Below are 144,179 nucleotides of genomic sequence, written 5' to 3' on the forward strand. Positions count from 1 at the left end.
CTGATCAACAGAAGAAAAGACAAAGTTCAGCAAATAAATTATTGACTACTAGTGAATTGCTCGTAACAAGTACATATTCTACATTGTCTTCTTTTTCAGCATTCTAATAAAAAATGAGCATAAAGTACATTTTATGTGAGGCAGCTGTCTGTGCTTCTACCACCTGTGCATACACTAATGCTGAAAGAGGACAACCTGCAAGGAAGGGGGTGGTTAACAGGAGTTTTATGTGACTAGAAGGTATTACCTGGCTCTCTTTCAGCCTCTTTTTCTCTCTGCTACTGGTCTCCAGCAGAATTGTATGCTTCAACTCAAAAGCATTACATGATTACTGTTTAATTTTCCATTAATCTTGAAGTGATATAGGTGCTTTGGCTTATACGTATAAGTAATCCTTGTACTTTTTGCAGGTTTAAACTGATGGAAAATGTTTGCCGGACAAGGGTCTTAAATCTTTTAAACAATGTTGTGATGAACGATGAACACCGTTAGCATAAGTGTGCAGAAACTCCTTTAGCAGCATTTAATGCTGCGGTCTTACTTTCTCACGCATAAGTAAGGGAAATGTCACTGTAATTTAGTGAAAGGCTGCTGTGTTTTCACTTGGATCTGAAGCTGAGATTGCAGCCTGTGTGGAAGCCAGCTCTCTTAGACAGTCGCCACAAGTCAGCAGCAGCAGATGTGGCTTTAGCTGCTGGGTGCTGAACCATCCCTGTGCCACAGCTCACGCTGCCACATCCATACCTGTACTGCTGTTGGGGCTGAAGCCTGCTTGGTTGCATCCATTTCCATGTCCATGATCTGGGCTGCACAGGAAATAAACTCACTGTCCAGAACCCTTGAAGTTTCCTATAAATATCTGAGCAATGTGGATTACTTATATTCTTCTTTTACACGCCTTTGTCTGTCTTTCTCTTCTATTTATAAACTGGTGGGATTACCATTCATATCCCAGAGACTGTAGCTATTTTTCTTTTGCATTGATGACAAATATTCTGGAAGTCAAGAGTGAAGAGTTTTGATTGCCAAAAGCTGTTTCATTAGCTGGTATAATTAGCAGAGTACAAAAGAGGATCAAATGAGATGAGGCAAGAAGCTCTGCGAGACTCTGCCAGCTAAGGATCTGCTCCAGTGAGTTTTTTAGAAAGCCAGAAAGCAAGCTGCTAATGTGCTGTGACTTATCTGCTCTGGGGTTTTCAGCACACAGTGATTATTTACCTGGCCACATATGGCTTGAAAGACAAGCGTTTGCATAAGCAAAAGAGTAAGAATCAGCAATCACAAATATCCCCTGTCTTGGTTTGGGCTGCAAGTTAATCCGAGTTGTTAAGCTAATGTCAGTTCAGCTAATGGATAATTACAGAAAACACCTTTACAGAAAAAAAATAATAAAAATAAATAAATGAATAAACTTCACATTACCATAAAAACAAGTCCATACTCATCGAAACTTGGTGTCCTTCTTGATTCATGAGTTATTCACATTCTTGATGGAATTCTGCCTTTCATGTGAAAAATCTCTCAGGTGCACAGCACATACAGGTGAGCAGGCTGGGCAGTTTCACCCAGGTGGATGGCTGCTCTCCTGCATATCTCAATCCTCTGTCTCTGCTGGATGCACTTGCATCAGGTGGGCAGTGTGGAAACACTGAAGGGAAATACAAAGATTTTCAGTGGGTGGGTGCTTGAGGGGGTTTCTGAGGCTGTGCCTCCTGCCTTGCCAGGCACTGAGCATCACATTTGTTCTTAAGGGCAAGGACAGATGTTCCTTTCAGAGTACTGGCTCAGCCTTCTTGTCCAATATCTGCATCCTCTGCAATTCCCAAATGATCATCCTGTCCAACAACAACTTCTTCACCAATAAAAGCTCTTGCTGCAGATTTTAGGCAGGATTTGGTCTTCTGTGGTGCTGATGATCCCAAACTCTAATAGACCTTTTACTCAGTTATATTTGCTAAAAATTTGGACCCAAACATTCAGATCCCTCTCTTGTTTTTTTGTTTCCCTAGTTTCCATGTCTTGCTAGAGGAGTTTACCTTCTCCCAGGAACAGCTGGTGCCCCTGTGAGAACTGTGTATGTAGTCAGTGTCCAAGTCAGTCCCTGATTCATAACCCAGAAAAGGCCTTTAAACTTAGCAGTCTGGGTGCAGGTGGCATTTAACACACGAGGTTGGCTGAATTCAGGTACCCCTCTGCCTCTCAGGAAGGGGATAATTGAAGCCAAGGGAACTGGGGACTAACGGAGCAGTGATGCTCAGGCACCAGGGGCATCATTCAGAGCAATGAGTTGAGCACTGGAAAGCAAGAAGAGGAGAAAGCGACCAGAGTTGCTCCGTCTGATGCTGAGCCAAGCGGCTGCACCAGCCAGCAACATATCGAATGGGTGGTATTACACGTGTCTTACCTCTAGCAGTCTGAAACCCTGTCATTTAGAGGCTCCCTCTTTTGGTACCCTGCTTGGTTTTTAAAAGCCTCTCATGGGCCATAGTGGTCAGGTTCTGGAGGAAATATTCCAGGACTGGTGTAAGAGGGCTTTCTGGAGGCTCCCACAGCTAAGGGATGGGACCAGACGGGGACTGGACTGGTGCCCTTTGCTTGTCAGCACTGGTGTACCTATGCTGCCACACAGTTTGGGTCCTGAGTTCAGTTTTGGGCTGCAGCACCCACCTTGTGCACGGCCTTTCTGGAGCGCAGCGGCTGCCTTGCGCTGAAGCAGGACCCAGGTGCCCCCACAGCCCACACGGATGCGCGGGCACCAGGTTTGTCTCCCGGTGCCCCGCAGAGCCCTCCAACACCACCCCACTGTAGCACCACCAGGGTAGGCAGCCCGCAGCGTTTTGCTGTTAAAACGCCATTCGGCCAGCCAGCGAGCGCTGCCTTCGCCTCAGGCAGCAGGGCAGGAGCCCCGGAGCAGGTGCGCCGGGCAGCAGAGGTGCAGGCTGAGCACAAACGCGAGCCCGATCCCCAGCACCTGCCGCGGGCAGCGCTGCCCGCAGGGACGCGGCGGGTCCGGGCAGGTGCTCGGGGACCGGCACCGGGGCTGCGACCGGGGGCGGGCCGGGGCCGGGGCCGTCGGGGGGCGGAGGGCAGGCGGCCGCCTCCGCGGGGCCGCCCCGCTGCAGTGTCCCGGCAGCCCGGGAGGAGGAGACGGCGGGGCGCGCAGCGAGCAGCGGGGCAGCCCCGCGGAGACGAACGGCGGGCGGGCGGCAGCTCCGCGCCCCGCCGCTCCCCGGCCCCATGGCGGCGCCCCCCGCCGCCCCGCCGCCGCTCCCGCTGCTGCTGCTGCTGCTGCTGCTCGCCGCCCTGCCGCCCGCCGCCCCAGGTAGGCTGCAGCCCCCCGGGGATGGGGGAGCGGGGATGGGGACCCGCCGCCGCTCGGAGGTGCGCTGGGGGCGGCGGAGGGGGGGTCTCCCCTCGTGCTTGCAGCCCCGGCGGTGCCCGCTGTTGTGGGGCCGGGTGAGGAGCCCCGCTGACCGGGCCGAGCCCGCTGACAGGCGGTGGGAGCGCAGCGGGGTCCCCCCGCTCCCCGGCCCCGCAGTCCGAGCCCCGCGGATCGCTCGCTCCAGGAGCCTGAGCGAGGCTGGGGCTGCTGTCAGGATTCCCCCGGCTCTCCGAGTCCGATTTAAGCCGCTCTCGAGGTGGGGTCCGGGCGTGCGACGGCAGGTCTTCCCCGTCCCTTCCAGGGGCGAAGCGAGCAGCCGGGTCGCCGAAGCCCCTGGGGCACTGCTTGCACCGCAGGCGATGCCGAGCCCCGGAGCTGCCTCAGCCTGTGCCCACGGGGCACGGCTGGCGGCAGGGTGCGGGGGGACACAGCGCGGGTGTTCCAGCACCAGACTTTCACCGCAGGGTCACGGTGACCGGGGCGGTATGGGGACACCCGCTCCCAGCTCCAGATGTGGTGTCCGCAGAGGAGCCGGTGAAGGCTGGCAGCATCTCGCCCCCGGCAGCTCTGGGCCAGGTGGCAGAGCCCGGGACGTGATATCACCCACATCAGCTGAACGAACTGGGAGCGTCTGTTTGACCCGCACCAAGGGAAGGAAGGGTCCTTGCAGCAGGTTTGCAGACCCTGCGCAGCCTCTCTGTGGGGCACCTGGCTCGCGGGGCGCACGGCTGCAGTTTGCAGGACGCTGAGCACAGAGGGGCTTTGCCGGCGGGTGCCCCTATATCCAGGGTTGTCTACTTCCTTTGTGATGTGCTGTGCCCGTCCAAGATAAGCCTGGGATTGCTTCCCTGGGAGCGGGTTTGTAGTAGCACTGCTTCGTGATGTTGGGAGATGGATGGGGAATGGGATCGGCTGTCCCTGGGGCTGCCTTCTGGGGAGCCAGAGAAGGAGGGAAGGGAGCAGGGGAGGTGGTGTGCTGATGGCATGGGCAGCGTCTGCGAGAAATATCATAGCCTGTGAGGGAAAGGGGTTAGCTGTTGAACACGGGCAGGCTTTTGCTTGTCTGACTGTAATGCCTAAAGTCATTCTAGGGGAGGCTGAATCTTTGCTGAAACTTTTGGATGGAACATCCACGCAGTCTGTCTTCGTTTGCAGTCACACACCAGTGTGCTGTAACGCCAAGCCAATTCCTGAGCAAACACAAATGTCTTGGCATGGTGCTGCGTAAAGTGCTGCGTGCTTCCCACTGCAGACCTCCAGAGCACACCAAAACCTGCGGGAGGGGATTGCTGGGCTGCTGACCCCAGGGCAGCTATGTAGGACATGGGTGCAGGCTGCATGGCTGCTCCTTGTCCCTGGTGGTGTGCAGGCTATGCAGAGCATGCACCACTTTCCTCCTGTCTGGAGAGCAAACTGTGCCCCGAGCAAGTGCAGCCTTAGATAGGAGAGCTGGTGGGTCCTTTCCCGCAGGGTAAAATCCACTGCTGGGTGCCTTTGCTTCCCTTGGCCCTGCTCTCACATCTTTTAGCTGCATTCTCAATGATCCCTTCCTGTTCTCCTTTCCTCGCCTTGCTAGCCTCCAGGCTGTTGAGGTGACCTGTCCCAAATTCACTCGGCAATTTGGAGCCTTTGCCAGGGCTCCCTGTCCCTCCCTGGGGGACAGGGACTGCCTTGGCTCAGCAGAGGGGACTGCGACAAAGGAAGGGGAAGAACCCTGCATTTTTTGTCTGTGGAAAGAAAGAAAAAAGATTTTCCCCTGCGAGGTCTGGCCTTGGACTGGTGCTATAATTGACTGTGCTTCTGTTCATCAAAATAGAAAGTCGGTGTGGAGCCTAAGCCCAGGCTTGCTGTGGGCAGGCTCTCGGGCCAAGGAAGTGACAGAAAAGGGTGTTGTGCTGGAGCCAGGTTAGGGGGAGATCCTGTCTGTGCACTGCCAAGAGAGATTTTTTGTTGCCTGCTGCCAGATCCTGCATGTGGAAGGACGTCGAGCACATACTGATAGGCAGCTGATGGAAAGCTGTCCTCCTGTAGAAGCTCTCCTTGGTTGCCTTTGTACACAGAGTATTTGAGCACCATCAGCGGGGAAATCTGGGAGGGAATCAAGTAGAGGCTGGGCTCAGACTGAAAGCCTTGCTGACAGGAGATCCAACTCTCATTATCCCTCCTTGTCCAGACTGCGTGACATAAACAGAGAAAGCCGTGGGGTCTCCAAGGGAACTTTCCACTTTATTTAGCTCTAAGGAATGTATCTTCTCAGTTATTTAGGACAATGTTGTAATGCTCTTAACTGTATAGCTCAGTACCAGTCTCTGGGTGTGTCAGAGGTATGAAAGCCCTTGTGCTGTCCAAGTCTGTAATTCCAGCTCTTCAGACAGCACGTGGACCAAGGTTGGCTTGGACATGTGGTTAAGAAGATGCTTTCAGAGACTAGAGAAGGAAAATACAGGCGGGAGTGGATAGATCATGGAGCAGAAAAAGAAAATGAAAATGAAAAGGAAAAAGGAAAAGGAAAAAGGAAAAGAAAAAGAAAAGGAAAAAGACATGGCATGCATTTTCTGTGCCTGCAGAGGGAATGGGATCTTGTCTGTATGACCCAGTGCATTGAGTGAGCATTCATGTGCCCCAAAACTAGAGCTCCCCCCTTGGACATATGCAGTGCCTAAGTGACGTTGACGTTTCTCATGCAGGACACTGAACGGTAGATGTGGCTTCTCAGTCTCCAGATACCTGGAGCTGGACTTCATGTCCGCTCCAAGCGTTGTGTAGCTGTCTGCAGGTGCTCTGTTGTCTTGAGACCGATGAAGCGAAGCAGCGTTTTCACCAGGCTCGATTTCTGGTGCTCTTCTAGGGCTTGTGTGTTCTGCAGCTGGCAGCTGGGTCCCTGTGTCACCCAGCTCTCCCCATCGCAGGGGGAGCGCTCAGGAGTGTGACTCAGGTGGCACCGGGATGGGCTGCCATCAGGCATCATGTCTCTTAAGCTTATGCTGGTGTGGGTCAGGTGTAGCTAGGAGTCCCGCTGTCCTCCCTGACAGGACCCTTTTCCTCACCAAGCCATGCTTGGAAGCCAGCGTGTGATGCCAAATACCCACAAACCTACAGCCAAACCAGCGCCTTCTTTTTCCTGGCTTTGAAATCTCGAGATCCACTTACCCTGCTTGAGCCACCTGCCTCTGTAAGTCACTCTTCCTGGCTCCCCCTCGCCTGCCCAAGCAAACCATCCATACCAGGATGACGATGACCTCCCACTTTAGTGCCCGACCCCTGCCGGGTGTGTGGAGGGTGAGCCGATGGTCGCTGCAGCTCCCGCAGACCACTGAGGCATGGAGCAGGTGAAGCGGCCACTTCTTCAGCAGGAAGGGTGCAGGCGTTTGGTTTCCCTCCCACTCGTGCAGCTCGGCGCTGCTTTCTCCCAGCGCTGCATGCAAACCGTGCTCCAGTGCAGCCTTGAGAGGGCACTCGCAGCACTGCGGACACAGCACGGGGCCGGCTCCCTTCGGCAGGTACCAGCCCAGATCCCTCCCGGCACATCCCCGCTTGTCCTCTCCATTGTGCAGCGCTGGGAGGCAGCGGCTGTTTCGCTGCCGTGTCAGGCTACCAAAGTGCCTTTCTTCCTTCGAGCGCAGTTGAAGCTCGGTCTGCTCGGAGCGGGGAGGGCTTTGGGGCCAACCGTCTGCATTTTGGCTATGTCTGCGCTGTAGCTTCTGAGGAGAAGCGTGGTTCAAGTGTTCAGGGCAGTAAGGGAGTGACTGAAGAAACAGGAGGTGGCCTGGATGGTTCTCTGCTGTGCATGAGCAATACGAAGCCTTTGAACTCAGGTTTACGCTTTCATATATATTTGCTATATTTTGCTTGTTCTGATGCACGGTTGGCTCCAAAAGCCTACAGTCTGTGTTGAATGTTCACAGCCTGCGGTGCCAAAATAAGCACTGCCAGGATCAAGACAGTGGCTTAAAAAGCCCAAGATTTAAAAAAATGAGAAAGGCTGAGATGTTTTGCTGTGCTGCCTGTTCTCTGGGACATTCATTCCTAAGCTTTCCTCCGCACCCCGGACATCTAGGGATCCATAGGGCCGGGATGGTTTGGCATGCATCCCCACTGCCCACCCCTTCTCCAAAGGGGCATTTACACCAGCGAGGGGTTTTGGGGGCAGACTGCGTGTCTGTCTGGCTGGGCTCCTGAAGCTCTGATCCCAGCTCCCAGATTTATTCCTAGCTGCTGGCACTGGCAGCGCCTGTCGGCAGCACCTCCTTAGTAGGATTCATTTCCTCTGGGGACGCACAGGCACCTGGAAAGTGTCAGGTTTCCCTGGTAAACTTGAGAGAAGCCTGTAATGAAAAGGCGCCACGGACCACACGCTTGAGCGCTTAACTGCTATGCTGGTAGCAGAGTTAACAAGGGCAACATCAAAGGGGGTTTTCACGGTGCCTCCTCCTTGCGTGGTCGTGGCCAGCGTGGCGATAGGAGAGGTTGTGCTGACAGCTGCCACATCTCCTGTCACCAGCAGGACCTGTGTGGGCATCTCCCTGCCCTCCACCTCCTCTGTGCCCTCCACCTCCTCCATGCTGGGGGGTCCTTTTCTCTGGTATGCCCCTCTCTTTGGACCTCCCCGCCCATGCCCTTCTCTCCCAAGGCAGGCAGCTGCTGGCTTTCTGACATACACAGCTCGACCGACTCTGATTCCTCTTCCCTGACTTCTTAGGTCTGCTCTCTGGGATATAACACGGGGCCTTCTCTCCTCTACCCCTCAGAGGTTCTGCAAGTGTGTGCTCAGGCTTGAGCGCGTTTCATAGTGTTCACAACAATGTGTGGGGCAGTGCCGTGGCTTGCTTTGGGGATAATAACCGTGTCAGTGGCTAGGGTTCTCCAGTGTTTATGTAGCAGCAGCAGGACATAAACAGCTACCACAAATGAAGTGAAATGGTCCGTAAAATCCAGAGCCTGTGGGATGCCTGTTGGCCCTCTTTTTTTCCTGGATTTCCTGGTTCTCCAAGTCTTTGTGCCTGTCCTGGTTTCAGGTAGGACAGAGTTAATTTTACTCCTAGTAGCTGGCAGGGTGTTATGTTTTGGATTAGGATGAGAAGAGCGCTGATAACATGCTGATGTTTTAATTGTTGTAGAGCAATGCTTACACCAAGCCAAGGACTTTTCAGCTTCTCGCTCTGTCCTGCTAGCGAGCAGGCTGGGGGTGCAGCAGGAGCTGGGAGGGGACAGACCCAGGACAGCTGACCCAAACTGGCCAAAGGGGTATTCCATACCATCTGGCGTCATGCTGAACAATATATAGGGGTGGCTAGCCGGGGTGGGGGGCCGGCTGCTCGGGGATAGGCTGGGCATCGGTCAGCGGGTGGTGAGCAATTGCATTGTGCATCACTTATTTCGTACACATTATTACTATTATTATTATTATTATTATTATTGTTATTATTTTTCCTGTCTTAATAAACTGTCGTTATCTCAACTCACAGGCTTCACTTTCCCGTTTCTCTCCCCCATCCCAGAGAGGGAGGGGGGAGGGTGAGCGAACGGCTGTGTGGTGTTTGGCTGCCAGCCGGGCTAAACCACAACAGTGCCAAAGGAACCTAAGCAACCTTCAGTGTCTCTGAAATCAGTCTGTATGTGTGGCTCCATTTCGCTGCAGGGCTTACGTTTGGCAGAGTTGGTCTGCATTTGGAGCACATAGCCCTAAGTAGTGGAGAAATGAAGGGAGGTGAAAGAATGACATCAGTCATGTATAAATTATATCCTAAACAGAGAACTTTTCCTAAACGAAAGAAATATTATTAGTTACATCAGAAGAAATACCAAAATTGTGTTATAAGGAAGTCACTCCAAGCTTCTCCTTGCTCTGGAAGAAAGCCTAAAATGTGCATCCAAACCAAACTACATACCTGTAAGAATGTGGTTGGGAGAAGTGCACATTTTACATCACTACTCTTTGAGGAGTAACTTGATCATCAAATCTACTCTTCATTAAACAGAGAAAATTGCGCTTTGAGGACCGTGGAGTGTGTTCCTCTCTCCTTGTTCCAGCACAGCTATTTCACTCTTACTCAGTCGTCAAGTCCTTCTGGGCATCTCACGTCAGTCCTTGTTCCAGCAAATCTTTCCGACTGTTGTATTCTTTTGGCGTTAAACTGATTATTTTTCCACTGGAGGAGTCAGTCCTTCTTAATATATATGTCTTCTGTAAAGTAAGAGGCAACTCTTCAAATGGTTATTTGTCGTCATGTTTACTACATACTTGGCTGCAGTGTTTTTGGCTGAAGTTCTTTTTCAGAAGAAAGGGCAGAATTCCTGGAGCTGGAATGTTGGTTTTCCCATTCGTTTGTCTCAAAAGGGGAGGGGAAAAAAAAAAAAAGACAAACATAAGAGAAAGTGAATTGGCCACATAATTTCTCCGGGTATTCTGTAACGAAGTGCTTCATCACTTTGGACAGACAGATGGAGGGCCAGTTTTAGATGTTGCTGTTCCTGCTGGATAGTGTCTTGCTTCACGTGGCAGCCCCACTGAAATACAACACAGTGCCAGAATCAGGCCCTGCGCGAACAACCAAGCTGAGCTTTCATATAGTCTAAATGTCTTTCCCTTTTGTCACCTTTTGAAGCTGTGCCGAGTTTGGTGACATAATTGTGTGGCTTTTAGCGCTGGATCCTTTGCAGATGGCCCCTCGGCTCATGCACAGAGGGGCTGTAGCAGCTTGAAGCCGGCTTGGCAGAGGCCTTGCAGCACTTTGCAGGAGTAGGTACTCTGGGTTTTGTGTTCGCAGTGCTGTGATCTGTGTCAGCCAAGCTTTGCATCAGCTTCTCTCAGAGCTGTGTCCTCAGCTTGATGTTTCTGGTCTCCCAAAGTAAATGTATTATAAACAATTTAAGAGCGAATGGCAGTGGTAGAAAGACTCCATCTGGCTCGGCTGGACTGGGACTTTAATGTGATTTTGAGTTGCATGTGTTTTTAATACACATATTTGGTACGTGTCTGAGGTCTTATTACTGGGGAGGTGGGCTGGGGATCAGAAGACCTGGTTCCATTTGTAGTCAGAGGCAAACGTCCAGTGACATCTCACCTTTCCTCAGCTCCATTTCCCGTGTTGTAAAGGCATTCTGAATGCTTTTTCCACACTGGTGCCTGAGTACTGCCCAGCCTAAGCCACTGGTCTCTTCCACTTGAGGCTCTCCCTGTCCTCTGTACTGTACAGAGGTATGTTGCAGGAGGATAAATTCACCTCAGTGGTCAGGTCGTGTTTCTCTGGTCAAAGACGGAGCACAGATTTGGGGAGCCTGAAAATGCAAAGAGTAGCCCAGCCCTCCTGCTTTCTAGTCCTCCTAGTCAGTAAACTTCAGGGTCAGCTTGGGGCTGTTTAGAAAGTGATTCTTAGTTCCTGCTTTTTGTTGACTTAATTTGTTTAATTTGTGAGTGAAATGATTTACAGTTGATCTAGATACTTTCTGTGCTGTAGGATCTAGGATTCTAGGGGCATCTGCCCCTGGAAGTGTCTAGTGCACACAGGCACAGGAGAAATAGGTCAGTTCCCGCAGGAAAGAACAGAAAATGAAACGCAACAGAAAAATAAGCTCTTCACAGCTACAGCAATGAAAACCTAGAAAGTGTGAACTCGAACCAGTGGTGTTAGCAAGCCAAATATTCTTGTGAGACGTGTGAGACGATGTAGCGTTTTGCTTGCAATGTGGTGACCGCCACAGCAGGCTCTGGGCTCCTGCTGTTCACTCCTCTTGGCTGCCACCGCTCCAGGCAGTGCTGCCAGAGCCCAGGCGCCTACTCCAGGCCGCTGCCAGGCCCACCACTCAGTGGGCATGGCCAGCGTCCTGGTGACAGCCCTTCTGGAGTAGCATGACAGCCATTTACTGCCACCGGATGCCCAAGAACACGCGATGGCCTGAGCCGCCCTATAGGAGCTCAGGCCCAGCCCGAGAAGTGCCGTGCCCTTAGTTGTGCTGGCTGCTGAGTGCCAGACAGCTCTGTAAATGTGCTCGTTTTCCTCTGTAAAACCAGCTGTTTAGATCCCTCTCAGGGAGGGAAGCTGAGTGGTATGGGACACTGCAGGGTCCTCCTCACATTTGGGACCACACCGTGCAGACTGGGCTAGAAACCTGCAGCTGATGTTGCGAGGTCTAAAGGGGAATGAGAGAGAAATCTTGGAGGGGTGGAAATGGACTTCAGACCGCCTCTTTAGCAAAGTTAAAAGAGAAATGGCTTTGTATTTGTTTATGTCTTTCCTTGGGGTGGTAACAAGGATTTTGGGGTGGTTGTGTTAAAGGGAGTCTCGCTGGCCTGTGGTCAGAGAATGTAGTGGGGAAGCAGGAAGACAGTTGCTAACTTAGGGTGTATGATGGATATGGGTGGCCTGGGCAAGACCATGTGGTAGTCTGAGCATGTTAAGGTCTCAGGATAGTGGGAGATCTGTGTGATTTTAAGAATATACATACTTTGAGAGCTGGCACCATGGAGAAACAGCCTTAGTGGGAGCACTGCAGGGCACTTGTCATGTTCAGGTGTAAGACTTTTTTTTTTCCCACAAAAAAATGTTTGGCATTGGCACTAACATTTGCATTCTGATAGCTTTTGTAATGCTGTCTCTCTTTTTATTTAGTAATTTTCTCCTTCAGGACTCCTGGTTGTCATTTCCTGGAGTTGCTTATGATTAGATGGATTTAGATTAGTTTGGGATTACTTGTCTGCCAGAGCAGAGAATATCCTGGCTGCGAGGATGGCTCTGGGCTGGGCTTCCAACAGGGCTTTGTGTTAAAAAGGCTGGCAATATCTTCGGCTGCCGGCAGACAACACTTTCCATTGTGCACACACACATCTCCTTGATACGCAGTCATATACAACTCGCGGGCTTGCTTCTGGGCGTCCAAAAGTAAGGATGTCAGGGCAATGGAGAGAGCTGAAGTGAGAGCTCAGATGATTGAAGGACCCCAGGTTCTGATGGGGGCAAGCATCCAAGTAGCTGCTGAGTTAGTATGGTCCTTCTGAAAGAAGGGTTGCTTTAGGAGAAGGGTAATTCATTTTAGCATGTTGCTACCACTCAACCTGCTGCTTTCCTTGGAGAGAAGGAATATTTTTCCTAAGACTGGAGGCTGCGGAACAAGCTGCTTATAATTGCAATAAGGATGGCAGCAACAAACCCCAATCAAAACGTAAGAGCCTCCATGAAAGCAGCAATAGGGTTTGCAAGATTTTTGGCAATGACAAAGGACCTATTTGGTTCTTACAGCAAGAGAGGCCTCCTGAAAATATGTAACTTGAGATGCTTGTGCTGTATAAATATTTTTGGGCTTTATGTATTTATTTTAACTTCTATTTCTACAAGCATTCCCTGTAAAAATGGAGAGAGCAAATATTAGAACTTGGAAATGTCTGCAGGAGCTTTTGAGTATTTGGGGGTATCTTTGTATGGAAGGAAATCACTGTTTCAGGAAGCTTTGCTACTTTAATGGAATGTTTTTGCTTCTGAACGGTAGCAGATGGCCAACCCAGAATACGGTAGCAAATTGCTTAAGCTACTTGTAGAGCAGCACAAACTTCTTTGCCTTGGCAGTAGTGACCAGCCTTGGTTAGAGGGACCAAAGCTAGGGCTTTGTCTTTGCTGTCACTGCAGGGCTGCTGCCCCAGCGTTGGCCATACAGAACATCTAGATCCCGGCTGCCTGTAACAAAGCTGAAAACATCTACTTGCATGATGTGCCGGTCTAGTCGAAGCCCTGTGATGGCAGAAGATGTTCCTGTCATGGAAATAAGGGCTGATTTTCAGCAGGAGCTCATTATAGGAACCGGCCAGTGCTGGTGAAGGGATGTTCAGAGCTCACAAGCAGCAGGCAATGCCAGGTGGGTGCTTTGGTATTTGAACACATCACTGCCTCTGAACTGCACTGGTGCCAGCCTGGTGTCAGAGGTCACCTAGCAGCACCTGGGGAGCAATCTCAGGCTGTGCTCTTCTGAGCTGGGTTTCAAGAGCTGCTTTTCAAGGTTAAATCTCTGTGCCTCATATTTTCCCTTATGACATGCAGTTGGTACCTAGCACAAGGACGGTCCCACTCCTGTGGGCTCTATTTTGCGCTGGCACAGGTAGCAAATGCAAGAGAAAGCTTTTTGGACTCTCAGGCTGAGAATTGGATTTAAAGCTCTATGCCATTGATCGTCTCTCTCTCTCTCTTTTTTTTTTAAATAAAAAAAAAATCCAACTCTCAAAACCAAATGGATTGACTTGGATTTACATTCCACTGATACCAAATTTGTTGGTACAAATAACAATGATAATAAAAGCTCTGGTAATAGTAAAACCGCGTTTCCTGTTGCTGGTCCCTATCCCTTGGAAGAAAAAGGCAGGGTTGTTGAGTTTGTTGTTATTGAATTGGCTTTTTTTTTTTTCTTCAATTCTGCCCACCAGAGTTGTGTTCTCACTGTGCCTGTGCCAGACCCAAGCCTGGTGACAATGCTAAATCAGCAATTGTGTTGCTCCTTTACATAGCAGAGCACAACAAAATGCTTTTGCCTTTCTGCAGAAGACAATTGTGTGTCCTCAGCTGTGGACTGAGCAGGACTTTATTTTTCTAATTCGATGCTAGGGTAAGGTATTAAGTAAGGGTAGGTATTAATTGCCACTTTTTCTGAAATTTTTCTTCCCAGTTGTTCTTTTTCCTTTTCCCCCACTCCTTTTGTTCTGTTTTTCTCTCCTAGTGTCATGGGTTAGGTTGTCCTGCCTCCAGGTGATTTTATTTTACCAGCAATGACCGTGGTACTCCTGGAAGACCACAGTCAACATTCACAAACTAAAACCGAGATCAAAGAGCAGGTTCTGCCGCTGTCGCTCATGCATATCGATACGTACTCAGTTAGTAGATCCCCTGAAGTTAATGCTGGTACATGCAACTGGAAACATAGTAAGACTGGGGAGAGATAATAATATCTGACTCCAAATATATGCTTTAAAAAAAAAAAGTTAATAATGCAGAGCTCTGTGGTTAATTCTCTACTGAAATATTTAAAACTCTATGTACCTTTGGGAAGTCTCTAACCTCACTGGGAAGGCTGATTAGTATGCTAAAAGCCAACATCTGCCCTACTTCCCTTCCAATCAGTGTGGCCAGTGGCTGTTATTCTGAGGACAATGGTAGGAAATCGTGCTGTAGGCAAGATCTTGCTGGATGTGGGGACATTATTAGAGCCACCACACTGCTGTGCTTGGGATACAGTGATGCTGTCACAGCTCCGTGTCCTGGAAATAGAAAACAGCTGATGCTGGTTGGCACACCTGCTGGTGGTGATTACTGCAATGAATGGAGAGGACTTACTTCATTATAAAAGCAAATACAATAAAAGATTTTATAAAGGGCATTAATGGCAGGAAAAATACATCTTCTATCCTGTCTCCCTGATTTTTTTTTTTCTTTGCAGTATCAGGACTGTCTTTCCCTTCACTCCTCCGTCCAAATCTCCCACTTTGTGTTCAAACATGGATGCATTAGTAATGGCAGGCAGCTGTCCGTGCACGTTGGTAATGAACCGGTCTGCAAAAATGGCCTTGATAATTATTTGTGTATTCAGTAGTAGATATCCCCGGGCTAAACCGAGGGAGTTGGCAATGGATTCTCTTTTACAAACCTGGAGAGATGTAAGTGCATCTTTTCAATACATTCAGCTACTTTTCAAGGTTATTAATTGGGTAAAATCTTTGCTGACCATCCCAGCTAATAGCTGTCAGACCACAATGTGTACACTGACGTGTGATTTGCTGTGGGTGTGTGTGCTCAGGTATGATAGCACCTAGCATCTGCTACCTATAATAGTACCTATAGGACTAGGGATGGGTAAGTGTGGAATACAGCCCTGGGATTTGCATGAAGACATTGCTTTGGATCTGACTGAAGAGGTTTTCTTTCTGAAAACGGAATAAGAAGGTTGTTTATAGAGAAGGAAAAGCTGTGCCTATCCATTTCTTTTGAGTCCAACCTTGTGGAAAACTCCTAAAAACAGTGATAACATTATTCTGCGTTTTGTCTGGGTTTTGAACTTTGGGAGGCTTGGACTGTGTGCAGCCAGCTGCCCTTTCCAGGGTACAAGGCTATGTATGTATTTTTTGAAAGACCTTTTAAAATAAATAATGTGGAATAAAGTTATTTAGAACAGTCAGGGCTGGTGTTATTTCAAGACATAAAGTATAAGCAGTAATATATTACAGGTAAGTAAGTAAATAATATTTTAGTGCTTTTTTTTTTTTTTTTTTTTTTAGTGAGGAGGAAGAAGCAGATTTGACTGTGTTATTTTAGCATGTACTTTTTCAAATCCCTCTGAAGACACTTAATCTCTGAGGGCTGCTAATGAAAGAACAGAGACTAATGCTGAGCCAGTGCTTTGTTCTTAGCAAACCCGTGCTTTGGGAAACCCAAACCTTTTCTGATTTATGGAAGGTTTTCAATGTGAAATATAAATGGAGAGATTTAACTTATTTTCCTTCAGTGCATGATGAAGCCTGAATTCCTACTTTCTGACTTTGTGAGTCTGAGGAATTTTTGGCAGTTTCTAGTGGAAAGTTAAAAGTGCTCTTCAACTAGAGATGGAATGGAAAAAACTTTACATAAACATGTGAATCTCTGGTAGATTATAAAATCTGTGCTACTTTACAGGGTAAAGGAGCAGGTTTACGATACATTGAGGTGGTTTTAGAGAAAGGAGTAAACCAACCTCCATCCCTCCCCACCACCACCAAAATGTAACTACTCCAGAGCTCTTAGGGAGGACGATTTGGTGAAGTCTGTGATACACATAAAGGAATGAAACAAAACCAGAGCCATACCACCCAAATTGCCAAGACTTTGGATCCAAAGCTAATCTTTGCTTCTGAAGTATGTCACTGATGTGTTTTTTTTTTTGTGAAAATACCTGATAGATAGATACCTAAAGAACAGTAGAAGCCCTGAGTTTTTGGCTAGTTATGGCTTGGTTAATACTTCGTACTTCTTCCACAATTGATGAAGGTAATCCATTTAGTGGTGTTAAAATGTCAAAGATGAATTGTAGTATTTTTTTTTCAGCGACTTTAGAGAATGGTGTATGAAGGTGGCTGAGAGATGTAAGTTGCGGCCCTCCCACACCCCCACCCCAAACCCTGCACTCCCAAACCTGTACCAAGAAGGGCAGCATTTGACTTCTGCTTTGGGGATCTGCCATAAAACATCCCAGCATCCAAGAGCTGGGGAAGGTTTGGAAGGAAATTAGGTGTTTGAATAAGAGTACTTCATTGAATGAAACTAGGCATAGAAAGTGTGTAATATGAACTACGCATATAAAGCTTTGTGCTTTATGGCTGTGGGTAACCACTGCTTGGTGGGGTTGAAGTGAAAGCTGGTGCAGATACCAAACTGTGTTGCCTGCTGTGAATTTCCATGAGCCATATCCATATCTCCCATCAGAATTATGCATAATGTTTTCTTCAGACTTTGAATCCACATGTCTGCATGGCCACATTTTTTACTCAATTGCCCCTGTAACGTGCCACTGATTTTAACGAGATTGCGCTGATGTGACAGCAGAGCAATGGAGTGGAGATTTGGGTTCATAAGAAGTGGTCCAGGTGCACAGCATAACAATGCTGCTACGGTTTAGTTGGCCTCCTAATGGGCAGTGCAGTTTTAGTAGGTGCGTTTTCCTCCCTGGAGATCAATGGCCATGCCTGCAGGCAGCAGGACACAGGTTTGGCTCGCAAGAGCATATGCTCTAGCTCTGACATGTTCCCTGCCAACCCACTTCAAAGCTAGCTCAGGCTGCTGGGATGCAGGGAGGGGAAGTGGTGGTGAAGTGTATGCATGACAGCCTGAAAACAATACTCTCTCTTTCTTGCTACCTGGCATCCTTGTAGGCCCACCTAGGGGGGTAGAGGCTCACCTACAAGCTGTCTGGATAGGGGTGAGGACAAATGTGGGCATCACATCACTGCACTGCAACCTGCCCAGGTCCCACGTCCAGGCTGGGCAGAACAGCATCGTGCAGGCATCGGTGCTGGAGAGAGGCATCTGAGAGTTTCTGACCCTGCACGGGCCCAGGTGGACCTGTGTGGGCATCAGCCGGGGGTGGAGAAGTGCCAGTTTCATAGAAGTGAAATTATGTCACAGGAGTTTCAGCTGTTAGCACAGGAGTCAGTATATTTTAGAAGAGAGATAAAAATCCATCGTGGTGCAAGTTTTGTGTTATCTTCGTGGTTTCTTTTCCCGTTGTTGCGGATGAAATTGCCAGGCCGTTAGAGCAGGAGGAGGGTATTGCTGGTCATCACTGTTTGTGCAGCCAAAATCCTGCCTGGGATCCCAGGGGCACAGCCAGCAGCCCCACAACTGCAGGGAGCCTTTTCTTCCTCTGCCCCTGCTGACATGAGCCACTGACTTCTTACTGGATGAACTGGCCAATGCACTCAGAGAGAAATGCAAAGTGGGCTTAAAGCCACTTTCTCTCCACTCAGGAAAGTGTTACCTCTTGTGATACTCTTGGACTTCTTTAGCATCAAGTAAACTGTTTATCCAGGGCCAATGCAGTTATGGACCCCAGGATTTTTAGAGATGGCTGTGAGAAGGGTGCAAGGATTGTGCATGCATACAGACAAAACAGGGATGTCCCAGGAGACACGTGGCTTGCACATATTTAGCACTGCTTGGAAGATTTCTATTCCATGGTGTCCATCTCTTCTCTTCAATGGATAGCGTGTTTTCAACACTTTATTTGATATCGGAACATGCATAAAGAAGCAGTAAAAATGGGTAGCCATGATTTGAAAGAGGAGACTAACCAAGCAGTATGCCTGTTGGCTTTGAGTCAGTTATGCATGCTCTTTACTTTCCTGACAGAGCTTTGAGGTTCTTCCTTTTAGACTGTCAGAAACACAGAAGTTAACTCACTCTCACTTCTGAGTAAATGAGGAATATGAGTATGAAAGCCATGATAAATCAGAGGTGTAAATAATGTGGAGACTAGAGCCATGTACATAGTGTAGAATGACACAGTCTTTGAAGGAGCTGATTTTGTTGCGGACAATGTCTTGCTGTGGCATGAGGAGCTTGGGGTGGATTCATGTTCTGTTTTTTTTTTTTTTTTTTTTTTTTTTTTTTTTTTTTTTCAGGCAGGTCTCCTGGTTGTCACTGAATTTCTGACTTGGGCTAGGGAACAGCCTGTAAAAGGATTATCTAGAGGAAAACAAACTCTATTATCTTTATCCTGTGCATCTGTCATGCTTGTGTTTGCAGTCACAGACCTCACCACTTAGAGCGCCCTTATGCTCTGATTTATCTTAGAAACATGGCTTAAGATGTTGTAAGTTGATATTTGTGCTCGTTCTGCAGTTGGATGTCCATTGAGGCCTAGGAGTGTGAATTTCTTGCCCACTAGGTCTGAGAGTCATGGGAGTCCCCAGTTGAAACTCTGCAGGAGTCCTGCAGAGCAATGCAGGGTCAGCACCAGGAGACCAGGAGGTGCATGGCAGGGGAGAAGAACAAAATTCCCTCCTTCTGGAAGATGGGCGACTGAAATGATGTGCATGGGGGAATCAGTTGGGATTGATGGCTTTATCAGGCCCATTTACAGCTCATGCTATTACTGTTTATCATTTTAATGGTGTACAATAAATAGGTTGTTTTTTGCTTTTAAAATAGTTTTTCTTTTAATCCGTGAGTTCCCCTTTTTGTGAAACTAATTTCCTGTGACTGGCATGATAAAGGAGAGGTCCCCACTGGAGTACCACAGAGGCCAGAACCTCCTTCTGTTTTAAACCCTGGAAAAGGTTAGACAAAGTCTAACATGAAGAACACAGAATAACACCAATGTGAGTGAGGCAGCAGGTGGCGGAGATGTATCCAGACAAAGGGATGGCTCGAGTGGCAGATTTAAAAGCCACTTTCCAATGCTGCTTTTGAAGTAGCTGGTTTTAAAAACACTTCTGAAGTGGGTCTGCCAAATGTTCAGCTTTTTCCATTTTTTGTTTATAAGTGAATTGAGAATAATTAAAGTTTTTGACGTACATTCGTCTGTAAACGTCGCTCCATTTTCTCTTAGCAGTTGAAGCTTTTATTGTAGATGGGGTGCAGTTCTACATACCGTACCTGATTTTACAGTCTATGCTATATCTATCTCCATCGTACTCAGCATCTTATGCCTGGAAATTTTCAGTAGGCCTGCTGCTGGAATGGGTTTCATGTTTCATGCTCCCAGAAATGGCTGCTGAGTTGAGCAGTCGGCTGCAGTTCTCCAGGAGCTGAAGCAGTGGCCTGATGTGAACCACATGCTCCGGAGCCCAGGCAGCGCGCTTTGTGTGGGTAGCAGCAGGGAGCCCCGGGGCCTGAGCTGTGCGGCCAACAGAGCTCAGGACCCTCCTGCTCAGCTTTACTGGGCTGTCAGGGTGGGGGTTTGTGTCTTCTCAATGGACAGGCCTCCTCCCCTCCCTCCAGAGTGGGAGCAGATTTCAAAATGATCTGGGGATGGTGTGCTACCAAGGTCTCAGCTCGGAGAGCACCAAAGAGATTTGGATGAAGTCTTGAGCCAAAGAATTCAAGTGTGTGCCATGAGGAGAATTTTAAAGTGTTCTTCAGTCAAATTTCAGTCCCCAGGTGTTCTCACCTGCTGACTGTCATGTTTTTAACCCATTGTCACGCTGGATGTTTGTGGGACATTATCAATTCCTTTTGTAGCTGTCATTCTGCACGTAATGTGGGCTTTAATCCATCCCTGTGTTTCTGTGCTTGGTACACCATTGGTTTTGTCTTGGGGGTCTTGGTGGGCAAACAAACCCTTCGCAAAGGGCACGCTCTAGATGGCCACACTGATGCAAATGAAGCTTTCCCATCTTCTGTGATGACAGTTCAAACCAACTGGTCAAGCAGTTGTAAAAGTAAGGTATTTTTGCATCAGTTAAAAAAATAATAATAACAGTAAAAAAAATCTAAGGAATGGAGTGTGCTGTATGGAGTAGAGGACTGCTGATAACTCCTCAGAAAATACCTGGGCTCAATAGGAAGTGACTTTTGCAGAAGTTTTGCAAGTGCTCCTCATGGGAATCCCAGCAGCAATTTGGCACTTCATTTTTGGAGACAGCACTTAATGTCTCAGTCCCTAGGTGCTGTGATGTTTTTCCTTTTTTTCTGGCTCTAAGGTCATTTATTTTCGATCTCTTATCATCTTTGTAACTGTCCTCTTGAGTTTCTTTGGTGGGCCTGTATCTTTCTTACAATGTAGTCACTGGCTATGGAGCACAGTTCTTATAGCAGCAAGGTTTCATTGCACTGTAGAGTAGAATAATCTCCAGCTAATATAGCCAGAATTATATTGATTTATTTGGATGATATGGTGTTTCTATTTTGGTTAATCTGTGAGAAGTTCTCAAATGCTGGTGCTGCTGATCTGCATGGTATTCGCCATTTCGTGTTTACTTCTTTGTGGTGTATTTTTTTAATCTTCCAAAGTGTTTGTTCTAAATTTTGTCTGTGGGTCATAGATATATCTGCAATTTATATTCATGTATATATAACCATAGGGAAATGTTAAACTCGCAAGCACATAAGTACTGCTAGATCGTCCTTATTATTGTATTGTATATTTCATTCTTCATGAATGTTAGCGTTAAAAGCCTTAAATTCAGGAAACTCCAAGTTAAAGTTGCAGTCTTGTCAGCATGACAGTGCTGAAGTGTGTCCCAGAGGAGCTGGGAGTGTCAAGTCCTCAGCCTGCATTAGAGACCAGCCTAGCACCGTTCCTACAGCAGCGCTGGAGGAGGTCTGCTCGCGTGGTCAGTTAGTTCAGTAAAAAGTCAGCCGAGAGTAAATGTTAAATTGTTGATATGACTTATGGACCTGGCTCTTTTTCGTAGTCTGGAATAGTATTTGGGATCATTTTTGCTGGTAGATATTATCATAGTAAAAGTATGTACATTTGTATTTGTCGTTTTGGATTCCTTGGGAAAGTCAGGAATGAAGCTGTCATCTGTACGGATGTCATGGTGTCCCGTGGAGCTGTAGTGCTCACAGATCTCCTGCCTTGTCCTCCAAACTTACTGATGGAGAGCCAAGAAGAGAATGTCTCTTTTTAGTGCATATATTTGATAAAGGAGATGCGAAGCTTGCAGAGCAGGACGCAGACTAGTAGTGAGTTTGAACATGATTGCTGTGCCGTGCGTGGGATAAATGGAGGAAATGACCTCGGTCAGGGTGTGGGAAGGGAATCCAAGATGGAAAGCATTTTGAAATAAACTTGTTGTGGCCCTTCACTCTTTGCGCTGGTGAGGGGTGGTCCTGCTGCCTACCACCCTGGTCTGTGCAGGGTGGCTCAGCCTGGCAAGGGGTGGACAACACCCCGTGTAGATGCCTGCAGACCGGGGCAGGGCTGCGGTGCGCTCTTACAGCCCCTGCGGGTTGCTGGGGGTTTTGCTGGAGGGAGCTGGCCTTGGTGATTTGGTCACTGGAGACACCTCAATGGGAGGTGTCCGGCAGGTGTGAAGGAGGAGGGTGACCCAGGTTTGGAGGGCTCCCTTCAAAGGGCACGGACGCAGAAGAAAAGCTGTGTCAGCTTCAGTGGGAGCATGTGAAGCCTTCAGTAACTCATCACTGGTTGTTCTTAAGTCATAATGTATGGGTTAAACACACAGAGAAGTATGTTGTTGAGTCTGCAAAGTGCCCTAGTCCTGCTGTACATAGCATTCAGAGAGCTCTTCAAAGGGAGCACTGGAAACTTCTGTTAGCACTATCAATTGAAAGAATGTCCCCCGGATGCCAGGTAACTCCTCTACAGAGGTATAATGAGTAGCTTTGCATAAATCAGACATTACCATTGGATACTGGTCCTCTGCCCCAAAATCCTTGGTGGAGCCCAATGAATTATGGCACACTTTCCTTTGTGCAGGAACTCGAGCGTTCCAGTCCCTGCTTTCTGTGGCCAAGCAGAAGTGTGTGGGAATGTGTTGAATGATTTTTCTGCGGGAAACAAAGGATTTACGTGTCACTTGCCTCCACTGCTTTAACTGATCGGCTTACTTCCAGGAGGAGATCTGAGCTGAGCGTGTGAATTAGTGGCACTGAAAAGCTGACCAGTCTACACAGGAACAAGGTCGACAGTGCCTCTTAAAATGTTAGGGAACCTACCTTCTCGGTAAACCTGGGGCTGGATTTAGTCTCCCCATTTCAATCCTACCTTCTCTTGCATTTTTACATGTGTTAACACATCAATGCTACAAAGAGCCCTGATAGAGTTAGTGCCGTGCCCAGTGCTGTGGCTGATCTGAACTAAGTCAAGCCCAGGGTCTTTGCAGTTGGAGCGGGCAGCACATCGAGGTTCAGAGGGCCACATCAGCACTGCCTGAGCTGGCTCGCCAGCTGCAGGAAATATCTTTGCAGAGTGAACTCTTCTTAGGATGGACCTGATCCAGAACCTCGTTGAAGCCGGTGGAATTGCTCCCATTTTCTCAAAGGAACTTGGATCAAGCCATCAGCTAAAAAAAAAAAAAAAATCAAGTAAAAATCCATTAACATTTTGCCAAAGTGACACGGTGCATTAATTTTTGGGTGGAAAACAAATATCTTCTTGTGGTATTTTGTCTGTCCTCTTTCTTCTTTGCTTTTCTGCTGATGTGGCTTTGGGATAGCTGTGTGAAGATGGGTAACAGTGAGTATGTGAAAGCGGGGAACAAAGCAGCCGCCCCTGCATGAATTGCTGGATGAGGAAGGTGGGCTGTGCTTTCCAATGTGCCTCTCATTGATGGTAAAATGCCATTTTTCTTTTGCTGCTCATGAATAACAACTGGATGGAAAGCCTTGAGCTGTGCAAAGGATTGCAGCGCTCTTTAGAGGCCTGGCTCTGGTAGTAAAGCTCTGCTTTCTCCCTTTGCAGTTGCACTTTTTCATAATCTATTTCAAATTGGGTGAAAAAATAAAATGGTGTATCCAAATTGTCCCAACCCTTAAAACCAACATACTAAGTGGTTTACCTGCTAGAAAACTACAGAGAGCCACATGGAAAATGATGCCCATTGTGGGCATGAAGAAACGATGGGTGATCATTTTCGCAAGCAATAAACTCTTTTCCTAGCAAAGATCTGGCTGTGATAGAGGCCTTGGTGCATGAACCTGGTTTCCCCAGTGCCTTCTGTGGGGTCACCATCCCTGAGACTGTCTGCACCCATCAAAAGTTGCCAAATGGGGGCAACTGTAGTGGCATCCTCAGCTGCATTTGCCACGTGCTACAAACTTAAGCATCAGCAAACATACATTTTTCAGCAGCTGTATTTAGGGGAGGCTGATGCAATAAGTTATAGCAGTGTGGATGTCTTACAAAGGGTCTTACCTCACAAATGGAATTCATTTTAGAGTTGCCAGTTGGGGAATCAAAATATAGTGCCTCTTTTTTCTGTTCACAGTCTATCATTTTTGGTACAAGTACAGCTGATACCTTTATGTCTATTCCTCCGTGATGGTAGGGCTTGGGTACTTAGGAGTATGCATGGCACACAATATCATTATATCCTGAAGAAATAGCTCAGAGATCTAGGAGCAACAGCTAGCTGAGGTACTGTACATTTCTAGCCTTGGTGGTTGGTCTTGGGAGGGAAGCTGCAGGGTGTTTGTAAACTGAATTGCTCAGCTCTGAAGCTGGATGGCTCTCACAGCTTGGCAGTGATGCAAGGTAATTATCTTGGAGGACTACTGATTGTGCTCAGAGGGCAGGTAAGGACTTCTGAAGACAAGGATCTACTCATTGAGGAGGGTGAATGAACTGAGCAGTTTGGTACATTTTATTTTAGTCTTCCTTTTTCTTTTTCCGTTTTTTTTTTTTTTTTTTATGTCCACACAAGGATTTTCTTCCCAGTTGGCATTCTTGGTCTTTTTCTAATGTGGGCATTTGATCACTTTCTGACAAAACCAGCTTTCTCTTCAAGCTGTTAGTTTGCCAATGGTGGGTCACTGTGCTTAGCCTCTCAGACTTCTGCCTGAAATTAAAAGAGAGGTTGGTAGATGTTTATCTCTCCAGCAGAACACTTTTTATAGGTCCAGTTTTCCAGTCCTGAAATAATGGCACATGGAAGCAAAATGCAGAAAAGTTGTTGCTGACTTGGGAAGGCAAGAGCAAACATTCAATACCTAGATTTGTGGTGGCAAATTGACAGTGCCTTATTTTTTGTGTGTGTGTGGCCTCAGATTTCAACTACTTTTTACATTCATATCCTAATAGGTTTGAATCGCTTGGGATATTTTCCCCCACAATTACAGATTGATTACTGGGGTCAGTACTTTCCTTTTCTTCTGGAGCTGATCTGTTTTTTCCGTTGCTGGATAATTGATGGGGGCCTCTGAAGAATCTGTGATTTGGCAAGTGCAAGCTGCCTCCTTGTGTGGTTGTTTAGAGGATGTTTTATCCTCAGCTTAGAACTCATACTATGGGCTTACATCATTTATAAAATGTTCTCCCACAGCCCTGACACACACAGAAACTTTGGCAATACTAGTGGACATTTCAACTATGGAAAGTCAGTACCAGGGCTTTGATCAGCCTTGCATTTTTGGGGCTAAGATGCTATATACAAATTCCTGCAGCTGTAGCTAATGTTGGATTTACACAATGAAGAGATCACAAGGGAGTTGCTCATTCTCATGTTCTGGAATGTAGAAAAGGGCTTGATTTTATTTTAATTGCAGGTAGCTCTTCAGATGAGATCTGAAGCTGGTTAGTAGTTGATCTGGTTTGGCCAGAATGGAGGTTCACAAAACAGTTAAATCATATTTGGAACCCAAAGTGAAAAGTCTAGCAGTATTTACAGGGAGAAAGTGTAGAGACGGAGAACAATCAGCCCTTAGTTCTGTCAAGCACTTGGTAGCTAATCCGGAAACTTGTTAGAAAAGAGGGGTTGGAGGTGAATGCGTTTGAAGAGTTAGCATTTTCATTGCTGTTGTTCTGGGATGTCATCGAGTGTTTGTTGAAATCAGGTTGAGATCCTGGTGTGCCAGAGTAGGTGTTACATGGGGAACAGACAGCTGCAGTCCTGTGGGCTTTTATCAAGGTCAGAGCTACTGTGTCTGACAGGAAAAGCCACGGGCACTGTTATAGCTGTCAGCTGTCCAGCTTTCATGCTGATCTGAAATCTTGTCTTGGGATCTCTTAGGATCATCTTCCGCTGAGGATTCAAGTGACTTGCCCAGGTTTAGACCATTGCAAAAGGCAGGGAGAGATGCCTGGCAGGATCAGGCTGCAGGGCAGTCCAGGGAAATGGTGGGAATGTTCCCTGCTGCTCAACGGCCCTAAAACTCCTTGCTGTCCTGGTCCCTTTCTGGAAGCCCATTTATCTGGGCTGGACTATCTGGCCTGGATGGACCTACAGTCTTGATGTTGGGAGTGAGAAGTAGTGCAACATGTCCATACTGTGACGTGGAGATACTTTATGCCAGTAGCTAGTAAGATATTGGGATTTCTTTATTTTTGGACCTCCTGTTGGTAAATCTACCACTTCCTGCATCCTGGGAGTGAGCAAACTCCTAGATACAGTCCAGTGTGTTTTTTCTCCCCCTGAGGCAGATGAAGTTTTATTTAGAGATCTTTGCGCCACTTGTGGCTGAGACCGGTGCACATGCATGCTTGGTAGATTTTTATGTTTGAGGGAGGCAATTTTTATCATCAGATTAATCTGTTTGGAGGAGACTGGAGGATCTGTGCAAAGTTGTGTTGAAGGTAGATGAAGCCCAGAATCCCCCCAGTGGCTCCAGCTCCGTGTCACCCTTACCTCATTTCCATCCATGCTACTTCCCTCTTGCACACTTCTCAATTTCATCACTTTTTCTTCCTAGTCTGCATCAGATTTCCATTCGTGTTCCTATTTTCATGTCACCTTCAGAAGTATTATAGTAGTTCTTTCTCTGACTTTTATCTCCCCTGTTTCAGCCCCTTCTCCCTGTCTCTTTTCTTTGACCTGTTCTTGCCTCCCTCAGTCTAGGACTGCAACAATGCCTTGATTTTTTCAAGAGGTTTTGCTTTCTTTAGCCCAGCAGAAAAGAAAAGAAAGGAAAAAAAAAAAAACCTATTGCATATTCTCACAGATCTTGTTTCCAAGGTCCACATCTAGCACCTAGATGTGCAATGGAAGGGATCCTAGTGACAGAGGAAGGTCATGGGATGTGTCCTCATAGCACTTGACCTGTAGTGAGAGCATCATCAAATTATTTTTTCATGAGCTGTGAACTGTGTAAGTCCATTGTTCCTGGGGAGTTCAGGGTCCCCACAGGAAGGGCTACTTTGGGAAATGAATGACTTAAAATGATGCACCAGATTTATTTCTTCCTTTTTGTCCTTCTCCCTGCCTGCCCCAATGAATATTGCTTGTTTAGGACAGTGTTTTGTTTTGTTTTCTTTTGTTTTCCAGTGTTGTAAGGTTTTTGTTTGTTTGTGTAAAGACAAATGATCTTGGCCAGCAGGACCAAACTATGGCACTTAGGGCTCAGTGAGCTCAGCCTCCACAGTCCACATTGAAACTTGTGCTACTCGATGGAGTCACGATGAGAGGAGCTGGAGAGTGCTTGGATGTGGGGGCTGCAGCAGCAGGAAGCAGTGACTTGCTGTCCCATGGGGACTTAATGAGTGGGAAACGTCCTCGCTGGTGGAGAGTGCTGGCTCTGTGGTGTGCAGCTGAGCCCTTTGGGACAACAGCCCTGCAGGTGCTTGTATGGGACAGAGAAAGCCCAGCTTCACCTTCCTCTGTGACTGAGGTCAAGGCCTTCAGCCACATCTGGAATTAGGCTGTTGGCTCCCAGGCTATGGGCTACAGCAAGGTGGGCAAGTTTCATTCTGTGTCTCTCTGCTTTTAATGACAAATCACTTTCATGTCAAGCCTGGCACACAGTTCACACAAAAAGCCTGGGTTTGATGGGTCAGTATTTAGCATCAAAGTTGTCTAAACTGCTCTCTCATAGCTCTGTCTGGATGCTTTCGTGTCAGTCAAACTGTAACAAGAAAAGATAAGTAAAAAATGGAGCTAATTAGTGAAGTAGGAACTACAGGCAGTAAAGTGTGGTGCTACTGTGAGGAAAGTAATCTAATCCTTAGGAAGCACTGATCCCCTTCATTCAGCATTAGCGCCGATAAACTTCTCTGCCTAAAGCCACATTTGTTTTAAATTGAATGCTTGCCATATGGCTTTCTGGCTGCGCTAGCTCCTTTTGTATCCTTTGTCCGTTAAAATTCTCTTTTAATTCCAGCCGGAAGCTGTGACTGACTGGCAAAGCAGAGTTGATGGGCTGCAGCATCCCTCCCTCCAATCCCAGGTCCATGGGCTCTTGGCACTCAGTGGGACCCTGGTTCGGTGTGGATGTTGAGATGTGGGGAGGTGGTGGCTGCTGACAGTACGTGAGAGAGCCAGGAGAGGCTCTGGGGACAGGGCTGGTTCAGCCTGGCCAAGAGGAGGGTGAGGGGACATCCCATCGCAGCCAGCTGCTGCTTGAATGAGGGCTACAAGAAAGCAATTTCTTGGTGGTGTCAGGCCACAAGTGCACTGGGCGGCAGCCACAAGTTGCAGTTTGGGAGGTTGGGTTGTATGTTTGGGAGAACTTCTACTCTAGGCAGCTGGTGCAATGCTGGAGCAGGTCTGCAGGGAGGCTGTGCAGTCTCCATCCATGGAGGTTGTGAAGACTGAGCTAGGGAGAACCAGGGCTGGTCTTGCACAGTGTTGGAGATGGTCTATCTTTGAGAGAAAGGTCAGACAGAAGACATCCAAGGATCCCTTCCACCTTGAATTTTTCCATCGTTTAGTTCTCTATGGTGGTGCTGTGAATGAAAGCTCCTGCCTGCATGGTCAGTGACTATCAGGCTTCTGAAATCTGTGCTAAGCAGTTGCTCAGGAGAGCAAGAAATAGAAACTGTGTGGAGCAGGTGTTTCATAGCGTGTGACTGAATGTTCCTTGAAAAGTGGGCAGGGAACCTCAGGAAAGCAACCGTGTTTATTGTATAGAGAAAAACATTTTATTAAGCACTTAGGGCCAGATCCACTGCTGCGATACAAGTAATATACATTGCTCCGGCAACACAAAGTGTCTGTAAAACTGGTTTAACTGGCTGATTGATCTGGGTTTATAATGGCCTCGTTCTGTTGGTCTGGTGAGGAGCAGCCAGCGGAGAGGAGCTGCTGCAGTCTGTGTGTTTAAAATGATGATCTGCCTCTCTGCAGGCAAAATAAAATGACGAGGTTTACCATGCTGAGCTGCTTTCAGTAGAAAAGCAGAGTTACCTGGGAGTGTGCTGTTCTCTGCTTGTGTTATATACCTGTTTAGCACTGAAACCTTGCATTTCCTACAGAGATTTCAAAGGGAGCTCTGCAAACAGCTTTGAGAGTCACTGTGGTCCTTTCCAAAGGATAAATTAATAGAAGAACATTTATTGGTAGGGTGTAAGAGGATGCAACTTTGTCAACAGATCAAGACCCAGTGAACAGGTTGATTATAGAAGCTGTCACTGAGCAGAAGCATTAGAAAAGGATCTGCTTTGGTGTATGTGGGGACATGCAGGCATTGGTGCATAGTTAAAGTAACATAACTTAAGTGCTGTCATAAGTACGAGCTCCCAAACTGGTGCTGGAAAGACAATTTCACTCCTCCTCTGGCTGGGGGTACTTTGGTGTGTTGTTGTCTGTCTAGGTGCTGTCCCAGGCTCTTGTTCTGACATTGCTGTGGTTGCAGTCACTGGCTTAGCCAGCAAGCAAGAGGGTTTGAGTACAAGCAGCCTAGTTGCTTGAGTAATCCTTGCTTTATTTTCACCTCCTAAAAGAGCACTGCTAACAGGTAACTCATGCAAGCCATTTGGCAAGTTATAGTGTGGGATGTTCGAAGGTTCATACAATGGGAGTTTGTGAAGTCAAGAGGAGAGGCATGTGCAGGACAGACCTGATGAATATGAACCGTTAGCAATGGGTTTAGGAGAAGAGAACGTGCTTTTTAATGTAGATTGCTTTCTGAAGTCAAGTTTAAAAATAGCGAAATGGTTTTGTGCTTCATTTTTCACTGACCTTTAGCACTTGCCAGAAAAAAAAAATGTACTTGTGTGCCTGAACTATGGAAAGGGGAATTATAAAAAACGGGGAAAGATTAAAACAGGAAAGCTGCAAGACAACCCCAGTTTCTGGCAGGAGTTCTTGTATTACAGTATGTGTTCACTCTGTGAGTCTTGCGCCAGTCTGTCTGAAATGCCTGGGAAAAGTCCCTGTTGAATATTGTGCATCCCACTTGGAAAACTTGTTACTGCATTGGGTTTTATAGCAAAATTAGGACACTATAAAATTATACCCTTTGTTCTGATGGTATTTCGTAGATCTGTTTGCAACAGAAATAAGTGGGCTGCTGTACATGTCATGTGCTTCATAATAACTGCGGTGGGTTTTGTGTGTGTTTGCTTGTTTTTTTGAAGAGAAGGACATGCCAAACAGACCTCTGAGAGTGCGTGCGCAGTCTCCAGATGGCAGGTTTTCCTTTCGGTGGAAGCCACCTTACGGAGTGGGCTTCAGGGGTCCACGCAGCAGATCCCAAGGTTACCTCCGGGGGTATGGAGAGAGCGGCCGAAGGACGAGTTACGCTCCGCTGCTGCAAGAGCGACAAAACCAGGAAGCAAGGAAACTAGGTGAGCCAGATTGCTCTGATATCATCTACGTGAGTTGATGCCAGACTGCCCTTGGTCATCACCCCATCAATTCGTTCTTTGGTTTCACTTGCCCTATCTGACCAGGCTGCTCTCCAGGCAAAAAGCAATCAGTCTTCTGTAATTGCCTGTTGCTGCTAGGTGGTCATAGATCACGTTATTGCAGTCATCAGAATGATTTCTTCTTGCAAATGGAAGTGTTTGCTATAACTGTGCTCATTGGAAGGGCATTAATAGCAGGGGAAGGGCAGAGAAGAAGAGGCATAGCTCATAGTTCCTTGCATGCGGTGGGACACCTCTCAAATTGTTTCTTGTCATTGTTTCTTGTCCTCTTCTTAAAAATTGTGCTTCTGCGTTATTTCTGACTGGTGGAGGAAAACTTAATGCTTTAATTTAATGTATCCACGTTTACCATCAAAACAATTTCATGGACTCCATACTGGAGTGTTATGCTTGTGTGTCCATCTTTTCTCCTGTTCCTTCCGGAGGTCCTGGTCACTGCAGTCTCCTGAGAGTCAGGTTGGCCTCTTCTGTGCTTCCTGTCCTGTCCTGTTCTGCTGTGCTGTGATGGTTTGCACTCCTTCACTAGATAACGTGCCCTCGACCTAAAGGATTTCCAGCTAACTGTAGCAATGGGGTTTGTAACAGCTTTGTTTCTCCAGAGGCTGTGTATTTCTTTTTGTGCTGTTTGTGTCGTTCCCCTCTTACCTCTCTCTGTCCTGTGGACACCTCTACACTGAGTGGGCTCTAGGTCTGCACTCATGACTCTTACTTTGATCCTCTTTCTGGAAGTTTCATCTGCTTTTTGCTGCTTGGATGCGTTTGCTCAAGGTTAAAGTTCTTTCTCTGAAAATCTCTGCTGCATGCTGGAAGCCCATCCCGCAGACAGTCTGGTCTTGGATTACAAAATTGGTGATGGTTCCAAAATCACACGTGGCTGCCACAATTCCTGGCTTTGTAATATAAATATCTATTTCCTCTTCTGCTTTGTTGGTTATGTGTAAAAAGAACATCTTTATCCTGGTTTGTCCAAAGAGAGAGAACTCCTCGGTCACCTATCAGTTATTCACACCCTTTCTGAACAGGGATCTCTTAATTATCTCTCATCCCTTCTCTAGTATTAACTTTTTCATCTTTCTCTGCCAAGACCAGCTCTGGAAAGAGACTCACTGTAGATACTAGCGCTTCCATGTCTGTGCAAATGTTGTGTTGGCTATCCAGTACTCCCATGGTCAGAGCCCCTCCATGGTGCCTGGTTGCTGTGTTTTCTGTAACTGCTTCTGTTGCTAGCACTTTCATCCTGCTCTGACTTGCTTCAGGCTGTGGATGTCCCTAGGTGTTATGTACTGTTATTCTTTTTTTGTTGTTGTTTGTTTGTTTTGTTTTGTTTGTTTGTTTATTCTGTTATGGGTTTAGTGGAAATTCAGTAATGTGCTTAATCTTTATGAGAAATAATATGTAACCTGTTTTTAAGCATATACTTCTGATTTTCATTGCTTTTATACTATTCTTTCATCAAGAGGGAGAACAAGTGTTTTTAAATAATCAAATTATCAGGAGAACTCAAACCTATAATACAGGACCATTGTGATGTTTTTTTCATGTTAATAATTTGCTTTCCTGCTTCTAAAATACCAACTTTATTGTTCTTACTGTATGCAAGTTGAAATCTCTGAGATATATGATATGAACCTAAATAAACTACTTCTCTTCTTGTATCTAAGACAAGAATAAAATAGATTTCTACCTGAAAAGACTGATTTTTATTTACAATGATAAAGGCTGAGGAAAGCCTCTCTTTTTTTTTCCTCACACGTACAGCCTCTGAATCAGTTCATGTGGTTTCGCTGCCGTCACGGAATACCCAAGGACGAAGTCAACCTGTCTATAGGTCATCTTTAACTAAAAGGAAAGTCACAGGTATGCTTCTTTCACATCAGCTGTCAATTCTTGGAGACATTTGAATGAAATGAGATAGCTTTGATTTTTAATTGCAAGTGCTAGAGCTAGGTTTTTCCTCTGTGGGCTAAAGAGCCTGATGGATGTCTCTGCTTCTCTAATTCAAGCAGTATTAATAAAAGGATAGAATTCTGCAACATGGTTGGGGTTTTGCTGCTTTTCTCTCTCTCTTTTTTTTTTTTTTTTTTTTTTTTCCTTAACCCCCTCTGCTGTAGCTATTGGCAAACATTATGCACTGCAATAACTCTATGAGAAGGCTTGACTAAATCAAAGCCAGGATCTCCAAATCTGGAAGTCTTCTTGTCACATCTCTGCACCATTATCTCCAGGGTTGATTTCCAGTCAACCTTGCCAGCTAAAGTGTTCACTTCCTTTTGGAAGGAAAGTGTTACATACTGTAGCTGAGGTCAAAGAGGAACTGTATGTAACAGTTTGGGAATTGGTAAAATATTTAAGGACTGTAGAATAATTAGTAATCTGGTCCTGTAAACAGACAGCTAACAGAAGAAATTACATTGTCAGGAGGTACCATCAGTAATGAAAGTACTTGCTTTTCACTGCTGTTGTCTTTGCTATACATCTGTGGTGTCTGCTTGTTATAAGGTGTATTACTGGTGTATTTTATTTATTTATTTATTTATTTATTGTGATCTCCAACATTCTTGTTATTGATGTGCTGTTTTATTTTCCCATTTCAGAGGAGGAAGAGGTGGAGGTGGTGCAGGACATAACTGTTCGGGTTATGTCCTCTCAGTCTGTGCTCGTTGCTTGGACAGACCCACTGTATGAAAAGCAGAAGGTTGCAGCAAATAGGTAGTTAGCACCATGTTTCTTTTTCTGAACAGATACCGGAGGTGAACTGCTGTCAGTGCACTGCTGATCAGTTTCACATTTATTTAACGATGGTTGGTTATGGGAACAATTTAACTTAGGGCACAGAAATTTGCACGTCTTTGTGATGGTGGCTGGTAGGGGATGCTTCAGAGAAGCTGTTAGAAACCTGGCATGGGTAGGTGCAGGGTGATGTACACCTCCAGTGCCCCCTGCATCCTCAGACCCTGCACAAACTCCATGCAGCCGTGGCTGAGCAGGTCATGGTCTCCCATGAGCAGGGGAACGTGGCTTACAGTCTCGCACCACACTGGCTGGAGACCAAAACAAACAGAGGTGGGCCAGAAACTGCCAAAGGCCTAAAAGTGCTGGGCTGTGCTGCTTAGCCTGGGAACAGCGAAGGCCTGCACAACCTGAGGCTGAACCGCACAGCAGGAGAGGTGGTCACGTTAGATGCTCTCAGTTTCATTGTGGAGGTGATTATCTGGGCTGGCACGTGGGAACTGAGCCGCCAGTGCTGCTCTAGGAGTGAAGGGCTTCCAACAACCTGGCCACATCTGTGGGATGGAGGCGTGGAGCCCCCCAGGATGCCCAGCTTGGTTTGGAAAGCTCTGCGGCTTCCCCTGTGGGAAGGGATGTTTTCAGCAGGAGGCTGGGAGGAGCAGTCAGTCCTGTGGGGTGAAGGCAGTCGGACTCGGTGAGCCTGCACAGGCGAGGCTGGCGCTGGAGGTGCTCACCTTGGGATGGGGACTGGGCAGCAATGTGTGGCTGGGTCCCCGGGGGCTGTCTGCTCTCCTTCTGGTCCTGCTAAAGTTTTTGATGAGTGAATTTCTGTGCTTGTGTATTTCTAACGCCAGGCAGTACAGCGTTCGTTATCGGGAAAAGGGGGAATCGGCGAGGTGGGATTACAAGCAGGTGTCCAACCGGCGGGCGCTGGTGGAGAACCTGGCACCAGACACCATGTACGAGTTTGCCGTTCAAATCTTGGATGGAGAAAAGGAAGGCAAATGGAGTGTGTCTGTTTACCAGCGAACCCCTGAGGCGGGTATGTATTAAAAAAAAAAAAAAAAAAAAAGTCTGCTGCTCCTGTGGAGGGGTGAGAGCAGGGGAGATTGATTGCTATGTTCAGCGGCTTGGCCCCCTGCAGTTATGTTTGCTCCTTCCTTTGGGAGCAGCAGCACGGCTGCTGTCCCTCTGCGTGGGCAGCAAAATTTGGTTCTGCCTCCACAGAAGCAGCCTTGGGGCGCCTTTGACATAGGGAAGTAGTCCATGATGACTGAATCGTGTATTTCCTCCTGAACCATGGTAGCAGTCTCATACAGACAGCCTGTCCCTGAAAGTGTGGGCCAAAACTTCACAACCGAAGTCTGATGTAGAAATGTAATACGGGCATGCATGGACCTGAGCCGTGTGTGTACTTCACATTTGTCTTTCAAATGACCATAGAGGCAGTTCTGCTGTGAAAAGAAGGCGCAGAAAGCACGTGCTGTACGAGTCAGTCTTTCTTACTTGCCTTTTCTGGGTATGGCTGTTTCACAGCTCCTGCCAGTGCACCTGAAAATCTGGATGTTTGGCCATTAAAGGGCAAACCAACCTCTGTAGCAGCATCCTGGGATGCTCTCCCAGAGAGTGAAGGAAAAGTCAAAGGTAAGTAATCACTCTTGTTTTTTAACCCCCACAAGGAGCTGGTCTTCTCGAAACCTGATTGCTGCTCTGCCACAAGCTGGAAACGCTGACTGTGCCGGAACTTTTTTGGTTGTTAGTGCCTTACACCCAAGTAGGATCTCCTTGTTTCCAGCCCAGCCTCAGCTTCTCCACTGTGCTGCTGGGAAGCTGTCACCTTGTGCCTGGGATGTCACAGAGCTTCCTGGGACATCATACATGCAGGCTTACCTCTTCTTCGTTAATAAACAGGTTGAAATGGAGCTCAAGAAGGATGTTTACCAAACGTTTTTTAAGTTAGGCAGAGAAGTAAGCTAGGAAGAGTTGGGTAGCTGCCAAGAAAGTGAGTGGGTTTATATTGTGTTTTATTTCTAGTTTATCGTGGAAGGAAAGCTTCTGCTTATAAAGCAAGCAGAAATAGTGATTTCAGCAGATTTCACACATAAGGTTTGTGCAGTGTAGCATTATCATATGTGGATGTAAAGCTGATTTGTCAGTGGCTATACACTTGCATAGATTTATTAAAAAAAAAAAAAAAAACTTTCTGAGATTTTTTTCCCCTTTTTTCCCTCCACAAATGAATAGTCAGGATTTTTGACTGCTCCCATTCTCCATTGATTGATGGGGCTGTGTTCTCCAATTACACAGGTTTTTGGAGGTGCCTTATCAGCACTGTCGCATCTCAGGCTTTACAAAAACCATGGGCTTGGAGGGGAATATACCGTGTCCACATAAAAGGCCTACTGTATGCATTCTTCAGGGCAGTGGTGGAATTCCTTCCTCTTTGAAGTCCATAGGAATCTTGTCAATCACTTTAATGGAGCTGCAATTCTGTCCAAGAACCATTAATTCTTAAAGTTGGGTTATGCAGGGACATTATCTGAAATTTAAAATCTGCTCCTAATTTTAAGCAGTCTGTGACCCTTTGTCCATATTTATCCATATGTTAGATGATTCACACAGGGCAATTACTTTAAAGATACCTGATATTAAAGGGCTGAACACTTTTATGCACCTAATATATGTTTTCCTTGGGTATGAAGTATTACAGGAGAAGCCTTATTTTTAAACTAAATAAACGGCATAAATAATATTTATACTGGCTAAGTTAAACTGCCATTAGCACTTCATAGTCATTTTGATAGCACATGATAATCTTTTTGTCTTGGAATTTTTGTCTTTTTGTTCTTTTGTTTTTTCAACCCTGTCCTTTTACATGTTTATACCACGTATTAAAGTGGTGGAGAAATCGCACTCCAGTAACCATTTGAAAGCTACCAGCAGTAACACCAGTGTCTGTGTAATTAAAACATCTCCTCTGCATCCTAAAACAAGAAAATAAAAAAATCAAAGCCAAAGTTCATGATACCTTCTAAAACAACTTTTTGATTTGTTTTGTTTTTGTTTTTTGACTGAGCACTAAATACATTTGTATATTGATGTGTTTTTTTCTTGATTTTGATGACGTTATTTTTAATGAAATGAATATAGTCCCATTTTCTGGAAAAAAAAAAAAGTTCCCTGTTCATAATGGTGTTGTTATTTTAAAGAGATCTCTGATCATTCACTTGGAATTTATTTTCAAAATCCTGTTTTGGTCTGATATCACTGGTCTGATACCAGTGCCTCTTACAGAGGCTTCAAAAGACAAGGAGGCCCGCATGTGGCTAAGGTCTTACCTGCACTCTGAGATATGTCTCTTTGAGGGTGTAAGGAGAAAACTCCTCTCCGTGCCCACAGTTATCCCTTACCCCTAGGGAGGGCTGAGATATCCCTCCCTACAGAAAATGAACAAGGTGCACAGGTATCACGGTAACCCTGAACTGAAAGGTGAGAGCAGGGCAAGTTTAAGTGGCGATGAGGCTGTGTTTTGCTGCCTGTGCAGGGGTGCTTGTCACCTGCACAGTGTTGTCTGACAGCAAAGACTATAATATTGTTGGACAGAGGTTATATTGCTACCATTTGGTAATATCCAGTGCTGTTATTTCCTGATGGAAGTCCTTTCTGAAAAAAAGCCTCAATCATCACGGCATGGACTTTACCTGTTGTAGATTACAGCTAAAACCCCAGTGCAGAAACCCCTCAAAGTAAAGGCTCGGCTGGAAACACTCTTATATATCTGCAGTAATATTGCTCACATGATTAAAGTGCTTTGGTGCTTTCATGGGGGCACCCCTCAGGCTCCAGCACTGTATATGATACGGCCTTTAGAGCTGGTAGAGTTTCACCCTAGTGGACTGGCAGAGCTGCTTTTGCACAGCTAGGGTTTTAAAGTGCAGTGCAATTAGAGCTGTGTCAAGGCTGTGTTGGAAATGTAGGATAAGAAAGTAATTAATGGTCGTTAGTAATGTCACCTGATTTTAATACTGATGTTTTGAAAGATAATTATGTGAATACGTCATTTTGATCTTCATCCAAATAGTTGCCATGGGAAAGAAAAATTTAAAACTTTATTATTTGCTGTTGACATTGCTACAGTCAGCAACATGATTGTGGGTTATCCACCATTATGAACAACTTATGTTTTGCAAGAATGTTCTCCGGATGGTGTGTTGCTGATTGCAGATGTCACAGTAACTAATCAGTAGATATACAATTTCTCTTTCCCCTGGGAATCCTAACATCTGCTCAGGCTCTGTTGGTTGTAACAGCACAGGTACTCCGACTGTAGTGAGCTGCAATCTACCTAACATTTGCACCGTCTTCCAGACTGGATTTCCACAGGCAGTAGGGCAGTTCATATTTTCCTAGCAGTGTTCATATATGTTTTCTACCTCCAGAACATTTTCTCTTTTTAGCTTTCTTCTGTTTTTGATTTGGGGCAGTTAATTTTTTCGGAGAATTTTTTTTTCCTTTTTTTTTCCTTCATTGGTCAGTGTACAGAAACAATAAATAGCCTCCTGGTGCAGCACACCAAACCACGCAGTAGTTGGTGCTGTAACTTTCTCATGTTCCCCACCGCTTCCCTGGAACACACGGCTGTCGTCCTGCTCTTATTGGTGACTCTTCACACTGATGGGGATTGTTGTCTATGTATTTTACAGAGGTATAGCCAACATATTCTATCTCAGTCATTAGCACATTGACATGATTTGTTTTTTTTTCTTCCTATTAAGATGAACAAATATTCAACTTACCAATATATATATAATCATGTCTTTATACTCCAGCTGTTGACTCAGCGTGCATTGCTAGTGTATTAATTTTAGTAATGCACGTTCTAATTCATCCTACCCATACAGTCTGTCCGCTGGAAACAGGACTGTTTTCAGTTTCCTCCTTCCAACCGTCTGCCAAATCATTTCAGAATACATTCTTTCATACGCCCCCGCTCTCAAGCCTTTTGGAGCAAAGTCCATCACCTACTCTGGAGCTACAACATCAGCCATAATAGATGGTCTGCAGGCCGGGGAGCGCTATATTTTCAAAATTCGTGCTGCAAACAGGAGGGGACCAGGTCCTCAGTCTAAAGCCTTCAGTGTCGCCATCCCAGCAGGTAAGAACCAGCCACTCACCAATTGCTTAGTCTGCCAATTCTTTCTTGAGCCCAGTTATGTTCATTCTCATTGACTTCTTAGCTTCCTCTGCACTCCACCTAACCCATTGGATTTCACTTCTTTACCACTGTTTCTGCTAGCTTTTTTTTCTCATTATGTTGTCCAAAGTGATACTTGTAGATAAGTGTTCGTCACTCTGCATCATGTAATATTATGGACATTGTAATATTTTAAATAGCGTATGGTATGTATTTATTTCCTGGTATGCCACCTGAATACAGTATGTGCTCTTATTATCCAAAGGCCAAAGAAAAACACACTTGGTTCTTTGGTTGCGCTATTCCTGAAAAGTCTCGCTCTTTAAAGTCAGCTACATCAGCCTACTCAGATACAACTCTGTGTTTGCTTCCTTGCTAAAGGGATGCTGTTGTGAGGATTTGCTGAATGAACTAAAAATGTGAGCCACGGCCTCAGATGGGACAGTGCAAAACCATGTCATCGATGTGGCTAAGTTCTGCTAAAGATTTGATTACACCGATAGGATGTTGCAGTCCCTGTTTTTAGATATTTGATTTTAATTGCTTTAAGGTTTACCCAAGTTATGATAATTCCATATAAATAGGTTAGTACAAAAGTAAATACTGTCTCATATTCTCCTGTGTTGTCTTGTTCTTGCTACCTGGCTGATTTATTTTCTTGTTCTGTTTTTGTGTTTCTTGTATTGTTATGAATAAACACTTTTTTTTTTTCAGCTCCCACTGAAGATTCAGTTGCTCACCAACAAAAAAATATTCAAGACAATTCAGAGGCTAAAAAACCTGTGAATACTGGTTCATCTCCTTCTCAGACTTCCTCTGTTTCTTCGAAAGTCCAAACGTCACTTTCCTCTAAGCAGTCATCTGTTCGTCCACCTGGTGTTAGTGATAAAAAGAGTCTTCTTTCTGAATACAAGAATAAAATCTTGTCTCGAGGAGGGGTCCTAAGTAAATCTCAGTTACCTTCCAGAAAGACAGAAGAGCTGGAATCTGATCTCCAGTCCACCGAAGTGACAGATGATCACAATTCATCCGAAGAAGCTGCAACGATGCCACCAAAAGCTGAGGATCAGAGGAGGGTTGTTAGACCAATGTCCCCCAGTCGGACGGTGCACCCTGTCCTTACCGCAGGGAGGACCCCTGTTCGATCCCACACATCAGACGTGTCACGGCAGGCAAACACAGAGAAACGCGAGCCATCAGCACTGTTACCGTCCTCAGCACAGCGCTCTTTTGCCTCGTCTGTTCCTAAATACACAGACAATGAAACAAAGCAACTGCGGCAAAGCAATGCTAATGTGCCTTCTCCTAAAGCTTCTTCCCTTTCTCTGCCTACTAAGAATAATGATCTTGCTGGTAATGTGGAAGAAAAGCCAGATCCCGTGCTGGTGAAAGTGCCTTCTAAAACTTCAGAGCCCAGTCGCCTGGCTTTGCCATCAAACCGTCAGTCTGCTGTGTCTCATGAGGTGGTCCCAAGCCATCCAAGTAGGTCTGGGTCTGTAGGTCATTCACACCAACCCTCTTCCAAATCAACAGACTCCCATGCTCGTGACAGTCAAAATGAATTTGACAGTGAGGAAGCGGAGGGTAGAGCAGGACAGCCCAGTTCTAGGTCACAGCAAACAAGGCTTCCCTCAGGCTCCAGTTCTCGGACATGGAAGGATTCAAAATTAGCAGCTGTGGCGGTTTCATTGAGGTCTGCTGTTTCTAGTCACTCTTCATCTCACTCTCACTCCTCCACCAGTGCCAAGTCTAATGGAAAGGATGTTGATAAGAGTTACAGGGAGGACTCACAAGATGAAAACCCCTTACTTCCAGATGTTGCACACAATCCCTCTCTACCCTCTTCCAGGCAGTCTTCTTCAGCCATCTATTCGAAGAGAAGAAATCCTCATGTTGATCCTGATTCTCACCTCAGAGAGACACACAGTGAAAAGTCACCCCACTCTGACCCAGGAGAAGAACAACAAAGTCGAGTAGCAGCTCCAGAAAAGCATTCTTTGCAGTCTCCTCTTTCTAAACACAAGCTTGAAGAGCAGGACAGTCAAGAAGTAAAAGAAACCCTTGCTCAATCCAAACCAAGTGTGTCTTTGCCTAAAAAGACATTCCCCTCTCATCTTCCATCCCAGAAGACTTCCCGCTCAGAGCGTCTGCAGAAGGCACAAACCAGTCCTTCCTTACTGCATTCCAGGGGCCGGCGCCTCCCATCCCCTGTCTTATCCAAGAGCAATGAAGAATTGCAGGAAGATGATGATGAGGATGTAACAGAAGGCAGTGACAGAGCCAGCAGCCACTCTGTGTTTCCTAAAGAGGTGTCCTCTTCTAGGGGATTACCTGCATCTTTCTCTCAGGGAAGCTCAAGTTCGTCTCTCTCAAAGCAACAGCAGCCACGTTCTCAGGTACCTTCCTACAATTCAAAACTTACTCAGCCAGACTCCAGTTCTGCCAGTGACACAGCAAAAGAAAATCAGTATAATTTAAAGCTGTCATCCACTTCTTCAAGGCAAACTCGTCCTTCATTACCTACTCGATCTAGGGCTGATACAAGAACAGTGTCCCAAACAGAGAAAAAATACGGCCTGTTGCCATCTAAAATGTCCAAAACTGAACTTCCTCAAAAAGTTCCTTCCTCCTCTTCTAAATCTCGTCAGTCAATTTCTAATGAAGAGGATGATTATTACAGTGAATATGATGAGAAAGAAGGGGAAGAGAAACCCACATCTTTGGCAGCAAACTGGTCCCCTTCTGTTTCTACAGGTAACAAAAACACATATGATGACACCACTAGCAATACAAGGAAATCTATGGACACTCTTCTACCTCACAAACTAAGATCTGAAGAGGAAGAGAAGGAAGAAACTCCAACATTAAAAATGTCTTCTGAATCACCAGGCAGCTCTGCTATAGCGTCACGAATTACTCATTCCCCGAACAAACATACCCCATCTAAACCAAGCTTTGTCTGGCCACATCCTTCTGCATCTACAACAGCGCATACTGTTCCTCCAACAATTTCTTCTTCCACTCTGTCCCCTCGACAGCGACTGCTGAACTCCAGGCTACGGAGCCCTTCACAGCGACAATTTGTTAGACCTCCTTATAGGCAAGGTATCTATCTTATCTTTGTTCTAGTAACCTTACTGAACTGAGTTTTTCGTAAGATCAGCAATAAGATGAAAATTCCTCTATCAGAATGCAGGCTCAGTTATTTAGTATAGCGTATTACTTTTTATTTTGGTGGTTCTCTGGGAGAACCCAGTTCTTAAGGACATTGTCTAATCAGTGTGATGTAGTGCCCATGTGAACCATGTGGCTGTGCTTTTTTGTTTTCTATGCTTTAGTCAGATTCGATGTTGTGTGGAAGTCCACCAGCTTGCAGAGCTTTCAGATGGGAGTCAACCTTAAATAATAACATGGAGGATGAGATTTGTGACAAGAAAGCTTAAAAGCTTTCTGTATGGAGGTAGGACACCAGCTTACTGCTAGCCATGGAGTCGGGAGGTCGATGGCTGTGGAGAGTTCATTTATCTATAATCCTTTTATGTATATTTTCTGGAGGCAAGCCTCTGAGATAGGATGGGAAAATTGCTGCCCTTTCTGAGCTGGAGGGGCTGCAGTACCACAGCTTCTCCAGTTCTGAGCTGTGTGCTTCTGTGTAGCTAGAGAAGGAGAGTAATTGCTTTTAGAGGTAAAAAACAGGGAGGTAATTCACATCTCTCATTGCAGTTCATCACTGCAGCTTTGTGTAAGGATAGGTTAAGAAAGTTGTTCCGTTTAGTAACTGTTTCTTCCCTCAACATGTTCCCCAGATGTTTACAGAGTCCCAAAACATTTTATTGGCAGTGTTTCTACCTCCTCTGCAGTGCGTGGCAACCCAAGGGGGCTGCTGGACTGGGCTTTGTATGGCTACTCAGATCCAGCAGTGATGTTACAGCTTGGGTTGGTTGCTTAATGTTTGAATATTGAACACAGATTCCAAGGCACGTTATAATGACAAAGTCCTGAATATCTGCAACTGTAACACAAAGTTAGGGGTGGCTAGTGGGAGTCGTTTTATAACCTGCACCAGTAAAATACCTCCACAGGATTTGCACTTAACGGTACGTTCATAATAGGTTTTGAATTCCTTTGCATTTAGGTTGTGCTATGTAGTATGCACAGCTTTCTTCAGAATAGTGTATTTTTTCTGTTTCAGGTTACAATGGCAGGCCTAATCTTACAACAAAAAATGGAAATGGAAAAATACTACCTGGTAATAATGGAAAACCAAGTGGACAGAGAGTGATCAATGGCCCTCAAGGAACAAAGTGGGTAGGGTGACCTTCTCTGCAAATTCAAGATGCTTTGGCCTTTTATTTTACATACTTTTTCGTTGAGAAAAGAGAGCACAGTGTCGCCAGTCAAAGAAGCTGTAAAATGAGGTTGTGTTTAGTGATGTAATTCCACTTTTCTGCTTCAGTCTAAAGACAAATACTGCATTTCATTATTTGAACATTTCAAATGTCTGATTTAAAGTCTAATGGCTTGAATTTTCAACTATGGCATTACTCCTATAGATTTAGCGAAACATTTTTCCTCACAGTCAGGGAGACTTGTACTACGCAGGGGGGCTTGCCCGGTGTGCTGTGTGCATGGAAACTGCCTGGCACAGTTCCTGTGAAGGATGGGCTCAGCGATACTTCTTCCAGATGCATGCTCCGGGGAGAAGCTTGTGAACAAGTGTGGACACACCAAACCACTCTACAAGTGGCACGGTGCTATGAACGCACGTGTCACAGTAACTTCCCTGGAGTGACAGGCCTGGAGGTGACACCTTCAAGGGTTTTGTGGTTCATGCACAAAGTTCCTAGTGGTATTTACAGAAGAGCTCGGGCACCATTAATGGGAAGTCCAGATGGGTGCCTAAATGCCCAGACTTTGTCTGATCTCATGATTTTCTGTCCCTCCTGCTACAGCCTTTTCCCCAGCACCAAAGTCAAGTCTTCCTTGCCAACTTGAAAGTGCTGCTCATGTCCTCTTCCCAGTTTCTTCTCGGCACTTAGCTGCTTTTTGTATTTTTGTGTTCTGTGCTACATTATTTTGTGTTCTGTGCCTGTGTATATTAACTCAGGTTAAAACAGCATACAATTCAGCTATTTTGGGTTGAAATAACAATAAGGATTGGATGTGAACTGAAGTCACCTCTTGAATTCAATTAAATTCTCCTGGACAGATTTGTTTTATGAGACAGAGGCTTTTCTTCAGTCTCTTACCCGAACTAAAATCTTAGCTATTTGGTTTTCACTGACATTTCAATCTAAACTAACTAGTCTAATTTTATTTCTATTTATTATTATTAGTATTATATATATATTTTGATTAGTAGACATACTTTTAAATCCCATTTTCAAAAGGACTCAGGGTCATACCCAAATCAATGTTACAGTAATCCACCTTAGGAGTTGTGCAGCCCAAGACAGTCAAAAGCGTTGCTCTTGTGTGTGTGAGCATGCCATAGAAGGCGATGTAAATATAGTTCTTGTGCAACTCTGGAGCCCAGCTCCTAGGGATTTGCCTTCTTCAGTGGTAATTTTTCGGTGACTCCTATACAATTAGTGACTCCCTTTTAAAAGTCTGTCTGTAGTGATTTTTTTTCTATTCTCTATCTATTCCTGAATATTACGCTTAACATGTGAGATTTCAGCAGGATTTCTGCTGCTTTGAGACTTCATTTCACATTCTCTTGTATTAGCTAAATTTGAGTCCATCTATTGCTTTTAGATTGTAGATCTTGACCGAGGACTAGTGTTAAACGTTGAAGGAAAATACCTCCAAGATTCCCAAGGCAAACCTCTCCGAGTGAAATTAGGAGGGGATGGACGTACAATTGTTGGTAAGTGATAACTTCCTTCTTACAGAAAAAAATGTACTTTTTTTTTTTTTTTCCTTGTGCCCACTGTACAAATCTTTGAGCTGTTGTGTGCTCTAATCATCCCCAGGTCCCATGCTAGCCACTTGGGGTTTCTGTGCTCTAGGTCACCATGAGGCAGTCAGTACATATTAGGACCTAGGGATGCTTGGAGGCATCCTGCAAGTCTCCTGAGCACGTGGCAGCAAGAATCAAATCTGTCTCCCTTGTATCAGCATTAGAAAGGACTGCAGAACTGAGCCAGAATAGAGATTTATGCTTGTTTATTTCTTTCTATACATAAAAAATAATTATTCCCCACCACTAGACTGTACCACTCATATGTGTGTGATTTTATTTCTTTTCTGAAACTGAACACAACTAGTAAAGAGCCCAGTATGTGATCTGTGAAAACAGTGCTGGTTGCATATTAATTAATCTGAAAAGATATCAAATGCAGATTCACTGCCTGCTGTTAAACTGCTGAGCATGAATACTTGCAGTATCCAGAACTTGGCACAAATGTTTATCTGCAGTGACAGCATCTCACCATCTTATCCCAGTTCTTCCTTGTACATGTTTGACAGGGAACAGTATATTGTTTCATCGTACTTTTCATCAACAGTTAAGAGATTGACTGAGATTAAATGCAGGCACTGTCTGCACATTGTGATTCTGAAGTAAAATCTCCCTGCAGTCTTCCCAAGAAATGTTATCAAACAGCTGATAAAGTGAACAGCACTGCATTTATCTGAGGTTTCTTGGAAGCTTTTTCTAATTTCCTTAGCCAGGGGTCTTTCCTAGATAACAACATTCTTCTCTGTCAGCTTAATTACAGGAGGCTCTAATCGCAGTCTGTGTTCTTGTGGTATCTACTATTGTTAAATACCATACTATAAACCTTCAATGGATTAATAAATGAGATTTTTTGGTTTTGTTCTTTCTCCTAGATGAAAAGGGTGCCCCAATGGTGAGTCCTGATGGACTACCTTTATTTGGACACGGCAGATTTAGTAAGCCAGTAGCAAGTGCACAAGATAAACCAATAATAAGCCTTGGAGGGAAACCTCTGATTGGTCTTGAAATGATTAAGAAAACAACCACTCCCTCAACTACTACTACAACGATTCCCACAACAACTACCACAACGACTACCACAACCACTACAACTACTATTGCTACAACTACCACCACCACTCCTGAACCAACCACAACTCAACCACCCACTGAGAAACCACCCCCAACCTGTCCTCCAGGCACCTATGGGCAGTATGATGATGAGGGCAACTTGCTTATAGGGTTCGATGGCCTGCCAGAGTGCAATGCAGAAGGTAACTTCCTTTTGGGCTGTTTGAAATTCTTTGGTTGTGCTGTTTATACAGCTCATTTGCACAATTGTAAAGCAGGAGAGAATTTGCCTCTGAAGATTTTGGTCCACATGATGAGGTAGGAGCCAAGATTAGAGCAGATGGAGAAGAGTTTGTGTGTAAAAATGCATTTCCACTAAAAATGTCAAATTGCCCCGAAGCTGAAGTTTTTTCATGTAAATACGTTTATTTCAGCAAAATCCTTGCCTTTTGCTGGATTCAGTCTTTTCACATATGTTCATGCACACACGCACAAACACAGGCAGTAGTTTTTGTGGTCAAAGCACCCACCTAGAACCAAATCCTCACTCCAGTTCAGACCAGGGAAGGACCTGAAAGACACTATACATTTTGTCTGTTTTGCGTTTATTTCTCACCAAAAGTTCTGAAAAATCTCTCTTTTTCAGCTATAGTAGGACAAACAAAATGAAATTCTTGTTATGTTGCCAGCTCTCAAGAGATAGAGCTTTTCAAGCAGGAATATAGCCAGCATTGATGAATCTGCGGAAAGACAACCCTGGCTTTGCACAGATAAGGCTGAGATTTGTACAATAATTTCTCATCTGAAAGTTGAAAACTGTGTTGGTTCATGTCATTATTTCTCTGTTGCAGTTATACAAGTTTAGGATGTGTTGCCATACTGAAATCCAAAGTAAACAAATATAAATCCACTGGAGTCATGGGGTCTTGAGCCTGTTCCTACCAGGTTTTATCCTTTCATCACCTGAATGTTGGATTGCAAATCAGTTTATTTTACAATGCAAATCTGCTTATTTTATAAAACTGGATCAGGGAGCACCATGGCAGTCCTTATCCTTTCCACTTATAGGTAGTCCCCTGCATAATCTACACCCAGGCAGTAGAAGCATGCCCATAACCTAAACAAGGGGTTGGCAGTCACACATTTGCCAATTGCTGTAGCCAGTTTCAATAGGTAATTAAGTGCATTTAGCTTTCCCTTGTACAGCTGTGTTTCTGAAGCCAAAGAAGATTTACAAATAGATCATGTAACTGTGGCCTGAAAACCTGAGCTGTCATGTTGAAGAGTGCAGAAGATACAGAAAGATGTGGCTTCAGCAACTAAGAATGAGTGTAAGGATAGCATCTTTGGAAAAGATTTCAGAAGACTGAAAATTCACTTGCCAAGTACACTCGATAAGTAATGAGTCATAGATAATATTGCCATGCACAGATGGAATGACAATGATTTACAGTATTAATATTTATGCAACAATTAGCCCCATGTTGGACTGTACTTACAGGAGAGCGTATGCATATATATATATATATATGCATAGATAGGTATGTGTACATATACACAAAAACATATATATATATATGTGACATCTTCATTAAATATTTATTTGAAGATTTTTTGGTTTTCTCTTTGGTGCCTTCAATGTTCTTAACTGTGTTTACAAATACGTTACAAATATTGCTCTATGTGGTCAAACTGGTATTTTCAAAGTTGCCTGGAGGGGACCATAATTTTCAGTAGTGTTGGTGTCCCTCCCACTCCCAACAGCTTATTTTGCTTGCCTTAAATGTTGCTTATGACCTGTAGTGCCTTGTCTCTTTGGCCTGTGCTATTTATTACCTGAAGGACATCTTCTGAGAATATATATTATAAGAACAATAACAGTTCATGAAATATGGCTGGCCGGAGTCTGAGCATAGGCTCCGGGAGCTGAACAATAGAAAACTTTGCAGTGTTATTTTTAGGAGAGTTGTGGGTTAGGCAATTCTTGTGATTTTATGAGTATTTATAAACATTCTGCTTGGGTGTTTGTGGTTTTTATTTTGTTTGTTTGTGGGTTTTTTTTTGCCTTCTACCAGATATGCCTGAGGAACCTTTGAACTTCGTTAGAGGCATGAATGAAGAACAGTGGTTTTTTTGTTTTTGTTTTTTTTTTTTATACGGATTGTGAGTTCTGTGAGAATGTCTCCTAAAGTCACTCCTAAACTGCCTGACATTTCAACAGTAAGTCTGTAAATGCTTTGAAGTGGAAGACTGAAAGTATAAGATGATGCTGGATTTCCACTTCTTACTCATGTTATAACATGAGAAATATTAAACCCTACCTTGCAAGTACGAAAGTTTCTCTGAAGAGTAATTAATGGGGTTTTCTTGCATTTTTCCTTTTTTTTTTTTTTCTTCATCCTGGTGACCTGCCTCAACAGTTGATCAATGCAGCAAAACAACCTGCCTGTTCCATAGAGGAACTTGCTTGAAGAGAAAGCATCACTGTAGTATTTATTTAATGGTTGCTGTTTGTTTAGCAAGTGCTGCATCTATTTCAAGAGGGATAAACAACTACTACTTGAGCTATCAAAACATTTCATGCAGTTCTCCCTTGATTGTTTCCAAATCATATTTTTATATTGTCTTTCCCTTTAAACTTCATCTAGAAAATACTCCAGTTCCTTTAATGAAATACTTATTCTGCCAAAGCTTGATATTTTGTTGCTAAGAGCTTTACTCCCAAACAGTCAGAGCCTACAAGCGCTAAAAAACATCACCACATGTTCGACTCACGCTTTGGCAAATTTGCTTACTCTCTGGCAGAATTTTTGCTTGACCCAGCAGAATTTATTATCAACATTTCACTAGATTCAGCAGTCTTGAACTTTCAAGAAGGAGTTTGACCGCACAGGCATGATTTGCCAGTGAAACCAGCTGAACATTTTTCTTGATCTCACAAAGATTAGACGTTGATTCTTAACCACTTGCTTTGTGTGAGAACAGAGTGCTTGTTGGGTGGTCTTCCGTCCTTGCAGATGGCAAACAAAACTTAGCTTCACTTGGTACGGGCAGGGTTAATTGAAAAGCTGCAGCGAGGGTGCTTGGAGCTAGCTGGAGGACTGCAGCTGGTTTATGTGGAGAAAATTAAAATGACAGGTACCATGGGGAGTATCCCTGTTGCCTTTGTGCCACAGCTAATGCTAAAGAAACACAGTGAAATAGAAGATGCTGCACTAGCACAGAAATAGAAAGTAAGATTTATTTACACTGGATTTTATGTGGACGAGGGCTGATTAGCTAATAGGTGTGAATGAGTTGAAATCTGCCCCTGAAGTACTTCAACTTTGCAAACCCAAGCCTCCTGGTTACTTGGATATAATCAAAGAGAAGTGCATACATTGCAGACAGTGATAGATACCAGCTAACTGGGGTGAGAAGCTCTGCAGAATTCCACAGAGGATCTATCTAGCCTTGGAGAAGTGAAGAGGCTTTAAAGTAAGTGGCTGATCTCCTGAAGAGAGGCTGCAGAAGTCTGCCATGAGAAAATGTCAGCTTTTGCTATATGAAAGTCTGGCAAGAATTAACCAATTTCCTGTGTTTTCATAGCTTATTTTGGAATTAAAATCACTGCTGTGTGATTCGAGCTGTTTTTAAAGAAACTGATTGCAGTAGAAAAATACCAGTTTTTGTGCAATACTTGTTGGTTCTAAATTAAAAAAAAAAAAAGGCAAAATGAAAATGTATCATTCAGATTATATTTGTAAGTTATTTGAGGTTGGCTGTTGAAATTTTGTAATGCTCATAGTACCGGTATAGTAAAAATATCATTTTTTTTTTTCCTTTCATATCATTTTTTTTTAAAGAAACATTACCAAATTTTGGATAGTCAGTGCTGCCTTTCTCTTGCTTGTATTTGTATACTACCCTTTCCTCAACCCCAGCATTTCATTGGAGACCTCTGATTTTACCTGCCGTGGATTCCAGTGCAACACTTCTGCTTTCTTTGCATTGCTTTTCATGGCTAACATGAACTTTGTGTACTCTTTGGCTTCCCATAATAACATGTGGAGAAATGTATTTCTCGGAGCATGGTAGGAAGCCTCCAGAATTCACAAGATGAGGTAGCTGACAGTTGGTGTGTCAGGTACTGGACACGTGACCTGCAGAGAGATTGAGATGATATACAGGAACAGGCATTTAAGACAATGGGTGCATTTGCATTAGTTTTTGGGCTAAACTGGGAGCTCTTGATGTGCACCTCATAATCGTCTCTACTTGGCATGCTTTCGTCTGCACTGTGGAGCAATCGAAGTGTGAACAATCTGAATTCCTTTTGAATGAAACTAAAGCAGAAATGGTGTTTCAGTATGTCTGTGTCCTGACCTGTCATGGCCATTCAGTCCACTGGATCATACTAGAGCTAGTGCAAAGTAAAACCCTGAGAGATCCAGCACCAATTGCCTCCTTGTACAAATCCATTCCTTTGGGACTGCATTGACATAGTCTATAAATGGCATGGCTCTGTGGATTGCTTGATTTTTATTGTCCTGCAAAAGATATTTGAATAGAAGTTTTATGTTTATTTGATTTTCTTGGACGTATATATTTATATAGTATATAAATTTCTTATTTGCTGCTCCTGAGACAATAAAATATTGTCAAATCCTGACTTGATCATTATGTAGGTGCAGGCAGTCTGTCTTTGCTCCAAAACCCCCAGGGTGCAGGTCAGAGCTCCTGGAAGGTGCATTACACTCTATTTTTAAGTAGTAGCTCTTGACCAATTTTCTCCCAGCAAAATTCCTGGCTGTTGTGACTAGTTATTGATTTGTTATTCTAAATGAGCAGAGGGGACTGTCACTGTGTTATCCAGAAACTTGGCATTTGTTTTATTTCTTTACAAATCAACTGAATAAAAATTTTTATTTTAAACTTTATTCCAGAAGTATCTTACTAGGGAGGCTATTGAATTCTTACATGATTTTTTTTCTTTCTCCTTCAGTAGACACATTCTCAGGACTGGATTCAGATGTGACAGCAACTCCAGAGGCATATGTGATATATGACGATGGTACTGTTTAATTCTAAATATGTTGCAAGTAGGGACTTTTACTGTTTTGTTTTCCCCTTTTCTTTCTTTGGAGTTGGGTTTGGGGTGACAGGTTGATGCGCAGGAGCTTAAGCAAGCAGTGGTGATATGGAAAAGCTTTCCAGAGCCCTGTGACATATGTGAAGAGCCATGGTGCAAATGCTACTGTTTCTGGGCCTGAGGGTCCCTTTCTGTCAGTCCTGCAATCTAACAGGAACCTATTCTGGAAATAAATCGCATTCAGAGCTGGTTCATACACTCACCTCTTCAATGCTAGACTTTCTCTGGTACAACTTCTAACCCAGCCCAAAGCCACTGGATTCTTTTAAAGTAGAAAATCAAAGTATTATATGATTCCTGGAAACTTGAGTTTTTATCACTAGAGTGCTAATGAATTATTAATTCATCATTATGAATATTTTTGTCTTTTTTTGATCTATAGTCTTCATTTAGACTATAAAACATTCTCATACTGAATGAGATCACCTACATATAAAATAATTAGTCTGCTGAATCCACGTGGAACCTAAATTAAAGAGATTTCAAAACAGAGAAGTAGAAGAGGGAAACATTTTTGGGGGTTATAATTAATGCCTTCTTGTTATTATAAGTCAGGACACACAAAACTTAGCTTAAGAAGAAGCTTCAAATCCTAGCGTTTAATTATAAGTTTGCACAGGGAATGCAAATAATAAATTACTGGAACTAGTATTCATTTTATGTCACCGCTAACTTCTGATGTTCTGCTTCTTGTATTCCTCAGATTCATCTGCTACTCCTACATATTAAAGCAGATAAATACAGACCTCTGCTAAACTCAAAGCTTTTTAGTATCAGCTTTGTAGTAGAATTTATGGCTCCAGAATAATAAAGTTTATTCTTTGTGGATACAGTGCTGGGAATTTAAGTCAAACCAATCCAAAGGAAAAAAAAAAAAAAGAGAGAGAGAGAGAGAGAACTTTGTAAAAGAGAGTGCAGCAGCTGTAAGGAAAACATCCTAGACTTTTGTGCTTTTTATTCTGATAGCTTCATACTGAGGCTAACGTTTAGAATGTGGGAAGGAGAAGATGAACTTAGAACTGCACAAGTCTTACAAAGCACGTTCCTTATATCCTTGTGTAAGTGGAATATACTCAGTGTGCAGTTCTTTTGCTGGGGCTCCCTTCAGGGGCAGGTCACCTACAGAAAACAGATTTCAGCAGTGTTAGGAGAAAACAGTCAAAGCAGACAGCTGAGTTTCCATAGCCTGTACAATAGGACAAATGTTTCTTTTCCTTTATTTTGTGTGTCAGTATTGTAGCACGGCGGCTTTGCAAAGAGCACTGGATTCAACTGGACTGAATACCAAAGAGGACCAAATATCAGGAGATTCACGTTTGCCAAATTACTTTCCCTAATGAGACCATGGATGGCAAGTATTCATGCCTCCATGCCTCTAAGTTGTGGGAAAATTTAAGGTGAACCAGCTCTAAGATTTTAGAAGAACAATGCACAGGTGGCTTAAAAAGCCATATTTTTTACTCCCTCATCTCCCTTCTTTGGCATCTGAGGGCTGTGACCAGGGATTCAGTTACTGTACTGTCTTCTTTTGGGGGGTTGTAAGGGGAGGTGGCAGATGAAGTGCATTCAGAGTATGGCTATATGAATACATTTGTTTATTGTCACCCTTTTTACCCGTGTGAGTGAGGTCCCAGCCACCGTTGGCATTAGTATTTATGTTTGCTGTCCATCAGTTTGGTAGAAGCCCTTGCAAGACTGAGGTGTGATTGACCATGAGTCCGTAAGGACTGTGCAGCAGCTGTGGGAGGATGCGTAGCACTCCTTTGGGGTTGTGTCTGGTAACAGAAATATTTCCCTTCTCATAGTTGAGCCAAAAGTTGAGCTTCATGTTGAAGCAGGTAACGTTTTTATTTTATGTTTCCTTTTAAGATTACGAGTTCTTTGAGAGCACTTTGCCACCAACCACCACCACTGTCACTACCACCACCACTTCTACAACAACTGAATCAGAAATAGACTATCCAGAGACTAGTGTTGTTGGCTCTGGCCCTGTGTCAGAATATGATATTGCTGGGAAGAAACGGTTCACTGGTAAGGATATCCTTTATTTTATGTAGCTTGCTACTTGTGCTGCAAGTAATTCTTGTTTTGGGGGGGGGGGGGGGGGGGGTCAGCCCTTATGCTGAGGCCATTGCACAGACATATCCAACAGACTAACGCGTGGTCCTTGTAAGGCCTGCCACCTGGGAAACCCAAACAGCTGTACTTGTTCATAGCTTTGACACTTGCATGTCTGCATGTGGGCTCACTGATGTTGCTGAAGTACTGCAAACCTCTTTCTACTCTTCCAGTGTAAATGCTCTGCTTTATATTCTGCCTCTTGTTCAGTTTACTTGAAGTCAGTAAGAAAGCAAGAGTGTCTACTTTGGTGCTCAGTTCATCTCAGCTGCATCACTTTTAATTCACACTGGTAGTTCAGTCAATGCAAGTCTCCACACAGGTGTGAGCTGTCCTCTGGAGGACCTAAATAACATTTTGGATATGAGCTTTCCAAAAGGTAAAACTAATAGAGATAAATTTGGCTTTGCTATTTATATCTCTTCTCTGTAAAAGAATCATAGGGAAGGAACCCACGGTATATTGGCATGAGCAATGAGTGACGCTCCTGCATATTTGAGCCATTCATGTGTGTAGGTAGGCATTGCTGCTGTCACCTCAGAGCTGCTCTGCTTCTGTGTCAGAGAAGCAGCTTGAGGTCAGACTGGAGGGATTCTGAAGCGCTAGAACACTGTATGCCAGCCTCCATCCCACACTGGTAGGCCCACAGCAGCCTCTGGCATTTGAACTGAGGTCAACCTGGCTCACCTGGCATTTCAGATGTGAGTTCAGGGGATGGAGAGTCAGCTTTGATTCACGTCTTGCCTTACATTCCCAGACCTACAAGCTTCACATGGCTTAGAGTGGAGCTCTGCTGCTGGAGTAAAATATTTGTTTTTATATTTGCCAAGACTTTTTCCAGTGCATCCTCAGTTTCCCTGTCCAAATAGTTTAACAATGTTTCTGTTCAGTGCTCTCGCTGACAGTGCTTCTTGATTAATTTAACTAAAGAGGCTAAAATTAACTTCATTGCAAGATTTGGAAAAAATCCCTAAGGGCATGAAATCCAATAAGATAAACCAAGAAACATTGGTTTATGAACATTTAAAGGCACTAGGGAAAAAAATATTATCATTTCAATGGTTTGTATTATTGCAACTGAATAAACATTTCCAAAGGCAAGCATTACAGTCCTTACTTTGGATGTTACTGTGACATTTAAGTCAATAACAAGATAGTTTAATCTTTTCCTGAGCCAAAGTGCAATTCTGGTCATTATAAATGTTCTAAAAGCAGAAGTTACAGGTTGGGTGCCTGGAAGGTGGGGACTCATGACTACCAGCCCCTTAACACACAGCCCCTTAATATCACATTAACACTGTGATAATTGCTTTCTGTAAGCAGTCAGACTTCACCTTGGAATTACTCTTCTTGCTCACCCCATTGTTTCAGCCCAGCTTCAGGATGTTTGTGTAAGAACCAACCACTAGGACCTGTTAAAGTCGTAGATGTTGATCAAAGGCCAGGGCAGTGATCTGTTCCCTGCTAGGTGACGTTTCCACCCAGCCTCCCAGAGCAGCTGGAGGTAATGTGGGGAGGTGGTCCTGCAATCACTCCACTCCCTTCTGCCTATTGTAGCAAAATTGGACCTCCTCTCTTTGAGTAACTGGGTACAGTTGTGAGTGTGGGGCAGACCTGAATATTGGTATCCCACTTTCCCTTGCTTATCAGTCAAATTGAATGTGAGCCTTTGCAGACCACCAAAATCTTAGCTTTCCTTTCTAAATTTCTTTGATAAAGTGCAAGAGTCTCGTTTGAGGGGCATAAGCTAAGGAAAGGGTGAAGAAGGCAAATAGAGCACCAGCCATTTCTCTACAGCTATTTTTACTTTAATGTTGTTCCTTTAGGTCATGTATACTGCCATGGTGCAAGGAAGCCTTTGGGACTTGCCTGAGACCAATCCAGGACATGTCACGTTAAAATACAAAGAACTATGTGCAAGTCAGAGTGGCTGGGCTAGGCAGGGATGCAGGAATTCACTGGGGCCAGGAAGGTGATGAAGGGTTTGGAGCATCTCATGTACAAGGAGAGGCTGAGATGGCTGGGACTGTTCAACATGCGGAAGAGAAAGCTGAGGAGGACCTTACCAATGTGCCTAAATACATGATGGGGGCATGAAAGAAGAGGGAGCCATGCTCTTCTCAGTGGTACGCACTGAAAGGACAGAATGCCATGGGTACAAATGGAAACACAGGAAATCCTGTTTAAACATAAGGAAAAGCCTAGTCATGTGGGCTATTTGTTATTTTATGTTTTCCCTGGTGCTAAAATTTATGTCAATTGTGGAAATGCTCTAGAAAGTTTCTGGACAGCACCAGAAAATTAAAACAAACAAACAGACAAAACCCACTGATATTGCAGATGTATGCTTTGGAGATACAGGAAACTACTGTCTAATTTTTACAGTTAAGAATAAAAGGATTAATTTCTATTGATGTAGGACTTTCAACAGGCTGGAAGGGGAGGAATTTTACAGTGCTTCACAAAACTTCATTCTCTTCTTTTCAGGAAATTGTCAGACTGTGTGCTGCTCTGTGGAGTCTACAAACTGCTAACTAAATGCCACCCTTCCTTGTCTCCTCTAGCTCCTTATGTGACCTACCTAAACAAAGATCCAGCAGCGCCCTGCTCCTTGACAGAGGCCCTGGAGCACTTCCAGGTGGAAAGCCTTGACGAGATCATCCCTAATGACCTTAAAGAGAGAGAGCCGCGTCCCCTCAAAGCCCCTCACAACATCACCGTTGTGGCAGTAGAAGGCTGTCACTCCTTTGTCATCGTGGACTGGGCCAAACCTGCTCAAGGAGACATGGTGACAGGTACCGCAGAGCTGGCGGCCCCAGCGTCTGGGGGTGCGGGGCTGTTCTCCTGAGGGCGAGGTGGGGAAGGTGAGGATGTCAAGTGGTGGAGAGCGAGGGATGTCAAGCATCTGTATTAATTTACATAAACTTTAATGTCTTTTGACCTTTAGAGAGCCACAAACTGACTTCAGAAATGAATCGCAAAACTTGCTAAAAACACTAGAGTAAATAAAAAAAGAAAATGTTTTATAAAAGAGTCAACCCCAATTTGTCAGTGGACCCAAAAGATCTGAAATAAGCAACGGAAAAGGCCACTGCCTTGGTGCTAACATTCAGTTTTTGAGGATTCTCACCCACCTCTGTGGATGACAATGATGGCAGAGGGACAGGAACTGGCAGAGCCGAAGCAGTGATAAGGGTTGGGCAGGGAAAAGGCTGCACCTGAACAGGCCATGTGGTGTCTATCCAAAAGCGTTTCATTCTTCAAGGCTGTTGATCCAGTACCTCAGTACCTTACTGAGCATAATTTGCCTAAAAATGAAAAAATCAAACATCACAGGATCTCTAACTACATTAGTTTCTGCACAGTGTGTCACTTAAAGCAGTGAATGGGTTGACATCTTTTTGCCTTCGCTGTGTTTTAAATCAGTACTTGCATCTTGGCACCATCCTCTGATGTAAAGCACCATCATCATTGGCTAATGACAGGAAATTCTAGTAGCCTGGTATTTCCAGGACAGTTAGGCTGTCAACTCACTTTCAAAGATGTTTCACTCCTTTTAACCCATGAAATCTACCATGGCACATAAGGATTGGGATATCACTTATGTTTAGAACCCTCCGAACTCTTTGTCTTTCCCATTTACAGGCTATCTGGTTTACAGTGCATCCTATGATGACTTTTTGAAGAATAAATGGTCAACCAGGACTGCAGGCACTACCCATTTACCAATTGAGAACCTGAAGCCAAACACGCGGTAAGGATTTGATCCATTCTTTTTCAGTTCTCTTAGGGAAGTAAAATAGATCTGAAAATTGGTAACCCTTTTTCTTGGCCTTAGTATAAATATCTGTCTGATCTAGATTTTACTCATTCTGTTTCACAGCAAATTATTTTATAAATTGCACATCTAGTTATATTACCATGTTAGTCCTGGAGTAGATGACTGTGTGTACATGTGTTTGTGTATATAAAAGCACATATCGATAACAGAAAAAAATCTCATTTTAAAAATGCATTTTCTAGTCTTATGCATAACTGAATGAAATTCTAGGGGAAGAGCATGCAAAGTATACCCCTGGTGTGATGTCATGAGGCCATTTCCGGCAAGGTTATAGGTTCATGCATATCCATGAACCTTGTGACTCCCCAGTTGAATTTTAAGGCTGTTCCAAAGCAGGGAGATTCAAACAAAATCTATTTTCCTAGCCTCTTTCTGAAGAACAGTGTAATCCATTGGCTCCTGTTGTACACTCTGTGGAAAAGAAAAAAGGCTTCATGTGGGATCTGTGGTGGAGAAGGAGGGTTCTTTTCAACAGCAAAATTGTGTGTATCAGCCAATCTCACTTACATTCTCCAAATCCACAGACCGAGTTCACTGCATATTTTTTGTCTTAAAAATAACTCCCTAACCACTGGGAAAGGACCCCATCCTAATTAAGAAAATGTGGCATATCAGAAGTTAGTCTAAAAATTTGATGTTTGCCTTAGGAATGCATTTTGTGAGAAATCTGTGATTAAGTCAGATTTACTGTATTCAGATGCAATTGAGTGCTGGGCGCCCCATGAGGGGTTATCAGTGGTGCTATCCATGGTGCACGCTGTGTATCAGAAAGAGACTGGCGTTGTGGCAGAAGTCAGCTCCAGAGAAGACTTGGAGCTGTCAACATGTCCTGGAAAACGTCTGCCTGGTGTTTAGGTTTCACAAACAGAATGGATGTCTAAATTTAACCCATGTGATAAGTTTTATTCTGAGACCCAGTCTAGCCTCCAGTTGAGAAGTAGTTTTTCCATTAGCAAAACTCTGGTCAGCTTCACGGAGTACAGAAGCCGTTTCCTTGTGCCATGTGAATGTAAACGCTAAAATTACTTTAACTCTTATTAAATCTTAAAAACAGCAGTCTTGACAATGTCCCTTCCCTAGGCTTAACTCTCAGCCATCACAGGAGAGTGATGCAAAGGGCTGGAAAGCATCCACTCACCCACTAAATCCAATCTCCTGCAACACAGACATTATAATCCTCTTCACAAACATTTCAAACTCCTTCTTGAACATGGTTAGGCTTTTTCCTGCCTTTGTGTGGGAAAGCTGTGGCAGAGCCTTATGGTAGGTAGTGGTTAGACAGCCTCCTGATTCAAAACACCCTCCTTTGCCACTGTATCTCCATGTCTCTTCAAATCTTCTTCCCTGTCTGCTCAGTTTCTGTTCCCTTCAGGGCTATTTTCACCCCAGAGTGCTGCTACCAATTCCAGTGTTGTGCAGAGCATTTCTCAGGAGGCTCTCAGAGGTTTACTCAGGTCTAACTTCAAACAGATCAATTGTAGGAACTTCTGGCTGTGGGGGCTTCTGTATCTCCACTAAAACAAAGCTGCGGGATGTCCGACAAGTATCACCAGCCACAAACACCTGCTTTGTGTCACCAGAGCAGCACAGACAAGGTGAGATGTGGATGAACCCCTTAACTCATGCAAGCAGTGGACCTAGTGGCACATACCTGTCAACACCTGTACAGGAAACTCCTCTACCAGCACTGCTCTAGTGTCTTATTATTATATTTAGTATAAATATTCACGATATATGTGGTGCTAGTCCATTTTTTGATGGAGGCAGCAACCCCTGTGAGTGTCCACCCAGCAGCCAGGTCAGGCATGCATGCTGGTTCCTCTCCTGCAAGGAGCAGTCAGCTGCTGCATGTGTACCCTCTGCAGAGCCACCGTGGCCCTTGTCCAGCACCGAGGGAGGTCTGCACAGCAGCTGTCCCACCTTCCCCTTGGCCAGCGTGTGGCTGTGGTGCTGGGGTGGTCCCCGTCAGGGCAGGCGGGGATGCTGCCTGCATGTCCTACCATCTCAGCCAGCTGCTGATGGGGACTGCAGGGCCAGGGGGTGATTCATGCCTCCTGAGAGGCTGGGGAAATGATTTGTGGATAATGAATCTTTTTAAAAACTGCTGCTTCCCTAACCTGTCTGCTGAGTGATGATCTCCCTTTGTAGCTGCGAGTGCCAGCTAGTAATTTCCAGCAGGGGGGAGACACTTTGAATTAAGTCATAAAATCATTTTGCTCAAAGTGACAGGTATGGTGATATGATTAGTCATATAGCCTAAATGAATAAAAATATCCCATATTCACTGCTCCATTACAGTTTATGTCCCTTCTTTACGTGTCAGTAGAAGTGGTATACAAAATCTCAAAGGAGGCTTATTTTCAGGAAGAAAAGCTTTTTTGTTGTCTGCATTATAAACAAACGGGTGGCCTTGCATCTGATGTAGTTGTGATTCTTATATGCCTGTTGTTAACAATTTATTATAAGTTTGGCTAAGCAAAGTGTAATCAAAGCACAATCAACTTACACATTGCAAATTTTCTTCATGTATTTATGTGATGGAGAACAGTTGCGTTATACTGATTTGAGATTTCTTGGCAAATTCATCAGCTGTAAGGCAAATAAAGATTCTGACTAATGAAAATGTCAGACTCCTGGATCTTGAAAGGCTTTGGCAATTTCTTATTTGTCATGTCTGAGAAAGAAATATATTCTGACTGCGTTAGTTTATTGATTCACTTAATACAGCAATCGTAGCACGGTCTGCAGTTAAATCACAGGTCAGCAAGTCATGAGTCCTGGCTCTCTTGCTGGCACTACTAAAGGCTTCTTGTATATATAAAGGCTTAGGAACTAATTTTCCAATTTAGTGAAGAGAAATATGCTCATAACTTCATCGCTGTTTTTTCCAGACAGTCAGGCAGGCAATTTGAACAATCATGTGTCCCAGATGGGCTTTTAAGTACGCAATAGGACACATGAAAGTACAGTTGCCCTGATTACATAGGTAATCAGTTACTGCAGTGAGCATTAAATACAAAACTGCTTGCTTTTCCCTACTGAAGTAGATGCGTTCTGAGTAGCAGATTTTTGGGCTGCTTTCTCTTGTTTTAATTCTCCTGTTTTAAATGTGGAGTGTGGTGTCTGTGTAGCTCATGGGAATGTTTTGATCCTAGCATTAATACACGTGTACTGAAAGGCTTGCATTTTCTCGCTGGCCGTGCCCCTGGTGCAGGTGTCCCGTGGGAGCATTGGCAACGCATGGGGTTTAAAGCAATTCTCGAGCTGTGTGCTCTGCTCGGGTGGCCAGAAGTACAGGAGTACACAGGAGGCTTTTTGCTGCCCCTCTGCTCTTTCTCCAGCCACCCTGAGTGCTTGTGAGCTGCTGTCAGGAAATCAAGGCCAATAGTTAAAACTATGGGCCAACATTTCTGCCAGTGAAAGGTTTGTGCGAGAAATGAGCAAAAACCATAGCCTTGCTAAATGTCACTGTTCTGTGCAGTTTCTTTTTGCCGTGATGTTTTTCTTTTTACAAGAAAGCTGTGACTCCTTTGTGAGCATCATGTAGTGGTTAATGAAAGGCAGATCTGTCTGCAGAAAGGAGTGGAGTCGGTTTGTGACCTCAGCTGAGGGATGCAGCAGGGACAGGGGACACATCTCTCGTGCAGGGGTGGGAGCACGTCCCACAGAGGATCTGATCATGTGTGTGCTCCAGATCTGGCACAGGTACAAGGCAAAGCTCCTGCCACAGATGAAACCCAGAATATTTCAATTCTTCTAGCTTCTACGTTGACCTTGCTGGAGGACCTGCCTGTGATTTTTAGGGAGTGGAGCCTTGGCATGTACCCTGTAGATAACCTGCTTGCTCCACAGAAAAGCTGTGCTCACATGACTGCCATCCTTCTGCTGAAGAACTGGATGTTATTTGCACATCTTTCCAGCCTTTTCATAGGGATCAGTTCAATTTTGAGATGAAGCAGTTCACTGGGCACAACAAAAAAACACATTCTTTTTAATGAAAAGAGAGATTCATCTTTGCCACAGGGCTGGTTCAACTGTTTTGTCAGTGTGATTAGCCTTGTATGTGCTTAGCTGGTGCTTTGGCTGGAGAGGTTCATCTCGGGAACCAGCCTTGAGGTCCTGGTCTGTGGTAAAGTCCTCTAGGAGCAGACACATCTTATGGTACAGGAAAGTGCAAAGAAACAGCAAAGTTCCTTCAGCTGGATCCTGTTAAATTTGCCTGCTGTCTGGTAGGCTGCAAAGCAGGAGTGTCTTATGTGACATTAAGCTACACGTTACACTGTTATGTCAGAAGGGCTATTACCATTTCTTGTGGACAGAAGCGAAGAAAAGGGCAGTAAAGCTTTTGATGTGGATTGTGTCCACACTTTGTACGTAAACTGTGCCAGGTGGCAATAGCTTCCAGGGGACAGCAGCCCACGTTTGCTCTGAACCTCTCTGTCTCAGCCCAGCATGAGCCATTGCTGGGCTGTGCAAGCAGAGCCACGCTGGCGGCTTTCTGTGCAGGATGGGGATGATGTTTGTAACAGGGCTCCCCTTCACCAGCTGAGGAGCGTCCGAGCTGCCACTCAGATGGACGTTGCCACAGGAGGTAATCAATGCTTGGTGGCACCTGTCCCCATGAGTAAGCTCTTGCCCAGTTCTGTGGTTCACAGAGGATGCTCTTGGAGATGTTTGTTTTTGGATGGGAGGCTAAATCTAGGTCCAGATTCCATGCGGATGTTACAGAGGCGTAGTCTTTTTTATTATTATTATTTTTAATTTCTTTACAAGACTGAAATTGAGCAAGTGTGCCAGAAAGGAAAACCTAAACACAGGCACTTAAAAAATGCTGTGCTGGAACTTTTTACAGTAATCTTCCATTCTAGTTGGTTTCTGCTGTACTGGGTAAGAAGATAAAAGGGAAAGAAGAAAACATTAATCTGAGAAATAAATGTCAGGGTAGGCATCAACTAAAAATCATCATATTTCAAAGTGAAATAAAAATGTGCTTACACATTTTCTTCTCCCCAAGTAAGAACAATTATGCTTCTGTCAAGCAAAGAGTTGAGTTCTGGTGGCTAGTCATGTGCTTCAAGTTAAGCATGTTATTTAAATACTTTGGGAAAACACTGAGTCAACATGTGAAAATTTATCATATTATTCAAGAACTGTAATCTCAATATTGCTAGAGTTTTTAAAGAAAAGTCAAAAGCTTAGTGTCTGATCTCATACCAATCTGACGGTTTTAGTTTGCAGTTCACACCACTGCTTTCCTAGGAGATAATCCAGTTTAAAACTTCTTGAGATCAAAATTTATTTCCTAGCAGCTTTTTCTTGTAGTCTATTGCTATTTTTTTTCATATAAAATGGATGTAATTGTGTGTTCTCTTGGAAGAAGAATGATAAAAAGAAATAATCCAAAAATACATGTTAGCAATTGCAAAAAGGTGAAATTTGTGTGTAACAGCCAGCTTATAGCCTGGCTGAGTATCCAAGTCGATTTAATGCAAAGAACACCTGAACTCACTGGAATTGACTGGAATCGAACTAACACGTTTGATTCTCATCCTATTTCAGTGTTATTTATAATTTAGCCATTGCAGTGGAATCGGTGTTTTATTTTCTCTCATTGTGTTGCAGGTATTATTTTAAAGTCCAGGCAAAGAATCCCTTTGGTTATGGACCTGTTAGCTCTTCAGTCTCATTTATCACAGAATCTGGTATGCTCTGCTTTTTATTTTCAACTCAGAACTTTTTCCTGCTAAAAGATGTGGGAGGGCAATGAAACCAGCATGATTATTGTGGTTATTATCCTGAACCTGCTACTTTGAGATTTTTTTTTTTAATTATTTATTTGTTTTCAGTAAAGCTAGGAGAATAGTATGTGCACCTAATACCACCATGAAAATATAAGTGACATCAAAGTGAGCTTCAGGGGAACAGGAAGTTAAATTTAAAATACAAAAACTTACTAATGTTCCACAACAGAGAAGCAATGGGAAGTTTAATGTCTTTGATTGACCAAATGTTTAGTAAATTGGTTTTCGTAATTGTGAACAGCTGAACAGTTGGAAGCGGTTGTCTCTCAAAGAAATATAGGAAACAATGGTTCCATCAGATGGGCAAATTCTCTGTTCTTTTTTTGACAAAGCCTGCTGCTCTTTCACAGGGCTAACAGTGTGCTCAAGAGCAACACCCCCTTCTAAAAATAGCGTGTTAAATGAGCTATTTTTACCCATTGCTTCTTCCATTGAGCCAAAGGCAAATGGCTCTGCTGAATAATAGAGGGCAAATTCTTCAATCTTTACTTGAGCAAAAGGTCAATTGTCTCTTGCAAATTTTGCCCTTTTGACTACGGGGTGGGGGGGGGGCAGGGGGGGTTGTGGTCTCTGTCTTCGCTTATTCAATATCAACCTGTAGTGCTGGCTTCAGAAGATCCATTAAGAACCAGGGAAGTAGGTCCTCACAGAAGGGAGACAAAGATGCAAGATAAGTAAATGGTCCTGCATAACATATTCAGACTTTTTTTTTTTAAATGAGTAAATCAATCTGAAGTATAAATCCAAGCAGAAAGTTTAACATAAGGCAAATACAGCATGCTGTATCATGCAGGGAGTTTTGCTGATTGGCTAACTGCCAGTACGCAGCCCTGAATGTCTAGTTTTTCAATCCAAAATCAGCCACCTTGTGAGCTTTATTTACAGGTTAAATCCATCAAAATTAAAACTTTATTTGTACTGATTCTTCACTTGTCATGTGGCCAAAGATGGCTTTCCAGCTGGCAGAAGTACAGAAGCAGTTGCTAAAACTAAAGCCAAATGGTATAGTTACAGTGATGGAACAGGTCAGAAGAGAGAGGAGTGCTCTTTGCACAATAGAGATGTTTGAGCTGATGAGAATACTCCATAAAGAGTGTCATCATGGGATCAAGTAGCTTACTGAAAATACTACTTAGCCTACATAATGTACTGAAGAGAAAAGAAAGCCACTGTTCTTTCATTAAACTCTAAAAACTCCCTGGAGTTTATCTTCCCGCATCAGTACATAAGTACTATGCCTTTTCTTCAGGTACTTTGTGTACAATAAAGGCCAGTTGAGAGATGACAGAAATGGAAATGTAATGAATATGGAGACTGTTCATGCGTTATCGTTATTCCACATCTATTCCATCCTCCCTTATTTTTTTAAAAAAGAGAGTATTTCAAACACGAAGAAGCTCCTGAAGTATTGGACAGTGCTCCCTTCACAGTCCAGGTGGCTCCTACAAAACTTCTATCACTGTGACAACAGGAGTTAAATGATAAATTTCACGTATTTTTGATACCATACCATTAAACAGCTGTGCTAAACATGATGAATGCCTGAGCCCAAGGTTTGCATGTGTAAGGTATGTTACATTTCCGTTTGGAAGTTAGGCCTGCAGGTGTAGGTTATGCTTAGCTCTGCAAATCAAGGAGACATAAATCCTACATTCACAGCGTTGCTAAAGGCAGTTCCTCTGCAACTGACATTTTCTTGAGTGACACTATATATTTCATATATAACAAGGTTTGGAATAAAATACTAAGATTCCTTTTTTATTTATGTCATTCTTCCAGATAATCCTCTCCTCATTGTCAGACCACCTGGTAAGTTTTCTGGTATATTTTTTGTGAGGTGCATAAAAGTTGTGCAAAACAGTTACACATAAGTGTTAGAAGCATACTAACAGGCAGTTGGAATTGCAGTTTTAAGCAGAACAGGAAACTTGTTCACTGTGCCAATTCACAAGACATTTTAGGACCCCTTATTCTGGTCTTGAAAAGAAACCTTGCAAAGTTATGGTAGATTGTGTAATTGATTTGGGTCCATCTTCTGCCTGGTACAACAGCTTTCGTTGCTTAGTAATAAGCACCAAACTGTATTGCTTCTCTGTGTCCTTAGTTGCCTGAATATAGCTTGAACAGTGTGACCAGTTTTTCCTGTCTCTAGCTGTCGCACTCATCCATGCTGTTCGTCATAAATAAGAAAAAGAATCAAGAATTTGTAACTGAACTGAACGACAGGGACATGTCATGAAGTTGCTGAGCTTGCTTTCTATTTTCAAGCCCATTGACTTTGCATCCTTCTTGGCCTTTTGCACGTTCAGAGCGTAATCAGAAGAGCTCATGTCCTGGCGCTAGGAACAAGCTTGCTTACGTGTACAGTGGTAGAGTAACCCCAGGCAGTGTGCGCTCTCAGAAGAGAAGCAGGAAAAAAGACTTCATGGTTATTGCACTCTGTCAGCTTTCCTAAGCAGTTAAAGTGGTTAGTTCTGGAGGTCTTTGACTACATTGTTCATGAAAACAATGTCCAGTGTCTGCCTCCCTTCCATTTTCTGTTATGCCTGTTAGCCTGTTTTTTCCACGTCTTCCCAGCTGTCTCTGATAATGTACAGATATTGGAGAGCATGCTATGCTTCTGGCAGTCAGTATGGGAGGCCTCTGAGAGCAGTGGGCTTCCCATGCCCCTGTTCACCTTCGGGATTTTTGCTGTCAGTTATTTTCGGGGTCTGTTCATGGAAAGGAGGTTTTGGAAGGTGATGGCCTTTTGTACTTTATGCTTAGACTGGACAAAGAGAAAATATTTTCATGTTGTTGCAATGGTAGAGATAAGATAGACAAAGAGGTCTATCAGAGCAGAACTTTGGGAACTGTGGACATGAAGAGCTGAAAAATCAGCTCTTGCAGGACAATGCAAAGCGTATCCTTCAAGATTTTTGGGGGTGGGCAAAAGTGATGGATGAAAGCAGACTATTCACAGCAATAATACTGCATGCAAGAAGGAGATGGTTCATTACTCTGTTCTGAAGGACAAGCTATGGCCAAGAATCTGCAATCCTTTCACCATGTGACTAATTGCATAAAGTCAGTCCAGTTACATATGTCTCTGCTGGTATGCATATACCAGCAGAGTTCTGAGGATCACTGATCAGTGATTGCTTCTCACCTGCAAGTGTTTACAGGATTCAATCTGTGTGCACAGAGAGAGGGAGGAAAAATAACAGAAAAGCCTTCCATTCTCATTTATAAACCACCTCAAAACAGCACAGTAAAAGCAGGGCTAGAGACAAAAATACCAATTATCGCTTTGAAGTCTTTTTGTCTCTTTCTGTATCCATTAGTGCAAGAGCCTTTTCAAAAGAAGTTATGATCTCATGGTTAGTGTAAAGCAAATATCTAAGCAAACCAGTAGAGTATTTAATCTGTTGTGATACAGCTAAACAGTTGTCTCTGCAGCAGTGCTGTGGGCAGAGTTCCCCAGGAAAGGACTTGCTTGTCTTTTATTGGAACCTCATCTGTTTTGAAGTAACGTGAGAAAACAAAACAGAAAAGTAGGTTTCTGATTTCATCTTTTTAACAAAATAGCAAGAATAAACTTCACTTTACACCACAGGCTGTTACTGACTGCAGAATTTTTAACATCAGTTCTTTAGCAAAAGGATTACATTTTATAGTTGGTGCTAAAATGCAAATGACTGTATTCAGCCAGTGTTGCTGTCAGACTTGCCATTGGGCTCTGTTTAGAAAACAGAGTACCACTAGGTAGAGAACTGTCTTAATAAAAACAGCGAGACTATTTGTTTATTTAAAACTGAGTTCTGTACGTGAAGTCATTTTTTACCATTTTAACAGTTATAATTGTCTACTGCCTAGAAGGGATTTAATCAAGTTCCTAGCTTTACTTTTTTAATATTTGTTCTTCAACATGTATTTCTGAATATAGAAGTCATTCATTAACCCACTGCATCATCTCTTGTAAAACGTATTATCAGATATTAGCCTCAGCTAAATGCAGACTAAAATGCTGAAGTCTGTCCTTAATGTTGATTTATTTATTTTTTTCTCCAAGGTGGTGAGCCTATCTGGATCCCATTCACTTTCAAATATGACCCCACCTATTCAGACTGCAGTGGCAAGCAGTATGTGAAGCGAACTTGGTACCGCAAGTTTGTAGGAGTGGTTCTTTGCAACTCCTTAAGGTACAAGATTTACCTCAGTGATGACCTGAAAGGTAGGTGCCAAGATTATCTTCCTAATGTATGATTACTTGATGTCAACTTCACCTTCTCACTTCATTCACATTTTACTGAGTCTTGTGTGGTGTTGTTGATCTGGAGTTACTAGTATAATCTCAAGGGCTTTTCAGATTATGCTACTGTGCTATATGTATTGCAGTGCATTTGTGTAGTTTAAAGACATAGTTTCAATATGCAGCAGGGCCCACCTCATGTGTTAGAGAGAGTGTTCCCTGGGTTTTAGCTTTTGAGACTACAGTCAAACTGATGGTATTGGCTTTTTTTTTTTTTTTTTACTGTCACATGACATTGAAATTACTGATTTGATTGAAATTCTCTGTACTTGTAGCCTGTTGTGCAATGCCCATGAACTTGTAAAATGGCGAACGTTCCTTACTGAATTATAAAAGCGTTTCTCTTTTCTATAATTTATCTTTCTGTAATGTGAAGGTAGCATTCTCCCCCTTTTCAGCCACTGCTTGTTCATTGATAATATTGTGTGAGTCACCATAATACTTCTGCTTTCTTCCACATCTATATACATCTAACTGGTGGTAGAAGAACATCCCAAACAAAAATAATGCCCAATCAAATAATCTGTCTCTATCACCGTTCAGACACCTTCTATAGCATTGGGGATAGCTGGGGACGGGGTGAGGACCACTGCCAGTTTGTGGATTCGCACCTGGATGGAAGAACAGGACCTCAGTCGTACGTTGAAGCCCTGCCCACCATCCGAGGTATGGCGATGTGGGAGTGGGATGCTGGCAAGGTGTCTGTCACCTCATCCATAGAACTAAGGGGTGAGGAGCAGGGCACAGGAAGAAAGAGAAAGAAGGGCATACAATGCAAATAATAATAATAATAATACAGCAACAAAATGGGAAAAGAGAAAGAAAAAAAAATTGTACAGGTCTATGAAACCTTTTTCCCAATTATAAGACCTGCCTTATGGAGTTGAGGAGCAGAAACTGTTTTACCTGACAAAAAGAACAGCTACAGCTCTGGAAATACAGCTTTTGCAAGTGGTATTTCAGTCAATTCAATGTAAAACACATAAGAATGCATCTAGTGACTTAATGTCAGACTGCAGGTCATTTATTCTGGCTTGGTAGAAATCTACTATCAAGTGAAAATTCCCACCTTGAAGGAGTTCCCCTCTGCACACTGCCCAGCTGAGAGTCTGATGGCTTGCTCCACAAAAGGAACCCAATCATGAAAGTTAGCCAATCTTTTCAATAAGTCAATTGATATAAATTATTCAGTTGGCTTTAATGGTTTCCATGTTATTTGTTGATACTCTTTTAATGGTGGTGTTACCAGGAAGAAACTGAAATAGTCACTGATATTTATACATTGCTGGGAAGTACTGCATTTCTTCTGTTCAGAAGAAGGATGGTTAATCCAGATGTGTATTCCTAGGTCTAGGAGACAGAGATAGAGAGCACACAGAAATTACATTATTGGCACAGCACAGCAGTGTTCAGATGTTCCAGTGCACAAGCTATGCAGAGAAGAATGCTGTGCCTCTCCTAATGCTTTAAGCAGTTGCATTCCTTCTACAAATGAAGAAAAAGGCTATCAGATGAGGGAGAAAAGGCTTAACTCCATATTTACTGCATGAAATGATACCTTTTTATTTATGAAAAGCTGATGTTTGCTGATAGACTCTTGAGCCGTGTGAGATAATATGATCTGATGGTATTTTTTGCCCTAGAGTCCTTCATATATTTAAACTGATTTGCATAAATGCTGCTGAAATATAGACACATTTTGGTATGAAATGCAGAAGCTCTTTGGCAGACTCCAGCATTACACAATAGTTGAAAAGATTTTAAACTGTAAAACCAATCAGACCTACAAGAAATATAAAAGACCAGAGCTAAACCATTGGAGAAGGATCTAGGCCGAATACCAGGGCTAACAAGTACCCTTTTGACAAGGCAGCTTGTGTGCTTTCATTTGGGCTGTGGTATTGACTATTGCTGTGTCTGTTACTTTAGTTAAATAACAATGTCTTTGTTTTGAAATGTGATTGTGTGTTTTTTTTCCCAACAGGGTATTACCGCCAGTACCGCCAGGAGCCTGTATCTTTTGGACGCATTGGACACATGACACCATACTACTATGTGGGCTGGTATGAGTGCGGTGTGCCTATCCCAGGGAAATGGTAGCAGTCTGATTTCCCGTCGTAGGCAGGACAGGCTGACCACGCTTTTTGAATGATTTCTACCAGAGGACTGTGAGCAGCTGAGTCGGAAAAGAAAACAAAAAACACAAAAATGAGGCAAACCCGTGAAGACCCGCTGCTCAAGAAAACATTTCTGCGAAGCCAGACACAGTCCTCACTTCACCAGCCTAAATCTTTGGTGCTGCTTGATTTCCACTTGGAAGCATGGACAGGATATACGTTTGGTGTCCTACCTTCCTTCTCTGGGTCTTTAAGGCACAGAGAGGTGGTTGCAACGTGCGCAACCTGTGAAAACTAGAACTGTATTAGCCATGAAAATGTGGAAGTTTCTTATATCTTGCAGGAACGACCTAAGCATGCTGTGCTTGCTGAATGGAATGCTAAACTGTCCCTGGCTGCCAGCGGCGGGTGCTGCTGCAGCCCGGCCCAGCCTGGCCTACCAGGGCTCCCCTATGCAGTCGTGCCACGTAGCTGGCTGCCCACCAAAGGCAATATATTCTCCTGAAGACTTACCCTGTGGGTTCACCCCCTGCTGGACTAATCACCAGGTCACAGTGTAAATTCACTTTGATATATATATATATCTATATATATCTATATAAGTACAATACTGTACCTCTGCAGAAGTACTGCTTAGAGATGCTGAGATTTTCTTGTTCACTAGATAAATATATTTGGAATTTTTATGTAAAAGGTGCTGTTAATTCTTTGAGATATTGCTATGCACAATATATTAACCAAGGAAAGAGCTGTATTCTTCTTGTGAGTACTGTTGATCTGACATTTGAATTACTGATCAAAGACCTGTGTCCCATTTCCTTGGCAGCCTATGGACTGGATGTTCAATGGGAATCTACCCCTCTGTCCATGTTAGAGTGGCACTGTTATAGTACAGCAAAAATGCTTATTCAGCAGTTTATCAGCACTTTTAAACTTTCTGTCCTTTGCTGTTGTGGTGGTTAACACCAATAGGTAGCTAAGGTCCACCACGCTGCTCTCATCACTCTCTCTCCTCAAGAAAATGCAGGGAGAAAATACGATGAAAAAAAAAAAAGCTCATAGGTTGAGAAAAGGTGCAACCTTTCCTTAATCCATTCTAATCTCATTGATGACAAATACATCAATAAGTTATTTATTCCTTTATTCCTTCATTGTCTTTCACTTCACTGTGTGGAGGCATGGGACAAGTAACTTGCAAATGGGAAACTGCCCTTAACTTATTTGCCCTCCAAAAAGAAGCCCAAGATGCAAATAGCAGGAAATGCCTCTGTCTTTGATCCATCCTGGGGACAAATTGGGATCCAATTCCTTTAAAATACTACCAGAATGTCTTCCATCCAGACCAGAAAGCAAAAGCTGGCATGGCTTAAAGCTATAAAGGTGACTTTTAGCAGGCATTGGAAGCTTGCAATAGTGTAGGGTTTTGGTAGCCCTTCTGGGCAATCGAGCATTAATGGTTTCCTCAGTAACTTTTGTGGTCTTATCATTTCCTTGTAATATCTCATCACCTTTTCTCATGTTAGTGAGACTCCACCATTCTGACAGGCTGGGAGAGTAGCAGCATACATGGGGGACAGATCCAGTCTCTGGGCCCTCTCTCACTCTCCTTCCAGCTTACATTTAGTATAGCACTAATATCTTTTGAGTTCCTTCCTGTAGTTATTGTAAATTGTATGGGGAGAAAATGGACTAAAGTGATTAGAGAGCATTTTATTTTTCATGGTGATTTGGGTTTTAACATTTTAATTATTCTCAAATACTTTTGCTTCAGTACAGTGCCAAATATATGGTCTTGAAATATACCTTTTTTTCCCTAATAAACTTATGATACATGGTTCCATTTCTATTTCATCCTTTCTGATTATCTGTGTCAAGTAATCTGACAAAGCGACAAATAGTTAGCTTTCTCAAAGTCTTCCTCAGGAGAACAGTAGGTGTTGACCTTTTCTAAGGGTCTGGAAGCATGTGAGTACATTGTTCCTTACATGTGGTTAACAGCTGGCATAGAGTTACCAAGGGCAAATCATGCCTGACCAGCCTAATCATATGCTTTGTTGAGATGACTGGCTATGTGAACAAGGAGAGAAAAGTGCATGTACTTTCACTTTTGTAAGACCTTTGGCATGGCCTCCTATAGTGTCCTGTAGTCAAACTGGTGGCATATGACTTGGGACCTTAAAGTGGACTTAAAATAATGAGAGTCATCAGACTCAAAGGGTTGTGACCAAAAATAGTGCAAAGTCCAAATGACAGCTGGCTATAAATGCCACACATCTGGGGCCAGCACTGAGGCCAATATTTTATAATGACCTGTCTGAGGAGATGGAACACACCATCAGCAAGCTTGCAGTTGATACTGAAGTGGGGCTGGGAAGTGGCTGATGCGTTGGAGGGTAGAGCTTCTGTTCAGGGGGACCTTGACAGGCTGGAAAAATGAGCTGACGGGAGCCTCTTGAAGTTCAGCAAAGGGAAATGTGAAGTCCAGCACGTGGAATGGAATATCACCTTGCAGCAATACAAACTGGGGCTGACTAGAGAGCAGCTTTGTGAAATAGGACTTGGGGGCCCTTGTAAACAATATGAATACTCCAGAGATCCATTCCGACCTAAATTATTCAATGGCTTTTTATGATTCTAGAGGAGACATCCCATAATAAAATGTATTTTTTCTTTTATTAAGTCAAAGTCATGCCTTGGCCCATAGCCCAGTCTTCAGCATGACTGAATGGGACTTGTGCCACTGACTTGAAAGAGCAGGGCCGGGTTTCACCAGTCATGGTTTGGCCTACTGTTTAAAGATGGATGTTCCCTCCACATAGTCAATGCAGTCTGCATTTTCACCTTCAGAGACCACAGGTGGATTTTGATTTGCTCATCTACAGAGATCTGTTTCCTTCACCCCTCCTGGAAATAGCCTTGCGGGGGGACAGTCCTATTCAGGGATGTCATCATGAGTAATGAGCTGAAGGCATATTTTTTTTCCCACAGCCTCAACTGAGGAGGAATTGGGAAGTGCTGGGGGGCAGGGTTGGAGAGCAGTGCACACTGTTCCTCTCCGATGTAAATCCTCTACAAGGCTAAGCCAGCCCGGATGAGCAGGGTAACACATTACTGTGATAGTAGGTAGTTCCTTGAAGAGATAATACTATTTCTGCACACTGCTCTTTGTTTATCTACAAGGTGGTGGGATCAGAAAGAGGCAATTAAAGCCACGTGGGTCAGGGCAGTCACTTCCCACCCAGGTCCCTGGCAGTACCCTGACCACTGGGCCACCCTCCCCTTTCCTGCTTCCCTTCCCCACTGTCCCTGTGACACACTGGTCCTGCTGCTGCACAGAAGGGACAGGGCTTCACCCTTCAGCAGTAGAAGCAGTGTGCCTGTGTGCTGGATAAACCCTGACTCCATCAAAACAGCTGTGTGGCAGGGGACATTGTACTGCTCTGGATGGTGCTAATGGGGGAGGGATGGGTCTTTCCCTTCATCAGCTCTCATCCCACGCCCCTCTCACTGGCAAATCCACATCTGCATCTGGTCTCCAAGTCCTTGGCACCAGCTTGGAGAATGCTGTGTCCCTTCACAGGCTCTGAGTGGTGTTGCATCAACCCTTCTTCTCTGAGCAATCCTTGAGGGATCGGAACAGAGAAAGGGGAGGATCCCCACAGAGAGAAGATTCACACAGCTTCTGCTGACACTGCTTCTGGTCCAAGTCTCTTCAGGGCAGAGGGACGCAAGGGCCCTGCCTGGTGGGGAATTCTATGGAGCTGGAAAATAAAGGGAGAAAAATGCAACAGGGGAAGGGGTGGGGAGGAAAAGACAAGCAAAAAGTTGCTCGAAGCATTGTCTGGTCCTGGTCAGTTCCAGACGCTAATCTCTGATCATTGTACCATATTTTTGTGAGAATTGGGATTTCTGCCTCAAAGGCAGCAGGAATAATCACCAGCGTGTGAGAAATGCCAAGGGCTCTCAGGGGCAGCCAAAGCCCAGCATGCAGACCCAGGATGAGAACAGAAGAGCTCTTTGGTGATGAAGGAAGCATTGGGCGTCACTTGGAAAGATAATTGAAGGCCTTCATGGGAGGTAACCCAACCCACTGAACAATGTAGAATGCTCCTTGTGGTTCCTCCCTACAAGAAGCTACATGGTTTTCTGTATCCAAAGTCCATGTCCTTTTTTGTAGCCTGGCAGACAGATATTTATGCGAAGAATTGCCTTCCTCCTGCAGAAGACACTGAGATAAACACTGAAGGGAATGAGGTCAACACTGCAGCAGCCCAGCTCTGCTTCCTGGGGCAAGGCTGGCATCAGAGAACATCTAAAAAATCCCACCCCTGGAGAGCTGCCCGTCTGCCCAAGGGGCCTTAGCTGGTAACATTTGAAAAGAAAGCCATGCCTTGTATTGCGGCTCTATTTCTCATTGTGCTTCTGTGCCCCGTAAAGCAGGGAGCACTCCCGCAGGACTTGTGCCACATCGCTGTGCCAGCTGCACCACAACACTCAGTGAAAAATATGGCCCTGGTGGGAACGAGGACTCGGAGAAGAATAATACCAGACTCATAGCCGAGTGCAAAGAAGTTGCTGACAACAGGAAGTCCAGCTTCACATGGTATGGCAACAGCCTCAGGGCACGTCCTCATCTACCAACAGTTACCGTAACTCCTCAGTGCCGGTTGTGTAAGTGGCCTAACAGGGCCGTAAGTAACTCAAGCTAGCTCCAACATAGGCCTTATTTTGTTAGTGGGTTGGACCTGGGTTCCAAAGGTTCCTTCCAACCTGAGGTAGGGTGCATGTCTATGAATAATATCAGCCACTGTGTCATGCTGCCAGACAAAACCAGAACCGAAATGTCACAGAATCAAAGTACAAACTCCAGAAAATTTTCACGGTGGCTTTACTTACTAGGCAAAAATTATTACAGACTCACAGAATGGCTGAGGTGGGAAGGGTCTTCTGAGGATTATCTAGACCAAATCCCTCTGCTCAGAGCAAGTTCAGCTATAGCAGGTTACTCAGGACTGTGTCCTCTTGTGTTACATATCCCGAAGGACAGAAGCTCCACAGTCTTTCTGGACAGCCTTTTTGATTTCTGTCACAATAAACAAGACATATCTAAACAGGATTTCCCGTGTTTCAGTTTGCACCCATTATCCTTTCAGTGGGGAGCGGCTCTGCCTTCTTCACCCCCCCCAGTCAGGTATTTAGGTTCATTGGTAAGGTCCCCCTCAGTCTTCTCTCCAGGCTGAACAGTCCCAGCTCTCTCAGCCTCTGCTTGTATGTCAGGTGCTCCAAGCCCTTAATTATTTGTGTGTGCCTTTTCTGGATTTACCCATCATGTCTGTGTCTGTCTTGCACTGAGGTGCCCAGAACTGGGCCCAGTATTCCAGATGTGTCTCACCAGGGCAGAGCAAAAGGAAAGAATCACCTCCCTCACCCTCATGGCAGTGCTCCTCCTAATGCAGCTCAGGATGACACTGGCATTACCCCTTGCCTCAATGGAAGCTGTAAGCCAGTTTACAGATGAAGGCATGATCATTTGTAAGGGAGTGTTTGAAGGAAAGAGAGTAGTCTCCTGTGAAGAATTGCTGAGCTTGGGTTCTTGCTGCAAGTAGTTCCTGCACATGCTTTCCAAATGTGCTTTGTGCAAGCTCACAGCTGCCTCTGGGGATAAGGTCACACATGAGTGTTGGTGATACCCTCACACTTGTGCAGTAGGCCTCTAGATGGCAGGAGCTGCTGTTTGGCCAGGCCTTACAGCAGGGATGAGTGACTGCAGTGCAGATGGCATGGCGCATTCAGCATTGTACACACATAGCGAGAAAATTGTATTAATGAGAGCCCAGATTTGCTGTAGGAGAAGCCTGAAGTCCATCCCCATGTCTTAGAGACAATTTCTAAGAGTGCCCAAAATTTGTGATCTGTTATGTCTAAAGCATTGGAAAGTTATAAGTAGAAACAGACAAAGTGTAAATACACAATGTGCTCCTGCTGTGTTTTCTCAGGAGATACTTTCCTTAAAATTGCAGTCACTGTAATTTTTCTCTGGAGTACTGTGGGCAGCGAGAACCAGTTTATCTTGCAGTAGGAATAAAAACATTGCTGACTGTTTCTAGGAGGGAAAGATGTGCTTTCATAGTCCCCTTGAATATAATTGCAATAGTGTTTCTGCCCATCAAATTGCTTTCCACAGTTCATCCTTTTGGAGTTCTTCATTCCCTGAGCTGCAGGTCCTCTTCATCCATTAAAGATTAGGGTCATTTTATTTATTTTATTTATTTATTTATTTAAATCTGCTAATAAAATCCCCATAAAGTTTTTCTGATCCTCCATCATTAACCTATTTTCCCCCTTCCTTGACCTGCTGCTTCTGTTAACTGGCGATTCTTTCTTGGAGCTGAGTGAAGCACTGACTGTGTCCTGAAATTATGCTCTAAAAATGCTACACGTTGAAGCACTTAGAGGTTGGTGTTCCCTCCTGGCACCTGTGAGTATGATCTGCTTGTCTCAATACCTTCTAGCAGATGTTTATCCTGCCTTGCCCACTCATTACCTCATCCATAAACAGAGATGTTAAATGTTACACTCTAAGTCCTCCCCAAACCACCCAGTACCAGCATTTCCCCCTTCCCTATGGCAAGTGGCATCAAGAGGGATTGAAATGGAGGTTATAAATGACAAGGAGATGGCCTTGTATCAAGTCTTCCCCACTCCTCCACCTCATATGGCCTTTCTGTCTTCATGCCAGCCCCTGTCAGGCCTGGCCTCCCCTGGAAAACTTCCCCTGGATGAACCTTTCCAATGTTGCTCATGGGTCTCCTCACAGTGCAGGAGCACAGGCATCAGGTTGGAAATGAGGAGACATTTCTTCTCAGAAAGAGCAGTCAGGCATTGGAATGGGTTGCCCAGGGAGGTGGTGGAGTCACTGTCCCTGGGGGTGTTCAAGGAAAGGTTGGACGTGGTGCCTGGGGACACGGTTTAGTGGGTGATATTGGTGGTAGGGAGATGGTTGGACCAGATGATCTCAGATGTCTTTTCCAACCTTAATGATTCTATGATCACATCTCATGCATGCTGCAAGCTCGCGAGCAGAGCTCAGGCACTACTAAGTCACCTCCTTCCCACAGGCTATAAGTGCCATCAGACCAAGTGAGGATCATTTTGGCTGGCCTCGAAAGGTCAGTATTCATGGATGAACTGTAGTGAGGAAGGAAGGGGCTGATCCAAATGGCTCCCCAGAGGGGCCTGTCTCTGCTGCTTATTGGTTCCTCTGGACCTCCTTGGGCAGATGCTGCTAGTCCTGCCCCTCAGGGAAGGGCAGGATGAGAGCCCAAACCCATGTGACGTGGTCACCCTTACAGGCAGAGCTGCCTAAAGGCACCAGCACACAGATAAGGGAGGTCTGCAGGCTGCAGAGGGTAGCTACAGTATGTTTTTGTGTTCTCTACCCAAACAGCAGAGTATGTAAACACAAATCAGCTGAGGTTGTATTCAGTTTATGCTGATAATCAGCAGTGAACAAACGAGAGAAAATGGTTCCAAGCTGTGAATATGTTACCATTTCCTCCTCCTGAATGCGAGAAAAAATAAAACCTACAAAATTAATAAAATTGTCAGTACCAGCTTTAGGCAGCATAACCTAACAAAACAGAGAAACAGCTAACCAGGATGGGGACTTGTCGCTAACCAGGATAGGGACTTGTCCCTGTTAACTTCAAGTTATGAAGTTAATGGGTTATCTCTGCAATTCATTCTTTTGTACTTCCCAGCTCTGAATGTTTACCTTTCAAAACTGCACACTAATAAGCTTGTCTGCCATCCTGCAGTATTCTGGGCTTCTGCATAGGGTGTCCATGCAGCCCACCAGATCTCTTGACAGATCCTTTACTACTACTCAGCCTGCAAAGGCTCAAAACTGATCTTTCTAATGAGCAAACCACGACTTCCAAGGTGATACTATTTTTCTAGATTTTCAAATCGCCTGTTAGAAGTATTCTTTTAAGATCTTTTGTTCCAAACAAAAATCTGTATTGGTTTCTTTTGAAGTTTTCTTTAGAAAATTATTCTGGAATCATGTGTGCTAAGAAATCTTCTTGGACAGTTTTTCTTTAAAATTCCACAGTTTCAGAAACAAGAAAAAACATGTTGCTCAGAATAACTGAAATGCCATGTGTTCATACAGTTATCAATTTTTTCTGTATATCTGGAGTACATTGTAATACTGTATATATCAGTTGATATATTATATCACGTCACATTTGATTAACCTGTACCAAAACCAGGTGGCTTCAAAGAACTGTCATATAAGATGTAGAGACAAAATCAGGCCATTCAAATCTTTTTAAGGATAGTGTGACTTACATCTGAAGAGAAAAATATATGGCACTCAAGTATACAGTGGATATATATAGCACATGGGCACCACATAGCAAATTCTTAGTCTTTGTGAAATGCTATTGATGTTTCTAACAAGTAGTGGATTATGTATATATCAGAAGAGTCATGAGGCTTACATATTTTGCCCAAGACCGAGTTTGTGTCCCAGGACAGAGTGAGGTCATGAGGCTGCAGTCATGCTGAAGACCCACCACTATGCATTTCTGCAGACTTTGTGAGGTTATTGAACCTCCTTTAGAATCACACCACCCTCCTTAGACAATGGAAAGATATGCTAAATGGCAACAGTGGGAGGGTGACAGTAGGTATGAAACCTGTGTGCATGAAACCTTGGACAATTCTGAAAACTTTTTGAAATTTTTCACTGGTCCACCTGCTTCGGTGCTCTCAAGAGGTTGCACAATGTTCCTTGCTACCATCAGTGACCCCAAATAGCTGAGTGATCAAATGTGATACACTTCTTGTGATCCTTTGGAGTTCTGAGACTCCCAGGCATTGGCTTCCTTTGCAAAAAGGAAGGGCTGGACCACAAGCTACCAGTGCAAGTATATTTGGTTCAGGGATCTTTGCTCTGTTATGGCAAAAACAAGTTACTGAAGGCAGATATCTAGTTTCTCCAAGCTGAACAGCATTCCTGTCATCCTGAGGCTTAACTGTGGTTTTCCATTCTTGTCATCCAAATTTTCATTTACACAAATATTCTGTTTATTTGAGGTATCACAGCTCCAAAGAAGAGCTTCAGGCTTATGAAAAATATTTTCTTGAAATAACCATTCAAGTATCAGTTTGGAGGTAAAAGTATATATAGTAATGTAGGTTAATTTCTGGAGCATATGGGATATTGGAATTTTTATAACTATTGCTGGAAACAAGCAAGAGTGCCTAATTTGCCCCTCTGCATTCAAGGCTTTATTTGTTGGCTCCATTACTGTGAGAGGGCATGTGCATCTGTAGAGACAGTGTTCATTTTCCTATAACTGTCAGCTGCTATAAGCCACATCAAACACAACACACATTTGTTTTCCAGAGAAAACGGCAAGAATTAGTATGATAGCCAGTTGCCCCCTCAGTCAGTCCTTTTTTTCTGACTTTGCCATCTCTCCCTCTTTTGTCCCTTTTTTTTGTGATAATATATGTCTTTGGCACGCAACCAAACCTGAGGTCTTTCTATACGCAACGCCTGGCATTTCATTCAATATCAGTACACAAAACAAAGACAGCTGTGGTCTTCTTGGATCTCACCCTGCCAAGGAATAACAGCAAAGGAGATTTCAACCATGTCCATGGAACCACCTCTGAGGGTTTTCCTGTATCAGAGAATCCCCCAGTAAATATTATCCTTGTTTTAATGTTGTTTTATGCAATTACAGAAGTATAAAAGGGACCCTCTGGAATCCTTGCCATCTCAAGATGTTTCACAGGGCTGGACTCAGTGATTTTGGGGATCCCTCAGGGTGGATCAAGATCTGTCCGTGGGTTTCTCTAAGTTTCACTGCTCCTGGGAGACTTGTGCATTCTTTATGAAGTCCAGTTACAGGCAAACCTCCTTAACGTTGAGTCTTGTTTTCAACCATCTTGTGTCGTTTCCATGCCCTCTTGTTTTAGTAGTTGCCAAAGTTTTCTGAGAAGCCACTCTGGCAGAAGATCTCCATATTTCACACACATGGGTCTGTAGTCATTTAGCAGGGCCTCATCTAACAGCCAGAATCGCAGGTTCCTCTGTCATTTGGATACCCAGGGTGTAGGTCAGCCAGCTGCTAACAGCCGCAAGGAAATAGGCTGTAGCTGAAGGCTCCAGACCAGCTGCATAATCCCCACCTCCTTCCCTAGATTACAGCAGAAGACCTTTTTTTCTTCTTGAAAATGCAAAATCTGCCTTCTGAAATTTGAGGTTTCCCGTAAAAAATTGCATTAATTAGCAGTAGCTGGTTGCCTCAGCACTGGGTTGGGGAGGAGTTATGGTTTCACATCACATGTCAGCCTCAGGAGAAGAACATTTAGTGGTCTTGAGTTTGAATTGGTATATAAAATTGAACAACTAACTGTTTACAGATGTAATAAACTAAATGCTTGTGTTTGGGCTCACATGGCAGTTTCTAACTCCATGTGCTGCCAGAAAGACAGAGTAGCCGTGACTATACACTAACGTGGAGTGTCAACAAAGATGTGTCTTCACCTATGAGGCTCATTATTTGGGGAGTTGGAAGTGACCACAGGAAAGTATGTCTTTTAGAAAAAGTGAACAGTGCCATGTAAATGCTCATTCGCTATTTCCTCAATTTCTGACTGACTCTATGAGTCTCTTCTAGTCACACAGCAAATATCCTTGGGCTTTCTTTCCATGCACATTACTGCTGTGTTTTCCTATTTTATGAGAAATGTTTATTTGGCTACTGTTATGATGCTTTGTGGTTTATGATGTTGAACTGGGAAGTGGTTCTCCTCCAAGATCTGAGTAGATCTAACAGGAAATAATACCTGCCAGAATGCACAGACATGGTTGGACAGTCAAATCCCAGAAGAATTGCAATTCTTACACTTATGTAGGAAATGGGGATCTTAATATCTGGAATAACCACAGAGAAGCCAACAGAGCAGTGCCAGGTTCACATCTGGCTCCCTTGCTGTTTGGATATTCCATTCGTTGGCTGTGTCCACATGGACAGCTTAACCCTCTCTTGAACTCCGGAAAGTATCTGAAGGAATGGTGCATCCACGTCTGAACATGTCTTGCTTGCTGAGACTCATCTTCCAAAGATTTCAGCTTTTTATATAGATCTTAAATAGGCCACATTCAGACTTGTGTATTTGCTTATCCAGTTTGTCGCCGTGAAACCAGCAGGAGCTAGCCGGCTGTAGAGGGGCTAGAAGCCAGCTGTAGAAGAGACTTTGCTGTTTCTGAAAAGAGGCAGTCAATGGCACATGCCTTTTGCAATGCTGTGTGACGAACACTTCATATTGAACAAGCTACAGGGGAAACTCCATGTTATAAATGTTGGCACAGTTACCGACATTTGATATTTTTGCTCTTGCAAATGATCCTTAAAATGAACTGCACTGTACTTCCGGAGTTTCTGAGCAAACAGACTCAGCCACTGAGTAATTATAAGGTAGAATTGTAGGAGAATGAAATGGAGACCAGAAGTCATTTGTCATTCTCCAGAACAGAAAAGGAGCAAAAAACAAAAAAAAAGAAAAAAAAAAGTTTAACAAGGTGTTCAAAGAGACCTTTTGCAGACCTGCCATCAAGAGCAAGGGAGGAATGGGTGCTAGAAAAGGGTTGGGGCTGGGAAATGTGGGAGTTATCTGAGACCATGGGGTTTATGGTAACCTCCCTGTGTTCCTGGAGCAAGGTAAAAGTTCTGCTGAATACCTTCACCTGAACTTTGACTTTAGGAACCAGAGTGTTCACTTCTTTCTAAATCGGTAGCATAGGTAGTAGTCAGAGAGATGAGGGCACACAGATGTGGGTAAGAGATGTTCCCATATGAGAAATGGTTGAAAGGAGGTAGATTTGTGTGTTCTTCTGTGGCCAAAGAAATCAAGACAGGCCAGTAGCAGACTGCAGCCGTCCCAGGAGGGACACAGAGATGAGAAGGACCCAGAAGAGCCCAAGGACAGGATGGTTAAAAATCCCTTTCCCTTCTTCTGACGTTGGTGTGAACGACAAGTAGCAGAAAACTTGGCATTGAGTGTGTGGGAAGCTGACTTGTATGTAAGCAGGAGGAAGAAGAGTTAATTGCTGAGTGGGAGGGAGGCAGAACTTCACACTGGGAGGTTTTACTTATTTTATGGGGCTTGCTCTGGGCTGTAGAGCTTTTATGGGTCTCTGAGGAAACATCTGAGCTGGCTAAAAGTTCTGCTGAGCTGGAAAGAGGACAAAAGTACAGCGAGCTGAAGATAAGAACAAATACTTAACCCAATTTATATTCACTCTTGTTGTAATCCACACATTATTCATATGCCAATATTAGTTCTTTTTTCCCCATTACCAATAAATCTTTAAAAACACTGAAGAGTCAGAATGATTATTATAATTATTATTATTATTTTTATTTTCAGAAGAACACTGTAAAAGTCCCTGTAAATCTTAAACTGAAAAAAAAAAAAAAGTTAAATTCCTAAGCTCTGCCATTTCCAAGGGGTTGGGGACAGGGACAGAAATCCCTCAAGAAATGAAAAGTCATCAGCTTGGTTCAGGGTTTCAGTGGTTTCATTATTCAGTCTGTGCAGAAAAGCCATTCCAAAATACACAGCTCCTGCTAATGCCAATACTGAGCACTGCTTCCTCAACCACATTTTGAAAAGTTTTCTTGAACATTTGAAGTAGAAGAAAGGTCTGAGAGTAAAAAGCCTGAAAAACTAAGAGGCAGAACATTTCCATGGCAGGTACCTACATTTGTCATCCAGGCCATGGCTGCATGGATGAGTTTATTGCAGGTCTCCCTTACCTCCTGGAAGCACGGGTAGGTTTTCTGAAGCATGTAGTTTCTACTAGCTCATTTTCCACTTTATAGATATAATACAGAAATAGAATGGCACTGAAACGTAGACCCACCTTGTTTGTCACTTTGAGGGACCCAAACAAGCTCTTCAGAGTGTCAGGGGATGCAGAGACCCCCTGCAGAGCCCCAGCACTCCCATCTCTTGTAAGTCGCACCAGGAATCCACTTGATACAAAAGACCTGATCCGAAGGCAGCGACCTCTGACAGGGAAATATCAAGATATGTGAACACATATACTTTTGAAAAGTGATGTGTCCTTCATGGCAGGGGTGAGGAACATTTCCCATGCTGAGAATCAAATAGGCTCAAGCACTTTGGCAGGCCAGGTACCTCAAAGGGACCTGCAGTGCACTTTTGCCTTTCTGATTTTTAATTGACCACGGTCTAAGGCAATTTAATACCGTGAACTTGATCTTCAGATCAGGCAGGGACATGGAAAATACAAACTAATTCTGAGTTCCAGATTGCTCAGCATTCTTTTCAGGCTAATTTCAAATCACTTCTATGTCAGAAGAGGAACAACAGCTCTCAACCATCAAATAACGGATCATAAAAGTTCCAAGTCCCCTGTGAAAGAACATTATACTTGATAAAGACACCAATGGGAACTACAGAGATAATCCAGTTTTCTTATTAATATCATAAGATCTGGGAAACATAACAAAACAAAAACAAAACAAAATAAAATAAAGTAAAATAAAATAAAATAACATTAACCCACCCTCTGTTCATGGCAGTGTTAGGCACTAGTGCACCAAGCACTAGTGCACCAAGCAACAACAGTGCACCAAGCACGAGTCTTGACTAAGCCTAGAAAAGGTCACTGCAGAGTAAGGTGTTATTTCTTTGGGTGATGGAGCAAGTGACCAGCTGCAGAGCCAGAGTCCTCATCTTGGGGTCAACTGGTATAGGGCTGAGCACATGTCAGCTCAGTCTCTGCCAAGACGAGCACAAGCTACCTGAGAGTTGTTCCTTTTGTTTCCAGAGGTCAGAACAGAAGACTACTTGCTCCATACCTATGATATCTAAAAGACTGTGGAAGACACAAAGAAACAAAAATCTTTACCTAATAAATTTGTGGGGACATTTCACCCCTTCTGTGGACTTTTTGGTACAAATATGATCAGATTTCTTTCATTAATCCCCTGCACGTTGCCATTCAGTATGGGGGACAGTTTTGGGGGTGTTATCAGATGTCATTTCCTTGCTAGAATCTCCCAAGTTTGAGTTTTATAAATTCAAAGATCCTGGAAACATCACTATATAACCAACAGAATAATTGATTTGGCATCTTGTATAAATTAGAAGAAAAAAAATGAACATAGCACAAAAAGTATCCCAAGGAGAGTTACAGCTGCGCTCTTAAAATAGCTGAAAAGTCAACCTTAAATTCATGGGTCTGAGGCCAGTCTCATATTCCCATAAAATTTATGTCACTGCTTCCTGGTCTCTTCTGTAAATCTTGATATTATGTATGTAAGTCTATTCCTATTTCTCAGACTTCTTTACCCTTCTTCTTTCTACCCTTACACATACTTCCACCACCACATTAGCTCATGCACAGGGTGCACTAGATGGGATTAGAAAAGCACGTTTGCAATTCTAAAAGAGACAATTTCAGTTGCATTTAAGATAGGGAGGACAAAATTAAACCAGAGATTAATAATTAGCAGCTATTTCTTTCCCCTTTGCTTCAGTGCCAGAAAATCCAATCCAATATAACTAATGGTATTAAAAAGGAACCACATGTTAGAGTTAGTAAATCAATCAAAGGGAGTATTATGAATCAATGTGTCTGGGCCAAAGGCTTTTAATTCAGCATTTAATTTAATTACCAATTAGTTGGCAATCTAGGATGCCTTTTAACATCTATCACATCTGGGAATCTCTAATGTCCTAATAGCTAACTGTTTCCATACATGTCCCAATAAATGGGCACTGGAAGATGATGTTACTTTTAAGCTACTATTATTGGTAGTGGTTGTAGAGCAGCTGATATTATTAGTTATTAATAAATGACTGATTTTCCAACCCAATTCAGAATGATACCCCAAAAGAGTAATAACAAAAGCAGAGGTGATAAAGGCTGCTGTAGCTGAGATGGACATTGCCTTAGAGTACAGGCACTGCAGAGACGTGGGGTGAAGGACTCCCCCTGTGGCCAGTCCTTAGCAATATGCCTGCCTGTCAGCCTCTGTCTGTCAGTCCATCGGCAGTATGGACTGTGTTCTCATCCTACGTTTGAAAAAAATGGGTGATGAGCAGCCCACGGGAGGTTCAGAGATTAGGCCTGCCTTGGGGAATCGCCTGAAATACCAGGCTTCCCTCATCATGACAGAAAATTTCAGAGTGGCAGGGCCTCAGGAGGCCTCTATCCCTGCCCTGTGCTCAAGGCAGGAGCAGTGCTGAGGTCAGACCAGGCTGCCCAGGGCTTCATCTAGACCAGACTGGTCTTGAAAACTCCCAAGGACAGAGACTGCACAGCCTCTCTGGGCAACCTCTTTCCTTGCCTGACAGTCCTAAGGGTGAAAAAGCTTCTCCTTATATCCAAACTGAATCTCTTAATTTAATTTATGCCCAATGTCTCTCATCCTCCCATTATGCATCCCTGTGAAAAGCCTGGGTCCATCTTCATGATGCCCTCCTCCATGTAGGTACCAGGGGTTGCTCAGGTCTCCCCAGAACTGTCTTTTCTCCAGGCAGAGAAAGCCCAGCTGCCTCAGTCTCTCCTCAAAAGGCAAGTGTTTCAGCCCTGACCATACTATTAATTCTCCACTGAAATTACTCCAAATTATTAACATCTTTCTTGTATTTAGGCACCCAAACCTGGACACAGTGTTCTGGATGTGGTCTGCTGAGTGCTAAGGAGAAGGAGCGGTCGCTTCCATCATTCTGCTAGCTGTGCTCCTGCTCAGGCAGCTCAGAGTGCCTCTGGCCTTTTCTGCTGCCTTTGGACAGAAATGGCAGACAGAATGGCCCAGACTCTGCTCACACTCACATTAGTCACTAATTTTATCCCGGTGGGCCTGAGAGTAGAACTTGGACCAGAATTAATAGCTTTCAGCTTCAGTACTTGGGCTTTGTTTCCTCTCATGAGCTAAGGAGGAGGGCAACAGAGGGATGTGGAAACCAATTTTAAAAATAACTAAAATGCATTGAACCACAAAAAAAAAATATTTTTAAACTGCTACCTACCAAAACTTCAAGGGATAAAAGTGAAGGAAACGGCAATTTATCTGATCCATACAGCTAAATCTACAAATGGGCTGCTGGGCAGACACCTCCTGCCACTTAGCACCAGATCAAAGTCCATGGTGTTCTCAGCCTGAATCTTCAGTTTCTCTTCTATTTTCTGACATCCATATGACCAATGAACGTGACATCAGCCATGAATTTACCGTGACTTAAGGGACGTGTATCACTCTCCTACATTTCCTTGTCAGTGCTGCCCTGTGGGGCCCACAAGCTCCCTTGCAAGGGGGTCACACCTCCAGATGTGTGACTACAGAGTCCCTCATCGTGCTGGTGTAGCCACTACTGCAGTGTGAAACTGGTATGGGAATATAGGCGTATGGTGAAACACTGGCCTTATGAATTCAGTGGATGTCAAAGAAAAATGTCTGTATTCCTCCATCAAACTGAGCTCCCTGTTTAGATATGTGATTCCTTCTTTACTTGCTTTGCACCTGTGGTCATGGTTCTGACTGTGAAGCATCTGGATCAGCTGCAGGTCATCCGCTACAGCATCCTGGAGGCCTGGGAGGACAGATGCCGCCAGCCAGCTGGACACTGACAGCAGCATGACAGTGCTCATGGGCATGGAGCAGTGACACGTTGGATTTCAGAAAACAAGAAGATTCAAGTTACAAACACACTGACTAGAATGGACCTGGAAAAGCTAGCCATTTCTGGCAAAGTCATATTCTTTCCATCTGCAACAAGCTTTTATTGCTATTTCAGCAAAGTTTGGTTAATTTCATTTCCAGCGTTTTTTCTTCTCCATGATGTTCTCTGCTCTTCAGGGGTCTGACTAATAGTGAAAGTGCTACAATTCTTTCCACTGTCTTAGACCTTGTATTTGCAGCCAAGTGATGCCGATCCAAAAGGTTTACGTAAGTATAATAAGCATCCAAATTTCTGCACTGGACCTCTAACCATTAGGGATTTTGTTGATCATTACTATAAAGATCCTTTCTGGGGACCCAGTTCTGCAAAAAGTTATGTGCATGAGCAGCTTCTATAGATTTATTGACTCATGGGCATTTGCAGGATCAGACCATGAAATATTTTTTTTGTATTCAACAGATTTCCCACTTAAGCCCAGGAGTTATGTCTTGATGGCTCCAGGAAAAGGTTTTGGTCATTCAAGATGAATGCTTTGAAGTCTTGTCGAGGTTGAGAATCCATTTCTGGACAAGAAGGCAACAAGCACATGGGAGATACTGAGAATTTAGAAGAGAGGTCAGAAAGAGAGAAGAGTTAGCCCTAAGCCTTAGAGAGTGCTGTTTAATTATTGCAACTCACACAAAATCACCAAGTGCAATGCTGCTCTTTTCACCCCAAAGAAAGTCATATCAATTAAGCTTTGTTTTTTAAACAGCAGACTTCGAGATCTCTTCACTGTCATTCTTGGGTCGGAGCATTTTGCTCTTTCCAGATTTCCTCTGAGATCACAAATGCTGGGTTCAAACAATGATGTACCTCTGGTGCACCCCTGCTAGCATGATATCAGAAGTTACAGAGGCCACCAAGAAAAACACCAAGTATTGCAAGATTTGCCCTCAAAATTAAGAGCTGACAGTGCATCATCTGGAAAACTCCTTGCTGCCAGCCCTTCTAAGCAGGAATAATCATCTTACTGACAATAAGAAGCAGTCTGAACTAATGGCTCCCTTCAAGCACAGTTGAGAGGTTACAGGATTTGTTTTTAAGGGCTCAGTGCTGGCTGAGCACAGGGTAGGTACCGGGTAGGGAGACTGGGCTGGAGAGGAGCTTTCTCCCTTTCTTTTTCTCCCTTTCTCCCTCCCACCTCCTTGTGGGCATCCAGATGGACTGGAGCCAGGCTGAATGAAGCCCCAAGGAGCTGGGTAGGTGCGGCTGGGTCCTCAGCACAGGCTCACACTGCAGATCCACCCCAACTGCGCTGCACTGCTTGTTGGTGCAGAGCAAGCCATGGCCTTCCCCAAAATCCACCTCGGCTGTGAAGCTCGGAGTTCTGAAAGTAGCTGAACATCCCTCAGGGTAATTACATACAGCAAGAGGGAAGCAAGGAAATAATAACTAAAAAAATAATCCTGCACACGGAGAGGGAAGCTAGGAAATCTGGTTTGGATAAAGGCAGCACAGCCCTGAACTTTCACTCAGTTTCAAGCTGAACTTTCACTCAGTTTAGAGAAAAGTCCTCACCTTGTCTTCCTCTAACACCTCCCAAACCACCTCCACCCCTGACAGCCTCCTCCAGCTCTTCATTGCGCTGCGGTTTTCAAATCCCCTTACAGCATCCCAGTGCAAGTGTGCGGTGTTTGAGGGTATTTCTGACACACTTTGAGATCTCAGAGCTACTTGTCTCAATTTTCCCTGTGGTGACCTGATCTACCCCGGCTGGGGGCCCTGTACTTAAGAAGAAGTAAAGAACACAGAAAAACTTTGACCACAAAAATGAGAGATAAAACATTACCCACAGTGAATCACTGCCCACCTTTAGCATCAACATGAAGGAGCAGTGTGCAGTCACAAAGCTTTCAATCCCCTACAAACCCTAAATGGGCGAGAAATGCTTGCTAGTCAGTGATGAAGAAATCCATCAACCTAATATTTATTTTAGAACAAACAGAGCCATTCCCACATCCCACCCTCCCTCTGCCCTGAATAGTTAAAACATTTCCATCAGCGAGAAGTCAATACTTCCAAAGCATTTTTTCACACAAGCGTGAAGAGCCCCTCACTGCTCACCTGGTGTAGCAGTGGTTGTGGCATGCCCCTGAACCAGGAGGGCCTCCAGCACCAGCAGTGCACCTGGCCCAGCTGGACAGATTTCCCTCACAGTCGAAGAAGAGGAAAAAGCATTTTTCCGAAAGATTCAGCTCATCCTGAAGTGGGGGAGGGACCTAGCTCTAGGCAGGCACCTGAGTGGTGGTGCATACGTGCTCTCTGGAGGTGGGGTCTAGCTGCCTGAGATGCAGCTAGTGTACCTCATGTGGCCACTAGACGTGGCCCTGCATGGCTGCAGGTCACCCATGGGTCTTGTAACATATCCACCAGACCCACGGGCTGCTGACCCTTAGAGACCTGTGTTCAGGCCCAGGAATGAAAGTGAACTACATGGCTCTGTAGGCTCTGCTGACTGCATGGGATAGCTCTCTGCTGATTAACTTGAGGCTTTAAATGCTACCACAGGTGATGATATAGGGACACATGCATTTACCTGCCCTCATCTGGAGATATGTCTGACTGTAGGTGCCTAAATTGGTTCAGATGGCTCATATCCTAAGGTTTCCTTCTGGTTTCTGTTGCCCTGTAAAGAGATGTTGTGCAAAACCAGTTCTAGGCAGCACTGTAGCAGATGGCTTAAGATAGGAGAGATGATTGACTCCTGAGGAGACCTGTGGTCAGACTCTTCCTGTGTCTGGTCCTGATCCAGGCCTAGAGAAATGCAGACCACATGGAGAAGGCAGCTCATCTGGGGCACCTTGCTCTCAGCCCCTTTCCACATCTGGGAAAGGGCACAGGCTGCAGACTTGGGAATTGTGAGATAACCTGGGCATGGCCTCTCTTAGCAGCTGCTGCAAGGTCACTGCAAAGCCTGAAAATGGTTTCTCTTTAATCCTTTTTTTTTATCTTAACCATCACCTCTGAATCAGTTAAGGTTGTAGTCCCCATGTTTGGGTATCAGAGCTTGATGATTCAAACCAAACAGCTTGGGGTGCCTTGGGCTGGCCAAGCAGAAAGACCCCTGTTTATTTTTTTATAAGAGTTCATGCATTCTGAACAAAGCCAATAGCTTGTAGGGCCCTTTGACCCATTAGTGCAGGGGATGCAGGATACCTGCCACTAGGGAGGAATGCCAGGCATTTGGTGCAGCTCTGAAACCCTAAAAGACCCTAAAATGGATTCAGAAGGTCTTCTAATATAAGGAAAATTAAGTGAATTCAGAAGCTATGCATGGTGGCAGCACTAGTACATAAGGAGCACTGCTGGGAGTTTGGAAGCCTGCACTATAGTAGGAGCACAGCATTTGTCATGGCTGCATTGTATTTAGGATAAGTGAGCCTGTACTCACTGACAGACAGCCCTGTCAGTGATTCCCAGAGACATCCCAGCCTTCTCAGGCTGCTCCCTTCACTGAGCTAGAAAGAGGGCACCACCAATACCTTAGAAATACCCTCTTGTAGAAGATAACTTTTGAGACAGAGGTGTTTTAAAAATAACACCAAGGAAAACAAACACATTAAGGCTAAAGGACAAATTGGAGGATGAATGCAGATGTCTCCTGCTCTTATTTTAGAATCTAGATGCCGTAAGGTTTGTTACCAACTTCAGACTTCAATTATTGTATTTTTTCTTGACTGGGGAGGAATGATGAAAAACAAGAAATTAGTAATAATGTTCTACAACTGTTTGGAAAACAATTTCTTCTTCTTGCTTTAAGCATGTTCAGCAGCTCTAAATCTCTGCTGATCTGAGAATATTTAGTGAGCAGCAAGGGTGAAATATATTGACTTCTAAATGACTGTATTAAAATTGCAATGAGGAAAACAGAAAAGAGAGAAAACTTCAAAGTTCTAATACTTGTATGGCTTGGCATGTTTCTCTTTATTTATTATCTGTACTGGTATAGTGCCTGCATCAGGGAGCAGTAGCCTGCTGTGCCTTGGAAAATGTGTAACAAATGCATCCTGCCCATGGACCTGACAAGCAATGTCAGAGAAACTGCAGGGAGTGTAAAACTCATAGAATTCAAGTGACATGCAACCAGGAGAAAGATAAGCTTTAGGTCAAGCCTGCAGAAGAGAGAGAGTGGGATCTTTGTTTTCAAATGACAAAGCTGAAGGAAATGGCATACAGTGGAAGCTGTTTTCAACACTGATTTCCTTTATCACATTAAACAATAACTTTTGTTCTCGACATCTTTTTCTACTCTGGTGGTGGTTTCCTTTTGGAAGCGAATTGTTCAACTGGTTTGCAGTTCAAGGGCCCGTTTCTCATATGAATGATGTGCACACAGAAGGGCTGAGTGGGAGAGGTTCCTCCAGCTCCACAAGAACTGTCAAGATCTGACATTCTTTTCTGACCAGAAAAGAAGAAATATTGAAGCCCTGGAAAAAAAAAATATATATGCACAGCAAATCCAAAGGAAATGAACATTTCAGACTGGGTGAGCAAATTCTATATTTTCCAAATGTTTATTTTGATTTTGACCTTTTAAAAATGTTTCCAAATGTTTTTTCTTCTCAAATAACTTCCCAAACCTTTCAAACGGAAATGCCATTTCAAATGTTAGAAAGCAAATCCTTGGAGTGCTGGAGTGGCCAAATATTCCAGCTATCCCCAAACTTTTTGCATCAGTACACAGCAGGGCGTGCGAGCTTTGTGCAGCAGCGGCTCTTCGGTGAGATATGCGCTGGCTGCTTCTGCAGAGGCTAGCCCCACGAGGACCTGCACTCTCTCCCTAAGCAGTCTCCCACTCCACGCAGAAGGTAAGTGAAAGTCAGGTTTTGTCTTACAGCCATACGTACTCATCTTCCTTTCAGCTTCTGTGGGTCAGCAGAGACAGCTGGAGGTGCTCAGGGTCCTCGACAGTCCCATTTCACACCTGACCTATTCCAGTTTGCTTCTGACCGGACTAGTCCTTCTCAAAAGTTGGGTGTTGCCTCCTGTTCCTTTCAGCCATGACCCAGATATTCTCCTGGTGTGGAGATGACAGTTTCTACACACTCTGCTCATATTGAATGGCCACTGCATAATTTGAGAAAACATTGGCGAGGACTGTGTGGAGAGGGTGGACCTCTGTATGGGTGGAAAGGTCCTTGATTCTTGGGGAAAATAAGCCATCTGATGGCTTTTAGTGATATGAAAGACTTTTTGAACTGATCATAGGATAAGATTTCTTGGCTTTAGGACTGAATCTCAAACTGATTTTTAAAACAAACAAATTTCATCACTTTTACCCACCTGCCTATCAGAAATAATGATTCTCCAGCTCTCCTCTGGAGCACAACTCAGGACAGCCAGAAAGCCCTCAGCTGAGTTGCATCACATTACAAGCACCTTCCAGGCATCACAAATCTGAGTTCCCAGAACATCTCTCCTCTAAATCCTTCCAAGCCAAGCTCCCTTACTCAGTGGTTTTGGCTGCCACAGGGAATTTATGGCTTGAACTTTGATGGAGCCTGAGTAATGCCATCAGTCAAAGAAATATTTTTCTGCCACAAAAATAAAAAGTAAAATAAAATAAAATTGAAGGGATAGCATGTTAAATCTGGAAAATTTTGTGACTTGGAAAGTAAGCATGAACATGTCATGAGAGCCTACCAAGTCTCTATCACAATTACCCACCCTTCTGAAGTGGCAAGGACAATAATGACAGAATGAATCTAATCAAGTGCTAGTGGCTCAGAGGTGTTTATTCTTGTTTCATCAAAAAAGAAAGTGAAATCTTGGATTACAGACATTTCACTGCCAGAAGGACTAAGCCTATCTCTTCAAGTTAATGGGAGGATGAGTGCTTATGGTAATCAGTAGTTCTGTAGCTCATTATCTCTTTCTTTAAAATCATAAGACTCATTTCCCCATAAATATTTCAACATCCAGGAAAATGTGGCAGGAAGCTAGAATCACAGCATGCATTCAAAGCTACTTTCACAAACCCATCTCACACTGGAATTGTCCTGAAGCCTGACCCAGCTATTAAGGGAGCATCATCTTACACAAGCTAGGCAGAGGAGAGGACAGCTAGACATCTTGTTCCTTCAGATGTCCAGTGTAACTGGTCTGCCTTAATCATAGTCTGTTTCACAGAGATGGAGTGTATACCTCGTTCCTCTCCCTACATCTAGGCAGCAGAAGTGAAGCCAAGCATGTGCCTGTTGCTGCAGGTGGTAAGCGGAAATAATATCATGCAGTTTCGCATTATCTTGATGTGGCTAACTGAGAAACAACGCTCCCAGGCTACTTCAGATGCTTAGAAACAAGCTTTACAGAGGAAACCCCAGTATATTTTTGCATGAGAAGAACAGCTGAGCTTACCCCTTTCCCTGCAGTGTATTCACTGTTCTTAATGATCCCTCACAGTTGTTAAATACACATATTTATGATATATCAAGGGATATTTTGTATGATCTGTAGCTCTTCAAAATATTGTTTCTCTCACCTTTTGCTCAGATATCTTTTATTATGCTTGTATTTCTCTGAACAAGTATCTGAGTTTCTTCTCTGTAATCCAAGGATACAGAAGGAAGACTTAAAGAAGATTCAAAAAATCCCTGAAATCCCTACCAGCTTAGTGGATTTTGGATCAATTCCTGCATGAGCAGGAGGAGGCAGGTAGGCTGACCAGAGCACATGGCACCATGCCATAAAAACAGAAACAGTAATAGGCAATATAATGATATGCATCGCATGATAACAGCTGGTTATCAGATTTCAAGCTGGATGAGAAAGGAGTGCTAGCTGAGCGCTGGCTCGGACTGGCTCCATGGGAGCTCCTGGCCTTGTAGGGCCAGGGTGGAAAAGGCCACATCATCACCCTGCCTCTCAGCAGAGGAGGCCCTGCAGGGTGGGCTGACAAACTTCCCCTCTGCCACCTCTGGCAAGAGGTGGGACAGAGGAAAAGCTTGATGGTCTGCCACTTGCTGGGGAGGCCATCCACCCATCCAAGTGAATCTTAATGGGGGATAGCCTCTCAAGGACAAGCAAGAGTTTCCCAAGGTCTGGAAGAGAAGATACATGAACTGCTTTACTTGTTGGCACAAAACTATGAATAGGAATTGCAGAGGATGTGGCAGGAGGAAGCAGTGTGGTGGCAATCGATGTAGCAGTTGGATTTCTGCAAATTTGGTTCACTGCATGGACAGTAAGCTGTCAGAGTGACTCTGGAAAGCTGTTTAAGCTGTTATTCATTAAGCATCATTATTCATTGTGCATCATTTTACTAGGTAAGTCCATGCTCTCTTTTCCACATTGCAAAGTTCTTTCATGCCAGGATTTAGCTCTTATGGGATCTTAATACCTTGAAAGAGCACTCTGGGACTGCATATAGTGAAGCCATGAATGCTGGGTCAGGACTTAAAGTCTCAGCTTAGTTTAAAGCCAGATTTGAGGCAGGCCTTAACTGCAACTGACAGCACCTGGCTGGGAAGTTACATATTGCAGGAGGGAACCCCAGGGTTTCTTGGGCAGGGGAGAGGTGGAGGGTATCCATACAATGCAACTTTGGGCATCTGACTCAGAAATAAGAAAAGTCTCTTGACAGTTTCCAGAGGGCAATCAAGACTACCTCAGTGCCTCACCTCACTTAATACTACCATCTGTACTCACACAACATATCCTTAAAGTCATGTCAATACTGTGGGGATTACCAGTGCAATAAAGGAACAAACTCAATGAAGGAAATCCTGGCATAATTCCCTCTTTGGCACCACTTTTTACTTGGGAGATGGTAGAGCATGTTGAGCTCAGTGTGGTTTGTTACTTACATAACGTGAAACCCTTTAACTAAGTGTTGTTTTCTTTGCCATCAGGTATGAAACAGCTCTGCGGTGACCAGCTTTGCGTGGATTTGAGAGATAATGTGTGAAACTGGCAGGCTGGATTGGATAGACCCTGCATAGGGTGTTAGAGACTGAGGTGCACATGCAAATGCCCCCATGAACTTGTGAGTACTGGAGGGATGAGTGAGAGCTGGAGTTGAGGGGCACGAGGACCACTGTCACACACTGGGGATAAATGTGCCATTCACTCCTTGTTGTAATAAAGTTCTGGCATTCTTCTTTGCCAGGAGCAACATGCTATTCCCAGAGCTGAAGGGAGACTCTGTGGAGGACCATTTCTATGGGATGGGCCAGGGAGGGAAACCTCCTTGTATGTGAACTGCCTGGTGCACAAGGGCTGCACAGAGAACATACTGTAGTGTAGCCTTTGATGGAGCCTCAGTCTTCTTTCATTCTTTTCCAAACCCTGATTTTTCTCAAATTTGCATAAACACTGTTAGTCCTCATGTGCACCAAGGGGGCAATGTGCAAAGAAACCTTGGTTATGACCAGATGGCTGGCCTGGGAAGAAGCAAATGAACCACTATGACTCCAAAATTTGGGAGAGCTGTGTCAAACAGATGGCTGTGGGAAACAGAAATTTCTGGACCTTGGTAAAATACACCCAGCATCGATGAAATCACAGGGAACTTATGCTTGATAATCAATCAAGCTGTTTAATAAGAGATTTAATACGGGAAAAACTTCAGGACATTGGCAGTCATAATGCCAGTGAAAAACATTTACAAAAGTGCTGATGAATATGATTTTAATCCCATATAAAATTGTGGTGAGAAAAAGGAAATTTCTATTGGAGGCTCTCCATAGAAAACCTTTCTTTTGGTTGATATTAATCCTCCCTGAATAGCTTCTGGTCTCATTATATTTTACAATTATGTGGAAAGGCACACCAGGCCAAGCAGGCTCTGGTTGGTCCAGGTTGCTTTTTGCATGAAAGGAGAACAGGAAATTAATGCTGAAAAAAAAAACAACAAAAAGTTCTTGATATTGATTGGACTTTCCTGATTCTTATAAACCTTCCACAGTCCTGGGGGAGAAGGCAGTAATGAGTGAGCTATCCCCCACAGGGAGACTGTTACATTTCATAAGTAAGACCTAGCTCTGTCAAACCCTTGAATGGGACAGAAATTTTGAAGGATAGTTTAAGGTTCTGGTTTGGTTTCTTTTCCTTGAGGTGATGGTGGGGTGTGATTTAAGATTCAGCTGAGTTTTTGCAAAGCTAATGTAGAACCAAGTATAGCCAGGGAGAAGGTTTCAGAAATTTGGCTTCCAGTTTTGTTCTCCTAAGTTACGACATTAGATTTCCAGGGGAACATCTATACCACAGACCACAGTATAATGCAGATACATAAAATAGCCTTGAACAAGGTGATCCAAGTACCAGAAATAGTACAGCCATTGCAGCACAAAGTTCCCCATAGACTGCTTTGCAGATGCTTGGCTTGGCTAAGGGGAAGCTAGCAGAAATGTCTCTCAAATTCCCTATAAGCTGTGGAGCAAACACACTCCACACCAGTTCCATCAGCATCTTCCCCAAAGCAGAGGACAGTGTGCAGACATCAGTCCTTTCTGTGCAAAACTCCCTGGGGACCTTACACTGAAGTCTGCAGGTTTAAACCAGTGTTAGTGACTGTGCTGGGAACTACATCCTTTGTCCCATCAGTTTAAACGTGCACCTTACTGTGCATATCAGGCCTCCAGAGCGGACTGCAACAGTTCAGTTCTTTTCTCCAAACATCTGTGGCTTAACCTCTTTCTGAAATCTGGTTATTTCTCAAGGCCAGTGACAAATCAAGCAGAATATTACTGCCACTCCTAGAATATTGAACACAAGATGCTGGTTTTGTGTAACGTATTACTTGTATCTGTTTTTTACTTTTAAATGCAGAGCGATGAAAGGTCTAGCTCAAAATGGTTATACCTATCAAAAACATTTGTCTGTAGTGACTTTAAAGCTTTTTCCTATGAAGCTGACGTCACTAAGTCACCTAAGCACTTTTGAAAATTGTTCATCACCTCTTTTTTTTTTAATCCTGATATTCACACTAGAAGCAGAATGGCTTAGTTTGCTAAGTTGTGGGTCCCATTTGTTTTATTGATGCAAGAAGTTCCATTTGCAAAGCAGTTAGCATTTTAGTCTCTAAAGCAAAGATTAGAAAATTAAGTACACAAAACAAAAGAAACCCAGCTTTCACAGATTTAAGTACCGTTCACCTTATTTTTTTTATATGAAAAGAAAACTTGGAGGAGATCAGATTGGAAATGACAGTGCTCTTTTGAATTATAAATTATTTTTTGTTACAGGGACACCAGAAAGAGAGTATTAGCAGAGTGTCTATAATTTGCTGACACGTACAACAATTTGGAATTATGCACATTTTTATATAGATACTCACTTTGATCGCAATGTGCTATCAAGGATTTTCATGCTGGGAGCTGACCTCTCCTGCATGAGAGCTCTGTGTTCCCTAACACTGAAATGGCTTGTAAACAGTGTTAGCTGACCTCGTGGATGGAGCTGGTGGCTCTGCACATTGGTGGGGGGCAGCTCTACAAAAATCCTATGTGAAGCTCTTTGACTCCAAGTACCTGTTTCCCTTACATTTATTTCCTCATCTATTTGTGCAAAGTTTCAGCTTTTCTTTATTCCCCATTTGCAATGGCTTTCCTGTGGGGAAAAAAAATAAAATAAAACAGCAGAAAAAATGTCTCTTTTATAGTGCCCCAGATAATTGTGTTCTGTTCTGTGCCTCTACAACGCAGTTGTGACCACTTTAAAGCCCAATGACAAGCTGAAGTTTATCAGGTGGAACATATGTTTCTCTTGTTACTTAAAAGCTTGTAGTGGAAGTCAAGAGGGAGGGATGTGTAAAGCTGCATCTCAGATTTTTTATTACTATACAGCTGCAGGGAGCTTTTGGTTTCTGCTGTCTGCTGTTCTTACACAGCACATTCAGCATTAGAATTAGTACTAGAAAGAGTACACTGTGACCCATTTAACTGATAATTTAACATCCTTTCTCTTCTGCATTTGTGTGTTATCTGTTAAAATGTGTGTTTGGCCCAGCATTATCTGAGAAATAAGCACTGCAAGAGCCACGACTCTGCTTCAGGAAGACAGCACAGATGGAAGAGTGAGACTGAGACAGAGATTCAAAAAGTCAGACATGTAAGGAAGGGCCAGCTACCAGTGACATGTTCTGGAGGTGCCAATTCATATTAAATGAAGGGGGCGAATTACGCTACTAGTCCACACATCTGGCATGGCTGTGAATGATCACGAAATCAGCAGGGAGCAGCCAGGAAAAAGTTGTTTCAAAATCACCTGTCACTGAGAGGACTTTCTTAGTAGGAGGTTAGAGAGTAAAGGTACAAGTCTACTGGAGGCAGCAAAAATCCCTGCCTCAGCTGTCCTGGTTCAGCTCAAAGTAAACCAACCTTCACTGTATTCCCCCAGTGGGACAGAGGAGTCTGAAAACAAGCAGATGAAGTCTGAGAATTCCTAAGCTACTTTAAATGTGAAATTGCTTTAGAGGACAATTCTGAAGAGAACTGTGGGAGAAAAATGATGCCCTTTAAAGTATTGTCTTCTTTTTCCCAAACTGGAATGGCAACAGACTACTAGATTTGCCTTGCTATATCTTTGGGGTACCTTGAATCAGTGAAAACCGTATCTGCTGTTAGCTTGGATGAACAGGGAACATGGGGACGGGAAAAGACCACCCGGCCTGCCAGGTCCTCCCCTAAGGAGACCTCTCTAAGGAGACCTGGCTGGTGGCCAGGTCTGGGATGGCTGCACTGGGGAAGCTGGCAGACCCTACACACTGCATACCACCAGCCACAGCCTACTGCCTGACACCTTACAGCAAACTCCAGGCCTTCAGCAGGAGAAACCAGAAGCCACAAAAATGATCATATGCCTCAGGAAAACAGAAGGCAAGATCAAAGGTACCATCAGTGTCTTCAGTCCATGTAACGGCAGAGAATTTATGAAGTGAAAATAGACCCAGGCATTTCTCCTCTTTCCAAAGTTGTAAGGAAACAGTCCATAAAACAACTGAAGTTGCCTTTCTGCCATCTCCAAGTCTGAAACCTGGAGGAAATAAATGAGTTACTGCCATGTGCACTTGAATGTGCACGGAGTGCCCCGGCTGGATGCACAGGGGGTGCAGAGACATGCAGGCACAGCCCATCCCCAGCCTGCCACCCAAGGCTCTGCTCCCCAGAGGCTTGCTGTGTCCCTGTCCCTTGCTGCTCTGGGGCTTTCTGGGTGCCAGAAATTATGTGGGAGCTGCTGCTGGCAGCGCGATGCCTGATGCTGCCTGCTGGCAGCCCCTCGCCTGCTTCTGTGTGGCCAGGGGGTGAAGTCATGCAATTGTCTGCAGCAAGGAGGAGTTCCGGATACCAGCCCCATTCTGGTCTGTGAACACATTTGTCTTAGTGCTTGTTGTCACCAGCATGATTAAAGGGGGAAAATGGAGACAGACAAAATGTCTGTGGAAGTCTAACTTGATGAAAAGGGAAAAAAAATAACAAAGAAGAGCTTGATTAACGGACTTGTATCTGGGCCAAGGGATAGATACATTGAAAACTGCCATGATTCATTCTTGTTCACTTCCCATTTTGATGCACGTTCACTTTGTTGTGGAAGGGCCTGATGGGTTTATGCCATGTGCACACAGGCGCTGTGCCAGCGGTGACAAGAAGGTGGTTACACAGTGATGTGTTGCCTTGCTGTCTCCCCTCCCTTGGCTTTCTCAAGGATCTGCAAGGGGATGGGAGCAGGGCCCTTATAGCTCTTAGGGTTGTCTCCATTCCCAACATAATAGTTTCCAATTCCTTGTGTTCCTGAAGTGACTGTGGCCCAGGACATCCAGACAACTCTACCACAGAAAAAAATAAAATGAAAACTGCTTCACAGTCACTGACAACACATTTAGGTATCACATTGTGCCAGCCGCGCTTTTCTTTCCCAGTCTTGTCATTAGCACCAAATAGTGGCATTGACCCCATAGCACCTCAGCAGTGATAAAAATGCAGAGCTCTGTGCATTGCTTGGGAGAACCTTCAGCTCTTCTTTCCATAAGAAATGATGAGCCCTCATTTGGAGAAGATTTGCAAGAGGCCAGTCTGGGCTCTACTGCCTGCCTGGATATTAACAGTGATGAATAAGATGTAGTCTTTCCTGTGTGAGAGTTGCTAATTACTGAAAGCAATACTATTGAAATGCTCCATGGCCAAAACTTGGCTGGATAGCAAAGCAATACAATCTTTGTCACAAAACTTTGGCTTAGTTCCCAGGCATCTGCTGAATACTCTTCTTTTTGGCCATGAAGCATAGGGTTCTAGTGTTGGTAGCTGAAAAATGCCATCAGAGGATTAACTAGAGATTTTGCTTGTAGTTTTGTCTTATTAAATGTTTGATCTGTTTTCTATGTCAGGAGACTGTTCTAATGAGGGCTTAAAGAGCAGCTAGGCTGTCAGCCATATCCAAAACTGTTTTTCCAGCTCACCATTTACTGGGAGGACTGACTTCTGCACTCCCTTCCCAATGCCTGGGGGATCTCAGCTGCTCAGGTTAGCACGGGAGACAGCTGTGGTAGCCTTATGGTGAGTGGACAAGTCCTGCAACATTATGTCAGCAATACATTGAGAGCCCATTTCACTAATTGACTCCAATTCTGGAAGACAAACAGTCATTTTACAAAAAGAACATTTCATGGCTTTTGCTTTTAAAGAATCTGCAAGAGGCCTGGATGCCCAGAACAGATGCTGAGGCTCATCAGTAGCTTGAAAGCAAGGATCTACAACTGGCAGGCAGCACAGTGAGAAATTAACATAATGGAAAAAACAACACATTTTCCATGTAAAGCTGCTTTGTTAAATAGAACACGGCTGCACAGATTTTTAAAGCACTAAATATTCTTCAAATCCTGTTCCATGTCCCAGAGAAGAGGGTGTATATGCAAGTCTAGCGCTCAGAAGAGGGAGGAGATAGAACTGGTAGCCTGTGGTCTGGTTGTGAGGAGCCCTCCACACTACGGCAATCCCAAGTATTGTGCTGAGCATGCACTGCCCAGCATTTCATCTGGCAGGTGCAGGCCATGGGACTGACCCCTGGCTGATATGACACCAGCTTAACCACAGCATGTTCATCTCGACATGTAGAGCCATCCGTCTTGGTTATTCTTGGCACAGAGCACGTGTCCTCCCATCCCTTCCACACCCCCAAGGTACATAAAGCCATTCTTGTAGGCCGAAATGCATCTCTTCGGATGCCTGTCATTGGGCAGCCAGAGACACTGTTCAGCTGGAGGAAGTCAGAGCATCGGGAGGACGGTTTCTGCGAGGATGAGAGCCAGTTACACAAATGGAGGCTATCTGACATCAGGAGTCCCTTAAGGAATGTGGGAGCCCTGTCTCCCAGAGAAGCAGGGTCAGCAGCAGTGCCTGCCCACTCAGCAGTTCCGAAACCTGCTGGTCTGGCAGCTCGTGAAGCTTGAAGTCCTCCTGGCTTTGCCTTTCCAGCGCACACACACCTTCCTGTTTCCAAAGGAAAGCCCTGCTCCTTTCCGGGGGCTGCCTGCAGTGTGGCTTGCTGCAGCCTGCAGCCTCCTGCTCCTTCCTTGATGAAAGGGCCTGACAGCTCTTCGGTCTGACAGCTCATTCTCCCATGGCTTTAATGAAGCCTGTAATTGTCTTGGACTACAGTAGTTAATTTTGGACTGTAAAAGCAACTAGTAATTGGATAGGAAAAGAAAGGTTCTTTACATGGCCTGCCAAACTGACCCCTTTTCTCAGACACCCTCTCTTCTTCCGCAGGGTGTCTGTTGTGCCGTTCTTCCCATTCTGCTCCCCTCACTGGCTCCAGACACCTCCTCATCCTCCCACGGAGGTCTACACAGCTCTCCCTTCACCTGCCGGGGTCTGCCCAGCGCCAAGCACACCAGGAAGGCAGCGAGCAGGGGGCTCTGCCCCTGCCATTGGGCTGCAACACTGTCCTGCTCCATCATGGCCTGACAGCAACTTCACTGTGGACAGCATGGCCAGATTTAGTTATGTTTCACAGTCATTTTCCAAGTGGCCCTGAGTGGAGTAACAGGACTTCTTCCAGTTCTCCACACAAGTACGTTCTGTTGGCCGTATTTGATTATGGGCCAGTAATTATCCCAGCAAGACTCCTATGGACCAGAGACGCAGGGTCTGGATTCCTCACTAACAAAGGCCACTTGTTTTTGCAGAGGTGTCTCAGCGAGGAGGCAATCAATATCCAGCTCTTAACTCTGAGGAGTAACCAGTTTCTGGATGAGCCTTACTTTTTCCTGTATACTGTACGCTCAGAGCTCCCAAGCAGACAGGAAAGCTTGGACTCCAGCACTGGAATGTTTTGCTCCGAGGAGAGAAATGAATTTCTTGAGGCACATGACACTGGACCACAACAAGGGAAGGGTAAAGCATTAATTTCTATTTTAAAAATGTTCTGTTAGAAATCGCTTTCCTAGCAACGAAGCACCTTTTTGTGCCAAGTGCTGAACCTTAACAACTCCAGATTTGTGCTAATTCCATCTGTTTCAGTTCAAGACAAGAGTTACTAAATGAATCAACAGCAAGCAATGGGCCAGGTTCAGGGATTTAATAAAGAGTATAATATCATTGCCATGTAACCTGTCAGCCATTAAAAAAGAAAAATGAATTGCAATGATTATCCCAAAGCTTCTGGATCACGTGGAAGAAGCATGCAAACCCGGGGAAACACTGGCATGAAGCGTTAATTACTTTACACTGCTTGTCGATACACTATTGGACTTGATGCATATATAAACTTCTTCTTTTAGGTACATCCCCAAAGTCTTGGCTAATGTCAGCAGAAGAAGTAGGATGGCTAGATGAACAGAATAAATGCTTTCCTCCTCTTTATATAGTATTTATTTAAATAACTTAGGATCTCTGCTGGCTGCATGTACTTTCCTCAAAGAGAAGAGACTGGGATAGAGTTTCTAAAGCCTGCAGAAGTGCATGGTGCTGGAAGCAGCTTCAGCCATGGGAGTGGGTGCATTGCCTGCCTCAGTGAGACCCCCCTTGCAGCCAAGGGGAATTGGGTCTAATGAGAGGCAATTCACATTTCCTCTGGAAACTCCTTCCATCTTCTCCCAGTTTCAATTGCTAATTACAGCTAACAGCTAGCAGCTTCCTTTTTGTGCTCTGTGGCGGCTAGTGCCTCTTCTTAAGCTGTAACACATATTGCTCTGAAAAGAAATGGGGACGGCATGGAAAGTCACTTAGTAGTGCAAATTTTAATGCTGGCCCAGTACCCTCCAAAGCCTTGGTGCATCTTTGAATTCCTCTCTTCAAATTTCCTGTCTGCCAGATGGTTTCTGACTCACACAGGCCTAACGAGGTGCACACCACAAGGAGTTGTGAAGAAAAATGCTAAGCGTAGAGACGGATCCACTGAGGACAGCAAGGGTCTTCTCCTAGGGCTGCTCTACCCAGCTGCAGATTTTCCTCCTTTTGATAAACCCATAGGAGCAGAGACACCCTTGCTGAGGAAGGCCTTGGGAATGTAGTTTGGGGTACAACTCCAAGCACCTCCGGCTGCACCTCTTTCCCCAGCTGCAACCTTGCTGGCTTCAGCTTGATCTCTTCTTCTGGCAACCAAGGGGAGCACAGCAGGCTCCTGGGCAGCCTCATGTCAGCAACGTGCAGCCAGACAGCGGAGGCAGAAAGTTTCAGAGCATTTGTAGAGCTGGGGAAGGGAGCGCATGCCTGTGGCATCTCCAAAGGAGGAGATTTCGCTGATGTTATCAATTATAAGCTTATGTTTTTTATTGTTGTTTTTTTCCTTGTAAATGATAGACTACAGGGTGATACTAAGCAGAAGCAGGAAATGATTGGGAGCTTAATAAGCCTCATTCTGCAAGTGTCAGTCTGGCAAAAGCAGGTTCAAATACTCCTCCTTCCCTCCTCCCTGTCATTCCTTGTGAGGAAGAGCAACTGATTTTACCTACAGCTCGGTGTATGTCCATTGGGAGTGACTGGCCACAAATGATCAATAGGAGAAGGTGAAAGGATCAACATTAAAACCCTATTCTCTTATCCTCTTTAAAAATGTAACTGTTAAAATCTGCTTAGGAATTATTCATAAAAGCACGCAGAAAAAGTCATAGGTCAGGGAATTATTTTCAAATGCTCATACATTAAATAAAGTGAAGATATTTAAATATCCAAATGTTAAGAAGTGTCTTTTTCCATAGGAAGGCATGGTCTTGGATGTATTTATTTATTTATATATAGAATTGACATTTGTACAGTTGCAAATGTCAAGAGTTATGCGACTGCATGATCAAATGTTGGTCATGACAGAAGAATTGGTAAATGCATTTTATATAGCATAAATAGACTGTGACTGGCATAGTAAAATAACCACTTTTAATCTCATTCCAGACTAATCTCAGGTTAGCCATATTGTTGCTCATTGTATGGACCCTAATGATTCTGAAAGAAGCAAGCAGCTGGGTATAAGGAAATTAATTCATATGTTCTCCATACAGTTAAATATCCGCAGACTCAAAGACCCAACAAACAATAGCCTTTCCATCCAGCGGGTAGGAGTGATTCCCCACCAGTGTGTTCCCAGCCTCTGGCAGTGTGGTACATAGCCCTGTCACCTGGGGTGAAGCAGAGTCCCTGCTCATGCATGGATAACGGGTAGCCCCTTCTCCTGCATGGTGTGCATGCCAGCTGGGGACATGGCTATTTGCAAGTATTTCTGAAAGAGAGGGGAATAGGAATAATTTCAGAGACCACAGTTTGGAGAGGAAATACCCATGAATCATGAGCATGTTGCAATGCCGAAGACTCAAGTCCTTCCTGTGTGTGTACTAAAATAAAATAGCAAGGCTCACTTCTTAATGCAGGTCTTAAAACAAAAGCACCAGCTCATCTTCCCTCTCTGTACATAAAGCTGTTGCAGAGATGGACGTTCCTTTTGTGGTCAAAGGCCAAACTGTTGTGTATGAGGATAGGTGGATAACTTTTGGGGATCTTTCCCAAACCTGTCTCTTACTTTTTTTTTTTTCCCTCAGAGTTTTCCTGTGTATTTTATAAAGCTGTTTCTAAGAAATAATTCTTTCCTGTGTTTTTTTTCCTGCTCTGTATCATCACATACTGATTAACACCAGGCTCCACAAGCTGCCTGCTTCTGAGTCACTTTACACTCTACATGCAAAACTCCATACCAGCTCAGTTAATAGAGTGTATGTTTTTTCCCTTGTGAGGCAGCTCCCAGTAGGTTATAGGCAAGTATTTACACTTCACAGTATGAATGCTTCATAAGCATCCTTTTAATTGCACACTGTGGTACACAGCAGAAATTGTTCAGGACTGCTCATTTTGGGCCACGTGGCATTGCAAGCATAAATTTTTCATTTACTCCCATCTGTTTCCAAAATTGTTTTTTCTGGAAAAGTGATAGGGGCTTTAATCAAGCCTGCAAAAGGTCAAAAAACAACCCCTCTAATTGAAGGCACACTCGGGAATTCATTTGGAAATAATACTCCTCATTTTTTTGTCTCTGTGGCTGGCTGCCAGTGTCGGACCACAGAATTAGAGCAGCCCAGCTCAAATAAGCCAGCTTCTGTATCAGGTCCAGCCAGTGACATCTCTAAACCTTTCCATTTGCTGATATAAGGAAGATAATGGAGAGAAAGTGTGCAGCTGAGGTGGAGTATAAGGATGTGCTGGAGGTGGCTTAGCTGGATATTAGAAATGCCCTCCTTTTGAGAATAATCCCCTGCAGTCCATACTCAAAGAACCAGAAAGAGAAAGGAAAGGGCAAGTGACAGTTGTTTCAGAAGAAAATCACTGTGTACATTGCTCCCCTGTCCGGGGCTCACAGGGTACAGCTTTTCCTACGAGTGTCCCTGCTGCTGTCAGCTTTCAAAAATCTCAGAGACTCGGGGAGACAAGCATGTGTGGCTTCCCAGATGAAAGCAGTGGGTGACAAGCAGTGCACAGCAGCCACCATCTCCATTGCTGGTGGCTCTTGGCTAGGCTGGAGCAGAGGCACTGCTGTGGTCTCAAAGGCAGGGGGTGCCTGTGGTGCTGCGACCGATCCAGGCTGGCCAAGTTTGCCGAGAGGCTGTGTAAATAGTAGTTAGTATCTCTCACAATGGCTTAGTTAACAGTTGATGGAAGATGGACACATCCCACATGGTCTCCTGCAAACTGTCCCTTCAGCATCTTTGGTGCTGCTCCAGCCAGAGACAACTGCCGAATAGTCCTCCCCCAAGACCAGCCTCAACGCTGAACCAATATCGAGACATGATGATAGTTTGTCACCTTCTGACAAGTCCCTTGGGACATCCAGTTACCCACAGGCACACCCATGGAGACACAGGCCTTTTGAAATTTCGTGCTGGCAGACCAGGAAAGAAATGCCATCAAATTAGATTATTTTAGGGAGCTGCCAATCTTTCTGTTAACTTGAAAAGCTTAGATCTGAATGAATGAGCAAGCATTTTCAGATACCAAAATGGATTATATAGGATTATTTAAGACTTTCCATGTTCAAGAGAAAAATTATTTTTAACAAGAGAGATTGGCCTGATGTTCTTTCCTTCAGTCAGTTTGCTCTCATTTCTTAAAAGCCTCTTGAGAATTTTTCTCACGTAGAAAAACAGGGAAGGATTACAGATCCATAAGTGTCTAAGGCATAAATGAGGTATTTTGTTAATTGTAGGAACACAGAGATTTGTTATGCTCCTAAAAGCTGTTTTCTTGCACCATGAACATAAATAGCTACTTGAACATGTTCTTCAGAGCTGTATCTGTCATGCAGTAATGACTTGTTTTTATGGGATTTTATACCCTGTCACTCCTAACAGCTTGGGAATGGTTTGGCATTAAGAGTGGCAAAATGACAGTCATCTGTACTAATGTCCTCTGAAATTGTCCTCATGGTCACTTGGAAAGGCAGAGGAGGAATTGTGTTGAGAAATAAAAGAATTTCTCATGTCCACAGTGAGATTTAAGTCATGACGTCTGTCCTGCCCTGCAGAGCTCTCAGACACAGACTGGGGAAAATCTGCTGTTCCCAGGATTTCCCCTTTGAGGCCTCCTCATCCCACCTATGGAGCACAGCCTGACAGCCCACTGCAGAGAGCCAGTGCCTGGGAAACACCATTCTTCCAGAGTGAGATGCAACATTTGAAAGCCCTTCATTCAGCCAGGCACCATGTCGTCTGTGTGGACTTGAGCTATTTGCAGCACTTGCTTTGGCGAATTAGCTCTCAGCTCCTCCAGCTGGTATGGACTGGACTGTCCCAGCTGTGATCTGCAGCTGGGCTCTGCTCAAGTAGATGTGGCAGGAGGATTATATGAAGGGGAATTCATATAATTCATAATTTGTAATGTATGGACATAGCAAAGTAGGACAAGGATAACTGTATATTTAGTCTGTGCCACATCTGCAGTCATTGGAGGGAGAGGACTGGAAGTATGGGAAGGTGACAGGGATCGCTACTTGCCATTCTTTCTCCCTCCCTTTTTCTCTCCTGTGACAGGCATGATAAGGCTTCATAGCTCCAGACCTGCCCCTCCTTCTTGGGTCCTCAACGTTCAACGTGTCTTCACTGCTGAGAAATCCAGTGTGGGCTTCGACATCTCTTGTTCAGCTAGTGAAAATGCTGACACAGCTGATTTGCTCTAGTTTTACAGTTGTTCTATGCGAGAAGATCAGTGGGGATGTGAAACATGTCCACTTTCCTTCATTGCTCTTGAAATGGAACCAGAGGTACCTAGAGCAAAGGTGCATGCACAGACATGTCTCTGAAGGGTTTCAAAGCAAATACAATCTTAAGTAGCAGAAGCTTTTCCCTTTGACCAAAGTACAAATGCAACATGACTTGTTTGCTTATGACCAGGGAGAGACTGGAAATGTTGTCTTTTTCAATACAATCCAGCTGTAGATTTTGTAAAAGAGTCAACAGCCCTGGATCTTCAGGAGAAACATGTCCTCAGCACAGCTGCGGGATCCACAGCTGCTCTCTTAAAATTAACCATAGGAACGTGGGGCTGGAAGAGATCTCAGCCTCGGCTGGTTCAGTGCTGTGACACCAGGCCTGACAGATGTTCATCACATCTGCTCTTCAGACCTTCCAGTGAAGACTCCGCTGCCTCCCCATCATTGAAGGCAATCTTTCCCCAAACCAGAATTCACTATTTTCCCCCATATTGATCTGAAACCTCCTTTGCTGCAAGTTTCTTCTTGTCCTCCACTGTCAGCTATGAAGGAAGTTAGTATAAGAGGAATGAGAAGTGTTACAAGGCAGAAGTGAAAAGCACAGATATAAAAAGGAAAACAGGCAGCCAGACAGGAATGTTATAGAGAAAGGTCAAACAACTATACACAATCAAAAATAAAAATGAGTCAATAGCACAATTTTGGTACCATCTCTCTGGTTTATTAAAATAATTTTAGATTGATGCTTGTTCTCTCCTGTCTTGCCAACAAAGTTTATAGGAGTTCTCTCAATGCCCAGGTCCAAACTGTAAATGAAGGAAAAAAAAAAAAAAGAAAAAAAAAAAGAAAGATATGGAGCAGACCTCTGATGAGCTGGACAGCATGACAGATAATTGCTGCTTGCACATGCATGGTTAGACATCCTGGTGTGCACAGAGATTCTGCTGAGACTGTTTCACTTGGTTTCATGTAAGAAAATCAGGATGGAGAGTGTCAATAGCTCAAGCTTCTCCATTATTCTCCAGGTGAATTAACCCTTCAGAGGAAGAAACCAGATTAGTCTGAGGCAGTCAGTTCCTGACAAGATCGTGCTGATGGCTTTTATCACCTCATTCTCTTTTAAGCCTTATTAATTGGTTTGTTAACAGCCTAAGCACCACGGATATCATGCTGATGCCCTAGTCACTATAGGACTAATTTCTGCTTCCCACTGCTCTCTTTTGATGAAGGGGTCTGGGTGCTCTCGGGCTAAGACAACATCTGCTGGTGAAACACCTGCCAAGGAGCAGGAGGGTACAGAGTGATGCATGCGGTGGTGTCCTGCACCACAGCATGAACAAACCCCAGAGCCTGGCTGCCTCATTACTTCAGCAGAAAGAGATCTGAGAGTAACATAGTGCATTTTTGTGTGACAGCCCAGGCTTACTGCAAGTGTCCTTCCAAACCAGGGACTTCTCTCCAAAAGGATGCTGGTTTGGGCAGCTTCTCTCAGTAAACACAGTTTTCGGTGCCACAGATGACGTGCTCTGAGTCACTCCAGTACAGCATGCTTACCCAGCTCACCACAAAATCCATTTTGCCGTACGTCCTGCTCGGTGGGGAGGCTTGGCATGCTTGTGACTCCTAAGATGGTGGAGCAGAGAGCTGAGGAAGAGGGCAAGGAGCAACAAAGCTGGGGCTGTGCTCAGGCAGGCTGCCTTGCAGGCGACTCTGCCCCTTCCCACCCAGCTGTCTGGGGCAGCTGGCAGGGCACAGGAGATGGCTCCTGCAGCAGGAGCTGCTGAATATGAGTGAATGGGGCTGCAAGAGATGGTACTGCTGCCCAGGTCCTCTTCTCTTGGCCCAAGAGAGCAAAAACAGCAAATACAGGGTGTGCAGGTGCCCCCAGGCAGCACCCCTTGGGGATGCCCCAGACTCACGGGACTGTGAGTCTCCCTCTCGAGTCCACAAAAGGTGTGAGCAACCTGCAATGATTTTTTTTGTGACATGTGACATAGGGATATCTTGGTCCTCACAATTTCCCTGCTTTTGTGCTCTTCTCAAACTCACTGGGCTATCTGCCATAGGCAGTTTGGACTGTTGTGGGCTTCTAGGTGGAAAATGCTCTCTGACACTTGTGGTTTGCTGAGCCTAGACAGCAGTGCAAAGTTAAATGGCTGGATGGCCGGTGATTTGGCCCTGATTTTGCTAGGGTTCTCAGGCTGCCAACACCTTGGCAAAGCTTTCAGAAGATGAAGAACAGAAACTTCTAATAGCTTAAATCCAGACTTCTCAAAATGACTCAGAGGCCACTACCATCATGGGTGTGGAGAGAATGGGAGGAGGACCTAGAAGAAAACCAAAACAAATCAAATAAAAACAAAACAAAATAAAAAAGATGCCTCTGGGCAAAGTGTCAAGTTCTGCTATTGGAGACTGCTAAAGACATTTCTCTGCAGAGTTCTCCAAGATTTGCTCCAAATTCATACATCTTCTGATGTAAGTTGACTCAGGGTCTTTCTGACAGGAATGCTAAAATGAGGAGAACTTCCCAAATAAAATTGCTAATATTTCAAAAAGTGAGTTTACTAATAGTCACCCCCAATTACTTGGTCTTATAGAGGCCGGAGATCCAATTTATACTCAAAGATTTTTTAAAACCATTGCCCTGGAGGTATGTTAACATATTTTTTCCTCAAATGCTAGTATCAGCATATAAATTTTCCAACATAACTGTAGTAGGAGATTCCTAGAAGGTGCTGCCTCTATATGCTTTGGGTAACAGTGTCTTAAGCATAAGCTACCTCTTCCTGAAACAGCTGGTTGAATAGGCAGATTCTGGGCCAAGTTCTTCTCTCACTCATTACTAACTGTCCTATTAACTTTAATGGATTGGAATAGGCACAGTCCTGTCCCCTCTAAACCAAATTAAACTCTTGTTTTCAGAACAAAGACTTGCAAGGACAGAGAAATCCAAGCCTGCAGTACTGGCAGTTCTAGGAACTTCAAAGAAAGAAAGCCAAGAAAACCACCTAAAAGTCTTATCCGAATAATTACATGCCTTAGTAGCATGTCAAAAATCATGTTAAAATATAAAGAAGACTAGGTAAGTGGGAAAGAAGTTTTCAACATGAAACATATATAGTCCTTAAAGGCAATATTTAACAATGTTTGACAGTTCATTTCATAGGTCACGAGATCCTGAGACTTGTGTAATTGCCAAAAAGCTTTTTCATGTTTGTGGGTAAACTGGGGTAAAAAAAAACATAAAGTAACACTGTAAAAATCTGGGTGAGGTTTTCAAAAATACTTGAACTGGTTCTAACACAGTTCCTTCCTGTATTGCATTGCATGCATCTCAACGTGAGAAGAGTCACAGCCAGAAAAGGCTTTTGAAAACCCCTTAATCTTTTCTCCAGCATTCAGTTTCAGCACTCCCATGTAGGAAAATAGTGTACTTTCTTACCTTCAGACTGTAAAACGATAATGATTGAAAGCAAGTCTAGTTGCACTGACAATAAAGGCTGACTTGTTCCTTCTATCACAAAAGAAGATGAGATCTGCATGAAAAAGACAGTCAAATAGATGATAGTTACACATTTTACTCAAAACCTTTAGCACAATTTCTGAAACGTGGTTGGGTCCCATCAATACTGCAAGACCATAGTGGGTTCATACCTGAGCTCCTTCAACTTCTGCTTGTGGCACTTGAAAGGTCCAGAAAGACAAGTCTCTATTCTTCACAAAGACTTTCATTACAAGGCTGTTCGGAGTCCATTGATGAAAGCCTTTAAATGAGAAGAATCATGTGATGTTGACAAAGCTATGGCAAATTAGTCCAAAACCAGAACTGAGTGAAGAATCCTGCAAATATTTTGGCTTATCCTAAAATCTGTTATGATTATATTATGTTTGCAAATATTACAGTCACTGTTCTGGGGTGAGGGAGTCAGAACTTTTATTTTTGACATTTCCTGCAAGGCAGTGGTGAATAATCATGTAAATGTGGTATTTTCAAAAAGCATTATACTGAAGCTGCTCCTGTAGACATTCAGATGTGGCTGAAAAGAGAGTCAATACAATATGGCTCTGACTAACTAATCATGTAGCTCAAATATTGGATCTCAGATAAGTGAACAAATAGTTGTGGTGAACAACTTGTGAGCCAGTCGCGGACAGATGTTTGCCTGTGGAAAACATTCAGCTAATAGTAAGTATTTTGGGAGGAGTCGTGGTCTGTTTACAGGCAATTTCTGGCATGAGGGGGCTATATTCATCAATTAAAATGTTTAGTCTGAATTGGTTTCCAACTCTAATTGAAGAACTAGCTAATCTGGTTTGTAGCACTTTCCTTTTAAAGAGCTCCAACACACATGCCTTTCCTTGCTGCATTGGTAACTGTGCATGAGTTTATTCAACTTCGTCTTTACTGGAGGGTGTGGTATGCATGCTGCTTTTCTTGACCTCTCATGCTGTTTGACAGCTTCTCATTGAACTCTTTCTTAAAACTTAAGAAAGAAGGAAATCAGTAAGAGCAGGAAACTGTAGCACAATGAAATACTAATAATATCACATAGGTCTGCCAAACCATGACAATTCCCAGCTGGTTGCAAAGTGGGTACTGAGTGTAAGAAGGAGCATCCTCACCTTGTGCCTCCCCAAGGAAATTGCTCTAACGGGACCCTGACAGGGTCCCAGAACTGGGTTTCGCTCTGCATGCATTAGCTCCCTCTGCCAAGGAGACCCCCCTTTCCCTGGAGTGTCCCTACAGTCCTTGTTTCTGCTCCATGGTGAGAGGGTGAAACCTCCTGTCCCACTGCTGCTGTGTAATGGAAATGATCTGCTGTAGACATCATTGTGCTGGGTAGCTGCAAAACCATTGTAAACCAAAAAGCACCACTGATGAAAGCCTTAGGGTAGGGGAGCAGAAGGACTCTCCAGATCACACACGCTGCCAAAATTCTTGTAAATCTTTGAAATGAAAAGCTTTTAGAAAGGTCTGCCCCAAAAGAGAAAAGGCATTCTAGGTGTGGGTTAAACCTCAAATGCATGTTAGAGATGAGAACACTAATTTCTGCTTTTACAATCTGGGATATGCCTTGAAAAAGGTGTACAGTGTAAACTCTGCTGGCCCTTCCCAGGGGTGTGAACCTAGGATCACACCAGCACACACTACCTGCCTCCTGGTGTCTCAGGGCTCACACAAACTTCAGCCCACCACAGGGTGTTCTTCACCAGGAAAGTCCCAAAGCACTTCCCAGGTGGGGCTGTCCACAGACAACTGCCAGACTGGGACAAAAAGAGTGGGTGCCCATTCCTCCTTGCCCATGTTTTCATGCAGGAGAAACCCGGGTCAGGCAGGAGGAGAACTGTGCCTTCTCAATGCAACTTTGGCCACTGCTGCTCAGCTCCCTGCCTGTAAAATGGAGCCACCAAACATTCACATAGTCTGGTCCTGGCAGCCAAGCCAGCAGCGTGAGTGAGGACTAACTGTTGTGGCTCCTCACCCTTGTGATTTTCCAGGCATTTGAGAACAGCTGGATCCATCTATAAGGGAAATGTGACACACCACCTCTTAGTTTTACTGTTGTTTTTGGCAACAGGGAAATATATTCAGCATGCTCCATTACCCAATACCAGAAGATACATGGTGTTCTAATAGAGAATACAGCTTCAGCTTGCATCCCCTACTGTAATGAGCAAGGCAGATTTGAAAAGTATTTCACCTCATGGCAGTTTAACTGTATATACAGTATTTGGAAAGCATCAACAGCTAGAGAAAAACCAATATTGGTACTCAAATATCTCTGAAACCACAGACCCTGTGACTGGAGTCAAGAAATAAAGCCAGTATTCCCACTCCATGAGGATTAAAACAAAAGTCATTCGGGAATCTGGGGTGTTGACCAGGCTGTACAAACTGATGGAAGGATAGCGTGTGTTGGGATAGTCGTGGACAAGCCAATGTCTCGTAAAGTAAGAACTAGCTGGTGCTTGTTGGATAAGCTTGCTACTGAAATGCTGGAAATCTCTTTGTCTCGTGTTTTAGTAGGCAAGCCAGATGCAGTAAATTAGGTAGGTTAGCTGGGGTGCCAATCTCAGAAAAAACGATTTTCTTTTGAGTCAACGTTATTCAGATTTTCTACTGCACTAATGATGATAAATATCAGAGGTCTGAGGTGACTAGGAGAATGCAGCTAACCTTCCACAAATGTTTCTCTCTACTCCACAGTCAAAATGAATGGAGGAAGCAGAAAGAGCAGTCCCTGATTTAGTGCAGTATCCAATGTCATTTCTCAAGACACTGTCCCATGACAGCAAGGAATGCTGGCCTTGTTCTCCTTAAGAAAATGGTCCAAAACAATGCAGGCTAATAAAGCACAGTCTTGAAGGCTCAGAAACCTGGAAGCAATGAAAACAACAACAACAAAAAAAATCACACGATATTTTTAAATAATGATTTCAAAATAAGTCAGATAAATAAATCTGACTGACGATTTCTGGGCACATGGCTGGGCAGCACAGCAGGCTCAGACAAGCCACGGCAGCGTGAGATTTGGTGGCTGAAAGTGTCTGAATTCGCTTGCAGGAGCTGCAGCCGTGCTGGCTCAGCCGGTGGCACACACAGAAAACAACACACCATGTCCGGGCTGGTGCACGGTGCTGTCCTTAGGTCAGCAGAGAGAGCATCCCAGTGGCTCTCCATGTTGAGGGTTGGCTCCATCAGTGCTCCAGCCAAACACCTCCACGTCCACCAGTTTGTGTAGCCACTGAAACACAGCCACGACCCAGAACCAGCCAGGGAGCTGGATGATTCAAGAGCAGGCTGTCGGCAGCTTGGAGAGTGCGAGTGAAACACCAGCGCTTGGAAAACTGAACAACATTTTTCAGCTTGTCCGCAGCTCCTCGAAAGGAACGCTCCCCAAAGCAAAACTCCAAGGCTGGATGTATTGTAAATGATATAAAATAATTGTGAGATTGGCAAGCCAGGCCAAAAATGTAGCTGCACAAAGCTCTTTCCCAGACTGCTGGAAGTGTGCGTGCATGCCTGTAAGGGACTTTCATCCCCTTCACAGCCCCAGCACCTGCTTCCTCCCCAGCTGGGCAGGGAGAGGAGGAGCAGGGCTGAGCCGAGCTCAGGTACAGTCTGTCCCCGGGAGGTATTTTCCGAGACTGCGTGTCCTCAGGGAAGTGCTGCAGATCCTGTGCTCTGAGCGTGCCTTCCTGCTTGGCACCAAAATTCCCCATTAGTGTGAGCGACAGGAGCTGTGCTGCCAAAAGGAGATAGTTTAATTACTGCTTCCCACCCTCCTCCCTTATTGAAGTGGCTGTAAAACTGCTCACTGCTGAGCCTGAGCCATCCCAAGGAGTTGAGTGAGTGAAATATTTAAGAGGGCTATTTATTTAGGCATCAGACCCACATGCTTCATTCACAGCTGTCTGCACAGCTCTGAAGCCATTGAGTATTTCCATATCAAATAATACGATTTATTAGGACTGTCTTGAGTCTGTATGTACTCTCAACCATCTCCACAGACCAAGTCATGGAATCGGATACCAGAGGAGCTGGTTCAAATCAAGGGGCGGCAAAGTGAGACTTCCCCAGACTGAAAGGCGCTTGCACCAGGGCTTCTGAACTCCGCTGTTGAATGTAACAGCTTTCATGAAACCTTCAAGGGTGGGACAAGACAGGATTAGTTTATAGGGAAACAAGGAAGTCAGCTTGCATGTACTTGCTTAGAGCACTAGTTTGATCATAGCATCTCCAGAAATGTTTGTCTCAGTAAAAAGCCAGTTCAGCTTCTGCAAGATGGGAATTCCCTTGTGCTATATGCCAGCACACTGTATATGGAGCTGCTCATAGCCAGTAGTCTGGTGAGGCCCTCAGCAAGGAAGAGGGTATGATTAATAGACAAACAAAGAGGCAGATGGGAATAGACAGCATGAGATGCTCAGACCACCAGGAAGGCTGGTTTTCAAGATTAAAAAAAAAAACAATACTTGGGTTCAATTGCCAAGCTCACTTTTGGGAAGGGAAACTAGTTTTGTTTTTTTTTAAAGAAAGGAAAAGAAAAGAAAAGAAAAGAAAAGAAAAGAAAAGAAAAGAAAAGAAAAGAAAAGAAAAGAAAAGAGAAAAGAAAAGAAAAGAAAAGAAAAGAAAAGAAAAGAAAAGAAAAGAAAAGAAAAGAAAAGAAAAGAAAAGAAAAGAAAAGAAAAAAAGAAAAAAGAAAAGAAAAGAAAAGAAAAGAAAAGAAAAGAAAAGAAAAGAAAAGAAAAGAAAAGAAAAGAAAAGAAAAGAAAAAAAGAAAAAAAGAAAAGAAAAGAAAAGAAAAGAAAAGAAAAGAAAAGAAAAGAAAAGAAAAGAAAAGAAAAGAAAAGAAAAGAAAAAAAGAAAAAAGAAAAGAAAAGAAAAGAAAAGAAAAGAAAAGAAAAGAAAAGAAAAGAAAAGAAAAGAGGAAAGAAAAGAAAAGAAAGAAAAGAAAAGAAAAGAAAAGAAAAGAAAAGAAAAGAAAAGAAAAGAAAAGAAAAAAAAGAAAAGAAAAGAAAAGAAAAGAAAGCTCTGAAAGCTCTTTTCTGTGGAGTGAGTGAGGCAGGGAAGTGAATGAGGAAGAAATGCTTGAAACACCTTGGAAGAACTAATAGGAGCATTGGAGTATTGTGGCTTGAAACAGGATGCAATATCAGAATATTCTAAAATACTGACTTTTTTTTTTAACCTGAAAGAAAGAAACAAAGGTGTATCAAGAGTTCAGAAATCATCACTATACTCTGGCTGCCATTTTCATGTATATTTTGGAGTATTAAACCTTCCATCTTCAGAAGCAGGGTCATATATGGGAGTAGGATTACAGCATCCAGCGTGAAAATAAATCCAACCCCATTGACAGGCTTCTAAATGGCAAGTAGAAGAACCCCAACAACGGCCATGTCATGCAGAAGGCCACAAACCCAACCTGGAGCAACCCAGGAGGCAAGACAGAGACACACCAAGCTAACAGAGCCTCTGGAAGATAGACTGTGTTCCTGGAGATGAAGGAAGAGCAAATACTGTGCCCTTTCTTTAGGGGAAGGGATAAGCAAGACTGATGGAATTACAAACTAAACAGCATAATTTTAGTTATTTAGAGAAGGATCTAAGAAGCCATCAAATAATTTATTTTGGGATTCCTAGAAGGTGAAAAAGAGAAGGACAACTAACACAGATACCTCAATGACAAATCATTTCATCCCTTCATTCCTTCAAGGACAGAGTAACAGATCTCGAGAATGAGGAGAGGCAGAGATGTAATACATCCTTACTTTGTGAAGCTTTCTCCCAGTGTTTTGCAAACTATCTTTATAAAACAGCTTGGGAAACAGGAACCAAGTGGGTACAAAACTGGCTAGAAAACCAAATAGAAGAATAGCTGTTACTGAGGCAGCTTTGCACTGGAAGTTGGGTACTGAATAGGACTCTCCCGGGGACGGCACTATTCACTGTTTCAGTGACTGGAAAGATGAAAGAAAGAATGTGCTTATTAAATTCAGATCTCCTGCCAAATTTCCAAAATGCCAGAAGACAGGGTGAGAGTTCAAAGTGGTCTTGAAAAGCTGGAGCAGAGGTCTGAAGTAAGTGATGGAGAAGGAGAACAACTCAGCAAACAAAACGTAAAGTACCATGCTTGGGTAGAAAAGAAGAAAAAAAGTGTTTCTATACAAGTTTGAATAATCTGGCAAAATTATAGGTCTGTAGAAGTCTTAGGGATTAGCCATGATGACAGACTGTCTGTACCCGAATCAACAGTGTCAGAGAGTTGCAGAAAAAGAACAGACATTTCTCTGGGATGCATAGGCAGAATTGTTGTAGGGCATGCAGAGTTAGGGAAGACTGAAAGACAGGCAGAGGTCTTGTCAGAAGAAAAGACTGAAAGGAGAAGAAATAGCTTCTATATATGGTTTTATATAAATGCCTTTGCAGCTTCATTTTATGTTCTTCTGGAGCCAATGAAACAATGACCCAAAACAGTGGCAAAATCAACTAGCCAAGCTGACAGGCTGCAGGTATGGTGTGAGATAGGTCCAGGCTCCATATTGTGAAGCACGTGAAATAAATGCCAGCAGCAGTGGCATGAGGATAAAAAGCTCACAAGCCTGGCAAGGCACTATTAAGGGCAATGCTGGTCGGACTCCAAGGCTTGTGTGTGGTGGTGCAGCCCACAGCTCTGACCCTGCAGGCACACCCTGCCCACCTCTTTGGCAGCCTATAACTTTCTAAAGTAATCATTTGGGAAAAAAAATCTTTACAGTCCTGAGCTAAGATAAGAGCAAATTCTCAGGGACCCTTTCTAAATATTGAGGGAAATGAGACAAAGATGATCTTCATCACCATGAAAGTTTAATAGGCTGCTTTGAGCATATACATCACTCTGAGACAAGCAATAGTTTTGAAATTTGTCAGGAAGACAGGGAATAATAGTGCTCCTTGAAAATCTAATGACAAATGATAGTTAGTTGATCAAGCTATGACGTCTGTGGTCACCTAGTATTTTAATAGCATTAAGTTCTAAAAAAGATTTCCAGCACCTTAACAGACAGCACCTATGTGCAAGTGTAACATTCCTCAAATCGGATTTTGAATGTCTTATTACATTCACGCTCTTGCCCTCAAGAAACCTGTCAGGGCTGACAGGGTGATTTTGTTAGTAATGAGGGGTCAGTGATACTGCAGTCCAGGCAGTGTCTGGAGCCAACAGAGATCTGAGCTGGCGCGGCAGAGCTAGTGCTTTAAAAATAAACTTAGCCCAAGGCACCAGTGAAGCTTACCACCAGTGCCTTACTCATTCCACTCTTTGTGTTTAAACTATAATGATGGACACAAATTTGCTATTGCTTCAGGTTTAGTTACAATTAATTAGCACCTTTCTAAATGCCAGATTTCCTACAGGAACTGCTACAGCTCCTAGGAAGATTGGCAAGGATTAGCATACATCCTATGGGGCTTGACGTCACAGATGATCTGCTTCTTCTCCAACCAACTGCTGCATATAGATATAACTACCTTCTGGTAAAGCAATTGCTGTAGGAAAGTAGTTGAGGAGATTTGTGTCTTCAGGACTTTGTTTTGTAAAAGCAGCACACCAGGGATCCCAAGGGAGGGCAAAGAGAAGCTGCTTATGAGAGAAAGAGGAGTCGGACTGAGTGGGGAAGGTAATAACGACTGGCTGTGTGATACAGAACACTGCAAATAGAAGAGAATAACCATGATAATGCTCCTGGACTGACACCAGGTGATCAGCAGCAGTGCAACTCCCTGGGCTCTGCTTGTGGCCAAGGCTTCTCCCCCAGCATCCCTCCTCCTCTGTTCTGCCACAGCCCGAGGTGCACCTTCCTGCTGTGACACCGGTGTCCAAAGCAGCCCAGAAAGGTGGCAGAAAGAATGCAGAGAGTCAAAAGGGAGCCACAAAAGTGAACTGAGAGCTGGGCAGCGGTCCTTGCAGTAGGAGATCAGCATATTCAGTCTTTCCAACGGGGCATGGGAAGGTCTAGTGGCTGGAAGCACACAAATTCATGTTTGAAACAAGGAACTTTTCCAAGCAGGATGAGAACTACGATGCAGATTCATCACTGACTGGATGCCTGAAGGAGAGATTGACTATCTTTCTAAAGGGTGCACCTGGATGCAGAATAAATCTTTTGCCATCTGTGTGTGCAGCTGGGTCAGGCCAGATGGTTGCACTGATCATTTCTCCTGTTGGCATTTAGCGTATCTGTTGGCTTCCAACCCACAGGCAGGAGGCTGCCCTGGCCTCCCTGCAGCCCACATCACGCTCCTCCTGCTGCTGAGGGACGTTTCTGCCCACCATCTCCTCACCTTTCCAGTTTCCCTCACAGTACAGACCCAGATGAAGTTGTAGCCACCACCAGGAGATAAACCAGTGGAATGTAGTAGCCCATGAACCACCCAGGACCAGAGCATGTCCCATCCCCGCTCACTGTGTTTTGGAAAGTGCACACCTGGGTTGTGGACACGTCCAACATATAATGAGTGCCATCTGCTGGCAAATGTGGATAGGGTATTGGGGATAAACAGCATAAACAGCGTGGGATATTTGAACACCGCACATATATGTCCTCCAGCCTTTGGTACTGCAATGCTGGGTTTGCTCCCCCAGCTCCTGTTGTGCCATGGCTATAGATGCTGTGGATGTGATAGATGGATGGTACAAGCCTCATGCCTTCTTTCACTTTCATACATGCATGTGTGTGTATATGGTTTCTATTTACTTCATTATGTAAAAAACGTGACACAATCTATGTAAATCCATTGTATTTATCTTCGCTGGTAAGAACCTTGAAAGATATGAAAATAAATACTGGTCACTAAGCATCACTTTTTTTGTGCAATTGCTGAGGTGTAATCATGCAGCAACACCCAACCCTTTGCCAGGCAAAATAATTTGTGTGCAGGCACTTCCAAACCAAGTGCCATTTAAACAAGAGTTCTACAGGGATCCTTTGCTTCTAGATGTGAGGACTTAGCAGTGCTTAGTTGAGGTCACTTTCTTCCAGTGATGGGATGGTGTGAATCCCGGCAGAGTACAAGACAATTGTGTATTATCTATGAGATAGTTGTACTCAGTAAGGGGAGACAAACGCCTGGCTATATATGCCTTATCAGCTAAAAGAGCTGAAGTATGGTGTTGATTCAGAGGAAACTAAACTGTAAAGCATTATTTCTATTATAACCTGCACATTTTACCATTTTAATTTGGCAAAATAAATATTTCCTTCCTGCCAGTTTTCCAGGGACACTGCCTTACTTGGTCTGCCTGAGGATCCTTGAAACTTCCCAGAGAGTAAAAACATGTGCAATGCATATGAGAACCCCGGTTCATAGTTTCCAAGTGAGCCTAAGTTAGGCATTGCTTCTTTTTCCGGAGAAAGTAATTGCTAGTGGTGGTGTCTGAATCCACCAGCAGCATAGATCTGATGTTGAAATAGTTTTTTCTCACTCGAAGGGTGCAATGAGATGTAATTTTCAAGACCAAAGTTGAAGAAGCTTGTCAACCTCAAAGAAAATTGGTCTTGCAACAGCCCTTGGGTGTGAATGTGAAAGCTCCAAGGAATGAAAACCGTGTGTAATATTTCTGCTGTTTTGACTTGAAGTCTCACTGCATTGGTTGTTAGGAACTTTCCAAGCTAGTGGAGCAAGCACTTGCTGAGTTAAGATCTCCAATGGACCTGTGAAGCCATAATTTTGTCAAAATGGGGGAAAAAGAAAATATATATAATATATATATAATATATATATATTCTATATATTATGCAGAATATATATATAATGGGCAAAATGGGGAAAATATATATTTATATATTATATATATAATATATTTTATATATGTATATATTTTATATTTGTGTATGTGTGTGTGTATATATATATACATGATAAAGTTCTCCAAATGTCAGTTTGGTCATCTGCTGTGTTAACATGTTATGGGCAATGTCTATAAAAACAAGTGTTGCCACAAACATACCCGGATACATGGCTTTTGTAAGATGTTACAAAGACAATGAAAACTTGGAAAGAGAAAAGTAAAAAAAAAATATTAAATCAGCTTCCTAGGCAGGAAGGTAAGGAAGAAAATAAAATTGCATTCCAAAGAGTTATTTTCACAATAAAAGCAACTCAGTGCAGGCAAGCTGAAGGGGATTTTATTTGCATTCTCAGAGATACACGGGCTAATCAAGTCTGAAATCTGTAGGACCTCCTGTGTACTATTAAACTAGACAGTAGGAAGGGAAAGGAAGTGAGGTCCTCAGAGATATCTTGAGGTTTCATTCCAATGAAAGAACAACCAGAATAACTCTAGGGAAATGGCTGACTATGAAGAGAGTGAAATGATGAAGGACAACATTTTGTAGTGCTGACGAATTGACTTATTAATGGACAAGAAGAACCTAAGGACACTGAAGGTCCATAGGAAAAACCTAGGGAACTCATCTCAGATTAAGTCTATTTCTGTACAGACTTGTATAATTTATTTTCAAATAAGCAGTGAAGAATTTAGCCAGCTACTTTCTATACCGAACTTACAAAAAGCTCTGCTTTTGGCCAGGCTAGTGGGATGAGTGCATCTGTTGTCTGTGTTTGCATTACTGCTTGCATGCTCTTGTGCCTTGGTGGGTGTGCGGTGTGATCTCAGGTAAATCTGGCAAGAACAGAGTTTGCTGTTGCTCCATCTCAATAACAGAGTATGAGCAAACAAGCCCCTGGAGGTGCATGCCTTGGGGATGGGTTTTGGAATTTTAAATTCAGGTCTACATATGCCATTAATCTGCAAAGATAAGATGAAAGGCTGGAATTGCCAGATCCCAGTTGCTGGAAAGAGACTTCCTCTGACAGATGTAAGGACCGCCTAGCAAAGAGATGATGGCAAGACATCTTACAGCTCTGATGCTGCAGACTGTACCATGGTGGCAGGATCCAGGCTGACATCCAGACAGCTGAGAGAGCTTTAGACCTGGGCAGCTGGAATGAGCCCTCTGCCCTCTCACAGCATACAGTGAGAAGCTGAGGTTTCAAGCCATTTCCAATATGTCTTTACTTTCACAGCAAATGCAGATATGCTAAAATCTTGGTGTTGCCCTCCCTCAGTACCTGCATGTGTACTACTTTAACCATTTAACTATGCTGTTAACCAGCCTAGCTTATTAACGTCATTACCAGCAGCCTGCCTGGGACTGAAGGTGGGCAGCGTTGCACTGTGTGGTCACCAGATATTCAGACAGATGGCTTTCTTGCTTCACTTGATCTAAATTTACTCTAGTTTTGGGAAGTGAGATTAAATGGCCAAGCCACCAAATCCAGTGGTGATGGGAGGGTAGAAGAGGACCAGAGAGCTGATCTGGGCATGCTTGTCAGTACAGGTGTCTCCTGGGTGGGAAAAGACGGGTTAAGTACCACTGGGCCAAGCAGAACACATAGCTCAGAGCCCGTCTGAAGGCAGCAGAAGTTTTACAACTGACTTTAGTGTTATCTGGCCTTTGCTTAAGTATCCTATACAACTCCACAGAGGAAAGGAGCAGGATGCAGAGTGGTCATATTAAGCTGCAGCACAGTCCTTGGCTTCGCTCACAAGGCCAGCTAGGGAAGAGCTGTTAACAAAATGTAATCGGCACAAGGGTTGTATCTGTGTACCTGTGGGTGCACATTTGCACGAGATCACAACTCTTTGAAAGGAAAGCCTGTCACTGCCCACTGTCTGTCCTTGCCCTGTGAGCCCTGCGGTTATGGAAACATAATGGATTAAGTCAGCAGCTTGCCAGTTGCTAATGTAACAGCCTATTTTGACCCAATTTATTTACACTGGGAAAAAATAAGAATGTAAACTTCTTCCACAAACATTTACTGTATATTTTTACCAATGTGTTTTTTAAAAATAATCTCCAAGTGCACTTCATGATTACTACAGTATCTAACTATTTATGTTCATACGGTAACAGGCAAGGAATGAAAGTAGATGCATTGTGAAGGGGACTCCGTTCTTTGAGATTTGTTTGTAGGCCAGCAGCTCAAAGTGAAGAACTCACAGATGCTTCTAACTGAGATGGAAGAAGGACAGAGAGATCCTAGCTATGTAACATCTATTAAACCTCTGCTAAATGACTTTATAGTCTGTTTTTTAGAGATCACACATAAACAGAGATTTCTTGTTTATAAACAATCCTCTTCATTTCAGAGAAGCATGCATCTTGTTGTGGACAACAGCAAGGGCTGCAAGCGGTTTTTGCTACTCTTCTTCTGATCTTGTGTACTTGAAGTGACACCCAGTTTCCTGCCCCTCCATGCTTAGACTTTTAAATAAGAGCCTATAAAATTTGAAGAGGCTGAGGATAAGAAAGAGCAAAGGTTGTGTATGTTGGACAGGGATGTTGTAACATGTTTGCTCCACTTGAAATCTGAGCTGGTTGAACACGGTCGCACACATCTTCAGGTCCACCTGCACATTTGGGGAATCTCCAAGGTTTCTCATGTGAAGGTGTATTTCTCTGAAGGTGGTTGGAGACTCCAGGGACAAGGAAGTCCAACAGCTTTCCCTCCTCCAGCTGGGTGGCCTATAGACAGCTCCTGCAAGGGAAGCAGGCAGTGCAGTCTTCTCTCCATTATTCAGCGTAGCGAAGGCTTGATGTCCTGCTTTTGCTGCACTCCTTGCTGGGAGCACTGTGCAGTGGCAAGAAGGGCAGCTGTAATCCATCCAGACACACCAGCTCTGGATTCACCTTCTTTTGGCTGGACCGGGGCTATTCCCTGCAGAGCTGGTGAGCAGTGTCTGCATCACATCCTCCTCTGGTCTGGCTGCCAGGAGGCTTTATTAGCTCTGACTGCATGAAGCCACCTGGGACTAGTGCTGGACTGGGGCACTGTACTTCCCTGAAAGGCAGGGCTCTGGGGACGGCGGTGCAGATGTGCTCATAGGGCAGGTCAACACACAGCTCAGTGTTACTGCTGGCATTACTTCCAGCTCAGTATCAGCCATGCTGGCTGAGATGGACTTCCCAGGGCTCCTGGTCAGAAGCAGTGCAGGCAGCCCAGATGGGCTCCGGCCTGGCGGGGCTGTTAGCACAGGTCCAGCACAACCACACTGATGCAAGGCCATGGGAGCAATGCTGCTGCCCTCCATGGGGTTTGCAGCTTCCTCCAAGCACGTATGTGATTCAGAGAATCCTACCCTTGACACTGAGCTGCCTGCAGGTACCAGAAGTGAAGGCCTAGTGCAGCTGTGAAATACAATTGTATTTCTACATGTACACATCCCCCAGACAGCTTTAATCCAGTTAACAAGTGCAAAGGGCAGTGGACGGGAACCCTGTTTTCCACCAGCATCACGCTGGAGAGGGCCTTTCACAGATGAAAGCCCCCTGCTGTTCTGTCCTGGGAAGGCCTCTTTGACATGACTCTCACTGGAAGACTGAGAAAATATTTCCAGACATGTGGCCAAATTTCTTTCCTCCATCCTACTTTTGCATGTAGATACTCCCTACTCTACCCTACCCTGCCCCTACCCCTCATCCTGATCTTATTTGTCAGAGAGCAAAAATGGAAAATTGACATGATTTGTTTAATTTTGTAACGTCAGTTTTACAAATGTTGTTGGTTGTCTAGCTGGATTTTCTGGGGGAATTTGGAATGTTGGAAATAAAAGATTGTTTTTGTTTTGGGATAAATTTTTTGGACTCTGTAACAGTTTCTGTCTTTTCCCCATAACTCTTGGCAAGAAGACTTAAACAAGACGAGGCGAAGAACTCCAGATGAATGAGCCTGTGTGAAATTAAAGGATTGTTGGTTTTTGTTCAACAAAGTCTAATGAATTAGTACGTTGGAATGTTCTCTTCATGGTGGATCAACTTCTGGTTTCCAGACATTCAAGTCTGGACATTGAAGAGAAGACCTTTGTGCAGAGGTCCTTGTTTTGAGGACTCTGGTTTTCTTGGATGATATGAAAACTGGGAATCCTGAACGTATTGTGATCACTTTCAATGTACTGGTGCTTTTCCCAGCAGATGTCTGAATGTTTATGATGCACATATATTTACGATGCACATAAACATCCTCAGCTTACAAAAGGGAAGCTACAACAGATAAATAGAAAGTCAGCTCGTGTTACTGTGGCAGTTTCCTTTGGAAACACAATGCATTAACTCCTGTGTCAGCAGACAGGCCCTCTTGTACTGAACAAACTACCTCCTGAATATAATACCAGCCTGAATAAATATCATCTAACAAGTGGTTTCTAGACACGAACAAAAAAAAAAACAGATTTTAGAACCTTACTGAGGATGAAAAGGTGAGCAAAGACAAGAAAAACACGCAGTAGATGAAGAGATAAATTCCAAGAATGTTCAGTAAATGAGTTAAAAACAAAGCCCGCTTCTGGCTTTGAACTGACCCTTGCGGAGGCCTGACAAGCAAAACCTTTAAACTGTCCAGTGGTGACTCTTGCAGGTAACAAGATAATAACTTTCACCCTTTTATCTGAACCTTTCGTATGCTGAAAGTTCACATCATCAGAACTTGCAGTTCAGCTGTCCTTTATATAGATGTAAGACGGGAGAATGCAGTTTCTAAGCTCTAATTAAAAAACAAACAAACAAACAAACAAAAAACTCCAGTGGTCCCAGGTCTTAAAATAAGGTGATGGAAATGATCATTTAAATTTCTGGGACTGAGTCCCACCAACAGATACGAAGCTTGAAAAGGCAAGCTACTAGCTTAGTTTCTGAGCATGCAGTGAGAGGCTTAGACTACTGAAGACAAATTTATGAATTTATTTTCCCCTTGGTCTTTGGCTTCTTGTGCATGCACTCAAACCTGTGGGGTTTCTTTCATGCTCCTGCGGACCGAGAGGTGCTAGCAAAGTGATGGATCATGTTGGGATCCAGGCTGGAAACTAAGACTGGAAATTTGCCCCCCACAGGGTCTACCTGGTCCACCTCCCCACATGACAGAAGAGGAAAACAGAGCTGATGAAAGTACAAGAGCTCCTGATCACTGTGAAAAGCTGTGCTCAGGACTGGTGTGTCCCAGGAGATGCTGGCTGCCTCCTTTCTCTGCTGGCTTCGTCACTCAGACACCCCCCCCCCACACACAGAGAAGTATTACAGACGCAGAGGAATGAAGCACAGCGGATACATCTCCTAACCGATGGAAGCATTAACACAAAGTATAGGTGAAGGAGCTGAAATCTTCTCACACCATAAAATGCAAAGCTTCAAGCAGCGTTGTGGAGTCACACAGCAAGAAGATCCCAGTGCATAGCTGGTAAATGTCCATCACACATAAGCAGCAGAATATGGAGCAACTTACTGATCTGGGAAGGGAAGGCAGGGATCTTGCAAGATAAAATTCACATCTCCTTTAAATTAGCTTTAGTGAGCAGTGATGCATCTGTGCACATGGTGTCTGGAACTGACCTTATTAAGCAGACTGGTAAATTTAGCATTACTTTTTGTAACCTTTTTTAATGTATATTTTTCAGTTTGCTGTTATTTTAACAGTGCAACTTTTATCTTCATTTCCTAAGTAATCTTAAAAATCAAATGAGTTAAAGGACAGATGGGGCTTTAACACTGTTGTTAAAGAATCACATTCAACAAGCAGGAGTTAGCAATGAGCAACTGGAGTAAGATCTACTTTGTGGTGAAAGTCTGTCCATGTAGCCCAGATGAGTAAAGTCCCACTGTAGCTCATGGAACTGAAATAGTTAGCAGTGCCCTGCTAGCATGTCAGTTAACCAGCCACCAACAGCAGATTTCAGCTGCCAAAACATAACCATCTAATGTCACCTGAGACACCACAATACATGTGAGAAATATGCACAGGGATCATAGATATGATGCAGAACATACAGGAGACCCACACCTTGCTGAAGCAGCACAGGGGAGCCAGATGTGGTATAGAAGGGGACATAAAATGGCACAAATTTAGGCAACAACAAACATATTTAGGCAACAACAAACAGATTTAGGCAACAACAACTCAAATGACTAGCTTACATATGTACCTTTGCAAGAAAATCTCCATGCACAGTGTGTCTCTGTGAAATCAGTCAGTCTTGAGATGTTCATGAATCCAGGTATTTCCAGCAGGTTGTGTTCAGGGTGTGCACAAAGCTACTCACAGACCTCTGAATAAATGTTGCATACAGGTACATGAAAGCAGTCAGGATCAAGCAGTTTCTATCTTGGGCTTCCAGTTACTGATTTATAACTTCTCAAAAATAAAATAAAATAAATAAAATAAAATATAAAATAAAATAAAATAAAATAAAATATTAGATTGAGGATCATGGTAGGTTGAAATCCCTGAACAAGACATTACTGAGGGCTGAAAGTATTCTGCAGTCTCACACTGTTTCTGTGTCCTTCCCAGCCACCTACTATTGGACACAGGCACAGGACAGTCTGCCCATGTAGGTGTACTCTGGATCTGATCCAGAAGGTTTACTGACATTTTTGTTTCAGAATTTAATAAGGGAATTCTCTTAGTAACTTCAGGCATTTAAAAGTTCAGTGGTCTGAGACTAATCAAGGCACCCAAGCCTCCTCCGATAACCAGTGAGGAGAAATAGGCATCTAGGTATCCTAATGCAAGAAGAACTGCACCTGGAGGAAGATTTTCTCCCCAGAAGACTAGAGTTGACTTATCTGGGCTTAGGTGACTAATTTTAGATACATAAGGGAGGAGATATGGCTCCCACTCACCCCATTGCCAGGCCTAGAGAGAGGTGTAGGGGGAATCAGAGGAGAGGGCTTCAAGTGCTAACAGCTTCCACTCCGATCATGAGAGACCTCTTGGCACCCAATAAGAAGAAAAAAGAACATGTTTGATTCAAAGTCTTTCCTTCCCACCCCCATTCACTCGCCTTTTGATTTCAGGTTTTCCTGCCAGTATCCGAATAATCTAGAACATACAGACTGGCGTGGTTCCCTCCAGCTGACAGACAAATGGGAGGGAGAGGGGAGATCAGCTCTTGCTCCTGCCAGCAGGCCTTACTTTAAACAAAATCACCACCTCGTTCCTTAGATGCAGCAAGACTCTTGTAAGCTGCTGAGTGTGCAGTCAGAGCGGCACAACTGGTGCACGATATCGATGCCAGCTCAGTTATAATACGATATGGCACTAATCAGGAGCAGCGGCCATGATGCACTGTTTCCCCTCCTATCTGCTTGCTCAGAAGACAGCACACTGCAAGCTGGGCTGTTATGTGGGTTTCCTTGTAGTTAGCGCCTCTATATATGCTAACCACAAGTCAGTGGGACTGTTCGTATTCTTAAAATTAAGCATGTGTTTAAGAACTGACAGTCCCTCTGTATCCATGTGAGGCCCTGGACTCTGCTCAGGACTGCACGACTTTTGAACTCCTTGAAGAGTTCACCACTCTGCAAGCTGATGGTGCTCAGCTGTACTGATCAGGCCACCTCTCCAGAGCAAACAGCCCTGCTCTGCAGTGTCGGCATGTCCTCGGAGACATTGCACGGGTTGTTCAGTGACCTGACAGTGTTCAACCTGCAGCATTCCATGAATTCATTTTCCTACAGTCTATCATGTTCCTTTTCCCAGGGATCACAGCCTCCTAGCATCCCCGCTGTAAATCTTGATCATAAAACCCAGCTCATGAACTAACCCAGTCTTTTGCTAGCATGTTCCCTCAAGTTTTAATGAAAAGCAACACGTGCAGGCACAAGAAACAGAAAATCTCCTTCAGATTTTTGTCTTTAAGTCATGAAGCATTGAAGGAACAATTAACCTCTTAATCTTCTTCTATAGGCAGCAGTTTTGCATTGCTACACAGCAGGAAAAAGCCATTGTCATCAATAATACACCTGATGTATTACTACTGGTGTAAACTGCTATAGCTCCAGTGAAGGATGTAGAGGTACTTGGTTTTACGTCAGCTGAAGGTCCAACTCTAAGCCAGCCTTTGTGAAACAGATGGCAGCTCATTCAGTACAGCTCATGATGTTATTCTATTGACATTTTAAAATGTTTCAGTAGCTAAGATAGGGTTTGCTTCAGTAGAAAAAGTCAAAAACTGGCTTCTTGTGCCCAAGTTAATGACATAACTTTTTTTTTTTTTTCTTTCTGTGTACGAAAATAATATAAATAACAGTCTTGCTAACATATCAGCATTTCTTAGGGGTGATATAAGAACAAAAAATAGTTCCAGAAAGCAGCTTAAATAACACACAGAGCAAGATAAAATCAGAGGTGTGAGGTTATATGAAATTTCCACGCAAAGATTTCTTTAGGCAGCTACCTTCTCAGACTCGTGCACAATTTTGATTCGAGGGATGAACAGAGAAAAGGGAAAATGAGCTACCCATAAATAAATTTTTAAAAAGCCTTTGTTTTTGTTTTTGTTTTCCAAGTTCTTAAAGATATTAGTGATTCACAAAATTTTATTTTTCTAGATATCACTGCCAATACTTAAGCATTATTTTTATCTACAAAGGTCACCTGCTGTGCATATTTTGGGTTCAGAAATAAAGATCAGATATAACTGGTACACATACATTTGTGTTCTTTTCTGCATGTGATAGGGTGTGCAAGCTGATTTTTTTGGCTGAGCAGTGAAAGCAGGCAAACAGAATCCAGGGGGATAATCTGACTAGCACGCTCGATCCATCTGGATCACATCAGCTTTTTTTTTCTCGCATAAGGATATAAGAAAGAGGCAAAGGGAAAACCTGATGAAATGCTCCCTCAGATTAGCTGGCCACTTACATAATCTTTGGGCTCATTTCATAAAATATGGCCCTGATACTCTTCTAACCTCACCATACTACATGATTTTGAACTCAACCCACTCAAAAGCCTATTTAGCTTCTAGGATGCTTAATCAAGCCTGTGAGCAAAGTATCCCTGAGGATTTCATCACACGAAGTGCATTCTAGCAACTTTTAATGAATACTTACTGACTTAGCTCAGCTACTTTAAAGTTCTGTTTAACAGTCATTTAAATAATCCTCTTGCTTATTCAGGACCTTTTCAGCAATGAGATCATTGATGAGAACAACACATGAAATCTCTGTCCTGTTTGTTTCTGGCCGAACACTTGTCCTCTCACAGAAAGAGAACAGAATGACCATCCAGTCCATTGCCCTACCCTTGGGAAGGAAGAACTGTGTAATTGCTGGCTGGTGCTTGTCTAACTTCTTCCTACAGACCTGCAGTGATGGAAACTGTATGGACTCCCCAGGAAATCTGTTCAAAAGCTTCACTATCCGTAATGCTGCAAGTTCTTCCTAGTGTCTTTTCCCAGTTAAGTACTGAACAGTTCAGTCAAGAAATAGACTCAATTTCTCTTGAATCAAGAAGCCTCAGTGTAAACTTTCTGGGGCAGATAAGTCAAATTTCTTCTAACAAGGAGGAATGTGTGGCTACATTTTTTAATTTTCATTTTATACCAATACCAGAACTGGAATTAGCAAAATGGCAGTAGAATGATTATATGTTGGAACAAGACAAGAATGCTCAGTTTTGCAGTTGTCACCAAAAAAAAAAAAAATTCAAAAACACCCAACACCTCCTTCTGGAATATTTTGTGTCACTCAGCCAAAGAAGAATAAAGCACAGTAGGAAGGAAGTAATCACACTTGAAGCTGCTGACCTGAAAAGATCTCCACACCTCCAAGGTGTGCCGTTGTCATTGCAGAGGTAGAAACCAGCAGCAGATGTTGGATTAAACAGATGACAGTGAAAAGTTCCAAAACTGTGATCCACGAATAAGCTGAATTAGTAAGGATTTCGGCAGCTCTGTCTGTAATTGATGTGGTGTAATATTGCCTGTCTGATCTTTTAAGACTAAAACCCTTTCTTCAATTGTGGGTAATGTTTCCTTGATGAGCAATAGCAGTGAAAACTCTTTGTTCACTGAAAGTTCTGTTTCTGCACCTGCACAGCTGCACCTGCCCTCCTTTTTTTTAATGTTGGGCTCCATTGTACCAGATTGCTGGGACACAAGCTGCCGTTTCTCACGTGTTTCCCAAGAAGGGGTAAGAAAACTCTTGCCTTTAACAAAGTGATAAAACAAATTTCTGCTCTTCTTAAACCAATGCCATCTCATGGGAGCATGTCAGATGCCTCAGGTTTGGACATAGTCACTTAGATAGATCGCACTCCATGAGGACAATACTGCATTATGCAGCATGCAACCCCAGAGGCTGGTGCAGTTATCCAATATCTATGGTCATTGCACTAATTCTGTGCTTTGTCACACCGTCAGAATTGCATATGTGGGGAATACTGCGTGGTTCACAGTTTAAACTAGGCTTTGGGCTATATCACAAAATATGTTCTCCTCCACTTTCCTTCCTGCTCTTGCACAAAAAAGAGAACCACCCTGTTCTCTCAATGTAGTGGGTAAAGACACAACTCCCAGTGGCTCCAGCACCAAGATTTTCTTATGTAGGGACTGTTCCCTGGCAGACTGATTGCTGGTCCCTTCCTTTTCCTTTCTATTATGCACAACAGCTGGGACTGATATGCGTGAACCCATCTGTATCTGCTACATAAACAGCCTTTCTGAACAGAGCTGATGGGAAAAAACAAGCTATAGGACTTGGCTTTCTTTAAGCAGCACAACAGAGCTAACTCCCCATCTCATGAGACCAAGAGAGCTGACACTCCTTGTCACAGGACTTTTCAAAAATGGAGATGCTGTCTAAATTAAAGAGGTTTGGTCCAAGATGTTTCCAAGCACGAAGAATGAAAACTGGCTTGTGTAAATATTTTCACAGGAGTTAATAAAGCTATATATTTTTGGCTTGACTTTCCCTTGTTATACAATACTAAGCCCTACAACAGCACAAGTTCAAAGCTCACCCTTTGGGAGATGGGGAGCTTGAATATGCCTGTTGACCTTCCAGCTCCAGCTTTTCTGGGGGAAGACAGCTGCCTCTACACGCTACTTGTCCCTCAACTGCTTCTTCCACTTTTGTGCTGCCTGTCTGCCCTTACTCTGTGGAGTAACAACAGGAGAGATCTGCTCCACAAGTTCCTTAAGTCACTCCCTTCCACAGTGCCCCAAATTTCAGTTTTCTGTGTCAACAGAAGACAATGTACAGAGACAGATATTTTCAAGTAGCATTTTTCCAGTCCTGAATGGTCTGGAGATAAATTAGTATTCAAAAATCTTTCTTTACAGTCCATACATGGGCTAATACAGTGCTTTGAAACTCACTGAAGCTAAGATGATCTGCATCTAACCCATTCTGTCCATATGGTTTATTTAAGTCACCATGTGAGTCAGGAATTTAGCACCTAGCAGTGAGATACCTTTCGAAATCAGCTTGTGAGATTTACTCCTGTCCTGTCCAAACACAGATTGTGGGGGTCCTCCCTTTCATATGGTGCCCCAGTTCCCATCAGTGTTTTATCTCAACTGGTGGCTGTCTCTCCAGCAATCAGACTGCCCTCTGGTAGGGTAAATTCTTTGTGAGATCCTGGTGCAAGAGTAGACGGGGGGCTCTGTCCTGGACTGAAACCAGAGAACGTGCTGAGGGATGGCTGTATCTGCCATAACCAGGTGTGCTCCAGCAGCCGCACCTCCAAGCTTGCTTACAGACGTGGCAGATGTGTCAGCAGAGATCTGCCAGCTCCCCTGCTTAGTTCTGGGAGCCACTTTAGTCTCTGGCCAGCTCTGGGCCAGAGAGGAAAAGGTGTCACAGCACTGTTTCCCATCACCTCTGAATAAATCTCTCCTTTGCCACATTAACCTTAAGCCTAGTCTGATAAGGGTTGATCCTCAAGTGTTTCTGACAGGGAAAGCTGGTTTGCTTTAATTTGTGTATTGAACAGCAGCTCTTGGTGTGCCAAAGGCTGCTTGTAGCAGCTGATTATTTCCACATGACTATCTACGAAGCGGAGCAGCCTGTAGTGCAGCTACCTTCATACCAGGACCATAACGCACCCAGCAGGGCTAGAGCTGGGCTGCATGGGGAAAGGAAAAGGGCCCAGAAAAGAGTGGGCAGGATCAGGGTGTCCAAGCAAGACGGTGAGCGTATTAGACTACTCACGTCATTTCTCTACCAGTCAAGACAGAACACTTTCCAACAGGTAAAAACAGCAAAACCAGCATATTTTAAAGTATAATGGTACAGCTGAAGTGGTACAGCCCTTCATATGGATGCACTCACTGCTGCACAGTATTTTGCATATTAAACGTTGCAGCTGCTCTCTTGCTCTCTTTTATTTACAAATGTCTGCTTGTTGTGAACCACTTTGAGATTTCCTAAGCCTGTGTTGGACAGGTTGCCTAATCCCTCTATTTTTTTCTCCCTAAGCCTGTCATCAGGCAGAACCTTTCCTTGCTTCTGCGCAGCCAAAATAGTCCATATTCAGATGACTTCTTTTGGGGAGCAGGGACCAGTCACCCCCCAAGGCACAAAAACATGGAGCCAGACAAGGCCCAGAGCTCTGCATAAAACTGCCCCTTGGGAGGAGATGCTCTGGCCCTGGTTCTCTCCTAGTCCACAGAAAACTTTTGCTAATAGTGGTGTGGAAACTTTACTTCTTCTCTCCTTTCCATGAATGTGCTACAGTGCCAAAACCCAAGTTAAGAACATGCCTCTGTCAATACGCTCTGTAAATCTATCTCAAAATAGTCATCTTGGTCAAAAGACATTTCAGTACTTTGGTTCAAGTGCAGATGATCTCATAGAGGGAATTGCAACAAAACACAGGCATTTATTAAAGACAGAAGACCTGGAAAACGGTTAAAAACATAAAACTCAGGGAACCATATTTATATAAATCAGTTCAATATACCTATATTTTAATTGTTCCCAAATCCCTGGTCCCTTGTTACGACACTGTTCAAAATCTGATGCTATCCCATCTCTATTCAACATAGCAGCGGTCAAATAGAAAACTGCATTTTTCCAGAGACTACATAGAAACGGGGTTCAGTTTATGGTAACAAGATAATTAAAAGATTGCAGTACATATAGCTCAGCCTCTGATGCTTCATATTTGGTTTGGCAAGTGTTGTAGGATGCATGTTACTATCAGTAATACTAAAAGATTTTTAGACCATAAGCTACTGCACTGGCACTTCTTGGAATATGGGCTGCGCAGGTTTCATATCAGGATTGATCAATATCAAGGATGACTAGAGCTAATTGTACAAATCTTTGGCTTTAAAGAGGTTGGTTACTCTGTATCTATGAAAGAAGTACAAAATTTGCCCCAGTAATAACAATGCAAGTCTGTCACTTTTAAAGTTTCGTAGGTTTTTTATCAATGCACATCCAAATGAGTGGGTAAAGATAGGAGATAAAATTAAAGTAGCCTAAAATTTTTGCAAAATCAAATATGGGTGCAATATTCATTCTAATCAGAACTATTTTGCTTCTCTTCTTTAAAGAACTGTTGGTAATAGGAATATAAAGTTGCTGCATTCTCTTCTCATTTCCACATTTTTGAATGCTTTGGCTATTGATCTGTCTAAGAGGAAAAAAGAAAAAAGAAAAAAGAAAAAAAAATAAAGAAAAAATAAAGGAGAAATTTCTTGTCTCTCTAAGACAAAAATAGCAAATGTCACTTCTGACAAAGAAAGTCCCTTCCTTTTTTATTGCTTCCCAGTCAAATTTTATAAATAAAACCTATTTTATTAAGGTCAGTGTTCAGTTTAGAAGGAAATGTTTATAGATGTTACATGCAGCAATGTGTGATTATACAGAAATACCTCTGCAGGGGTGAAGTTGCAACCTCATGTAAAGATACCTTAAGTTTGTCACCCTTGGTGGCTCCGGAGATGCTCATGAGTTGCAGGCTGTGTCTTGCTCAGACATCAGGTGTGCTGGCAAAAGTGTGTGGGAAAGCACACAGCCTGTTTTGCACAACTGTCACTTGACCGATCACAAGTTTTAATAACTTTGTGACAGTGACACATTGAACATGCATGGGTATATGACAGACTGTTTTCCTACATTCCTGGGATGCTGATGTCCGAAGATAAATGTTATGCAAGAACTGAAAACAATATTAACCCAACAAGGTATGCTTTACCAAATGGCCATTTCACAGTATAAATGCAAATATTTTCTCTTTGCTATAAATCTCATTGGCCATCCCAAAATCCTGCATAATCTCAGATTTTTCCCAGACCAGTAGGAATGAAAGATCACCTGTGATTTTGTACTACTTATCAAGATTTTGTACAGACAATAAAATTTGGTGCCTTGGCTTTGTTTTTTAAATGGAACATGCTGTAATTTCTATTCAAGCTTCAGCATGTGCCACATGAGGTTTCACAAAGTGCCTCTGCTCTCTCCCATCTTTTAACACAAGTTACATTCTGGCAGGGTGAAAGAAAAGCTCCTGGGGAGCAGAGATGAAAGGAAAGGCATTCCAGCATGATCAGGGCTAAATAGATGTGAGCTAGCTTTTCTGGCAGAGAAGTCCACTCCAGTCTCAGTCCTCAGGGCACCCCCAGGTATCCTCAAGTGGAGTTTGTTTTAGATGCCACCTCCTTTAGAGTACCAGTTATGTACCTATAACACATGTACAATTGTAATCATAAAGCTATGGAAGTTATAAAGCTCTCTCTGTAGGAAAAGTAGGTTTCCAGCCCTTGTCCTTCTGGGGCCAAATCCAGCACCATTAGGCTGTCTCCCTCTGACCTGAGTGGGATGAGAATGCATCTGCTGTGCAGACGGAGACAGAAGTCAGCCTCTGACACTTACTCAGGCTTTCCCCAGGCTTTGCCACTGCAGTGGGTGCCAAGGACTGGACAGTCTCTGTAACACCGTCCCTGCTTCCAGCAGGCCCCCGGGAGAGCTCACACTTTCTCCTCCCTCCACCCTTCCCAGCGCCCACACAAGGGGGAACTCAAGCACGGCCAACATCAGTAGGTTATGGGCTACGTGCTTGGACCTGCCAGCATTCAGCAGCATGGGCCAAGGAAAAGGTGCTGCAGCATCCCCAAAACATGCCATGCGGGCTTTCCACAGAATTGCTGCAGGCTGTGGAAATGCCCTTTCCCTAGAGTGCAATCCAGGGCCTATGTCCTGTCAGTGCAGCTACCCCATGACAGTTGGTGGGAAGCAGGGAGACAAGTTTGGGAGCAGAGGGTTTCCCAGGAGAGGACCCTCCTCCAGGGGGACTCAGGGGACCCTGGCCTCAGACAGACACCATGAAAGTGTGGATCCGAGAGAATGGCTCCCATCCCTCGTTGGGTGGCCTGGGTTGCCACACTGAAGCAGACGGGACAACCCTGTGAATCACAGAGTACCTTCAAACCAGAGTCCTTATGGGATCTATACTTAGTATTTCATTCTAGTAAATACAAAACCTGAACTGGACCAGCCTGGCGTGGTCCTGTGTCATGTTTTGGTGTGTGTAGTGTTTGTAGAGTTTGTGGAGCACAGCAGGTGGAGCAGGGGGAGAAGAGGAGCTGGTTACCAGCCCTCCCACTTGCAGCTGTGACCCCAAATCTGGCTGCAGAGCTTAAATGAGGTTTAAAATTTGACAAAGAAATTCTTCATCCAGGAATCAACGTTGACTTGCTCACTTGTAAATGGTGGGACATAAAGATACTAGATCTGGTCTTCAAGCCTTGATATGGACAAAGCTTTCTAGGCCTCCTGGGTAGTTCTGCCATGTATGGACCGCAGGTTAAGCTCACCAGAAGACTCAGGTGTTATAATGCCAAACCTAAGGGTGCCCAGTTGGCTCCTCAGCTCTGACCAAACACTAGGCAGTGTGCAGGCCAAAGTGGACATCTGACAGTGAGACTCAAAGATGTCAGCCAGGCTGCTAGAAAGACAAATCCAGGGGACACCCTCTCCCAAAGGGTGTGACGCTGGCAAGGACAGCACCTATTCATGCAGTGGGTTTCTGTTCTCCTTTACTCTGGCTAAATCTAGAGTTTGTGAACAAGCAGTGCGCCCTCATAAGAAGCAGGTATGAAGAAAATTTTGGAAGAAGTCTTGTCAGGACTGGTAAAGGCTGTCTGAAAAAGTATTTTTATCATTTTAGTGTTTCTAACAGGGAGTTCAGGGGTGGCAGAAATTCTCAAATAATTACTCTCTGCTTCAGTCATCTCTGCAAAAAGAGGGTGTGTGACAGAGTCATCATCACTTCTTCATAAATGGGAATGCATCACAAACAATGACAGAAGCAGAATTTTTGAGATGGTGTCACCGAAGCCTGGGGTGGGGGCACATTTTCAGTTTGTGCTTCCACACATCCAGAACTCACACGTATGACCAGCTATATAAATATAAAGGACCATAACTCAGAAATTAAAAAAAAATATATAGAAAACCTAATCACAGGCTGAGGAAATGAATACCTGGAAATCACTTTAAACAGATTTTTTTTTTCTCCCCAAGGGCCAGGGAGTGCTGCCCGCAGAGGAGGAAGGATTTCTCTCCCAGAACACCTGGGTTCCACTCAAATGATCTCTGTAATAAGTATCATGAAAAATGATAAATTACACCTACTTGGACTGTGTGCCTTAAGCAGTTTACATTTGCAAGATGCAATGAAATCCTCTAAATGAAAGATAATATATGTGGTGCATGAAAAGAATTACACCCTTTGCTAATTTCATTCCAGAGGAAAGCTCCTGCTACCTGGAATTGCAGTGTATGTACTGCAAAACACAGACAATTTGTGGGACTTTTTCTTTCATGGTGATCAGATTTTTAAAATAATAAAGTTCAGGAAATGAGCACTCTACTCTTTCTGGATCTTTGAAGCAGTTCTAGGGAGACATCTTCCTCTCCAGTAGAGAAAGCACAAATCCCAAAATGTATATCTTTCTACAAATCTTGTGCTGGTTAATGTAAGGTAGCTACTATGATTATTCTGAAATTCACTGGTCCTCAAACAGTCTGAAAAAATGACCTTACAAGAAGGCTATAGAGGTACGAAATGCTCAAGTTTGTTTCTGTGACAGAGGTTTGAGATTCCTCAAACTGGCATGTCTGGAGGGTGTGTTTCATCCCACCTTGGTATGCTGTGGATGTCCCCACTCCCTGTGGCCTCAGAGGAGGGAGCACTCTTCTCCAAAAAGCTCATCTTTTCCCCTGCACGTGAGAGCTCTGCAGTAGCACAAGAGCACATTGGGGACTGACACACAGCTCCTTCACCTTGTTTTTGTCTTTGTGTGGGTGGAGAGCGCTCACTGGAGCTTGTTCCTTTTCCATTTGTCTTCCTGGTTTTCCAAAAGGGATGATCAGATAAACTCTCCCAGAGGAGTGGCCTGTAGCTGTATGTGTGTGCAGTAATGATGTTATCATGCTGAAAGCCAGTGCCTGATGAAATCTTACAACAGGATCAGCTGGCCAGGCAATCACAGCACTTTGCTGTTGTGAACTAGCTCCTGGCAAACAGAGGGAAAAGGGTTATCTGTGTGTATGCATCATGACAAGAGTGGGGTCAGATCACCTTTCCATGTGATCCACCTGAAGCATATTTCACACGGTCCTAGTGAAGGCTCTGGACCCTGAGTGGATGGGTTCTTGGCCTTACAGGTAGGGAGAGGAGATGGGGATGAGGATGGGGGACGGGGGAACAGTGTGGAGCTTTGTTCCTTCATTCACGTCTCCTGCACATCACTGCTGTTCTGCAGACCTGCTCCAGACTGACACTCATAGCAATGAGAACAGAGTGAAGTGGGGGGGTTAAAGACAGCAGAGAGGCATCCTGGTGACTACTCACCGTTCATCACCAGGCACCATTTCCTTGCTGGTGGCATTAGTTGAAATAGTAGCTGAGCCAGGTATCCCACAGAGGCATGTAGCCTCCCACAGCCTCCCAAGTGCTGAAAGCCACAGGAAAACCTTGAGGCACCAGCCCATCACCAGTGAAAATGCCTGTGGCACCCCAGAAACAGGGGGTCATGGCTGGCATTGTATGTAACATTAAAGATGAGGGCTCGTGGGGGATTTACATGGGCTCTGCTATTCCTTTTTCTGGTCCATTCCACTGTTATCTCAAGAATTTACCAAAAGCAGGACACCTGATCTGTGCTGTTACCAGACTCGGAAAGAAATGATGTTGCTATATGACAAATGTACGAGGGAGCTTAAAGCTCTTTTTGTTCCAAACTTAGAAGAAGCCAAAATGCTTTCACAAAGCAGAATACAGTCATAGCTTCCATCTCCGTATCATACTCTCTCCTCTCTGTGCTTGAGGAGCTATCCTATTAAAAATACTTTTGCAAACAACTATATCCTTGCAAAACATTGTCAGCTTCAAGCCAGTATCTGGATATAAAATAAAAACTGTCATTAAAATGTTCAAACCAGCTCTCCACTGTAGGTTTATCTGACTGCAAGAATAGGGTCTGCTTTACATTTCACAAGTATTAAACACATTTTTTCAGATATTTAACTGAAAAATACAGAGTACTTTAATGCTGGAAAAACACTTGGCACCATAGATGTTTGGATGCAGTGCAAAAGCACCTGACCATAGGAAATGCTTTTTTTAATTAAAAAAAAAAAAAAAAAATTTTGGTAGAAAATGCAATTTTGTCAAAAACCAAACTGCTTTGCAGATACAAGTCGGCATCAACCAACCTTGTCATGAGTCCAGGATGGAATTTTTGCTGGAGAAAAGCTGTAACCCCAGAATAGCCTGATAATTACCACATACTGTCCTGCCTCAGCCAGAATAGACAGGAACTTGGAGCAGACAGGATCCTACTTCTTGGGGTCCTGGTAAGGACAACAATCATGTGGGGAAAAGTCTTTAGCTCTCTTGTAGTTTTTTTATTAAAAGTTTCGACCAGACTCGTGTTTTCAGCTTTATTACTGCAAAAAGTGAGTAAAAAAAACCTTAGGTTTTCCCCTAGCAGAGTTATTTTCACTGCACTGTGTGAGATGTCTGTAGGGAAGGTCCTGGCTTCCCACTACCATCAGACCCTGGGACAGCAAGGACCAGCATGTTCACGCTTGCTCCCAACAGCCCTTTGAAGCATAAAGCTGCATCTCCAGACAGACACCAAGTAAAACCCTTGCAATTTCCTTCACAAGCTTGCACGCACTGCTGCCGCTGCTGGAGGCATGTTTCCAGTCCCAGCATGACTGTCGTCTTCATTTATCTCATGCACATTGATCAAGTTACTCTTTGATAGCCTGCAGGGGAAATGGGGCCTCATCTACTGACTGCCAGGCTGTTGACAGCAAAACACAGTCTATTTCCTTTGGGTTTGTGGTGTTTTGGTTGGGTTCTGCTTCACTTTCGCGTATCAGTCAAACAGCCAGCCTTGACCGTGACATTCCAGTAATTCAGTGCAATAAATTAAACATCTGCTGCAGGAAAGGGACCACGACTGATGTTGACATTGCCCCATTAGGCCCAGGGAGGATCCTGTGGCCTGTTCCTCCCTTGCCAAAATAACAAAAAAAAAAGAACCTTTTTTAAAAGTTTTTCTGTCATTTGGTTTAAAAATGGCATTTTTAATTATTTAATTAAATAATTAAATAACTTTAATTATTTAATTATTTCAATTATTTTGAAAATAAAACACAGGTGCACCTGTGCAAGGTGTGCAAACCTCAGCCTCAAGCATGTGATGACATTACTGCAGGTCAAGAGGTCTCTCTGCATGGGCTGAGCAGAGCTACCTGCCCTATGCATATCTGAAGAAATTGCAAGGAAATGACATTTCTCTTAGCCATTTTGCTCCTCAAACCATACTAAAATGTATTGCTCTGTCTGCCATGCTCCAACAACACCTGCATGGACAGTTACCATGACAGAGCTGACATATGAGTATCTTAGTCCTTTGCATGTATTTCCTTCAGTAGATTGGCTGTTGATAAGACATTTGTCTAAGTCATTTTTCCAAGCAATTGTATTCACTGAACAGTGAAACGAATGAAGAATAACCTGGTTAATCTGTTGCAGCTGCCATAGTTATCATCACTGTTTTTATTACCATTATTGCTATTATTTTTTGTTTATCGAAGTTTCCTTGTTCCAGGCATTGATATATGCCTGGAGAGAGTATTGTCTGAACAGACACTGTCTAAACTATCCTCTAAGTAGAAAAGGAGGGTTGAAGAAATGGGTTTAATGCACAAACAGACTCAGTGTGATGGCAGCCAGCATCACATCAGCTGAGATGGTTGCTGGGGTTCTGGAGGGAAGGCAGGGAGCTACCTGCAGGGGGAAAGATGGGGAGGAAAGGTGATGGGAGAGGGAAGTCACTGAGGGTTGCGTTGGTGGGCTGTTCCTTTCCAAGGTGATGAATGCCAATTTTAATATGAGAAAATGTAGAAGTCCCTACAAAGAACATTATTTGAAACAAAATTTGTCAAATTACAGTGTCAGGGAAGATAAGCCCAAACTCCTTTGTAAGAAAAGAAGAGCATCTATAAAAATAAACCCAGACCATTTCTTACCCTTATATGTCACCCATTCCTCAAGTGTCAGCATAGCTACAGTGTGCTGACTGCTGTGACACTGTGTTAGAGAAATTACTGGGAACATCTGGAAATGCCATCTGCTTGTATTTGCTCGCTAGTTCTTTTGTCTGGGTTCATTAACACTGATACTTTATAGTGGTGTTCCAAAAATACTTTTGTGTAGCAAGCCTCACCATTTCCTCGTGGCTTGGCTTCATAGCACTTGGCAGTGCACATTCCCCCCCTGCCCCTGCTGGGACAGGCTTGGTGATGGTCGATGGAGGGCTAGACCTTTGTTTAGTGGGCAAATGTAGCTTTTTTTGAAGAGACAGGAATGTGATCCTTTGGCAGGGGGTTCATCAGTACAAAAATAAGGCAATCCAATCTTATGCATCAAGGTCCAATGGATCAGCTAAAAACATAGACAAATGTATGTCAGCACCAGCTCAAAACATTTTAACATGCGTTTATACTCAGTGACCTATAACTTAATTAGGGCTATCCAACAGCAATCACAGCCTCAGCGTCGTGGTGGGTCACAACAGTATTACGCAGATATACCCCCCAGTAACTGGAAATTAGCACAGATTTTCTAGCAGAGTAGCTGTCTTCTAAACCCAACTGGAAAGCAGCCATACTTCCATACTTCTGTAATTCATTTTACTTATCAGGGCTAGGGTTGTTTTGTTTGTTTGTTTGTTTGTTTTGTAGTTGTTTATCCCAGAACTTCAAATGCCTAAAACAATGCCCAGAAATACAAAACTAAAGGATATGAGGAAAAAAAGAGATCAACTTTACATTTCTCTAATTCCCCGTGGGTACGGTGCTTATTTATTTATGTGAAGAGCTGCCTTTGCTTAGTTTCCCATATGACAATCCTTTGCTCCATCTTATCTTGGAGTGACTCATAAGAGGGGTCAAAAGGTGAGGAGAAACTTTATGGTAACCTCTTCATAACCCGCTTGTAAAGTCTGTTTTCTTTGGAGTCTCCATTTGTATTTGCAATCAGTGGGCAATTTCCCCTCATCTCTCAATTTTCCACCCCCTTCCGGTTTTAATTGAAAACTTGGTAAAGTTAAGGTTCCTTTTGTATAAAAAAAAAAAAAAAAAACAACAACAACAACAACAAAAAACCTCCCTCTTCCTGCTCTGAATTCATCTAATTCCCCTTAGGCCATATCTTCAACTACTGGAAAATGGCAAGACTCCATTGCCTGTGCAGGGATGTCCATCAGTGCTCTGAGAGGGCTGCTACCCTGCCCCAGGAGGTGGTGGTGTGCTGGCATGGCCAGTGATCAGCTGGATGGAGTCCCTGGGGGCTCCTACCCTACCTGTGCAAGACACATTCCCTAACTTTCTCCAAATACAAAATTATTTCTGATTGAGACAATGTATTCTGATATCCTGGGATACTTCTCAGGTTGGATTTGGGCTGGAGAATTCTGTAGTTAACAACAGAGCCTCTCAAGCAAGGTTATTGGGGAAGATGCCAAGAGGGTCCCAGCAATGCCTTTGCCTCCCATTTCCTCTTCAATTTCCTCTACAGTTTCCCCCGCAGCCATCCAGCCACTCAACACAGGTCTCCAAAGCAAAGTGCTCAGTGTCCCACCCACCCCACCCAATGCACATCTGTTTGCTGTGTGAGACCACCAGCCCTTCCCTGTTAGCAGTCATGGCCCTGCATCATTTCTGCTGACAGAAGAAGACAAACTACCTGGTGACAAGGTCACCCCCAGATCCTAGGCTCCTGAATCCCCAGGCAAACCACTACTGTTCAGAACATCCTGAAGTGTGAAGCTGATTTTCAATATGGGTTTAAAGACCATTAGAGCTAATGGAACTAAGCATGTGGATATCATTAAACCTATGCTGATGGATTTAAACAGGCATGTAAGTATTTTGTTGAACAGAAACTTGTGAACATCAGCCTAGCAAGACATTTTCATTTAGTGTTCAAACAAAATAATATTCAATACAATATTTTTCAAACACAAGTTGATCTTGATCATACAAAAGTGTATCTGTCTCCTGCAACAGAAATGTACTAAATGGAGTGGAGAGACAAAAGAACACAGAAATTGTATTTCCTAGCTTTTTTCATTTGATTGATGAGGAAACACATGAAGATGCCTTGGAGAGGAATCTGAAAAGTGCAGGCAAAACCAACACACTGAGCAAAATGGAAATGGTCCTTGCTTTTGCATTTAAATACAGTAATATCACCTCAATGTTAGCAGCAGCAGATTTTTCCACTCCCCATCTGCTAGTATTCATTTTAATTCTTGAAGTAGTGTGCTATGGAAAATATGGGGTCAAGCAGTCCTTGTTTTTTTCTTAACTCATGTGTTTCTTTTTTTCACCCATAGAGGAAATGTTTCTGTTTCTACAGTATTTCCATTTTCAGTGGCTTGTTTTCATCACCAAACAGAGGGAAAAAAAAAAAAGCAGTAGATTTTTTTCTACAGACCTAATGTCTGAGTCACAGTACAGAAGAGTGTGATGCACCTTGTTCCAAATGGCATCAGTGTTGCATCTTTCCAGACATTATTTTTCACTTGGCCAGTTATAGGAAAAGTAGAATCTCAGTTAAAAATCAACAACTTTTACATTCTCCATGCATAACTTTACTTCAAGCTACAAACCTCCTACTAAGCTGCCCCTTTCTGAAGCTGCTATAACATTTCAAAGTAATTCATGACAACTGAACCATTTCTTGTAAATAGCCTTCTTCATTTTAAGCCTTAATTTGAGAAATATGGTTAATCGGGACTGAAAAAAAATGTATATATATAAACACATGTTTAAGTGTTTTCAGGAGTGAAACCTAAGCTGATTTCTAGTCAGGAAATATTTATGAATAGAAACTGATTTGAGGGAATCTTTCTCAAATGCTGGCTTCGTAGGGAGATTTTCCTTTTCTAGTACCTCTTCAGACAGAAGGTCCTCAATCGTTGCACATATCTCAGGTGCTGGATGCCATCAGAGCAAACATTTTTCTCAGGAGTATGAAAGCGTACAGTGGCTGTTCAAAGTGTGCCAAACAGATGAAGTTAAAGACCATGAGAGGTCATCAAACAAAACACACCAGTTTCTTCCCCACAGTCATTAATTTTGCCTTCAGTGCTGTTTGTCTCTGCATCAGGTGTAACATGAGCTGACCACCTAATCTGTTACAGAGGTCTGCTGTCTGCATGCCAAACCCTTTGCAGTGCCTTTGAAAGATGATATGAACAAATGAGAAGTCTTGCAAAGAACTGTGCAGAGAGATTTGAGTGGATAAATTCAGGAAACTCTTGGCGTCAACAAATCAAATGAATAAGTCCTGGTAGTTTGGGCCATATGGTCTAAAGGAGCTGGTTTGACTATGTGGTGCACCGTTATAAACAGCTGATGGCAAAAATAATGCTAGAGACTGGAAACGTCCACTAGGCCAACTGGAGATTTCCCCCAGGCATGTGCCCCTGGTGGGGTTACTTGAGATATTTATCGCTCACTGGGGAGGACAGGTAGCAGATCCTACGGAAAGCACTTTCTTTTGCTTTAAAATAAATGCATTCCTTTTCCTGGGAGAGAGGCAGATTAATAAGTAGTTAAAAACTAGTCAATTTTTAACGCTGCCACCATCCCAGCCAGTACCTAAGCCCTTTTAACTGGCTTACATATCTGCCCCTTGCCCTCACGACCGGAGCACAGCCCTGGGCATCAGCATGAGAGGTGGCCAGGCCTGGACCTGGAAGCCTGGGGACAGCGAGCAGCAGCCCATGTGCTGGGTGTCACCTACGGACAGGTTTTGGGCTCCTCTCCCATGCACACGATGACTGCTGGTGGCACCAGCAAGCCCAGAGCAGGCATCAGCACCCACCACCAGCTGAGGCCCTGGCTGAGGGCATTTACTGCTAGGAACAACAGCTAAGAATAACAGCAATTAAACTTTATCTGTTGCACATGTCACGCACCTCAAATATTTGCACAGCACCGTATGTGCGGTTGTATGAACAATCATCTGAGTGCCTCCACATTTCCCAAACCACCATGTCAATTCCAAAATGTTGTATAAAAACACTGCCTGCGGCGCTCCTGGGTGACAGTCAGGTCCTCTGACAAGGGGCTGGTTGTTTCCCGAGGAACAAACGCATGCCAGGGGGCAGCAGTGAAAAATAGGCGTTAGGAAAAAACTAAACACAAAGCTGGGAGAAAGGCGCGAAGGATAAACACAAGAGGTCCAGTGAACAACTGCAGTGACTTCACTGACAGGAATATCATTGTGGCAGAAATTTAAGCCAACAACGAGCACCTACAAGCAGAGTTTATTTATCACTGGAATTTATTTGACGGCTACAGAGTGGTTCCTCAAACAGCTGGTCATGACCATGCGCTTCCATAAGCAAGGCTCTGGTCCCCCAGCTTTGCCCCTCTTCCCGCACATCCCAACACTGCCCATTTGCTTTGAGTTGTGGGCTTGCACAAAAGCCCCACCCAGCACCGGATTCAGCCCAAGAATTCCATGAACACCAGCGCTGAAAGGGCTGCAACCTCAACAAGCTACTAAGCAAGAGCTGTT

The 144,179-nt window shown here is 43.8% G+C and overlaps 1 protein-coding gene across 2 annotated transcripts; it reads left to right on the plus strand.

Moving 5' to 3' along the window:
* Window positions 1-3,166: 3,166 nt before the first annotated feature.
* FNDC1 (fibronectin type III domain containing 1) lies at window positions 3,167-71,000 on the plus strand. 2 transcript variants are annotated; one of them, XM_035538545.2, is made up of 20 exons: window positions 3,167-3,322; window positions 29,801-30,010; window positions 31,850-31,948; window positions 32,686-32,800; window positions 33,676-33,863; window positions 34,358-34,465; window positions 37,788-37,976; window positions 38,730-41,120; window positions 42,208-42,323; window positions 43,773-43,884; window positions 44,850-45,230; window positions 50,012-50,080; window positions 52,028-52,189; window positions 54,841-55,071; window positions 55,922-56,030; window positions 61,740-61,819; window positions 63,698-63,727; window positions 65,970-66,131; window positions 66,753-66,875; window positions 68,194-71,000. In XM_035538545.2, exons 1-20 carry the CDS (start codon window positions 3,238-3,240, stop codon window positions 68,307-68,309), a joined length of 5,076 nt encoding a protein of 1,691 aa, XP_035394438.1. In that variant the 5' UTR covers window positions 3,167-3,237; the 3' UTR covers window positions 68,310-71,000. The 2 variants fall into 2 exon arrangements, with proteins under 2 accessions (XP_035394438.1, XP_035394440.1); XM_035538547.1 differs by lacking the exon at window positions 3,167-3,322 and adding an exon at window positions 7,162-7,197 and having other exon boundaries at window positions 68,194-70,164.
* The last annotated feature ends 73,179 nt before the right edge of the window (window positions 71,001-144,179 follow it).

This window comes from Cygnus atratus, chromosome 3 (assembly GCF_013377495.2).
Source record: "Cygnus atratus isolate AKBS03 ecotype Queensland, Australia chromosome 3, CAtr_DNAZoo_HiC_assembly, whole genome shotgun sequence".
In the NCBI taxonomy this organism is placed as follows: domain Eukaryota; kingdom Metazoa; phylum Chordata; class Aves; order Anseriformes; family Anatidae; genus Cygnus; species Cygnus atratus.

What these genes read in the sequence shown, in the direction of transcription:
- FNDC1 (XM_035538545.2), top strand. Translation starts at nt 3,238, where the DNA reads ATGGCGGCGCCCCCCGCCGCCCCGCCGCCGCTCCCGCTGCTGCTGCTG. An exon ending in GGATGGACGTACAATTGTTG is followed by an intron (nt 43,885 to 44,849) that starts GTAAGTGATAAC and finishes TCTTTCTCCTAG; the next exon opens with ATGAAAAGGGTGCCCCAATG. An exon ending in TCAAGGAGACATGGTGACAG is followed by an intron (nt 55,072 to 55,921) that starts GTACCGCAGAGC and finishes TCCCATTTACAG; the next exon opens with GCTATCTGGTTTACAGTGCA.